Source organism: Pezoporus occidentalis, unplaced genomic scaffold (assembly GCF_034315485.1).
Source record: "Pezoporus occidentalis ecotype Australia unplaced genomic scaffold, CSIRO_AGI_Poc_V1 ctg1, whole genome shotgun sequence".
NCBI classification, from domain to species: Eukaryota; Metazoa; Chordata; class Aves; order Psittaciformes; family Psittacidae; genus Pezoporus; species Pezoporus occidentalis.
The window spans coordinates 16,258,790-16,402,968 of record NW_026912778.1 but is presented as its reverse complement, the minus strand read 5'-3'; the positions used below and the strand labels follow the sequence as shown (position 1 = coordinate 16,402,968).

Here is a 144,179-nt window from a genome sequence, read left to right as displayed (position 1 = left end):
AGGTATAAGTATATGCAGTTACAGGAAAATACAAAACTATGGAAACATGACTATGAAACATTTACAGTCTTGTATGAGCACTGGTACTTATTTTCTTTGACAGTGTAACTTAAAATGAGTAGGTCAGTGTGTTCCTAGGATGATATGATGCCTCATTTGCTCTCAAGAGAAGTTTTCAAAAGTCTTCAGACTTGTCACGGGGCTGTAGTAATTTGTCTCTTTAAAAGACCCTTCCCCTTGTCCTTTTATCAGTTGTGCTGAGCAGACTAAAGGTCGTAAATCACCCTGAAGGTTAAGTAACAGGGCTGAAAACAGCTGGGTGATGGGGATGGCTGAGCACTGCCACTGCCAAAGCAAATCAGCTTGGACTTGTGGTGAGGTTATCTGAAGTGCCCAGAAGCCTCAGAATCAGCATGAGTTCAGCCTCCCTCAGGGCTTCCTGAACTCCCTATCGGTCCATCAGGCAGCGCTGGTGGTTGTGCCATGGGTGCTAGGGCCTGTGGGGCACTGGGGGTGGCCGCAGGAGGAAGAGGAGGAAGTCAGGGGCCAAGCAAAACTTCAGAAATCTTCCTGTGGTTTCTAAGGCATTACTAAAATTTGACAGGCTTGTGCAGGAGTAACAGGAATAAATACCTTGGTGGCAATGAGAATGGGTGGTAATGATGAGTCCCAGTATTTGCAGATACTTATTCCAAAATTGCTTTGGAGGTGGAACCAGTCCCAAATATTTCTTTGATCTTTACCCAGAGGTACGTTTAACACACCATTTTGGAAGGGTAGTTAAGTGGATGAAAGATGCTATATCAGGGTCTTTATTAACAAAGCCGTGAAGTGAGGGATGAAAAGCAGGAGCACAGAGCCCTGAACTCTGCAGTGGGATGGGTGGTGCGGCTGGGGAGGAGCATGGGTGGTTGTGGTGGCCAGGAGGGAGATCAGCAGCATGCATCACTGTAGGAAGCAGAGAAAGCCTACTTGAGGAATGTGCTGGCAGAGGGAGAGATGGCACAGCACTCAGATATCTAGTCTGTCCTCCTGGCAAGTTGAAGCCCATTGGTAAAAGCTGCTACGGTTGTTATGCACTATAGCCTTGAGCCATCTATTGTCCCTCAGAAATTAAGTATGTGTTAATGATATTAGTAAATACTTTCTTTTATGTAAACCAGACTCTTTTTCTGCTTTCTCTGTCTCTGTTTCACAATCACTGAAAAAGGCAGGTCTGGATCTACTTATTTGCTTATCTGAACTGCTTTTGCTGCTTTTGCTACCACTGCTATAAATTTCCTAGGAAACCACCCTACAAAGCTTCGGTAGGAATTCAAACCCTTTTGTCTGATGGCACCATAAATAACAAATTTCTTCAAGGTCAGTCACATCAGAGGTGTTGTTCAAAGCTTTTAAAATAGCTAGCCTAGTGCTGAGTCAAACATATTTTTCTTGACTTGGTTTGTATTAAAGGTCTGAGCTACAAACCTTACTCAGGCAAAATTCCTGTTTATTTTAACCAGGCACTTGACTCCTGCTGTGTCCTGGTTTTTGCTTGCTTTGGTGGAAATCAGCTTGCATAATATCCTGACCTGCACATATAGTGTGACACTAACCTTCTTTAACCAAGTTATCCTCGCTCACCCAGTGCCGGAAGCCCCAACAAATAACACAACACATATGGAAATAGCAGTGAGGGAAGGCTCAGGAAAACCACTTGGCCACAGCCAGCTTCTGAACATTGGGCACAACTGGGTAAGGGCATTTTGAGGACCTGCCCATTCTCCTGGAACATCAGGATGGCTTTTAAGGGTACAGAGGTGGCCATAGTTTCATGTAGTGGTAAAGCTTTCCTCGGGAATATGTAAGATTGTCCCAACTGAAGACAGTGCTTTACCTATTCCTTATTATCCTGTTTGGTGCCACAGGGTTTCAGAACATAATTACTGGCGTATGGTACCACTGAATTTCCACAGGTAATTAGTTCCATGATCTCTGCTGCTTGTCAAGAGCAGTCAGATTTTTGCATCCCATTCTATTCCCCCAATGGAATTTGCAACTACAGTACCATTGCCCAGTTAATACATTTTCCAAGGCACCAAAATTTTCTCACTGGACCAGAAGTAGACTTATTAGCTTTAAATGTTATTTCAGAGAGCAGGACGGTGAAGTGAGGCAGCAGTAAGTGAGCAGAAAATGAAGGTGGCCCATTGGTGTAGCACAGATGATTCCAGAAGGTCCTGCAGCCATTGGAGCTACTCTGGGCATGGGGCTGGACTATGAGGCTGCGCTGAAAGAACGGAGGATCTGGCTTGACTCTCAGATTGGTGTTTACAGGGCAGGCAGAGGAAAAGTGGATGTTTTACTTGAAGTGTTATGGAAATCACTGAGAAATAATGCCTTTAGAAGGCAGTTCTCAGAGTCTATTTCTGTTCACGAGGGACAAAAAGGCACACAACAGAACCAAAATTTCTGCAAATCCATTTCCTTTTATTTTATCACTCAAAGGTTCACAAACTGAAAGAGAAGTTTGAGCAATTTAACTCGGTTTCCAAGTGGAATTACTAGGTTTAACTTTTCTTATGCTAAAACTTACTTTTCTTTTTTTAAGATAAGCTGGGATTTTTCTTTCTATACAACCATAGTTAAACCTGATACTCAATTGCTTGGCTGAAGGACTGATAGGATTAAAATCTAAAAATATAAAAGATAGAAACCAGATTGTGTTATCTAAAATATACATCCTCTCCTGTTGTGCTGGTAACTTTAGTTCACACAGTGTAAACAGAGAACTAACAAGCTCTGGTACTGTCATTTGGGCTAGGTTTTTTTTTTTCTAACATAAACTATCTCCAAGCAGCTCACAGAGCTCTCTTCGAGAGATTTCAACGTGTCTTCAGTCCATGAGTGTTTGATTGATATAGTACAGTACTCCTCTTCATATAAATATTTGAAGTTGGAAAAACCTTCTGGTTTTAATTTTGTTAAAAAAAAAGCCTGTTGAAGCTAACTTCCCATAGCAGAACAGTTCTTTCACACACACGGACATACCTGTGTACAACTCTCCTTCTTGAATGTAGACCCCGCCGTGAAAAATAGGTTTCGTGTAGCCAACTTCATCCTTCTTGTTTCTTACATACCAGTGGGAAGATAACAGGGACCTAATCCAAAGACAGCTGATTTTGCAGAGCCCCCACTGACTTTGGAGGACACTGGATAAACAGAGTTGTAAGACCACTCACTTTCTAGGTTTCATGTGGTTCTAGGGAATTCAGTCCTTCTCTTCACCCCTCCAACAATCTGCAGTTCCAACGCAGCAGTTACAGAGGTAACTGCCATCACACTAAAAGGATTGGAGACCTCGTGTGGTCTACCAGCCTGTATGTTCCATTCATGTGGAAGCTTTTTTACTGCATTTCCTGCTTTCTGAAAACATTCTGCTACATTTTTATCTTGTTCTTATGAGAAAAATGTTGTTTCTGATCCAAAAGTTCCCTCATAAATAAGTATCAGAGATAGGAAATAGGGACCCTGCAGATTCTTGTCATTCTGGGGCATGGTCAAAAACAGTGAGTAAGGAAACTGAGAACAGAATTGATAACAAAGTAAGAACTGCAACTGACAGTAAAAAAGATTTCCAAAATGCTTGGCTCAATGAATTCAGAACTGGAAACCATGTGTAAGAAGCTGCAAACAAAGAAAACAACATCTAAGTATTAGAAAAATCAAGAGGCTGATTTCATAATCAGCAAAGGCAGAAGATGCAGCGAAGTTGAAGGCATGAGGCAAAACCAGCCTCCTGTGTTCTAGGATATGTTGGTTCTCAGGGTTTTATTTTTTCTGTCAGCATTGTCCAGGTTCTCTAATAGGACTTAGAATTATAGAATCATAGAATCATAAGGGTTGGAAAGGACCTTAAGATCATATAGTTCCAACCCCACTGCCATGGGCAGGGACACCTTATGCTAAATCATATCACCCAAGGCCTCGTCCAACCTGGTCTTGAACACTGCCAGGGACGGAGCATTCACAACCTCCCTGGACAACCTATTCCAGTGCCTCACCACCCTAACAGGAAAGAATTTCCTCCTTATATCCAACCTAAACTTCCCCTGTTTACGTTTTAACCCATTACCCCTTGTCCTGTCACTACAGTCCCTAATGAAGAGTCCCTCTCCAGCATCCCTATAGGCCCCCTTCAGATACTGGAAGGCTGCTATGAGGTCTCCACGCAGCCTTCTCTTCTCCAGGCTGAACAGCCCCAACTTCCTCAGCCTGTCTTCACACGGGAGGTGCTCCAGTCCCCTGATCATCCTCGTGGCCCTCCTCTGGACTTGTTCCAACAGTTGCATGTCCTTCTTATGTTGAGGACACGAGAACTGCACACAATACTCCAGGTGAGGTCTCAAGAGCAGAGTAGAGGGGCAGGATCTGATCCTTCGACCTGCTGGTCACGCTGCTTTTGATGCAGCCCAGGATACAGTTGGCTTTCTGGGCTGCAAGCGCACACTGAAGCTGGCTCATGTTCATTTTCTCATCAACCAACACCCCCAAGTCCTTCTCCGCAGGGCTGCTCTGAATCTCTTCTCTGCCCAACCTGTAGCTGTGCCTGGGATTGCTCCAACCCAGATGTAGGACCTTGCACTTGGCGTGGTTAAACTTCATGAGGTTGGCATCAGCCCACCTCACCAGTGTGTCAAGGTCCCTCTGGATGGCATTCCTTCCCTCCAGCGTGTCAGCCGAACCACACAGCTTGGTGTCATTGGCAAACTTGCTGAGGGTGCACTCAATCCCACTGTCCATGTCACTGACAAAGATGTTGAACAAGAGCGGTCCCAACACCGATCCCTGAGGGACACCACTTGTTACTGGTTGCCAGATGGACATTGAGCCATTGACCACAACTCTTTGTGTGCGGCCATCCAGCCAGTTCTTTATCCACCGACTAGTCCACCTATCAAATTGATGTCTCTCCAATTTAGAGACAAGGATGTCGTGTGGGACAGTGTCGAATGCTTTGCTCAAGTCCAGGTAGACGACATCAGCTGCTCTACCCCGTCCATCAGTTCTGTAGCCCCATCACAGAAGGCCACCAAATTGGTCAGGCAGGATTTCCCCTTAGTGAAGCCATGCTGGCTGTCACCAAGCACCTTGTTGTTTTTCATGTGCCTTAGCATGCCATCCAGGAGAATCTGCTCCAGGATTTTGCCAGGCACAGAGGTGAGACTGACTGGTCTGTAATTCCCTGGGTCATCCATTTTCCCCTTCTTGAAAATGGGGGTTATATTTCCCTTTTTCCAGTCATCGGGAACTTCACCTGACTGCCATGATTTCTCAAATATGATGGGCAGCGGCTTCACAACTTCATTCACCAGCTCCTTCAGGACCTGCGGATGGATCTCATCAGGACGCACGGACTTGTGCACATTCAGACTTTTAAGATGGTCTTGAACCAGATTCTCTCCTACAGTGGGAGTAAGGTCTTCATTCTCACAGTCCCTGCATCTGCCTTCCAAGACTTGGGTGGCGTGGTCAGAGCTTTTGCCAGCGAAGACTGAGGCAAAGAAGTCATTCAGAACCTCAGCCTTCTCCAAATTCTGTGTAGCTAGTTCTCCTGAGAGCTTCTTGAGGGAGCCTACATTCTCCCTAGTCTGTTTTTATTTGCTGTGTACTTGTAGAATCCCTTCCTGTTATCTTTAATACCTCTAGCTAAATTTAATTCTAACTGGGCCTTAGCTTTCCTAACCTGGTCCCTAGCTTCTCAGACAACATCCCTGTACTCTTCCCATGCAACCTGTCCTTGCTTCCACTTATTATAAGCCTCTTTTTTCAATTGAATTTTCCTCAGCAGCTCCTTATCCATCCAAGGAGGTCTCCTGGCCCTCCTGCTGCACTTCCTTCTGGTTGGGAATATTCCTGAGCTTGCAGCATGATCCTTGAATATCAGAGCCTTGGGCCCCCCTGCCCTCTAGGGCTGTATCCCATGGAACCTTCCTAAGCAGGTTCCTGAAGAGGCCAAAGTCTGCTCTTTTGAAGTCCAGGGCAGTGAGCTTGCTGCACACTCTTCTCACTGTCCTGAGGATCTCAAATTTGACCATCTCGTGATCACTGCATCCAAGGCTGCCCTGGAGAGTCACATTTCCAACGAGCCCTTCCCTGTTGGTGAGCACGAGGTCAAGCATGGCGCCTCTCCTTGTCGGCTCCTCTATTACTTGCAGAAGGAAGTTGTCTTCCACACAATTGAGGAACCTCCTGGATTGCTTGTGCCAGGCCGTACCGTCCTTCCAACAGATGTCAGGGTCGTCGAAGTCACCCATGAGAACAAGGGCCTGTGAGCATGAGGCTTTTCCCATCTGTCTATGGAGTGCTTCATCCGCAGGTTCTCCTTGATCAGGCGGTCTGTAACAGATCCCCACTTCTCCTTGCCTACACTCCAGCATGAAAAATACCACCCTTCTAGTTACCAGCAGCACCTCTCACAGTGCTGATGACCTCAGTTATCACAGACAGGGAGATGTCTGAGGTAATCCAGTCTCAGCCTTTTAAGTACCTTCCGTTCAAGACTAACAAATCCCAGCACCAGCAGAAGTCAGAAGTGATTTTCCAGATGCAGTTCATGTGCCACCAGTAACTGGATGTCTGCTGGCGCTGGTGACAAGTGTGACTCACTGGCCGTGACACTGCCTCAGCATGGCAGGGAAAGGCTTGGAGGTGCCACCAAACACCTAAGGCACATCATCCGGCTTTCTGTTGAGTGTGTCAGGAGTCGCAGCCTGGCTCCCAGCAAGGAGTCAGCTTCCAGGGCCTTGCCACTTTACCAGCCTAGCTCTACCATGGGTTCATGGGTCTTTGTCCATAGCGTTTCCATGGAATTAGAGGTTGCCTTGCAGCGGCAGTATTTTCTTCAATTTTTGTTTCAGGCAGGATTGCTCACTTTTTTTTTTTTTTACTGAGTATCTACCCAGCTGAGAGACAGGAGCCTCCCAGCATAGCTAGAATGGTGAGAGCCGTCTCCACTGGTTTCACTGTCAGAGTGGCCTTTTGTCCTTCATCCCACATAGAAGCTTAGAAAATAGATGGATTGAGTTGGAAGGGATCTTCCAAGATCATCTAGTCTAACTGGAGACACCTTCCACTAGACCAGGTATCTCAAAGCCCCATCCAACCAGACCGTGAACACTTCCAATAATGGGGCATCCAGAGCCTCTCTGGGCAACCTGTTCCAGTGCCTCACCACCCTCATTGTAAAAATGTTCTTCCTTATGTCCAATCTAAAATCACCCTCTTTTAGTTTAAAACTGTTGCCCCCTTGTCCTGCCACTACAGACCCTGGTGAAAAGTCTTTGTCTTTCTCATCTGCCTGTGCTCACACTAAGCTGGTGATGCAGAGAGGGGGTAAAAAACATGTGGCAGCAGTGGAAGAGGCAAAGCCACCTCGCTGTGAAAGCTGAGGCAAATCGAGGGAACTAGTAGTATTTATTCAAAACTGGCGAGACCAGGTCAGTCCTATACCCTTGTGTGCTGCGTCCCTGGAGCAGCCGTTTGGTATCCTGAGGTTTATCGCTTCCCTTGACCTTATGCACTTGTGCCAGACACCATTTTTCCAGGAGAAATTTTTTCACAGCCGGGAAGCCTGTGCAAGGAATAAAAGGCTACTTCTAGAAAGGAGTGAGCACGAAAGCCTACACAGAGTATGATCGTGTGCTTTGGGACACTTGTGAGTATAATAAAGTTTAAGAAAGGAGCTGTCTTCTTTGACTTTACCTTTGCGAATGTTTATGTGTTTGCAGTTGTTGCTGTTTCTTTTTTTTTTTCAAGTTCTGGCTTATACAGGTGGAGCCAGTCTATGTATTAGCTTGTTCCTGTCTGACTGTGGCTTAGCTATATATTTTAAGATTGTTTTCCCTTACAGGAAACGGGAAGCTGGGGAATGCAAAGAATCATTTTAGTAAAAATAATACTGCCTAACAAACCCCAAATGATTTACTGCATGCAAAAAAGCAGAGACACCAGAGACACTCACTTGGAAAGAGTATTTGGTGAGTAAGTATTTTTTTTGTTCCACACTGCATCATTTAAAGTTAGGTGGATACATTCAGAGAGGCTGACTTGAGTAGGTGGTTTGTTACTCATCACTTATTTCTGATCCATTGCTCCAGGCACACACAAAATACAAACAAATTCATTATGCACCAGTGTCCCCAGTAACGCCCCTACCCCCAATGAATTCATTATCCTACAATGATACAGATTGCCTTGGACAACATGAAGCTCAAGGAAAGTAGGCAGCTACTTATACCCTGGGACAGGTTACAGGTGGTCAAAAAGCAAATCTGAATGTATTGGACGCTCCTTATTCATTGCTGAGAAATCTTTCTCCTTAAAATGGTAGGAAGCTACTTCTTTTAGTATTATATCAAGGACTGAGAACTTCACAGAGAAGGCCATACAGTGTTTCTAATTACCTGGAAGGCAGGGGTAAGCCTGCAGTATCTGACCATAGTTTACCCATGGCAGCGCAAAGCTTAGCAGGGACTAAACTGTTCTCATTAATTTCACCTCCCCAGTGATCTGCCTGCCGTCCTTTCCCTCCCTGCTTCCGCATGCAAGCATAAGAGGAGCAGCTCTTCAAATCTATCAATCTAATAAAATAGAAGATGAGCCAATTTGTGATTATTTTCCATGGACAGAGATGAAAACTGCTGCAGTACAAAGTACAGAGGGCAGTGCCTTCAGTTAGGGCTTGGTTATCACCCCTGAAAGCTTTGCATTTGCAAATGCTGCAGGTTCCTGATGATGAGAGTGGCTTGCTGACTGCAGGCCTGACTTTGACTTGCCTCCTCCATCCCAACAGACTCCGGAAGAAGCAGTGCTGGTGACTTGGCAGATCTGGTGGGTGGTGGAAGGGGTCTGTGGCTGAGTTGCCCTGCCAGCCCGGCAGCTGTGCAGGCAAATCCTCACATGCCAAGGTGTCTTCAGGAAAAGCAGGGAATCCTTTTGCAAGCTAGTCATTCATTTAAGATGGAATTAGTTGTTCACAGCAAAATTATTTGCACTGAATAGTTCCATCCTCACCAGTGAATGGCTAGTTTTGTTTGTGTAAGGACTGCAGGAAAGAACCAAGATTTTTCAGCATCTGTAACTGGATTTTGACCATGCAGAGTAATAAGAGAAAGTATATTAAATGAAGTATGCTTCAGCCTGCATGTTGCAGAGCCTTCCCTTGGCAAATACAATTACTTACAAATGCAGTGATAGGTTGACATTGTTCTGGCAGGATCTCTCCACAGTAATATTATCAGAATGACTTTAAGCAAGCGCATAGGAACAGGAAAGTCAGCCAGGTTCCACAGGACTGGGACCATCCCTAAGAACCCTAAGGCCCTTATTAGCTTGCCAGGGAGATGAGAGAGGATGTGTGTGGTGCTACAGCAGAAAAGGAATTAAAAAGAAGCTGTGAATCTATTGACAAGCAAGGTAACCTTACTGAGCATATCTCTGTGATGCACTTGCACTAATTTGGTTAAAATGTTTACATTCAAACCATGTCAAAAATATAAAGCACACTGCTTTTCTAAGAAAGACTGTGTCTTTCTTAGAAAAAGAAAATAATGTTAGCAGTGTAGGTAAGTAAACCCTTCTATTTTAATTCTTCTACGTGACTGCTTATAATAAAACATTGGTGGGACAAAACATAAGTCATTATTGTAGCAGATCACCCTTGGTGCTGACCACAGCATCAGACAAGTACGGCTTCCTGAGAGAGCATTTGGCATCATGATTTTGTTTCTCCTGAACATCAACTTTATGTTTTGAAAAAAGGGGAAAAAATACTGTCTCATGGATGCCTCATGCCTATTCATTTCATTTTGTTGTGTTTTGTATTCCAAAGTAAACACATTCTTCCTGGCAGTGCTTGGTTCTTGTAATGCACTGGGAAAAGATTACTGCTGGCTGGTACCTTCTTTTCTGTTGAAAAGGAGCCCAAGCCAGCAAAGCCTTGCACCTGCAAGTGATACTTACTCAAATAAATGGGACGCTGCACAGAAATGACTAATGATTAAAGACTGCAAAGCCGGTTTGCCCTTATGAAAACACTCCTGGGCCTGAACAGAAAAAGGCAAAAATGCAAGCTGAGTGGAGAGAAAACTAGGACAAAGCCCAAATGCCGGATGTTTAAGTCCCAAGACCCACATCCTGCACAGAATTTGCAGTTAAACAAATTGCAGGCATAAGTGTTATGCTCACAGTTAAGCATTGAAGAGTTAATTCCATTTAGCCTCTTGAGTGCTTGATATGTGGGTACCACCAAATGATTGATGGTTACCTTGTATCAATCACACGAGGTTATAACCACTGGCTGTGAAAATTACACCTCTTTGCTTAAAATGCCAAAAGCAAAACAGGGTGTCCCCAGTAGCATACTACAGCTCTTTCCAACAGTTACAAGTGAAAAACACCCCATCAGTGCCCTTTTCTTGCTCATAGTGGACTTGGGTCAAATCGTCACTAAGAAGAGGACACCGTAAATGCAAGCACCCAAATGTGAGATGGAGTTTTAAAGTGTTATCTAATGCCAAAAGCATCATGTAAAGCCTGCTGTTTCTACTGAGATACTCATACCAAGGTCACTAAAGGAAGGATGGGATACAAAAATCATGGCCAGTGATAAGGATAGAAATTTGAAGTTGTAAGAGTGAGCTCTTAAATCTAGGGATGATTTTCAGATCCCCAAAGTGCTCCTCATTCCCAGCCTGGTATGCTACCCTTGTTTGGACAGGGCTGGCTCTGATCTTACTCAATGATCATCAGGTAAGCTTCTGCTTATCTGCTGGACAGCCTTGGTGTCAGACTCGTAAAAGGCTTTTTGCTAAGTTGTCTTGGGTTCAGTATCGCAAACCCTGAATTAAGATATGCCTCTGAGTTGTGCTGCTGGGTCCAGGTGTCTCCAGAATGCAGAAAACTGAGAATGGTTTTTATTTAGCTATAAAAGGCCTTTAGTTAAAATGCTATTCAGTGCAAATCAGTCTTGCAGTTTTGACACAATAACTTCTAGTGACTTTTTTTCCAAGGAAAATATATTACTTTCATATGAATTTCAGACTTGCAATTGGTGTTTCTTATTCCTACTAGTAAAGGTACATATTTGTTGCTTTATTTCTGCAACTCAATTACAACAATTCAATACTAAGATTATAGTGCAAAGGAATTGGATTTTTCCTTCTCTGTGTTCAGTTTTGCTTCTTGACATGGAAGTATCTACACATAATACGTGTGTATGAAAAGCACTGCTATGGAAGAGTCAATTTGTGGAAAAGCATAGCCATTGATTTGTGACTTTTTTCTTCTGCCATAGTCTCACCCATTGTATTAATGCAAATCTCTTTCTTCGTGAAACAATAGCTTTTATACACATGTATGGCATTTTTATCACAGCTCCATTTCAGAAAAGGTATAGACTTACTTTAGAAATTCAGCTTTCACACTGTAGTATGGTTTGTTTTTTTTTTTTTTTTTTTTAGTAATGACGAGTTTAGCCCCAAACACATATTTTTTCATGTTAAGTGTTAGATAGTATGAAATATTTAGCTCATAGGAGCACTTTTACCAGTGCTGGCAGCATTTGGTCCAGGTCTCCATCACTGCAAAACTCTGAGGCAAGATGTCAGCATATGGGCTTGTGTATGTGCTGGGCATTGCTTAAAGGAGATGCATTTCTATAACTCCATGTAAGTCCCAAACTTCAGAACTTTTGTTTTCAGGAAATATCCTTTCCGTTGTTTAATGACTGCCATCCTCTGAATCACTTTTCTTTTGGCTGAATCCAAAGTTTCCATGACAGCGGATTACGGTACCATAAGAAGTATGCCTAACAGATTCAATTACAGCCCAAGACAAGAGAGGTGAATAAGACAGAAACTTGCAGCTGCAGCCATGGAGAGAAAAGCTTCTATGTTTAAAGAGAATCCAGAATATTATACTTAGGAAAGGAGGGCTTTACCTGAAATACTGTGAAAAAATGGAACAGCAGTTGCCTGAAAATAAAATGCTGCTGCTGTGTATTCTCTTGTGTGTGTCATTTTTGTGAAGTATATCTTTTTCAGAAACTGGTTAGAGCTGAGATGATAATTTGCATGTCAAGCAAACTGTCTTAATTTCCCTGTTCTTGCTTCCCTCCTAGGATGTCACCGCCTAGTATGTGTTCTAACAAACATGTTTATCAACAAAGAAATCACAGCAAATGCTCAAGTTAATGACAGTGTTAGCTGTTAGTTTGGCATCCTGCTCTTACTTCATTGGCAGATCTGTCTGTAATGATAGCCAACAACACACGTACTCAGAACACATAGACAGGCTCAGGGAATCCATGCGATGCGCCATAGTCCGATATTCCTCCTTACAGTCGAATTAACCGTGAATTTAAAGTGTTTTAATATTAGCAGTTCTGATGGGGTCTCTGGACCTAAATACACTCCTGGTTTGAAATGCATACAGAATCCAGTCATACAGCTCTAATTTAAGCTTTGTCCTTTGTAGCATTAGCTACAATTCTGTGAAACACTAAATGCATTGCAATTATAATAACTCCACTGGGTTTTCTAGCCCATTAAAAATACAAATGAGAAAAAAGAAGTTCCCCCCTTCTCTCCCTTCCCCAGAGGGCAAAGAGTTTTGGAACTGGGTGGCAAACAGATATTTCAGGAGCTCCAGGTGGTAAGGTTAATAATTTTATAGCTTCTATTCAAAAGCATCCTATCATAGCAAGTATAAAAATACGAATGCAGGCTGATTTACAGTCAGTAATACCACATCAATAAAGAAATACCTTTGTCAAGAACAGTTTTAATTACTGACACAATTTTAATTACTGGCAATTTAAACAGTGGAATTGTTTAAATGAGGAAAACCTGAAGGAGCAAAAAAAGGGAAAAAAGGAAGTTCAAAAGGAGAGGAAAGAGTTATAAGGGAAAGCCATGCTGTCATCTCAGAAACAGATTGTAAACCAGGTAATATCTTCTCATTTCAGGGTTCACTGGAGTTAATAATCTTGAATGTTCTACTCATTCCTGGATCTTCATGGTCAAATAGCATATATCTAACCAAGGCCCTTTGATGTGAAGCAAGATTAAAATGCATTATACGGCACCAATACTGAGCACATTATACTACCTCTCACTTATGGTTCCAAAGTCTCAGTTGTGTTTTCATGCTGGACAGTGCATAAGAGACTTTGTCCACCCTGGCTGAACCGCTATACTCTTTCAGCACAAAGCTTATAGCTGTATTGGAAGATCAGCTTTTGGTTTAATTAAAACAGATTAAGTATTTGTGAATTTTGAGTGTCTTTCCTGACAATGTCAGTCTTCTGGTTTGCCTTTGCATCCATATTGCTCGTATTTGAAAAAGTAGCAAGTGTGAGAATACACCCTTGAGTACATCTCCATCTCAGTGTGCTTCCAGACTTAAACTTTTCTGGGATCTGGAAACACGGTGTTTATGCAGCACAATCCTTGCATCAACAAGGGTATATTTTTCCAAATGATATTGAATTGAATTGTATAGCTTAGCCCTGTTCCCAATAAGACTGTTCACCAAACTGCACTAAAATAACCAAAGTCCATCTTGGCTACCTGCAGCTCAAATGAGAATATGGCTCTTTGTCTACAGACGAGTCTATCTTGGGCTTATGGAAGTATGAAAGTCTTGAAAAGCCTATCCAGAAATCTGCTTCATGTATGTAACTGTATTTTTTGCATGAAATTCAGATACTTCTTAAACCCCACCTGGAAGTACGCGTAACTCTCCTCAAAGAGCATATAATCTCAGACACCACCCTAACTTTGATCTTGAGCCCTGATCTTTGATCTGGATCCTTTTGGAGAGAGGCATTTTGCATTAATTTCCACTTGGCTCAGAAGATGGAAGTGCATTGCAACAGGCTTATTTCAGCCAAAAAGTTTTTGTTTGCTTGTTTGCTTCTCAGTTCCAGAAACCAGCCACATGATTTATGCAAATGCTCCTGCTTTTGGGTTGTCTGGGCTGCTTCTCTGCCTTTTGTCTGATTGTGTGCGCTCTCTGTTGAGAGGCCTGCTTAACTTGATGTAGGTAGCAGTGTGAGCAAAGGAGGGCTAGTGGTGCCCACAGCTCTGCAGCAGGGTGTCCCTCTGCTTGTTTGCAACCGCCATCCTGCATTCCTGGGTAGGAAAAACACTGTGCCCTTGCAGATCCAGACCCTGAAAAGAAGGGCAGTGAGGGTGGGAGTCCAGGGCTTTGCACTGGTTAGCAGGGCTGGGGAAGCACCATGAGAAATGATTCAGTAGCTGTGCATCACCTCCTTTCTGAGCTGCACCAGAAGGAACCTCTTTGCAGAAGTTCCTGTACTGTAGGGCAGCTTATACCATACAGCTGTTTACAGTAATAGACCTGATAATTCATGCAGAAACCCTCTCCTGCAAAGCTTTCCCTTTAGGAGCAGAAGCCTATAGATTTCAGATGTTGTGTCATGGCACAACATGGCAAAAAGGCTCAGTGTAACCACTCGCTCTGTCACACAAGATCTTAGGCTCAGTAGGCATCTACTAGAATACACAAAATATTCAATGAATAGTCAATAACATTGAAAAGATAGGTGTACCTCGAGTGGCTTTTGAGGTAGAGCTTGAAAAGACCAAACTTTTCTAGGACGTACAGAAAAGAAGCAAAAGGCTGGCTTTCAAATATAGACAGCCTACACGTGTAGTTTCAAATCATTCCGTACTGGTCAGTCTAATCCTTGCCTCCATGAAAATTCCCCAGCTGAACTGAACATCCAGTTTTTCCATGGGTGATAATGCTTCTCAAAACTGAAAGGCACTGGAGGGATTAATTATAGATGAAAAGAATATATCTTATCTATAAAAGTAAGTATTGGATGCTAAGCAAACAGACCATATTTCAATTTATTAAAAATAGCAAGATCCTACATTCCTGGGGGATAATAATAAATATTTTACCATACAGACTTTAGGTAAAATTGAAATGCTCTAATTGAAAGTCACTGAGGACATATTTATTGAAAATTCACCTTCCAAGGAAGTAACAGTGGCTTCTCATGGTGCCAAAACACAGTTCTGCAATTTTCTAATCCCAACTGATATCTACAAATAAAAACGTGTCCTACAGTTGGACACCACTCTTTCTTCAATCTTCCTTTCAAAACCTTCATTTTCTGTACTTTTGTGTTGGTGCAGAGATATCTTAGCGATTACAGTCACTTGCAGATGTGTGTTCTGTAGTGTGTTGTAAAGATTTTTTTCCTAAACATCCTTTTGCTTTGCAGCATGTGTCATCTGAACTGAATGAATTTCTCAGTCTTACTGGGCTCAGCCATTGAGAGTAAAGGCTCTTCCTCTGTCTTTGCTGATGCTTGTGCATTGAGCATTGCTGCTGCATTTCTGTCTTTCACAGATGGATTGCTAGGAAATGTGTGAAACTGCCTTGGGCACCAAGAAAGCAGGGGCATCAAGCCAGGATGTTAAAAGACTATTTCCAACAGCTGCAGCTGCAATGTATCTTGCTCCACACTGAGCTTCACTTTGCTACCATGTCTGGCTCAGTTCTCCTTTTATTTAAAAGAGAGGGAATGTTTCAAGCACAAGCAAGTTGAGGAATTACAGTAAAAATGCATAATGCAATCCCCTTTAAAGCATATGCAGATTCTTCTAGATTCTTCTCTCAGTGCTGAAAAATCTATGTATTCCCACAAGTGAGATGAGCCATGAAAGCGCTTAGACCTGAGCATCTTTCGTCAGATCCCTCGCTGTTCATGCAGAAGCGCAGAGAAGGCAGAGCAGTACATGAATACCAAAATTAAACAGTGACTGGACATCAAATTCTTTTTAAACCTTATCTTCACTTTTTATTTCTCATAATTTGAGTAGACTGACGATCCCCAAAACAATTTGAGAGGAGAAATTGGGAGCAGGAGAGCAGATGAGCCATCTCATCATCAAGCTGTAAGGAAAAGATAGGAATTACCATGCCATCTCAATGCCCAGCAGACCTGAGGCACCTCACCATCAGAAGAAAGCAGTTCAAATTTGACTGTAAATTAGAAGTGTGGGAGGCTGCAAAATCAGCTAGTAACAGGTTCTAAGAGGTGTACCTGTCCCTGGAGAAAAAGAGAATTGGGGGATAAAAGAAATCTTGCAAAATTGTAGCTAAATGACAAATCTGCAGATACTGCCTGGGCTTTTAAGGAATTCTTAGGAAAACAAAACAAAACAAAAAGGGATATATTTGATACCAATAGAAAGGACATAAACACAATCTGTATCAGTGTAAATTATAATGTATCAAGTCCAGGGTACCATTTGTCTATTTTACAATATCATTATCGCTGTATTCTCTGAATATTGCAATTCATGTCATCATTCTGCATCTGAAATACAAAAAAAGCCAACGATACCAAACTGGAAACAGATGGTATTCCCTCCACCTACATTAATATTTACATTTCTAGCCACTTAATCTCAAAGAAACATAGCAGAGTGACAAAAAATGAGGAGAGTACAGGGAAAACTGCCCTGGTAGGAAAGCTGGGTTGTAGAGCAACTAAAAAAATATGGAAAATAAACTGATAAATCCTGTTTCATATTACATAGACAAGAGACAGAGCCAATGGAGCTGAAAATCAGTAATCAGAAAACTAATTAAATCACCACAATTTGTCTTTGCACAATGCATAATTAATCTATGTCACAGATGTTCTAGAGTCAAGAGCGATTAGATGGTTGTATATATAATATGAACATCTGCAACCATGTGATATAGGATGGAAGCCCTCATGTTGTATGATATCACCCAGGTACTCACTGCTGGCATTTTGGATCAAACTTCTCTTTATAACTAACAGGTTATTTTCTATCTATCTCCTCTGCACTGAGTTAGTGGTATCTTTAAGGCAGCTGGCAGACAGCTGTCACACCAAGTTCCTGATAGTGGTAAGCTATTTGGACTTTCCTGACCTGTATCATTTATTCCACTTTAATTTAAAGAGAAATAAATATATATGTCTGTATCAACCTCATAAGAATCTCTCCTGAAAGAAAAATAAATATGACTTATTTCTTTGCATGGTTTAAAACAAAGATTGCATCTTAAAGACTTTGATTAAAAATATATATTAATTCTGCATATATTATACGGAATTAATCATACGGATGTAGATCTTTCCCTCAGAAGGCTGGCTGCCTCTAAGCAGCTTTTCCCTTTGAAAACCCTGAACTCTGGATGTGACAAAATCATTAGTTTGTATTTTAAAAGAATTACAATGAATGCTAAAGAGAAACTCCCACTTCCCACATGCAAACTTTCTAGCAATAAAGAGCCTTTTCAGACTGTATAATCCTATTTACTGTTCTTAATTGGAGAACTGTGTTTGTCAAAAAGTACAGAAGTCTTCAGTTGTTTGGAAGTGAGTCTGGCTCATCAGCTCCAAAGGGAAGAAAAGAACTATTTATTTTAACTGCTAAGCCTAAATGCAAACTGCATAATAAATCTGTCTATCCAAATACTGACCTATTTCATGTAATGTCAGGATGAGGCTAGCCTTGCTGTATAAGGCTATTGTTGCTAATAAAAAAAGCAAACCCTATTACGGAGCCCTGGAATCAGCTTCTAAGGAGGTGGCAGGGTGAATGACTGCCAACCCCGCTGCCTCCTTAAGCTCCTCCACGACCCACAGCCTACAACGAGGCTAGAAATGAGCCTCAATTACCCAGCTCCATCTAGTGTTCGGGAAACAAATCACTTCTCAAACCCCACCCTGCCTGTTAAACATCACCAGATTTCTCTTTTTACAAGGAGAAAGAGTTTTGAGGAGCGGGTGGCAAATGGTGGTGCTGGGATGGGCACAAATGCCCACATATGGATGAGCATGGCCAAAATCAGTCTGCCCAAACCAACTGTGTTTCTGTGCTGAGGAACTTACTCTGTGGCAGCGGGTTTTTGCTCTGGTCTGTGAACCCACAGATATTAATAAAAGATTTCCAAGGTGAGCAAAGCTAGATCATATGAGAAGGGTAATGGTCTGGGCATGCTCAGCTTGTTAAAAGATCTGCATTTCTAATGGGAAATTTACCAGGATCCACAACAGAAAACCACTGTTCCACATCCAAAGATGTGGTCAGGAGGAGATGGCTTGTCGGAAATGCTCTGAGGTGTGGTCTCGAAGAGGAAAATGTCTCTGGATTTCTAGACAAAAGACAATCCAGTCCTACGAATGCAGTCTTATCTCTCTTTAATTAATCAAACTAATCCCAGCCTGCAGAAAGCAGAACCCAAAGAAATCACAAGAGAAAAGGCTGTCTTTGGGCCCTCTGAAGCCCGAAGATCCCCCTTCTGAAATGGCTGGTAGCCCTCCTCTGCCTACTTTCTCTTGCTCGCAGGTGATTTCTCTTTGACAGCCACTAACAGAGCTCCCAGATAATGTGCAGCAGCTCAGCTGCCAGTCACATTTATCTCATTTGACATGTTTCAACTGTGTTTCTTTAAGAAGAGACAACTGAGGAAGAAGAAAACCATGGCGCATCCCTGTCAGCTCTCGAGTCTGAGCATTTCGAATAGTGCTGGGATAGACCAGTTTAGATAAACAACACAGCACTGTTTTCAAGAAAGAACAAACCTTATTGCAAAATCTCATGAAAATTCTCAGTTTAAAGCCAGCAAGCTTTCTTTCTGGTCAGCTCAGAAATAAAGTTTCTTGCTTTTTATCTCCTTAATAGTTTTATATCGTTTGATTGGCAATAAAAACTCCTGCCAAATTTCCTGGAAGACTTGCGGTTTGGCCAAGCAGAAGTGGGACTATCCCTGCTCTGGCTCTGCTGATCTCTAAGCATCAAGCTGCTGCTTCTGCATCAGCTGCGGATGCTTCCATCAAACCTTGCCTTCATACTGCAATAGGGTTACTTCATCAGATGGAGAGATGACTCCTTTCACGAGTCATAACAATAGTTGTAAATCCACAACAGCAGTTGTGTAGTCTTTGCTTCAGGACATCCGATTGGCATAATAAGTAGACACACAATTATTGGGGAAAAAAAATGGGCTTTATGCAAATCCCCATGCTGTGGGAAGCTGGCAGCCTTGGGAGCCAATTGGAAAGGAGAGATTTGAGTAACTGCTGCACATATATTTTTTAGGGGTATGCTGCCTGTGAGCTGTTTTAAGGTGGCACAGCTCAGACCACCAACTCTCCAGCTTTCTGCTGCATTCCCAGGCTCTTTTCCCCGCCCTAGCCCCCATGCTGTTCAGGAAATCCAAAGAAAGCACAGGTCACTCCCTACACACAACTAGCTCATACACTAGGTGAGCCTGGAGGTCTCCTTGCTGCATGGAGGAGCCTCTAAGCTCTGGTTCCCCAACCCCAAGAAGTGGCAAGTGCCTAAACCCCACCTCCAGGACTTCCATGCAGTATTGCAGGATTATTAATGCACAGGCCTTTTGCCACTGCAATGTGTTGCTCAGATCTCCTGCAGCACCTCCTCCTTTACTCCACACCATCCTCCATTGCCTCCTCTATAGCCTCCTTTAATCAGCACACAGTTAATCCCCTCCATGCCTAAATAAATGTAAGGTAGTATAAGCTGCTCAGGTTTACTTAATGACCCATACCTTCTCCTCCCAGCTCCCTTCAAACTCTCTCAGCTAAAAGATAATTCTTTTCACGGTAATCCATGAAACAAAGCACATGTGTAGCTCTTTAGCAGTCCAGTTTTGCAGATTGCCAGTGTTAACATTTTGCCTCTAAAAAGTGAAAATCTAAAGGGAACACACTTTAAAAACCTAATTTTGCACACCCCTGCTTCTCCCTAGGGTTAAGGTAGCAGACAATATTTAGTCTGCTGAAACAGTAGCATGGGACATTTCAGAAAGGATTTTTTTTGGTAGAGAATATGGAACGAATTGCAGATATTGGCAGTTAGACTTGCATTTAGCTTTGAACTGACCTGCCATGAGGTTAAGCAATGCACAACTGGGTAACAGTCAGCCTTACTAAGCTTTTCTAACTATTATATCTTTCTGCAGAGATAAGCATCAGTATACTGCTTTATCTAACAAGCTGCTGTAGGTATCATGAGACCTATTGACTCATGATCATTAGTAAAGTCACAAACTCACAGTCACATTTATCTACAGTAAAACATTTTGCCATCTGGGCTATCAAAATATAGCAGAAGTCAAAAGAAAAAATATAAATCTTTACCAGCATCTAAAATGTTTTGTAGTGATTACAGTTCAGTGAAAACCAGATTGGAAATAGCTAACACATCCTCAGGTTGCTGGAAGTTAACTTGCTTACATGGAAGATGTAAGGAAGTTAGTTCTAATATTCTAACATGGAATATCATTGTTCTTGAGGACAAGGTTTCTTGAGGATAAGTTTATGCAATTTTGCAAATGACAGTGAAAAAAAACCAAATGAAGGAATAAATCTGAACCTTTGATGAGAACATACCCAGGAGAATTTCACTGTCCCACACTGCAATTTTCTCATTTCTACACCTCCCGGTTTTGACTGGTGATGGCAAAGGCATACTGAGAGAAGTGGGTTTGCTGGTATTTTGTTCAGAACAGACCAGGAAGTATCAGAAATCTAGATAAGAAATAAAGTCTGAATGTAAGAGCTTTCCAGACAGATTTCTCAAGCTCGAAGTTTCAGATCAGTGTGGCTAACCTTAAGGTAAGTATTTCAGCTTGTCTTAAAAGATAAGGACTCTAACCTGTAGCATTAAAACTTAATGGAGTATTTTGGATTGGGCTCTAGATTGGAGAATGACCAGTGGAAAAAACCTCTGTTGTATTAACCAGCATGAAGGCTACATTTATTGCTATTTTAGTAACGTTCCCTAAGATCCCTGCTTTTGCATAACAGTTCTGAGGTTATGCATCAAATGAATTTCTTAAACAGAACATAATATTCTCCTGCTAATGACAAAAGTGAGATATTATGGTGTGTGCCAGCGTAATCACCCAGTCTGCCTGCTCCCAGTTCAGAGGCACAGCATCGCTGTGGCAGCAGGAGATACACCCCAACCCCAGGCCACCTATGTGCTCTGAGCACAGATCTCAAAGTACAGCTTCTTTTGCAACCTTTAAAAGAAAATCAAGGTTTTTCTAGACACCCTGAGGGGCCCAGTCACACTCTTAGGATCTTCAAGACAAATCCTTTAAATTCTGGCATATGGTACCATTTCCCAGGATGTTTCTTTAAGCAGAAAGGAGGAGAGTGTTCTGTTCTTCTTCTTTCCTTGGCAGGAAAGCTTGTAGAGTTGTGGAAAAGCATATCCGAGGTATGGGAAGTAGTATTCCCATAACATCTGGAGAGTACCTCCATAAAGCAAAGAGCAGTTAAATTCATGCAAGAAATAGGGGCATCCGTGGGATGTTCTTTTTATTCTGACAGCCAAAACCTCTGGCTGTAGGTCTAATGGCTGATTTCCCTGGGTGTGTACTGGAACCAGCTGATGGGGTGAAGTTTTCTGCCATGCCAGTGAGAAGGACCAGTGGCTGATGCCAGAATGCAGGAAGAGACTTTACTGGCTTTTCAGAGTTCTCAGTCCCTGACTTTGCAGCATTGTACCCTAATTCTCTCAGCCTGCTCTTCTCCCAGCTACTCCAGGAAATTATTGAAGCAGCATGTGGTTGGGAAGTCACTGGTGAGTGCTGTGCTGGCATCGTGCAGTAGCAAAAGCACTGGAGCTTCAGCTGCTGCCACTCAGAAGTGTGGTAATGAAATGACTGCAACTCTTTCAGTCTTCGGAGGTAGACTCCGAGTTTTCACATTGCCAGCCAGTCTAGGACTGTATGGGCAAGAAAGAGACACTACTTGATGCAGCCAGACTTTATAACACAAGGCTGAATTACATTAGAAAGGCTGAACTGCACAGGCCATGAAAGAATGTTTGTCTATTAACAATCATTCCAACCTTTGCTGCACTCCTGCAATTTCCCATCTAATGCAGATGGCAAAGGGTTAAAATAAACACTCATGGGCCTGAAGATCAGCAGAAATTGTCCGTTGTGGCACCACAGCATGTTCATTTTGTCCTAGTTCATTGTACCCACACAGAGATGCCGACTCCATGAAATACCTGAGCTTCAGAATGGCGGCAGCAGAATGTGACTTTGGAAGGCTACAAGGAAATTCAAGGTGTCTGCTCAGTGACTAATATGCTGATTATAATATCTGCCTGCTGAATTTTACATAATACATGGAAAAGAACTACAGAAAAGGAAGTCAAAAGACTTAGATCAATTTGTATGCAAACAGCTAGGTGGTCTGCTGCCGCTGAACTCACACAGATTTGGTCAAGACAAGGGCATTGTGGTACTAAGCTGGGCTTGTTCTCTACACGTATTTGCAGACCAATGCTACAAACCTGGAGATAAAAGAGTGAAATCAATGTTATGTTTGGTTTAAATGTGGAGGGGGAAAAAAATTGAGAGAGAGAAGAAGTAATTATATGTTGCTGGCTTGATCTCTGCTTTACAAATTTGCGTTTATGATTTTTTTCTCACGATTAGCAATTTCTATTTGAAATGGTGAGGAAGTGCTTGGAAGAGTGAATTACTGCTTACCACTGCTGCCAAGTCTCATGTTTTAATTTCAAGTCTCAGGATTTTTGATGCATTTCGTAAAACTTGCATTCTTGGAATAAAGACTCTGTAACATTTCCAGCTTTTCTAAAATGTAAAACATGAAGCAATTTCACCTAGAAGATCACATCAAATCTAAAACGCAAATATAAAGACTTCAAGATGTGTTATTTTAAGCATGCTTCATGTCTTTAGGTCAGTCTGATGGGATCTGGGAGGCCTGACTCCTGTGGCTTTAAGGAAATTCTAGGCTTCATTCATATGAAAAATAATGTCACTTATACAGGTACTTTTTCAAAAGCAGTTGTTATAGCCAAATGAAGAGAAATATTTGCAATGACAAATACAATGGAAATGTTGTTTGTTTTACATTTTCATACAGTCTATCTCAGTTGGCTCTCAATTTTCCTCCTATTTAGTATGGCAAACTATTGGAAGGAAGGGACCTGAGCTGGTCAGAGAGCAGTAGTTCAAGCAGCACAGTTCTATACTTGGGCAGGTGATGTAGGACCAGTTCAGCAGAGAATTTTTATTTTCCATTCAATAATGGAATTACGGAATAATGGGAATTATGGACTTTTTCATTCTGGAAGCATTTCTCAGCTGGTTCCCTCTTTGTTGTTTCAAGCTCTGTGCTCTTGCAAAAGTGGTTTATTCAGAGAAATGCTTTTGATCTGAGCTCAGTTTCATCCTGTCAATACATAGACAGGAATTAGGCTTTTATTTTCTTTGGATTTGAGATTTCTATTCTCCTTCTGCTACAGATCCAATTTGCCTACTCCAACCAAGTCTATTTGTTAGTGACTACTACAATGCATCAGCCATTACTGTGTAACTGAAGAAATTAATGCAGATTAAAGGCAACACTCCCATAGGAATATTCCATTCAGTCTTAGAACGACTAAATGAGTGCAAAGAAACAGCATCTTCAGGTCAGTCCCGGTTTCTTGCAGCTCCCTTTTCCTTTTCATTAAATTAGGAAGAGCATTTAGTGTGGAATATGCAAGAATACTAGAGACGTTTGCAAAAAATAAGATGAAAGGAATTAATTAAAGGGAAGAAATAGGGTGAGGGAGACTTGCCTCTTATCTGGGCTGGTTGTGTGAACACAGCATGGTGTGTTATAAGAGTCAAATGACTGTTAGTGTTGCAAATTTCTCCATGGCGTGTCAGACCGAGGTCAGATCTTGTTTTCTAACAGACCGTTTGCTCTACATCAGTGTTGATTCTTCATGCAAACAAGCTCAGACTTCTTATTTTCTTTCTTTTTATTCTTAAATGTCAAATATAGATACCATGAGCTTTGCTTCACGGCATCCTTCATATAAAAACAGGCTCTTCTGCTCTCCTCCCCTTCCATATCTGCTTCAGAAAGCTTTTCCCCTAAGTTCCTAACTCATTTTTTTTCTGCAGCAATAGTGCACTAGCCCTCAAGCTGGATGCAGCGTGAGCGTATGATCTAACGTGATCCTTGTTCCCAAGAGCTTACAGTGTAGGTAAAGCAGAATTATGATACAAGAAATGCTCTTGGAGAGCAGTTATGAAAAGCAAAATTCAAGCTCCCCTTCAGTGAGGGATGACTGAAGTAAGAAATGACAGAATATGGACAGATTTGGCCCCTGAAATATATCTGCCGCTTTTTGCTAGCTCTTCTCTGAAGGCCCAGACAAGAGGTCACTTACTGTTCACTGGGCTGTATTTTGCCACGTGGTGAGGCATGCCCTGGAGGATACAGGTTTCAAGCTTTTCTTATGAAAACATAACTGTGAAAATATGAGCCCTGAAAGAAAGAAGATATAGGTGCAATAAGAAAAAATATGGTGAAATACTCTAAATATTGAGGTTAGGGCACATAAGGTTAATGATCACAGAAGGAGAAAGGTGGTTCCATTCAAACTAGGTGCAATGGTTTCTGGCCTGTTTGCAGGAGTCACCAAATCCCGGCTGCTATCTTGGAACAAAAATGTCACTGAGCCTACAGTTATTTAAAGACCCATGTGATGAAAGCAGTAGGGAGATTAAAACAAACAGATTTTAAGCTTGTTGGCTTCTCACCTCCTTTGAAACCCTCTGTTAAATTAGGAGGCTCTGTATTTTCCTTTCTTTAAAGAAGTCTCTGTTCAGCTCCCTCTTTTGTTGTGTGAAAGACCTACAGAGAGCAGCAGGGGAAAACATGCCGGAAAACAGATATACAAATAACACTTTCTGATATACAGATATAAAAAACTATCTTTTATATCATTTCTCAGAATAACTTAAGCTTCATGAAGCAAAGCAAGGTTTCTTAGAAATCACAGGAGGTCCCGTGAGGGCAAGAGGAGCAGAGCTACTTCTGCCATCCTCTTGCCACCTGGAAGTAGGAACGAGGCTGATGAGGCTTCACAGTCCTTCCCCTAATAATGGCAGACAAAGGAAAGAGGCATAACATTGTTTGTTATTCTTCATGGATAGTGTATATAGCTAGCTTAAGAACATACCACAGAACAAAGGAATGAAAAGGAATCTTTGCACCCATCATTTTGGGCACCATATTGTGTGACCTTGGGATGCTGCTTTTTTCATTCACAGAATAACTTTTCAGACTATAACTTACCTTATTAATTGTATAATTACCACAGCAACCACAATAAAAATTCTTAATAGAACTAGTTTGGAACTGAGTGGGGTTTTTTTTCTTTTTCAGCTTTGGTGCCTACATGCACTGGGGTATGAGTTGTGCTTTTGAGACAGTGAAGGGAAGATCACAGCTCTTACACAGGATTGTCTGTCATGTTTACACAGACATTCTTGTCTGCAGTTTGCTTTACATTGGGGTGTAATAGCAACAGCTAAACTTAAAGGTCACTCTGCTCAAAGAAATACAACAAAGAATATCAACCCTACCGCAATAATCTCATGGCCTAAATGCACAAGCCAACCAGGACATGGAAGGAAGAAACATTGTCACTCAGAGCATATATGGGTATTTATAAAGAAAACTTTTTTAAAATCAGTGAAATGTCACTTCATGGTATTTCTTGCTCTAAGGTATATTTGACCCATATTTCACAAAGTGGTTGGACATGTGGGGTGTCTTTCCATTGGAGTATCCACACAGAGACACCTTAAGTAAAACTGATTTTCACAAGGTAGCAGTGGTCAGAGTAGCTTGAATATATCTCCAGGTAAGTACTTGGAACAGATGAGCCTGTCTCACTATCTTTCTGACGTCTACTATCAGTGAATATATTTCTCTCATGATTGTTGCTACTGATGGTATTAAGTAAACTGAGCAAAGTTAGCCTTATTTGGTCTAAGATGAACTTACAAGCTGTTGCCTGTGTGGATGTCAGCAATGTGAAAAAAAATCTTGCATCCTAAATTATGACCAGTGCTGAAAACCCCACTGTAGGTATTAACCCACATTAAAACAATCCTTTTGCTAGTACAGTTTATTCCGACTGGCAAAATAATACAACCTGGACTGACACAAAGCCTCTTTTCTGAACATAAGCTGACCCACAGCAAGGAAAGTGTACTGCTTTTATTAAACAATATTAAACGCTTTCTAATCTAAACAGAATTTGGAGGCCATATACAGAGATGACTGGTTATTTAAGCTGAAATTAGGTGGAAAAATTGTTTAGCATGGTTTCTATCTACAACAAAGCTAAAAAAGCCTTGCTAAAGGTTATTTCTCTAACCAGAAAATACTGTTAAAACAGAGTATGCAGAACACGTAAAACTTAATCAAATTCATTAGACCTTACATCTTCTGAAAACATACGTTTTTTTGAGTGTGCAATATTCTTGCAGTAGCCACCCAGGTTTCTTGCATCCTGTTAAAGACAGCATCACAGACTGGATTTGCTTGATGGGAACAATATCACGGGTACCAGTGTAAACCTCATCATAGTCGTGTCATCTCTTCTGCCTGTTCCCATTCCTGCCCTAAGACTGCAGAAGCATTTTTCCTTCTCTGTCACTGCAAGCCATGCCTCCTTTAGGAATGAGTTTCTGGCAGAACACAATTCCCAAACCAGCAAACAGGGTGAGAAAAGGCAGCACTTGCACGCTTTAACCCCAGCTACTTGAGGACTAGTGGGCTGAGTGGAAATGCCACATCTGCCAGTTTCTGAAGCAGACAAACATTTCCTTGGATTATACTCCTGCAGATGCTTCTGATCTGTCAGCCATTTCACCAAAATTGCCTGGAGAACCCAAAAGACAATAAGCTCAAAACTAAGAAGGAATGACTGAAACACAGAAATGAGAGTAACCGTACACTGTGGCTAGGAAATCCTGGCTGAAGTTATATCTGAGTTTATCTGATGACTCTCTGTTTTCAATGTTCAAATGTAACTTAAATGGGGAAATATAGGCACCTAAACATAATGCCTTTGGAGATGATGGCAGTTGCTGGAGTCATCTAAATGTGTTGGCAGCTTTGACACAGGATTTATGGCAGGATTTGTGCCCTGCTGGAGCAGCAGCTGCAAGCCAGACGGGCTTCTCAGAGCATCTAAAATGACATTAGACAGCTCTTCCTATATTTAGGCACCTGAATCTCTCTAAATGTTCCCTTATTGGAAATAAGTGTTTTAGAATCCATTCAATCCTACTCCTAAGTTACAGGAATGGTACGGTTGTGTGATCAAATACAGAACAGAAAATTACTGAAAGAAGGCACCTCAGGCAGTCTTAAACGTGTCTTCTTGCAAGTATGCTTATTGACACAGTCTTTACCTTCCTACAAAACCCACATCGCATTCAGTCTTAGAAAGGTAGGTACTTATGCAAACCTTTCCATCTTTCAATTATTGTGTACCTTTCAGACTGCACAGCAAATACGAAATTATTAATTTCCTCACGGAAAATTAGTAATGAATACTAATTAATACAAATTTACAGTGCCTCTCCCTAAAAAGATTACCTCCATTCACTGTGGTAGCTGTGATGTCAAAAGCTTTAAAGTGAAAGCAGGACAGATAATGCGGCTGAAATACCCCTATGCTACACCTGTGTTGTGTCCATATAGGTCTTGCTGAGAACATGCTGGAGTTCATAGACAAACAGAAGGCTTGTCCATTTAATATGCTTCGCAGTTGTATGCTATATGCTGTTGCAACTCAATAAAGGTTCCAAAAGGTGTGTTATGTCACCTTATCTTAGAGAGGGGTACTAATAAAAGGGGATGATAATGTTAAAGTCATTAAGTTTACATTTGCACTGTAAGCAAATTAGGAGCTGGAAGACAAAATTGTGCAATATAAGAGCTAGGATGGAGATAAATGATTCAGGCGAGAGGAGGTGGGCAGGGAGAGGGAAGGACAGGAGATGGATGGCTATGGGAAGACCCATTTCCCATCTCTGCAGCCTGGACACGTTGGAGGACTTTGTGGTGACACTCACTGAAATGGTACAGAGAATGTTTTTAAGTGCAGAACAGTACTGTGATTTAGCTCTGATTTGATACTGGAGTCTCTCTTTCTAATATTAAAATGATTAGTCCTAAAAGCCTAGCCTTAGGTTCAAAGTGTATCTTAAAAGGCTGGGTGAGCCTCAGGGAAACTGGAGATGGTGGGGTGCAGTGTCTCAGCAGCAGCAATGAATCAGTAGAGAAGAGGTAGATGAAGTGCCTGCTCCTGGCAAACAGGAGATTCTGCCTGGGATGGATGCCTCTGTGTTGCCCCAATGCCCTGGCATGGGGCACTGAGATGTTCTGCAAGGCCCTGGGTGAACCCCAAGATGCCAGAAACCTCAGGTTCAGGAGGGATGTGGAGGGAAAAACAAGGCTTTAATCTTCCGTGGACTCAGCCCCCAGTCCTCTAGGGCAGCATTCAACTGCCTCAACTGTAAATGTGTCCTTTTTGTCTGTAAGCCACTGTGTCCTTCACAATATGTCTTTCCAGTACCTTCAATGAATTAAGCTGGTCCTGTGGGGTGAGAAGGAAGTGTTGTAGGGACCAAGGAAGAAAGTATGTGTGTTAAGGGAGTCAAATTAAGGCTGTACAGGAACTCTTAATTTTCCTATTTCCTAATTTCTTCACTGAAGTATTTTGTAATGTGGTATTTGAAAGAAAAAAGGCCATTTCCTGTTTTTGCTCAAAAATGTCCAGGCAAACCACAGGGAAAAAAAAAAATTAATTCCATGATGTGACTCAGTCTTGACTCGTACCAGTGAGGTTGGGACCTTTTTATATCCATAGCAAATCCTCTATCCATTTTTTGTTTTTACACGAAGGTGAAGGATCTGTCATCTGCACGCCTCTGAGGCTGGAAAGATTCAATTCCATGTCCAGGCAATATGATCCTTGTATCTTTCCCTATTCGCCATCTCCCCTACCATTCCTGCGCATGCACTAAAGGTAAACCAAAAGCATGAGAAGGTAATGATGCATGAGGGTGAACTTAATGTATTCTAAGACTTATGCATCATTGGTCCAAGGTACATGTATGAACTACAGCAGAATGAGTTCCTCTAGGAGGTGAATCCTTGACAGTTCCTGTGACAGCTGATAGCATGTGCTACAGCACAAAGACCAAAAGCCACACACATTTTACTTGCTGCTGACTGCCAGACACCAACTCTTTATTGCAATAGGGCTCTCTCTATCACATTTGCCAGCTAGACATTGCACCTAAGAGAATACTTAGTCTGCAACATTCCATATTACTATGTGGGGTAAAATGGCACATAGGCACATTTTAAATGAACAAATTCCTGTTGGCTGTCCAGTAATGGGATGTGCCGGAGAGGCAGCCTGTTGTGTACAGTGAGGTGTTTGTGTATTATAATTCCCAGCCTTCAGGCTAGATGGACTCAACATATATATGAGATGCACAGCAAACACTAGTAAGATGCCCTGCTGTGCTCAGAGGCTCCATCTACCACCTTGCAGCACTGGAAACAAGTTTTGATTTCTTCATCAGTGCAAACTCCAAAAGAAAAGGATTAGTGTTGCCATGGAGGCATCTTTCTGGCCTCCCTGTGTAGATCCAGACCTCAACTTCCTCTCCTTTCCTGGACAACTCTGAACAACCCTTCTCTCCACATCCCACTCTTCCCTGCCATGCAGAAGAGGTAGCAGAAGACAGTTTTGTCACCCATGGCATAGCAGGAACATAACAGCAACCCTTTTCACAGTTGGGCTTTCCTCCACTCCCTATAAGAAATGGGTTTATCCCAGTAATCCCACAGAAAACTCTGTCCTTGACCACCTGGGGCTGCACTGGGGGCAGCTGCTGCCAAGGGCTGCTTGCAGGACTGATGGGTTTGTGTCTCTATCCTCTACGATGAAGAGGAGGCTGCAAAAACCCTTCTACCCTTCTGTGTCCAGTACCCATACTGGAGCAGCCATGAGGCAGGTATGAGTAAATGCTGGAGGGAGCACTGCTGGAGTGGGAGGGGTTTCAGAGGAAGAGACAGGGAGGAGAGAAGCTGCAGAAACTCAGGTAGAAGCTTGTTCTGCAGAGCTGGCAGCAGCTCCTGCCTGCTTGGTGACAGACCAGCAAAAGCTTGGAAAGGAGGTGCAAGGGGAAGCTCTTCTCCTGTTTTTCAGTTTATAGCCTACGTTGCCCTTCCAAATCCCTTCAGTGCCTTTAGGAGCTACGGATTACAGTAGTGCCCAGAAAATGGAGTTTTTCTGCCTGAGCATTTATATTTGTCTGTAGAAGTTCCCTAATTCAGATTTTCAGCCTTTGCTTAAAACTATGTGCCCTCCTTGCTTGTGTGTCATGGCCGGGGGCTGGCTAGTAGCCTTGGCAGCTGAAGGGGCCCATAGGCTGGAGCCATCACGAGATGGGAAAGCCACTCTCACTCCCTGACCATCTTCTGTCTTCATGTGGGATGGGCATGCAGGGTATGATCCACACAATTTTGGGAAGTTAGTTCTTGATCCTTGCTTTACTGGTTTTTTCCTTACCTGTTCCACTTCATCTCCTGCAGCTGGAGAACCTCTTGCTGTGCCTTTCAATACCCTTTGCGGGTCTGACTCAGCTTGACTTTTGGCAATAATCCTTTTATTGAACAGAGATTTCTTTGCTGATCAAACGCTTTTGCAATTCTTCTGAGCTCTCTGCTACTGTTAATGTGACTTCTGAGATGCTGACTCAGTTTGCTTATTCTGGAGCCCTTCTTGAAAGATTTCCTTTTACTTGTGATAAAAGTTGAAGATACTGTGTCGCTTTTGGCTTTAATGCATTTCTTTCTATTCATATCTTCTGTTTCTTCAGCTGTTAGAATTAATTTCATTACACAAAAGTACCCTTTAGAAATTGAAAAACTTTCAGGTCTTTCACTGAATTTAAGCTGAATCAAGTTGTAATCACAAACCATTTTGTAACCAGAGAATATAGAGGATACTCCACATTTGCTGTTACCTCTATTATCTATGCATGTTTCATGAGCAAAACATGAGGATCTCCTTGGAGCCTTCCCTCCTTTCCTTGCCCCGCTGTGAGTGGTCCAGGCTTCCCCATGTTTCAGGGATGTCCTGTGATTCCTCTATGCTTTTCCCAGAAAATCCTGCAAACACACCTAACCATGAAACCTGCTGAAAAACCTGCTGTTCCTCCCTCTGGCTGGGAGCACGTCTTCTCTCATCTGTACATAGGTGATCATGTCTCTCTGTAACATATTTCCCACTTGCACAGGTCAGCTGCAACCCATACTTGCACGCTGACCTGAGTCCACTGGTCTTGGAGCACTGTGCTACAGGCACCACCCTGCTGCTCCCCACAGGTCTCTGACCCAAACATACCCTTATCCAGGATTTTCCTGCTTATTTCCTGCAGTCCAGTATGGCAAGGCATGGACCTTCCCACCTGAGGTATGGCTGAAGCACCAGGATGAGCACTCCAGCTGTAAGACAATGCTGATGGGGGCAGAACATTTTTATCTTATTTCCTGATGCATCTACTAAGTCCCAAAGATTGTGATTCTGAGGATGATGTCTCATCATTAGCAAATTAGCTGCTGTAATCTGCTTCTAAATGAATCTTCTTAGGGGGCATTACTCAGGGTCAGATTAAAATTAGGTGAGGGAAAGGCTGATTAACATGTAAGGTTAGCTTCCGTTCTCTGCTTCTGGCGGGTGCAACACAAAACCCTGGAAAGGGCAGAGGTATTTTTAAACCACTTTTTTTGTGACCTGCACTCGAAGATCTCACCGTGATGTGCATCTCCTCCTTTCCTTTGGGTGCCAGTCCCCAGGTCTGTAGGAGACCATGCCTAGAGAGGCAGACACCTTTACTGTTGAAAGGAGACTTTAATGGCTGTTGTAGATATGTCCTGGGGCTGCAATCAGCAAAGTCCTTCCCATACCTTTCTAGCCACCCCAGCATTATTATGCAGGATCTTGGGAACTTGGGCTAACAAAGGGTTTCAGTTACACTAGTGGTGTTTTCTTTAAAATGTAGGATCCCAAGTTAGATGATGCATTGCAGAGGGAGAAAAGCAAAAGCTAATTGAAGTTCTTCTTGCCCGTGTTTATTTGTTTGGTTTTGCTCTGATTTGAGAGGGAAATAACCAAACCCATCAACCGGGAGGCTGTGAGAGGCCAGCTGCACTTTACCAGGGACCTAGCTTATTGGGGATGTCTCATTGCCGCTTTTGTGCTCCCTGACCTTGATCAACCTTTATTTACCTTTTGTAATCTCAGATTAATTTTGACTGCATTCAAATGACTTGGGTGCCTTGCTGATGTCATTAGGGTAATAAGGAGCTCTGCAATTGGGCCAATAAAAAAATACTTGCTTTTATTTTTGCCTGAAATAAATGACTTAGTGAGCCACTGTATTTCAAAGCTTTGCTACAGCAGATCAAAACTGTCCTGTTAATTAACTGCCATGTTAATGAATTAGATGTGTGCGAGCTGATGTTTAGTTGCAGTCAAATAGCAGTGTATTTGGTTTTTTTATGCTTTACAAATGGCATTAGCATTTCTAGTTCCTTGTCTCATATCTGTTGCCTCATTTAATGACTGAATATGAAGGGTGTTTATGACAAATAGTGCTTTAAACGATTCTGACATGCTCTCCTCTCTTCTTCCTCCCTGTCCAGTGGCACCACTGTTACAGGCTGCTTCTGCTCCATGCCCACCATCTGTCCCATATATCCCCAGTGCCACCAGGATAGCCTCACTGTGGGTACAGAAGGAGAACATCCCCAAATGCAGGAACACAGACTTCTTGACCCAAGTTGATTACTTCAAGGCACCAACTCCCACCTTGGTATTAATCTCTTCACTTTGTTTTTCGCTGCTTCTGTTCCAGCCATTCCAGCTAAAGCTTTTTGTAGTCTTGGTAACTGTAAGGGATGTTGCCTTTCCTCCTCACCACCCAGTCTGCACGGGGCTCTGCCCAACGATTACCACTGCCTTATTTAAAGCCCTCCTAATCTAATTAGTTGCCTCTCATGAACATACTAACAGCAAAGGCCACACATCCAGATTATTATTTGATTCACAGAACAAAGCCTGTTTGCAGGTTTTTCCATTCAGGGCTTGTAATAGCCGAGCTCCACATTTGCTGGGTAATACGTTAGGTTTTCATGCCAGTAAGGCCTGATCCAGTTCTTACTGGAGTCCATAAAAAGGCCCCTGCTGACATTTGGCTGGGCCTCAAGACCCACATATTTATCAGAAATCTTTGTTGCCTGACAGCTTTTTGAGCCTAATGCACAGATTCAGGCAAATCCAGGGGCAACCATGAGAAGCATGTTAATGAAACCAGGGAGGTATATCCATAATCCATCTTTTTACCTGAATATTTAACACAACAGATTTTAACCTTTTCTGTGAAATCTCTGAAAACCAGGTTAATTTTCTAGACATTATGATAGTGTTACTATTTATTTCCGAGCTATGGGATAATGTTGCTGCATTTAAGAAAAGGCAAATACTTGAAAAATTTCTGTGTTGCCACTTGGTCTGAAATGAGGTGCTAGAAAACAAAAGCAAGAATCTTACCAAGAAATGGTGATAGTTATTCAAGATGCAGCGTTTTCTTCTCAGTCTGTTGGAAGTATTCATCTCCATTGGGAATTGCCCAACAGCTTCTGACATTTCTGGTTTGTTTTTTTTTTAGTATGGTTTTGAATTCTAAGTTCACTGTATCATGATCATGTACGTAAAATACATGTAAGATGGGATTAAATATATAACTAGTAGATATACATGTGTGTGTTTGTCGTAAGCCTCTCTACAGTTCAATTTGAAGTGTGAAAAAAAAACCAGGAAAGTCAGCTGTCAGATAGGACGGGGACAGGTTCAGATAAACCTGGGCTCATGCAAGTGGTGAATAAGTGGAGAGGGTCAAAACAGGATGAACCCAAAGAGCAGAAAAATAGTTCTCATTAATGATTATAAACACACAAAGACCACTAAAAGCCTATCCACCAGAGGTGAGATTATATGGGTCCCAGCTATTGTTAAAGCATAAATAAAGAGAAAAACTACTTTATAGGAATGCACATATAGGCAGACATATTCAAAATCTTAAGAGATAGTAGGAAAGATAGACTGTTGAAGGACTCATTTTAGGAGGGCTGCAAGCGATGTCCAGGATGGGCAGTTATGTCCTGCCAGCTCTAGGAAAAATGGCCATGATTTTGAAAAAAGCCCATTTTGGACACTTTTTGTAAATATATGGAAGAAGACAACTGGAGAAAACATGCAAAAGCTTTCATGATCAGGTAATAATTGGTCCAAGATGAATTAATTAATTCTGGTAAATGACTGGAAAAAGTTAAAGGTTGGTTTGCCTCTAATTTTGATGAGTATGAAGTAGGAAGGAATAACAGCACAAATGTCAGTGGCCTAAATTAGTGAGAAATGGAGAAGAATTAATGCCTCAAGAATGCTTTTCAGTTTCAACATCCTACTATATTTCAGCAGTGCTTTGGGATCCAGTGAGATAAAATGTGCTGTGCAAATGTAAATGTGTCTTATTATTAAGTGTTTGCTAATTTTATTCAGGGAAATAACTCTTGCTTCTTTGAGTTCAGCAGTGATTTGCATAATCTCAGGTAAGTGAATCAGAAATGTCTTTGAAGAAGGAGGCTAAACACTGAAGAATTTAAAACTAGAAGGGACACTAAACTGTTCAAACTCATCTGAACTGCCAGGTGCTTTTCTTTATATTTCATGTGTCCAGGGGCATCTTTTTGATGAGGGGAGGAAGGTAAAAAATAGACATAAATAAAACACAAGCAGAATATTTGGCATAAATGAAGATTGAAGAACTACAAAGTGAAAAATATCACATCTGAGAACAAGAATTGCTCACTGAACATTTTAGTATGCCACACAGAAATTGCATTTAGTGTCATGGATAGATAGACAATAGTTTTTAAGGCAAAAAAATAATCCTTGAGGTCCATTCTAATGTTATCATTTTTGTTCTGGCATATTTTCTGGTTCATAGGGCATAAATATCCCTCAACCATCCTACCAGGTTCTCCTTTCTCTGAGACATGGTGACTAGCAGCAAGCATGAATGCTTGAGTGTCAGAACACTATAAGAAAAAAGCCTGAAATCAAGGACAGTACTCACCTCGACTTTACTGAAGCCAGGATTTTATCCAGACAGCAAGATTACTGAACACAGCACAACCCTTCATACACCCTGGGTGTTCCTGCCCTCAACTCAATGCTTTAGATTGTCTCCTGCAAATTTTAGAAATGGCAAAGAGGATTTATGAGAAGCTAGAAAGGAGCTGTTTGGCTTCAAACTGCTCTTCAGTGGTCTTTGAGACAAATGAATAAAGTGTTTGGGGTCTACACGAAGAAGGGTGTCCCTGTCTTGAGGTCCTAAATATATCTGGCTGTTCTTTTGGATTAGTTTTTCCATCACTGACAAAGGCCTTCTTGTTTGCAAAATGATGAGCTTTCCTTTTTGCCTGTATTCTTTTAAAAGGCAAATGAAGGATACATGGGGAAGCTGTCTATTGTCAGTCACAACACGCCCCTCTTAAAAACCTTACACATCCTGCTTCCTTACTGCAAATGGAAGTTTGTTCTAGGGCATTTGAGGATGAGAACTTGATTTTTAATTCCCATTTCAAATTATTTATTGCCACTTTCCTCTCACTTATGCCTGTGCCAGTGTCGCCATCTTGCTTAAATAATTCTTTAATGACTACCTGGTGATTAGCCATTCAACAGATATATACAGAGCAATCATAACTCCATATTATAATCTAAGCCACCCACACTTTTTTATTGTATTCTTGTGGAACGAGTGCTCCACCTCTCTCTTCCTTTTAATGACCCTTCTTTGCCCTTCTCCTCCCTGGAATTTACATTTTTCAATATAGGCTTGTACAGAGTGGTGTAGATCAGATCCTAACAGTGATTTGTACAACAGCATAAGCACCAACTACAAGAAATACTGGCTGCATCACACCTATTGATCTCCTAAATATCCAGGACTTTAATTTCCTTGGCCTCTTTACCCTGAAAGTTTTGTTTTTCTGTGCCCAGCCATTTCATCAGGGATGACATGAGGTGTAAGCATACAGCATGCAATGTCTGAGTTAGCTTCTTTCATACATGTCACCTGTCAGTAACCTGAGTCTTTAGAGGTGAATCCAGCCTAAGAAGATCACCATGGAATATGGCATTTCCTTGTTGTGGCTGTACCTCTCATGAAGATCACACACAGTTCCCATTTCCCGAAGCTGTATATTGAAGAACCACACACCAGAAGAAAGTTTCTGTGCTGACTGCTACAATCCTCCTTACAGCCAGTGCAGAGGTCTCTCCCTATTCTTCTCCTGGAGTTGCACAGCAGGTGCTATCCATGGGGCTTCCTTGCAAGTCTTCCTTGATTATTTTTGCTCCTGATATGCTAGACATGTAGCTCCACCAGAATAACATACACTTCCTGCATTTGCATGAATTCTCCCCCAGTTAAAACCTCCTGCCCATCTACCTCTGAGTAGTCTTGTCCTGTGTTTGTGGATTTGAGTCTTAATGAAACTTAAAGAGGAGATTTGTTATTAAGACTGAAAAAGTTCTGTTATGGGAAACCATAAACGTCAGCCAGGCATCACTTAACTCTGACAAGAGCAGAACTGCAAACATGGAGAAAGAGCCACAGTCCCTTTACTCAAAATGCTACTACCAAGCCACGTGTACCTGAAACAGGAATCTATGTAAAACCATGAAGAACATAACACATTGTGTTAGCAGGATCTACTGGTCATTTTAGAAGTTGTGCTGGCACTTCATCTGCCATTGTGGAAGTCTGGGACTTCAGGGCTGAAAGTTGCCCCTAAACTCAGAAATAGGAAGAGGTTCTTGACTGTAAGACACTAGCAACAAGGAGGTTGCTTGTACAGCTATCTCTAAATCCTGCTGCCTGATATTATGCTCACAAACATTGGCCTCATTTGCTTTGACAGTGTTCACATTGTTTAAAAACCCTGTGCATGCAGAGGCTGCTATCTCTGTTAAAATCCCAAGGCAGTTTCCCTGGAACTGCAAGTGATAGATACTTGGGAGCGCAAATATGTTTGAGAAGATTTTCTGTTATCATCCTTCTTTGCTCCTGCTGTTTTGCTACCATGTTCTTAAAACACCAGAGGTTTGGGATCTTAAAAAATAAGGAAACCGTTACTACCCTTTGGACAATGTCCATCAATGCTTCTAGGAATGCTATTTAGAGTGAGCTTCAGGAGTCTAGTCCAATCCTAGTGAAAGTCAAGGGGAAGTCAGATCTAGCTGACTGCACCACTTGGTAACTTGTTAACAGCAAACCTGGTGAAGGTTGCAAAATATCGATGAAGAAGATAAGCTTCAGTTTCTTCATCATAAATCACAGAAAATGATAACCTATGCAGGCCATGGCTGCAGCCAAAAGTGCAAATCTCAAAGGAATAGCTGCTTTCTGTTTTTTATAATATCTTATTTGCCAACCATTATAAAGACAGTAATTATAAAATGGAAATGATAATGCCTTCCACTGAAGCAGCATCAAGCATGAGTTATAGGGAAGACAGTGAGTTTAATAGAATATCTATTTTGAAAGGAGCTTATGGGTGGAAAGACCTATCTGTAGGGACTAGAGATCTGATCTTCCAGATCAGAAATGAGTCCACTGGTGTGAAATTTGTGTAATCAATTGTAGATGGCTACAGTGAAGACATCTGCATCTGAGCTGGTTGTTAAGCATATTCATTGGAAGCAAAGAAGCACATGGGGCTTTTTAATATGATTCGTTTAATGGTCAAGCAGATGTATACAATTCTCATTAGCTATACCCTAAAAATGCCTGGTTTTCCCCACTGACTCTTAGGGATTTCTAAAGTAGTAGCCAGGAGGAACACATCTGTATTGTTGCTATAAAGATACATGAGATGAGCTTACCCTGGTGCCTGCAGCTCGTTGACAGTTCAGGAAACCTAGAGGAGTTACTGCTGTACAACAGATTATATCCTGCACTGTCTACCTTATGAACAATAAGACTGTAGGACTTTTGTGGGATTTTTTCATTGTTTCTGCTGCTGTTGCAAAGGGATGGATGTGCTTCGAGTCATTAGGTATCATGGCCTAATTTATTAGTACATTATACCCAACAAATTTTCCTACCCTTCATCCAGGTAGTAATGTAAATTTACATTGGAGCAAAGAAACAGACAACACGGGAAAAGCAAAAAGGTGTTTATGCTGAGAATAAAACCACACCAACAGATTTTGCTTTTAAGACGGCATGTGCATTCTTTCAAAGGATCTGATGCTTTTTTAAACCAGCAAATTAAGTGTAATTCCAGATAGGGAAATGGAATTGCTTTCTGTAGTATGTCAGATTGAGTACTGTGTGGAGAAGTATTGCACTGCAGTCACAGAAGTATATCCCTCAGTTGTGGAGGCAGTGCAAATACACCAGAACACTTGCAGCAAAAGACCAAATTACTTTTCTGCAGCAGAAATCACAGAAATAGTGATGCTCTTCAGCAGACCTGAACAGTCTAACAGTCAACTGTTTTACTACAGTCCAAAAATGCAGGTATCACAGGTATTGCAACTGCTTGGGATTTGCAGTGCCCTTCAGTACAGAATGTAGCAAAGGGAAAAAAATACACACCTTGTGTCAAAAAACCAACATCACTGAGGCATAATGGGAAAGGTAGTTCATCACAAGGGAATTCCATACTGAAAAATATATCTGTAGCTGAATAAGGGTCCAAATGCTACATACACATATATGCCTTTGTCACAGGGAAAGGAAGGCTACTAGTGTGAATAAAGCAAAGCTTAAGAGAAAACTAAATGGCATTTTTTCCTCTCTTTCATTTCTTACAGATGCCGCAGGTAATGAAAAATATTTGTCTTTGAGCAAGAATGTTGTTTCCTTTCCTTCCTCCCTTGTTTCTCTTTCCCCCTGGATTTCCACCACATTTCAGGGTATTTTTCTTCAAAACACAGTGCTACTGGAGAATTGTCTCTTGAATCTCAGAGTGTAGAAAGGGAAGTGTTTGTGTTTTTTTTTTTTTTCTAGGATGGCACTACCTGAAAGCAAAGTCACCTTAGTGCAGAGATGCTGGACAAGAGCAAAACTGGGAGTCTTGACATAACAGCTTTGCTTCAGAGGAGAAGTGGTGAGCAAACAGCTCTCCTATCAGCTGAACACAACTTAGTTGTCAGGGCTGCACCAGCAGCAGAAGTGCGTGCTTGCAGACTGTATGGTGCCAAATCTTACCACAAAACCAGTGTCCACACAAAGAGAGAAAAATAATTACTAAAAGGATAAAAAAGAGGTGTTGAGAGGATGTTATCTCTGAGTTCCCTGCACCAGCAAAGCGGTGACATATGTTTTTTACTAACGGTGCTCTAGGTTACACAGGACAAACGCTGCCTTTTCACAAGTGCTGTGGAGACATGAGGAACCAAACTGACTCCAGCAGCCTAAGCCCCCATACTCGCATGTCCAAAGGCAGGGTTGAAGTCTCACCATGCGGTTTTCTCCATCTGCTCCATCAGCCCCAGAAGGTGAGAATGGTCTTGTTTTCTGTGATATAGGTACTGAGAAAGCAACCCCAAAACTGAGGGTTCACAAATCAGCTAAAAAAGGACAAACAAACACAGTTCTACCCATAGCTGTAAAATCACAGTGTTCCTGTTATTTGTTATCCTCTTTTTTTTCTGCTCTTTGAGGCTCACAGTATATGCATGGCTCATATCTGAGCTTTTATCTGCAGCTATTAGGACTGGAACTTTTTTTTTTAAATGAATGCTGAGATTCTCACATAATGACAAGAGCTGGGGAAAACATGAAATATCATGAGACGTGAAAACATCTTACGCTGGCAGTACTGCACATAAAAAGAGACAGCTCTTGCCTTGAAGAGCTACAGTCCAAACATGAGACAGTTTTACAGATACAGCAAGATTAAGGAAAAACTTGTCAAAGGTGAAACAGCACAAATCTGCTGTGGCTGTTTAGAGCCCTAGTTATAGGGATACATTTCTTCTTCATTATACAGCCTTAATGTCATAGTGGAAATAAAATATTTTGCATGTTGCCAGAGGATTATATTTTCCTTCCTAAACCAGGCAAATTAGGCTATTGTTGTGACAAATCATGCTAACATAGTGCTTCAGCAGGCCATAAGCTGCACAAATAGAATTTGTTGTCTTATGACATATTTGTATTTTTCAGTGAAACCAATGAAAACAATATTATAGCACCCAGTAAAAGTAATTTTAAAATAGATTATTTCAAACTTATTTGTGTGAGTGTGTGTACGTGTGCAAAAGCAAACAAAACCACATGCCCTGCAACTCCTTAAAGCATCAGGGAGGTGACAGACTGTGACCCTTCCTTGTCCTTTCATTGTTCTGCAGAATATTAACTAAGCACTGGCCAGAGAATTAGACATAATAAGCCACTTTTACCCATGGAAATGACTGCATCATTTTCACTATGGAGTTAATTAGCTTCAGTTTCTCAGATTATTTTTATAAGAAACCTAGCCAGTTGTCAGCTGTAGCTTATTTTGACAGTCAATGACAACACAATGTTCCTTCAAGTTGTTGGAACATTGATTATGATGGTTATAGAGATGAGATAAAGCTATATGTACTTGTTCTCTATTATTTAATGAGTCATTGAAATTAATAACTGTCGTGTTCTTATCTTGCATTACAGCTGAGAAATACACTGGTTGTAGCCAACAGTAAGTTGAAAAGCTGGTTGTTTTGATAATGGATCTGTTGCACTTGTGAGCTTGTACAGTTGTCACCTAGTCCCCAGAATTTTACTGTCTTTGTGTTCCTTAAAAATCTCCCAATATCCAGAGGCTGCTTTTATTTACTTGATTATACCCTGTTTCAAGTTAATGGAAGTGCATGTATCTGTGTTAGTATTAACATAATTCAATCATATTTATTTTTTTGCTGGTAATTGCATGGAATAATAAATTGATTAACATGGCAGCATATGCTATTTTATTCATGGTTGACTTAAAAAATAAAACCAGTACTGAAGAGAGACTTTGAAGCTTTAATTAATCTAAAATGTCTGAACATTTTATTGATCAATGATCTTACAATAAAACTATAGAATCAAGTACAACCTACCACTAATTTTACTGTAGCCCTTCACGGCACTTATCACTCCGGCTTTTGATTCAGTCTGACCCTCTTCCATTTAAGCTTTTATTTTTGTCGTCGTTTAAACCCAGTCAGGTAACTCGTTCGCTCACTTCCCCCCCTTTCTTGCCCTCCCCCTGCTCTCGGAGGGACGGAGAGGAGAATCAAAAAGAATGCAACTCCCACAGGTTGAGATAAGAACAGTTTAGTAACTAAGGTATAACACAAATCACTACTGCTACCACCAATGATAATAATGATAAAGGAAATAACAAGGGAAGAGAATACATCATCTCACCACCAGCCGACCGATAACTAGCCCCCCAAGCCCGACCAAGCTCCGACCGATACCTCCTCCAACCCTGCAGACTCCCAGCCCTTCCGGCTCACCCCAGTTACATCCTGGGCATGACGTGCTGTGGTTGGGAATACCTCTTTGGTCAGTTTGGGTCAGGTGTCCTGTCTCTGCTTCCTCCTGGCTTCCCCTCCTCCCTGGCAGAGCATGAGGCTCACAAAGTCCTTGGCCAAACCAAAACATCACCTATCAGCTCTGTTCCCAAGCTGAAAGTCAAAACACTGCACTGCACCAGCTACCAAGAAGGGGAAAAATGACTGCTACTGCTGAACCCAGGACATTATCCACCCCTTATTCCATACCATTCACGTCATGCTCAGATCCCCCATTTTCAATATACCATCACTCTTGGTGCACTCTTAACTTAGTGCATGGACCAGTCCCTATAAAGCTGCTGAGTCCATCTGGTCCATGACGTCAGGCTCCATCTCTTGTAACAGTCTTCCAGAGCAGGAGAGACTGTGTGCAGTGTTCACACTCGTGAATAACCTGGGCAATAGCATCCATTGCTAAGTCCACCCCTCCATCATGAGTCCATCTCTATGTTGCATCTCTGCCCTGATGGCCTGAAGTGCCATGGGCCCACCAGGCTCAAAATAATTCACTGTCCCCTTCAGCAGTTTCTGCAGCTTGTTGCTGGGGACTCCATACAGCTGCCTTCCATCTCCGATGCTTCCAAAGCACTGGAGGGGCCCAGTGGACTAGATACTTGCCCATACTGTCCCACACCCCCTGCCACTCATCACTGTCCAGCCTTGGGGAAAATCTCTTGGTCCCCCTGCATTGTCGTCTAACCCCAGACAAGACCCAAACCTGACTCTGCTTAACTTTTGAGATCAGACAAAATGGTTGTGGGTAGAACACAGTCTGTGTGTGTGCCAACATGCTGATCCCCATCACAATCAGCAGGCAGGTCCCAAGGATACCCAAAGGCCATTCAAAACCTTCATAACTCTCAGTTGATGCTGCTGTACTTGTCACTGGGGCTGGTGTAGCTGCTGTACTTGTCACTGGGGCTGGTGCAGCTGCTGTACTTGTCACTGGGGCTGGTGTAGCTGCTGTACTTGTCACTGGGGCTGGTGTAGCTGCTGTACTTGTCACTGGGGCTGGTGTAGCTGCTGTACTTGTCACTGGGGCTGGTGTATCTGCTGTACTTGTCACTGGGGCTGGTGTAGCTGCTGTGCTTGCCGGCTCTCCCACCGCCAGCTTCTCTTTTCCTCCTCTTCCTCCTCTGCCTTGCTGGGAAATGCTGCGGGGTCTCCTGCATCCTCCTGGGGCTCGGCGGGCGGCTTCCGGGAAACGCTCTCGGCCGTCGCGGGGCTGGGCTCGGCCGCGGGGCTCGGCTCCTCCGCGGGGCTCGGCTCTTCCGCGGGGCTCGGCTCCTCCGCCGCCTTCTCCCGCTGCTCGGCAGCCGCTTCCTTCTGCTCCTCGACCGCCCCGACCTCCTCCACCCGCAGCCGTCCCCTCGCGGCCTCCGGCCCCGCTCCCGCCGCCGCTTGGTGCCCGGGGCCGCTCTTCCGGGCCGCTTCAGCAGCCGCCGGCTCCCGGGGCCGCTCCCCCTCGGCTCCCCACAGCCTCACGAAGATGGAGAGTAGGGCGAGGGCCAGGACGGTGAAGAGCAGCCGGACGGCCACGTACAAGTCCACGGCCACGTCCGTCCCGCCCTGCTGCTGGAGCCCGCCCGTATTACAAGCCATTGCCATAAAGCACAGTGAGACAAGAACCTTAGCCCAGGCCCCATACTTGATAAACACTAACACAGCAAATACCGGCTCTACGTAACTTACAACATTCTGAAGCTGTGAGATCAAGCAAAACAACTCTGAGACCCAATAAATCAGCATTGTGACAAGTGACTATTAATCCGGTCAGATCTGTCGTTATCTCAACCCTTCGTGCCCCACGTTGGGCGCCAAAAAGAACTGTCGTCGTTTAAACCCAGTCAGGTAACTCGTTCGCTCACTTCCCCCCCTTTCTTGCCCTCCCCCTGCTCTCGGAGGGACGGAGAGGAGAATCAAAAAGAATGCAACTCCCACAGGTTGAGATAAGAACAGTTTAGTAACTAAGGTATAACACAAATCACTACTGCTACCACCAATGATAATAATGATAAAGGAAATAACAAGGGAAGAGAATACATCATCTCACCACCAGCCGACCGATAACTAGCCCCCCAAGCCCGACCAAGCTCCGACCGATACCTCCTCCAACCCTGCAGACTCCCAGCCCTTCCGGCTCACCCCAGTTACATCCTGGGCATGACGTGCTGTGGTATGGAATACCTCTTTGGTCAGTTTGGGTCAGGTGTCCTGTCTCTGCTTCCTCCTGGCTTCCCCTCCTCCCTGGCAGAGCATGAGGCTCACAAAGTCCTTGGCCAAACCAAAACATCACCTATCAGCTCTGTTCCCAAGCTGAAAGTCAAAACACTGCACTGCACCAGCTACCAAGAAGGGGAAAAATGACTGCTACTGCTGAACCCAGGACAATTTTAAGAATCAGATGATGAATGTGAACTAAAACTACATAATATTTGCTTCATGGTTGTTTTCTTTGGTCATGTTGAAAAATTGCCTCTGAGAGTCTCTGTATCAGAGCCTGTGCTGGCAGGATGCATTGTATGAAATGCAGAGGTCCTCCACTCTACCAGCAACCTGGCCTGGGTGACACTGAGTCTGCTTTGCTGGCTTCATTCAGGGGAATTTGATATTTCAAAACAAGCCATTGCCGTATCTTTGCTTCACACATTGTCCTACATGAGAAGGACCCCTGGCTCCAGGCTAGAGTCCCTGATAAAAGCATGTGGGGAGAGACTTTTGAACATTGTGGAGCACTTTTAAGTCCTTTCTGAGGTTGGGTTTGTCTTTCTTTTTAGACTTTATGGCTAAGGATCTCTGAAAGTTGTTTCTTCAGTTGCCATAGAAAAGTACCATAAAAAAATCTTTTCCAAGTAAATAGATATTTTCACACCAGTGTTCACTTGCCCTCCCAATCTGCACAGCCCAGAGCCATTCCCACTTCCCTGTTCCGTGCACACAGAGCAATACTCTGGCCAGTCAGGAAATCTCATTGCTACAAAGTAGGCCAAAGAATTTGCTTCCCTCAAGAAGTCAATCTGATTGATTTTTCTTTCTGTGTCTATTGATTGCAAACCTTAAAGAACATTGCTATTGTCATGGTTGCCTCAATAAGGGAAGATGGAAAGGAGACATAATAACAGTCTTCAGATATGCAAGAAGTAGCTGGAAGAAGGACAGAGAAAACTCTTCCTCTCATCCTCGGTGGACAGGTCAAGAAGTTTAGGGGCTTAAACAGCAGCAAGAGTGATTTACATTAGGCAATAGCAAAGTGTTCTCAGTGACAAAATGTTGGAAGACATTGCTAAAGGACACAAGGGATCCCTAGAAATGTGCCTGCATAAACTTCTCTGACAAATTGTTTAGAGAAAGCTAAAAGTGACGTAGGACAATGGGGTGGTGTAAATGACCTCTCAGGTGTTTTTCCACAGCTGGGGAGACCTCAGCTCCTACATGTTTGATGGCATCAGTCCAGCTTTGTGGACAACATCAGCCAGTAGCCAGGTGCCTGCTCCTCTCCTGACCGAGTGCAGTGCTTTCCCACACTTGCAGCATCTGCACTAATATTTTTCTGTGTTAAACCATGGTTTGGATGTTTCCATATTCAAGGTGTCCAGGTTCTGGCACTGAAAGTAGCTCAGGCTGGGATGGTGTAGTGGCTGTTGTCAGACGTCTCAACACTGTGTGCTGAAATGACATCTCGTCATCACATGTAGACAGGAAGCAGCAAGAAGGCGAGACAGAAAATATAACAAAAAGGATTTCTCTGTCTGCCAAGGGAACAGTCCATGTGCAAAATCCTGGCTGCTAAAAAGGTAGACAGCAGTGTCAGAAATGACAGCTGTGGATTTTTATTGCTGTCTTCTTATCTGAATTTTCATTACTTATCTATTAACTAATAACATGTAGGTGAATGCAAACATCACTTGGTTATCTTCATAGATTTCTACTCATTAGTTTTTTCTAAATCATATGGTATTTCTACATCTGCTTCTGCCTTTATGCATCTAGGTTTTAGTTACCTATGTCACACTGGAAGCACATAATATTCTGTCTCACATTTTCAATGTTTATGTTTTTTAAAAGCTAGGTGTGTTAAAAATGTGAATTAAAAATCACCCCTTTTATACTTTACCAAGAGGAATAAAAATTGCCAGCATCCTCCTCCATTTCTGTTTCACCTCTGGATCTAAATTCACACATTTCTCTTTTGCTCTTGAAAAATCTCCATAAATTTACTTTGTGGCAGTTGCAGTAAACTGTAGCACTTTAGAGTAGACCTTCTGTGTTTTCTTTTAACATGGATCCTGTTCCCAGAAAGTTTCATGCATAAGCAAAAATGAAAATCACGCTAGGTTTTTTCGTTAAAATTTCACCTAGATTTTAAGCACTAAACTGCTCATAGCCTGAAAACTTTTGAAAAATGAAAATCTCATGAGTTTTATCCAATTTACAGCATTCCAAAAATGTTGGAAGCCAGCCACTTTTGTAAAAAATTTCCATGCAAAATGCCGTTTTCCTGATGGAGAAGATTTAGACGTTATGCTTGTCACCTGCTTACCCATTTCCTCAGGCACATTAGAAAATTATTGTCTTTAATCAGAGATACTGAGGGGTTTGGAGAAGAATAAGCAAGCACATTGCAGAAAATGCTCCATGGGCTGGGACTCAAGACTTCTCTCTGAGAAATGCTTTGCGGTGTACTGTTGCTTTCTTCTGTACCTCTAGATCACCCTCATTTTATAACAAGATTTATTTGAAGGGGTTTTGTGTTTTTTTTCCCCAACAGAAGAATAGTTCGTGTGTGTATGCAGCTCTTTCAGTTACAGCTAGAAGACAGAGAATGCCATTTTGTTTTACAGAGAGACATTTAGACACGATGAGCACACCAGGCTGGTGTGGGGCCCTGGACAATATCTTCAGCAGCCGTACAGCATAGTAACAGCGAACTGCAAAGCAAACAAATTCCGGTGCAGAGGATCTGATGCTCCCGATATACAAGTTTATGCGGGTTTTACTTCAGACTACCTCTAGTCTGGTCCATTCCCCTTTTTGTGGGTGGAACCCCTGGATGGACTCCTGGTCCACACCGATCTGATTTAGCTTGATCCCAGAAGAACCCAGCTTGTGCTTTCCAATGCTGCTTCCCAAAGCATGCTAAACTGGGACCTACAATTCAATAGCACTCTCCTGATTTGCATGGGAACACAAGCACAGCTACACCCTGAGCTTTCTTGGGGTACTCCTTAACACAGGAGTAATGGAACCACCAGTAGAATCTGGTGGCAAATATAGGCCATTTTATTAATTTAAGCTATTGTGGCAAAAGTTCTCTTTCTTCCAAAATAAGCTGTGACTTCCTTATTGACCTGGTTGTATAGCTACGTTAGTGACCCCTTTCTTATGCAGGGAAGGAGCATTCCTCAGTGAACAATGCTTGGCTACATCTCCAGCAACACCCATTGGAAGCTGATATCAGCTGAGTGCCCAAGTACCTTTGCAGATCTCAGACATGCACCCTATGGCTGGTGTTAGGTGGTGGCATACAGTGGATAGACAACTGGAGATGTGACAACTGTAAATCTGGGCTTTCCAGAACTGTGAAAAGCAAAATAAACTCCACATCTTCCCACCTTCATGGTGGCAACTCTCAACCAAGGAGCAGCAACATTTTATATTGTGATTACTTGATCCTTTGTGTTCATTGGACTTTGACTGTATTTCATGGGATCATCCACAAAGGGAAACACAGGTATCAGCTACTGAAAGCTCTCAGCTGAGACTGAAGGGCGATTGTTTCACCCACCAGTGAATAATGCAATAAGACAAATTTCATTCCACATGGCAATGTCTGCATAGGATTTTAGCAAGGATACATTCACTTTTCCCAGTTTACAGGTCTGGTGAGTTCAGATCAATGTAAACCAAACATGTCTACAAATGTATGCACACAGGCTTGTTCCCATCCTCTTCAGTAAGAATGTGACCATACTAACTTCCTTCATTTACTCTGGCAGTGGGGAAAGGCAGCCATTCTGCCACAGATTAAATGAATCCTTCATAGATAAGACAGTCATTGCAGCTTCCTGCATGGAGCTCCAAATTTTGGTCCTATTTAATAATGAGACACTGGAAAATGGCATTTTAAATGTATTCACATCTTTGAAACATCTGGTGCACACTGCTGATGTGCAGCAGATGACTAACGTGTATTTATTTTAGAGCATAATGCCACAGCGCTCACTATTTAGGAGATAATATATGTGAAAGAACATCCCAAACAAAGGCTTATCAGTGAACTTGCCTGCCACTGCCCTTAACTCATTTGTTGAAACAGTATTTGTATATTTGCATAACTAAGCTGCTCAGCAGCAATCAAAGCTATCCTGCTATCATTAGTTTTTGCCCCATTTATGCAAAAAACATTTACATGGGTGAGCAATATGGGTCTTGCCTTTTCCTGTGTTTCAAAATTGATAGCAATGGAGAGAAGCTTTTGTCAGAAGCATTTAGTTGCTTTGGAACCCAAGGGTTATTTCTATAACTTTTGGCTAAGCAACTTAAATATTTCTCTATCTTTCTCTGTCACAGTCTTAACATGAATTTTCTGATGCTTAAGAGTTTCTGCAAAAGTAGTAGTACCACATCTTCTCCCTTTACTTTAATATCTTCTCCCTTTAATAATTTGTCTCCAGCAACAGTTAGTCTCGTTACAAAATCATACTATTTTAGTATTTTAGATTTGTTTTCCACAAACCAATTTTGATTTGAAACATTTTTGTTTCTATCCTTAAAATCAAGTCCCACACTCACAATTCAACATTTTGTTTTGCTTCCAAATAGTTCTGATATGCTTGTAATATCCAAGCTTCCTGCCACAGGTTTTTAAAACACTGACATGCCATTGACTTCCTTCCAGTCTTCTGGGATCTGCTAGAAGTTTTTCAGTATGCTGAATATCACCATTTCTTCTCCTCAGTTCACTTCACTTAGCTGCCTTAAAAATCACAGGTGCAGGTTATCTAGACCTGTTGATTTTAAATGCTTAATCTTTGTAGCTGCTGTTTAATACCTTCTAGCTCCATGCTTGGAATGACAGTCCACAGAGGGAGCTGTGATATCATCAGATTTAAAGTAGCACAAATTGCACACACACTGGACCAAAAGGTTTTATTCAGAGGTAGCCTGGTTTAGACATAAAAAGCTTAGCACTATTTTTGAGAGCTTAGACTGGGCTGGTACGCTGATCTACAGCATATACGTACACATCTGAAAATCTAGCTTGTTTTTCACTTTTGTAAAGAAATAATCCTTTTTCTGTGAGACCTGAAAGAAAATCCTGTGAACACGAAATAGATGTGTGCCTGAAGCTGAAGGGAGCTTTGGACAACTGCTTGGATATGCCAGAGGTAGCTTGGTCCGTCTCAGTAAGATGTGAACTGTGATGTAACTGTGAGTAAGATGGTGAGGTACACTAATTCTTATCTCAGCATGGATAATAAACTTGCCCTTGAATTAAAGAGTCCACTTGACTTCTGTTAGAGTGTTAATATAACTATTCTGGTAGTACTTTCCATGAGGATGAGCCATTAAGAGCTATGTCCCCAGTGCACCCAACACAAAGGTCTGTCTCCCCTGTCACAGTCTCCAGCCACTTACCAGCAAAACTGTGACTCTGAGCAGACATAGCTGAACAATTTCAAATGTCTTGATATGGAGGGGGTACCTCACTGTCATATGCCCTTTTTGACGGTGGTGTGCTTCCACTTGCCTAGGCAGGTGTATTTTCCTCCAAGACATGGTAAGGACATGAATAACCTGGCACATAGCTGTCTTTGCCTCTCCAGTCAGAGTGGCCAGGTCCCTGTCCCACATGGTGTGGGAGTCAGCATGTGTCCAGAATGATAGCCATATCCAGATTTCTAGACAGAGCCAAACATGTTTTGTACTGTCCCTCCTCAGACAAACACACAGAAAGCCTAGCATGGCAACAGCTAACACCCCCCTATTCCCAACACATGCAGTTTTATTTGCAAGCAAGTAAGGGGAGTTTAGCAAGTATACAGGTTTAAGCCATATACTCTAAACATTCAACACTGGTGACACAATAGTTTATGATGAGAAAAAGAAAGACAGTTCTGGGTCACAGTTCAGGCAGCTCTAAATGTTACATACCATTGATGCTGTTTTGGTTTAATGTGGTTTACCTCAAATACTTATTGCTGGGCATTATGTGTTATGTACAAAACCAGCCAGAATGGCTCCTTTTTAACATCTGAGGCAAGACATGTGACTTAAAAATTTCCCATCATGCAGGTCTTGCCAGAGCTTTTGTCTTTGATGTGAAATCAAACTGCAGCTGATAGGGAATGTTTTGATGAAACGGTTTCTCATGAGAAATGTGGATTCATAAACATGGAAAATTTTCATGGAAACATGTGGGGCAAGAAGATTGTTCAGGAACAGGGTAGAAATTCTGGGTTAGAGGTAGACTGCCACAACAGTTGTAGTGTTGGCTGGGATAGGAGGGGTGAATGTCTTTCAGGTAGTTTCCTCATCATATCTTAGGTAGTGAGATACACTCAGGCAGAGCCAGCACAGTCAAGTGCTCATTCAGTGTTTGAAAGTGGCAGTTAAAGTGTTGGATGGAAAGTTTTTCAGCGCAGAACTGGCTTTAGGTGTTGCTGATCAGCAGTGTGTAAATCTGTGGACCAGAGAACTGAACCTTGGTGAGAATGACTATTATTGAGCATTTCCTGCGAATAAGTTGTTTGCCCTATGCTGGCTATGGAAACTTCCCACATCAAGTAAGATTTGCCACCTGCAACAAAGCAGCAATGCATTCCTTGTCCACTTTTGCAAGTCATTCAACTACACATTGTATCAAAGAAGCTGTATATTATGGAACTGAAAACTTTCAGCTGGAATCAGTGGAGGGTGACTGAAAGCATTTACAGAGAGACCTAAAAATGAGCACCACCAAAGATGATGTGGGAAGAAGCATCTTATAATTTTGCCTTGCCATGTCCCATTGAAGCAAGCTTCTCTAGCAAGGCTTCTGTCACTCATGCAGCCCATGAGCTGCTCACCTGTAGCCACAGAGGTGAGCCCCGGAGGCATAGGCAGGACTGCACCAGAGAAATTAGCCCATTTGAGAGTCTAGCAGATGGCTGAATGACCTCTATAGCTCAGCTTGGTTCTGTCCTGACAGCTCTGGGTGCAGACACAGCTAATGCACTACTGCTCTCACCAAGCTGGCAAGCCCACAGATTTTCATCAAAGGGCATCTGTGTAATCAGTACATTCTGATAAATTCTAGAGCCATGGAAAAATCCATATTTAGAGCTTTCCTCCAAGCCTTGTATCTAAGGTAATTGGAATAGGAGGCACCAAAGGCTGCACGTTTATGGGATCTTGATTTGAACAAGTCTCAGACTCCATGAAAATGGGATAAAAAAGTATTGGCAATTTTCCTCACTGTTGGCTCTTTTCCACATGGGATCTCATTAATGAACAAACTTCAAATAGGGGTTCTAATAAAATGTCTGCCCACATTCAACAATCCCTTAGTCACAGCAAACTCCTGTTTTCCAAGACTTCTCTAATCTCTGAGACGTTCCTTCGCATCATCCCTAAACTGAGCAATCTGAGCTGGATCATAGCAAGGTCTCCAGGTGGGAAGAGGAGCAGATGCAGCTCCATGTCCAGCCTCACCAAACTTGTCCTGTATCTGAATGATGGGCCCTCAGATGAGCTTAAAACACTGAACTGCTTCTGGAGGTCAAAAAGTCAGTCCCCAGTTTCAGGAAGAATTCACCCCTTTGGTCACTGGGCCTTACAATCAAATGGCAAAACTATTGTTCTCTTGACAGTTACCCTTCCTCTCTATTTTCTGGAAGGATACTTGTTTAGGAATACAATGTTTGTTTTCTCATCCCTGCAGACAAAGCAGTTAGTTAGCCTTTTCCTCTAGGTAAAGACTCTTTAATTGGAAGCAGTTAACATCAATCATTGAACTCTGATAAAAGAAACCTGCTCTTTAGCACTGGGAAGATCTGTCCTGTTGTGCTCTGTACCAGGTTGGAGTGTTGACTATCCATACAGCCTCCTGCCTTGTTTACATTACAGAAGGGAGTATTATTGCAAACATTTCAAAGGTGAGTAGTATATCTTTTATTTGCTTACATCATTATTACTGCGCTGCAATGCATCACTGCTCAAAACAACTACACCTGAAAATCCATATCCAATTTTATAGATCTTCATAATAAAGTGTATTTAAATGGAAAGATATATATGTCTTAAGGTATACTTCCTTCTGGAAGAACACATGAGTGTTATTGCCACAGGCTCTGGAGATGCAGAAAAATCTCAGCAGTTCAGTGACAAAATAGTGATTAATAATGCCTGCATTTCTGAAGTATCTTTACATACTTCAAAGGGGGTTGCTGCAAAGGCTCTTCCTTTGAAAATTAGGGGGTCTCCTCAGGCATGCAGACAAGAAAAGAGAAGAACATGTCCAAAGACTTGGCACTCTGTGCATAAAACATATTTATTTATTTATGCTAATTATAAATTATATCAACAATAATTCAATTAAATTCACACAGGATCAAGTAGAGGAATCTGATGTAGAGGATTTTAAAACAGCAAGGAAAATGAGAAAAAGTTGTGTATCTGTCAGACACCTGAAGGCGTTGCAAAAAACAGAATCCTGGCAAATCTAGAACTCCTTACAGGGTCGGGCAATATTGATTTAGCTGAATTCACCAGTATAGGAAACCATACTGTGACTGTGGGTCTGGAATAGTCACAGAGTCTATAAACTTTTCTAAAGAGTCTTGAGTTCTCATGTCCAGACCACAGCACTACAAAGAATTACTGTGTTTTGGAAAGTTTTCCCATGGAGAAGAAAAGGCTTTTTGGTTGTGAAAGCATTATACATGTCCAGTTTGGTTATGCTTAAGCCTTGCAGTTTTCAATTTGCATAGCAATTTTTATGCCCAAGCTATTATGAATTAATTTTTAGAGTAAGACTTTGTAAGGCACAGTATCAAACACTGCTGCTGTTTTTAATTCAAATTATCTCTACTGTGTTTTCTTCAGTTGCTAATTTACCGAAAGAATCAAAAGCCGGTTAAGAAAACTACCAAGTTTCCCTAGCAAGATTTGATCTTTATGAGAAAATGCATGAATAACTTTCATTCTTATTAAAAGCTGCTGAGCATCCAAAGATAATGAAAATTAGGCTATGTCTTCCTGATATCAAATGTGTAACTCCGAGGCGAAGGGTGCTTTGAGGACGTATCACACAGACACTGGATCTGTGAGCTTGACATTAATCGTATTTTTTATGCCATGCTTCATGCTTGCCGTATTGCTACATTATTTGCATTGTGCAGTAAGCCTCAGTCATAAACAAATATATCTGAAAATCTGTATTGTGAAAGCTCAAGAACTGCTTGAAGACGTAATTTATACTGCAACACTTAGATACACTGGAAAACTGTGAGTAATTGCTGGAAACATTTTGAACTTTGCAGCAATTTCACTCTTCCTCCACTTTTTCCTTTGTTATCACTTCTCTTTGACTGAAACTCTTATTATTTTAGAGATGCCTGCAAAAAGCATTCTGCAAACTCATAAAGTTTTCCTCCCAAACTAGGTCTGCTAGACACACACAACATGCGCAGAAGGAAAGTTAATATATTCCAGTGTATCTGAATCCGAATATGACAGACAGTGCCTGAAGAAGCTGTGAATGCCCAGAGTATCTTTCCCAGCATGTTATGATGCTGGACATGTTTGAATCAGAAGTTCAGTGCCTGAGAAAGGTAACTTCAAGTTTCTTTACAAGAATTTCTGCAGGAAATAGATGTTGCAGAATCAAGCTCCTCCAGGTGTATGACAGCTTCATAGGAAGGAAAATGTAGGAATTTGGAAGCTAACAAAGGTTTTCTCAGATCCTGCGTTGGAACAAATGCTGGACTTGTGGCTTGCTGCCTTCTTGTCAAGACTCAGAGGGCCAGAGTCTGCCCTTGTGTAGCATCACATAGGATGGATCTACCTGTGCTAAACATTTGAGAAGGGCTTTTGGAAAGAGTGTCTCCTCACTAGTTTCTATCTAGGAATTAGAAAAGTCTTTCAAAACATGGCCTTTCTGGTGCAGGAGTTGAGAAAAAAATGAAGAAAGACCCTGTGTGGTTCACGCATGAAAACTAATTACTGCCACCACAATGCATCTATGTTTCTGGCAGCAGCCAACCAGTCCTACTACCCCATAAAATTCAAATCAATTTGAGCAAACAAGATTCGAGCAATACACCTGCTCACAGGCTCTACCACCACATCTGGAGGAAAAGATGTAATTGTTAGCTTCCTTTATTCCAGCCTTGCACCAGGGGTACAAAAAGCCAGGACAAATTATCAGCAAGTCATTTACAGGACAGCACTGCTTTCCAAGCTTGAGTGAGCTTGCAGCAGCTCTTTGCAGGTCACCAAACCTGGCAGTAACTCAGCTGTTTATGCTAATAATTGAGGTTGCAGTGGAATTCCCATGGGGAAGCTACCACAACTCTATCCGATGATATTAACAATGAAACAATGCTGCCAAAGTGCATCAGCAAGAAGAATAGCTGCTAGAATAGTTATTTCTGTAATCTGACATCAGTTTTAGTAAACTTTGTCTGTCTAATGTGCCCAGTGGGATTTTGCAGAGGTTAAATCCTTCTCACACACAACTGCGGCCTTGGGTTTTATTTGCAATTTGAAGAATTGGACTAATGTCATCGTTTCTTAATCAACAGCCTCCTAAAAATGTAAGCAGGAATTGCAGCAGATACAGATCCACATTAATATGATCATAATTTATATTATGGTACTAAATTGTTTTCTGTTCTTTTCACCTGATTTGTGTGTTGTGACTTTAAAATGTGTGCTGTGTGTTATTAGTTTCTTTTCACCTGATTTGTGTGTTGTGACTTTAAAATGTGTGCTGTGTGTTATTAGTATGCAACTTAATGTTTAGCACATTATCCATAAGATTTAAACACAATTCATGCTCACTTAATTTTGGTTATAGCTTCTGTGACATTTATACTTACTTTCCCTTTTTGCTATGCTGATGAGTTAAAAACGCCCCCAAGCATTTTCCAGTTTATGTCTGTGTGTTTGTTTCCATGGAATTACACATCTCATGTTGCAAGAAAATATATTTATCTGGAGACTTAATCGCTGTTCGGTTGGGGTTTTTTTATCCTGCAGATATCAATAAACCCAAACCTCTCTGTTTCCCTTTCACGTTAAAAAAAAACCAAAACCCAAAAGCAATTCTCTTGCTGTTAATGAACATTATTAGTGGTGTTTTCAGACCCTCAATTTAATAGTCACCTCCTGTGTTTACAACTCTCTTCAGAGAACAAGAGCACAAAGCATCTCATATAGAGAGAGCCTATGACAGATTGCCCCTTCACTAATGGGGCTCCAGATACATGACTGAAACATTAACATCAGAAATTGATTGCCTAGACCTAAATTTTTCCCACTTCAAAGCCTGAGGGTGACCAGATCAATTCACAAATACATCTTCCTTCTTTAATTTCCTTACTGTGTCACCATCATGTGAAACTTTTAAAGGGTTAGATCAGAAATAATTAGGAAACTCTTATAAATCTTATTTATAATGGAGCATAGAAGCCAAAAAAAAGTAGAAGATGAAAAAAACAAAAAAGAAACAGCGGAAGTCCCCTCTGCTTAATAGATACGAAACAGACCAAACAAAGAAGGCAATTCATGTGTTTCTGGGAGAGATTTCCTAGGGTTAGCAGAGATGGGAATATAGGGATTTACTTTCTCCTACTTGGATGTAAACTCCAAGTCAGGATGGGGAGCAGTCTCTCACATTCAGCTCACAGCAGCATCCCACCCTGAATGCCAGCAGAGTTGCTCAAATTGGGTGGCATGGTCTAGTGTGAGGTGTCTCTGCCCATTGAAACTAGATGACCTTAAGGTCCTTTCCAACCTGAACCATTCTATGATTTTATGATTTATTAGGAGTTGAAATACCCTGGGAAAAGTCCTCACCAGTTTTAGCTTTTTAAAGTTATTGTCAGTGAGGCAGTGTGACTGAAGAAGGGACTGGAGAGGTGGATGGGAAGCTGGGAATGAGAAAGGAGAGGTTTGAAATGGGAAAAATGTCAGTAAAGTGAGGCAGCAGGTGGAGAAGAGGAACAGGTAGGTCCTAGCCATCGGCAATGCACAAGACTGAGCTCAGGTCTTGCCCCACCACAGAGGATAGCTCTCCAAGACAGACACGGAAAGGGACATCTTCCTGCAGCAGGAGCTACAGAGACTCTGAGTAACACAAGAGATTGTTGAGTGACCTTCTGAGCCACCCTGTGAGTCATGGGTAGTATTAAAGGTAGAGATCTAAGACTGTAACTTTAGGCTTTGAATATTTGCCTTTTTCTACAGCTAGGGAAGCACAGTCATGTGCCTTCTCAACTAGCTCATATCCAGTCTTTAATCAACACTGACTAGTGCCAGAGACATCAAAGTCCCAGATACTAGAGCCATCCTGTATCACAGGCAACGCTCAAGTTCTTTAATACCATCTGGGGGATGAATTCAGCACTTACTTAACTTTTTTTGGGAGGTCCTGAGGACTAAGCATCATGCTGAAGACAGTACTTCCACAGGGGCTGAGTTTTTGATCTGGATTATCAATGGCTGAGAAATTCACACAATACTGGGAGGATTTTAGCTAAATGTAGTTTCACCTCTCTGCGCTAGCTGAGTGTGGAAACTGCAGCACTGGTTACAGCAAGAGATCCTAGTCATACTCTGTTTTTTTTGTCCAGCAAACTCAAAAGGCAAGTTTTTTTTCCAAACTTCACATTTTGCCATTGGCTTCATTCTCAGAGAATGATTATCTTTGAAAGCACAGCAAAGTTGTACATAACGTACACATCTATATGCAATGTGTGGCCCTTTAAAGGCATACTGTGAAGGAATTTAGGCCCAGCATGTAGTCTGGTAAAAATAACTGACGCACTAGTGTACCAACAAACTGAGTATTTTACAAGGAAAAAATGTATGTTGCATATTTTCTGGATACTACTTCCATGTGGAAAAGTGACTATCGCTACTGCATTAATTGTGTTGGTTTAAGCTCCTACTCACATCATTAGCTGGGTCCAAAAGTTTTGCTGGAGTAATGATGTCAAGGAGGAGTCAGTAATACCCAGATCTCAGCAACACAGTCATACTTGCAGATGCTGCTGGGCTGGCAAAATTCTTCTTGGTATTTCAGCTTCTGTGCAGAAAACTGGAACAAGCTCTAGTCGGAAACCACTTTTCTTTTGGTGCAAGCAGTGGTTCTCCATGAGAGTTTAGTGGCATCTCTCTACCAAAAAAATCCCACTTCTACCATAGACAAAGACCTTGTAGTCAATTCATTAATTTTTTTTTAAAGATGTCTTACAATTCGGCATTGTACTTGCATCTCTTGACTCTAATGACATTCCAGTTAAAAGTAAAAACATTCCCTGCTGCCTGGTTTGATTTAGTACAGAAATTAGATACAGTTTGTTTAAAAAGGAACTTCTAATTGTAACTCAAAATAGAGTGAAATGGCATAAAAACTGATGTCACGGTCCAAAAATATGATTCTATTTTGAACATCTAAACGATGTCTTACAAATGTTCAGATTATCATAAAAGTAAAAGAGAACCAGAAGAACAGTGAAATTGCTCTTTTAGAGATTGGGCAATATCTATAATCATTTGCCTAACAAAAAGATGTCCTCTAAAGATATGCTTGCTGTTAAAACTGAGATACTGTTGCACACTTGGCTAAAAAGGAGTTAGCAAACATTTTCCTTTTTATACAGCTGATAAAATCAATCAAATAATGAAAGAAGGCTGTGAATGAATATGAGTTACAGTTGTCTATGAAAAACATAACAAGTGGGGCCTTTTCCGAAACATCATACCTGAGAATGTATTAAAGTCTACTAGCGATTTGTACATAAATGGTTCTTTTCCTTCCAGGACAGGTTTACTTCTGATGATGCTATTTAATGTGGTAACATCAGCATAAGCAGGTCATAAACCCAGGGTACCAGCTTTCTGGAAATGCTCCCTGCAAAGGGGATGATGAGGACAAGGAATAATCAGCACCAAGGCTCTGCTCCCAGCCTGCCAGTGAGCTGATAGAGATGCAACAGCTTTGGGCATACACTGGAGCACACGCAAGAGATAGTGCCAGGAGGAAATCCCTTTCTGAAACACGTAAGGGTGCCTCTGTGCTATGTGGAGCTTCCTGAGCCCAGACCCTTACTGCAGCTGTAGGAAAGGTAATCCTGTAGTATTTTTACTGCTTAAGGAGCCATCTCCACCTCCTGCCCCAGAGTCCATCCTGCTTGGGGATGCTCTGCATCTGCTGACAAAAGATTCAGTACAGGTGAACTGAGAAGAGAATTTCCTGAATCCCCTTTAGTACATCTGTGAAAAGGAGCTGCAATTTATCTCAAACATCTTTGGCAGAGGGAAATTAAAAAATCTATGTGGAACCACAGTCTAGCTGAAGGAATGGAAAACTTCATAAGAGGGAGCGAACAGAAGTTGTCAGCTCTAGGAGACAACAAAGACCTAGAAAATAACTGCATGGGCTGCAGGACACAATGCACTTTGTGGACAGTGGTGTTAATTTAAGCAACCCTGTTTTCCACTTCCCTGTTTGTACTATATCAGTGTTTCAGTTAGGCAAGTTCCCTGCCTGGATCCACAGCTTGGCCACACACACCTTTGCCTAGCACAACAGAGAGAGCCAAGCATGAGTAAATCACAGACAAGGCAGCGCAACCACTTTGAGAATATGAGGTGCTGGGGCATCACAGTAATGCAGGGATACAGAAAGCTCTGGTACCTACTGCTGCTGCTAGTCCAGCTTACCCATACTCAGCTACACCTTGTCTCACTGGGTTACAATTACTCCTGGGGAAATAAGCACGACAGTTTGCACCAGTAGAGGAATTCACCCACAAACACACTTGCTGGGTTTGCAGCTTCCATCAGGAAATACTCTTCACTCCACATCACTGTTAATGGAAGGGTGACCATTCAGGCAAGGTATTAGTGGGAAACTGAGTGAGAGGGCAACTGAAACCTACAGCCTTTGTGCTAAGTTGGTTTTGATGCAAAGAAAGGAGATCTGCATGAAGTCGTATGTACCAGCCAGCTAACCAGGCCCACAGGCATACTGGAAATGAATGTCACACACACTTGAGACACTCAGTAATTGCTTTGGGATGCTAATACCTAGCTCCTACCTTGCCCTTATTAGTCACAGAACACAATGCATTACGCAGAGGAAGCCAGTGCACTTTGTAGCTGGAGAAACTGTAGCACAGAGAAACTTCACTGAAGTTCTCCAGTGGGGCAGTGCAAGGGGGCTTCCAAATCCCAGTGCCATATGGCAGCTGCAGGGTGCTTTTCTCTTCCCAGTGAGCAAGACCTGCAGACCTATTGAGAGCAGTGCAATCTCCATCACTGGAAACAGTGAAGTGATATAAAATGTAGCTGGTAGTGATGCAAGATCTGGACACATCTGTGCCTGTGACAGTCTCCTTGTCTATAAATTTTGTTAGCTCTGCTTTTGGATTTCTTATTTATAGAGGAAACTTATTGACTGTATTTGTCCATCTTACTCATTTTTAGGCACCTAAAGGAAATGCCTGTTAAACTTTGAGACTAAAGAGCATATGCTGAACCCAGGACACCTATGCAACATATGCAAATATCAGCCACATAAAAGTGAGATATCTGTGAGATATCTGTCTAAACCAGTTGTCTAGAATCCCTCTGAGGAGGAGAAACACATCTCCGGAAGATAATTCATCCCACCTGCATCAGACTGTGTGACACCAGAGGTGCCTGCATTTCTGCACTGGATATAGACAGCACCTAGACATCTAGCTTAGAACCAGGTGAATCTTAGCGTCAGCTAGCTCATTTCCATAGGGATCCTGTCTTCATTAAAGAGCTGTGAAAAGCAAACCTCAATGAGTTGTCAATCAATAACATTTTATCCAATGTAGCTGACCACACAGCAATATGACATGAATACAAAATGAGTGGACATTTGATCCAGGACCCTATTATTGCACTGAACATAGGTTGCAGTTCTCTACTTTACCAGCGGCTAATAATATCAGACAAATTGTGATGTGTTGCTGCTTCTGGATATCTCCAGTGTTTGTTTGCAGAAGGATTTCTGAAATGCTTGGAAAGGAACTTGAGATGCTAATGTTCTTCCAGGCTTTCAAGGGTCAAAATGACACATGCTTCATCATATGATTGTGCTAGAGAAACTGAGAAATCATCTGTGAAAGAAGATGAAAGAAGAATTCTAAATATTATTTACAACATTTTCTGCATATTTCTGCTTATCAGCTGCACAGTGCTTGTGCAGTGAGAATTATTAACATGGCATCGGGGTTCTACAGATAATAATACCCCAAGATTTAACCCCAGGTTAAGACTCTGACTCAGATTTAGCAAACAGCACCTGTTAAATTTTCCTTTGAAAGGAGCTACCCTACCGTGTTATTTTGACTTCTTGTCACTGCCATAAATCCAATGCACATTGACATAGACTAATGAGTGGACATTGCCACAGCCACATCCTAATTGCTATACTAATTTCATCCCAAAAGCCCCAAACAAATGATCTGCTATGGACACATGAACTCGAGCAAAAGCTGGGGGGGAAGCTGCCCACTCTCTGAGGTGCAGCAAGATAAGCAAGCTGTTTCTGGGCTGACATTGTGTTAACAATGGGCCATATGTGGGCTCTACAGAGAGGGCTGGTAACACATCTGAGATCATGCATTTAACAGATTGTACCTATAACCAGCATCTTGTATAACATTTAATATAAGGATAAATAAAGGCGGTGGCAGCAGCAGCCTGGACTGGGCACAGAACAATTGGCCAGCTGACTGTGAGGCAGGGGAAATAGCTCCAAGATAACCAAGATATCCACTCCTAGGAGGAGTCAGATGCTGCCTTGCATTGTTTAAACTGCCCTGGCTATTTAGGTGTCCGTTTACAATGGGGAAATCACCTGTAAGTACCTTCAAACCTGGCTTCAGATAGAAGCATCATGGCATTTACTTTGGCTTTTAAAGGCTAGGTCCTGTAGAATGCAAGGGTTCGCTTTTGCGAGGTGCTGGCTTTGGCAGCAAGCCAGCCTAAGTTCCTTCTCACTGCTCATTCTCATTGCTTTTCCTCCCTCAGTTTGGCAGTAGACCCGTTTGCAAAGCCACACAGTAAACCAGATCGCAGACTAGATTAGGGATGAAAAATAACCTTTTCTGTGGTTCCTCAAAATAGCTGTGACAACAAAACAAAGAGCTACCAAGTTAAAGTGCCACAGCAGGGGACAGAAATAGGGAAAGAAGGGTCAGGACTTTTCTAAGCCTATTTCATGGCCAGTGTCTTGCAAACCAATGTGACAAACACACAGAAGTAGTTCAGGATGGGAGGCAGACACAGAAACCACACTATCAGCTGTGAAAGCCGAGTCCCAGTGGAGGCACATCCCCTCGGCAGGAAAGGCCGTATGCCTAGAGGGGTAACAGCTCGTAAGCTGACATTTACATTTGCATTATTTCCAACGAGGAGCAGATGGCAAAGGGATGCTCCATAATTTCTTATGTGAACCCCAAAGAATCCCAAATCTCAGTTTTAGTTAGACACTTTCCAGTTCCAAACTGGTCCTGTGTGTTGCCAGGTGATACGCGACTCCACAGGCAGTTAATTAAGGGACCCGGGGCAGAGAAGAGATACTGTGAGATATAAACGTCTGTAAGATTTAAAATAGGCAGAAGTGAAGGCAGGTCTTCTCCACTGAAGTTGCAAAGAGATGGTGAGCTCTGAGAGCACACATTGGCTCAACAGCAGAGTCCTCTGAGCATGAGAACCTGTACGCAAGTTGGAGATGGGCTTTGTGCATGGTTGGCAACTGGGATTAGGGGTTTGCCAGCAATGCTCTTGAATTTGGAAGCAGAAACAACACACAAGAGGGAATCAGCTGAACACATCAGGACAAAACCAGATATGGTATTTAAAATACATATTTTTTACACTAATGCAGTTATGTTGCATAGCAGACAGATACATAGAGAAAAGTGTGCAGAAACATCTAGATAAACATTGCACACCTGAGTAATGCATCATTTCAATATCAACTCCATAAAAGAACCTAGATAAAATAGGAAAAGGGTCCCAGAAACCATATTCTGAAGGTGGTTGAAAGTGTCTTCAAAAGCTCATTTACACTACGTAACAGGCTACATACAGAAATTCCCAAAGGTGACTGCATCATCCCAGTTTAAAAACTCTTATCAAAAAGACTGGAAAAACTTCTACAGGTGAAAAAAATAGAGGATTGGATGACAAATGTGATGGCCATGACCTTCCTAATGGGGAGACATCTTTGGCTACCTTTCACTCTCCCGATGGTGTTTATGTTTTCCTAGCTGTCTATCAGCACTGTGGGCTTGGGGATTATAATATACACTGCGTTTGCAAATACAAACAGCTGAAAAAAAAAAGCCCCAAAGGCCTCTGGCACTACAAGATAGCCGTATGAAATTGGAATAGGACTGATAGGGAAATAATCTCTTAGAGACTTTTGGTTAGCAAGAACTGTGAAGATAGACTGCAATGAAAACGTAAATATGCATATACCTGCTGTATGGTCCCCTAAGACACTGCAGCATTGCTTGGTAAGGGTTACCTACCCTATAGAGAAGGGCGACATCATCTACAGCATTTTAGTTTAGTACGGGCTACTCAAAAAGTTGCAGAGACAGAAGTGAGAGGCAATGGAGAATCTGTTAGCTCTCTGGATACTTCACCCACCTGCAGCAAACTGCAGGTCTTGCTTTACCAAAGCTGGGAGTTACCCACTGAAAGACATAGATGCCAGTTAAAAAGTGCCTTGCTCTCTGAGAAGTTCAATTGCTTATGGCCATTCTGGGAATTGAGCAAAACTGAGCAGAAACTGAGACAAGCTTTGCAGAGAAGCAGCTAGGGAGACCAGGCTTCTTGGTCTTTCTATGAAAAATAGTAAATGGGTCACATGCTCAGCCCATTTACTATTTTAAGAACCATCTTCTCCGACATGCTCTGATAAATAACAGTCACTTTTAAGGCCAGACACTGATATCCTTGTTCCAGACAAGGTGGCAGGGTTGTGACAAATCCGCCTGGCTCTGTACAAGGAGATGGGCAAAAGCAGGCACTGAGGATGGAATCAGGAGGGAGCAGCAGGCTCATATGATGCTCCCCTGACAAAGGCTGAGTGCTCCAGGCCAGACATGTGAGAGAAGCACTGGTAGGCAGAGTCACGAGAGGCTACTCACCCACAAAGTACAACCCAGGTTAGTAACAAGTTTTAAAGCTGAATAAAGGGGAACCGACACATTTTTGCGAACTACACAAAGATAATAACAAAATGGGACCTGAAGAGCTTTGAATATGTATTGCAAAGGTAAAAAGGATCCAAGCAGTTTTTGACACACCTAAGTGGTGATAAATTAAAATAGGTTAAAGAAAGATAATTTGAGAGATGATGAGACAAAGAAGACATGATAAAACAAACAAGCTTTTCAGTTTATCTACTCAGGCAACACAGGCAAGATAAGCACCCTGTTCTCCACATCACACTTTTGATATATATACAATCTCAACCAAGGGGATTCTTTTGCTTTTGGTTCAGTTTTCTTCTTATTTGCTCCCCAAATTAATACACAACTTAGTGGAGTTTAACAATAATGCCAACAGAGTCAAGTGGATCTCATGTGGCATTCATCACCTCAGAAAAATGCCTGACAAAACCTCTCTCTAGCCATTTATTTAGATTTCAGATATGGAAAAGCACTGTGAGAAAACATAGAAAGACTCTTTATGAACTGCAAAGCAAAGTTAGTTCTTGTCACGAGATGCAGAGCCTGGATATGTTTTCAGCAACCAAGGCACTAATATCCTGTTGGGAGCAGGAAGAGAGAGCAAGGACAACGCTCTTCAGCTCTGCAGCCCAAAGCTGCCATGTGTGGGAAGACCAGGGAAGGATGGGAAGGCCAGCAAGCTGGGAAAGGAGAACGTTTTGGAGGAAGCCACATCAGTTGTTTCTTCACAATTACTTTGATATTAAAACATTTTTTTTTTAAAAGGCAGCAAAATGAAGTAAGACAAACCAAGACTTGAAAAGACCTGAGTTGATGCGTGGAGTCAGCTCTCAACAGTGGCCTGTGCAAATAAAGCAGCAAGCGATAAAAGGCAAGAATCATACTTGGCAGTTCATAGACAAATCTCTTTTCTTAGTAAGATTGCAGGCTATAACCTAACAAAAAATGCTATCAAGAAGATTAGAGCCTTTGTTTTCCACTTAAGCTTATACTGATAAAGCAGTTTTTACAATAGTGTGCTATGCATGTGATAATACAAGATGTCTTTAAAAGCAGCACACATTTCAAGCTTCAGTGATGATTATATCTAGGCTCTTGACATTTGATGCTGGAAAAATCTTTAATTAACTAGGACAGGATGCTGATTTATGATCATGGGCACAATGGGATTTGAGTGTTTTACAAAACTGGATTAAAAGGGAATAAGCGATACCTCCCACTTTAGTAAGATTGAATGGATTCAGTTTGAAGTCTCATTCCAGAGGGAATGAGATAAAGGTGTCCATTTTATCTGCATTTGTTTTAGTGTCATTCCTGCTAAAAACAGCAGAAGTTTCTTCAGTTAAACTGCATGGAAGACATTATAATCCTACCATCTACAGATGGTAGTCTTAAAGACATATGCCTATCAAATACTACCAGTTCTCTTCACTTACCCACCCTCATGGGCGGATAATCACAAGTGGTTATGGGTGTGACCTTATACCCCACCTTATAGGTGTGACCTTATACCCCACCTTATAGGTGTGACCTCATGCATGTCAATGTGAGGATGTAGAAGACTGGAAATGAATAAGAGTAAATGCAATGGGATGTCCCAAATTCTCAAGGCTTCTAGAAAACAGGTCCAGCTGGGTTATACCTTCCTGTACCAACAATTTAGATCAGCAGATTTCACACTTTTTTTTTTGTTAATAAACAAAAGGCTCAGAAAATTCACAGCCATGGTTTTGTCGATTAAAATTAAGATACAGCAGAGTGCTGAGTATATATTTTTCATGGTGGTCATATGACATGACTGACAGCCACTCTTCAGAAATGCTGGTTTAGATGAACGCACAAGGCAGAAATTTAACTGGTTTTCACTTTTAAAAGGCTTAACAAACTTTTTTGCCAATGATTAGAAAGTTATTTCAACAACACTGGTAGATCAATACACATTTCAAACTCTCATAATTTCTCAAAGCCTTCAGGAATCACAGAGGAATTAATTCTGGAGCTGTCTGGCTTGCTGGGGCTGCCAGTTTATATAGAACAGCAGTGCCCCAGACTAAGATCTATCAATCTGCAATTTAGAAAAAGGAAAGTGTAACCTTATAGAGGAAGTTGTTATCATAGGGCTATCAGGAAGAATTCCAGCTGGCATCGATTGGCTGTATCAGAAGGGGTATTTTCCTTTCTTCTCATTAGACATGCCATGCCACAGATAACAGTTTCCACAGATTATTTATGCCATAAAGATTTAGAATAAAAAGTTTTTCATAGCCCTGACAAATAAACTGTTTGAAACCATCAAACTGGCTAACTTCAAAATGCATTTTCATTCAGATACAGAAATAACGTAAGCTCTTCATTAGGGCACCAGTTATTCAATGACAACAGCTTACTCTCACCAATATTATTGATCTGTTCATGTTTACTCCAGTAAGCAGTCCTATGGATGTGTAACAGCAATCTTTTGAACTGACTATTTAAAGGAGCTGGTCCATAAATGTTAAATCACTTCAAGGATTTCAAGCTGAACTGAACTTTCCAAATACAGGGTTTCATATAATTCTTCAAACTTATCATTCTTATCTCCAAATCTGCATCCATTGTCTCCAAAGTCTGTAGATCTCCCTCTTTTTTTTTTGTTTCCCCCACAGAATGTCATCCTACTGCAAGTTAGTTCCACCAGATGATGAGGAGAGATGGCATTCCCTGTCCTAACATACTGCCATAGTACCAGAGTGACAACTAAAGAGAGGAGCATGAAAGACTGGCTGCAAAGATAAAGACAACCCTTTCTGGCTTAAGCTCACATATTTTGAACAAAGATAGAAAAAAGACCTAAGAGAATCCTCCACTGCTTAAGAAACTTTCTTCTTCTTCCATAACGCAAGCAGATTATGGATGAGAGAACTTACAGCATTCAGTGCAATGCATTGGACAGAGGTGGAAAGAGCAAACGTTTTTATCATTGTGATTATTAAAAGTAAATGAAGTGGCAAGGTTAAAACCAATTCACCTTTGTTTCCCACTTACTGTAGCTATTTATAACCAGGCAAAGTACATGGAGAATATTGTTGCCACTCCGATTTTGAGATGTCTAACATTCAGTTAATGCTCGTGAAAATAAGGCACATGATGCAAGGCCATGCAGACTTTGGCTTCATGTGATCAGGGATGTGCAGGACATAAAGGCAGGTCGCTAACTGAAAGAGTGCTAATCAAGAACAACAGGGAGAAGAAACCTGTCACAATAACAACATCACATGTTCCTTGATAATGTTTCAATGGAAACCTCTCATATGCTTACTGTGGGCTGCCTTCGCATCTTTAAGGAATTAAACAGTAAATGTTCCATGTATTTATAGAAAAAAATTCCAACTCCTTTTTTTTTTCTCCTACAAAAACAAAACCCAAAGATATGTGGAAAATCTGGAGTACACTAAAAATTTAGGTATTTCAGCTGTTTTTTTTTTCTACCTAGAATTAATTTGATGGGGCTAGCACCTACTGAGAAATATGACTTTAAAACGATGTTTGATTTTGAAATTGTTGGTATGCTAACAAGAACATACTCCGTTTTGCAGCAGAGGAAGGATTCACCCATCAAAAGAGACTAGCTGTCAGAGATGAAAGAGAGTAAAGAAATGGAGAGAGAGACATTTTAAACATATAAGACAAGACTTTCATCTCATGCTGGACCATACGGGACAGTGTTATTAACCTTGGAAAAAATCTGACAGGAGTGTAATAGAAAAGAAGATGAAGAAAGTATATATATAAAAAAGGAATAATTTGCCTTCAATAACTTTTCTGATCTGTACTGACACGTTTCAAGAAGTCTACATTTATGCTTTTCCACGGGTGAAGGTTTTGCCATGTGTCCCTTACTTCTTTCTGTACATGCAGAAGTGTTGGTATGGGTTTTCTGGCAGCCAGTGTGTCCTTGCTGCATCTGCCTGCTGCCTGTGGATACCTGGGCAGAGGGCAGCTGGTGCATGCATGGATGACCCGTTTGCCTGGGTCACCCATACACCTTTCCTGCACCTCTGCAGTATGTGACACTGACTGACAAAGCAGTGTTTAAGGCACTTCTGTAGTTTGGATTATTTCTGCCTGAAGAGCAGCTCTGCAGCTACAGAAGCAAGTGCTCCCAGATTCTCCTTGTCAGTCGTCTCATCGGTGCTTAAAAAACTCCCTCTGTGGGTTTCCACAACCTCGTCTTCACAATGCATTTGTAGACTAAATTCTTCTTACTCTTTGCAAGTGCTTTCTAAAATTTAAGCTATTTTTTTTTCCTGAGAACTAAATGGATTACTTTTCATCTTGCCCTTGAGGGACATGAGAAACAATTGCTCACAATCCTCTTTGCAAGAACCTTTTCCGTGTTCAATCTCCCTGCCAGCTTTCTCTTTTCCATACCAAACCAGTCAGTTCTTTCAATCCTTCCTTTTGTGTCACAGCACTAAGTCTTACTTCTGATGCTCTGACTGACCCTTAATACATGGGATCCCAGCGCAGACACAGTTTGAGATCCCAGCGCTGGGAGCCAGGGCATAAACGTTACCTTTGGTGCACACAGAATCTGCTGTGACACCTCAAAGAGCTATTAGAGAGGATTCTGCCCCCCACACACCCAGGCTTCCCCACCCCTACAGCCCCGACCCCTCCTCGCAGCACTTGCTGGCGCCCAGCACGGCAGAAGCGCTGCTCCGAGAGGAGGGCGATCTCTCCCCCACTACGGCACTGTGTGCATATTCAGCCACTGGGGTTTTTATTTGTTAGACCGTTTTATTTTAGGGGGGTGGTGTTTGAGGTCTGCATGGTAAGCACTACGGAGGCAAACCAGGATCTCCCCGGGGGGCGGGGATGGCGGTGGGGTTAGCTTCTCACCTGCGCCCATCCCCTGGTGGCGGGGCGGGGGCGCGGAGGGGGCCGCGGGGGGCCGCGCAGCACGGCGCGGGGCGGGCGGCGGAGGCGGAGCCGGCTGTACTCCGCAGCCCGCCCGCGGGGGCTCGGGCATCTCTGCGCGCCGGGCGGTGCGAGCGGCAGCCGCGCCGCGCCGGGCTCAGGGGGTGGCGGCGGCGGGATGGAGGGCGCGTACCTCGCCTGGGAGCTGGCGCACGCCGTGCTACTGCTGCTGAGCCTCTTCCCCGCAGGTGGGAACCGCGGGCGCGGGAGGGCGCGGAGCTCCGCGGGGCCGGGGCAGGCGCGGGCTGCTGCGGGGAAAACTTCAGGGGCAGCGCCGTGCCAGGGGTCGCGGCGGCAGCTCCGCGCAGTGCCCTGGCATCGCCCTGCGCTGCCTTCGCGGGACGCCCCGCCGGGGTGGTGGTGGGCAGTAAGTCCTTTGTTTGCAGTGCGCGGTTATCCGGGGCTGGGAGAGGGGCCGGCAGGGAGCCCCCACCACACCTCCCCGGGCCGGGCTGTTTTGACAATAAAGTATCTGGTGATCAGTACAAAATGTCCCCGCGGTTAAGTGCTCCTTGAACAATAGGCAGGGAAGGAGCCGCTGCCGTCAGGTGTCCGGCGCTCCCCAGCAGCCGTGAAGCCTCCCCGGGGAGGGGCCGGGGTGTCGGGGCCTGGGGTTCGGTTCGGCGACCCTGTGCGCCCCCGCTGTGGGTCGGTGCCTCGGCGCGCCCGGGAGTGGGTCGGTGCCCAGCGGTCTGGAGGGGCTGAGCAGACGGCTCACCGCGGGACTAGGCACCAGAGCCGTTGTGCTCCGGCACTGCCGGTGTTCTGCGTTGAGTAGGAGGGCGAGCGGTGTCTCTCTGGCCTTAGGAAGGTCTGTCAGTGCTGAAACTTTAGTGTGTCGGGCGTAAATTCAAAGGTTCCGTTCCACATCCTTGACAAAAGGGGCTTTCCTTGCCCAACCTTGCAGCACTAGCGCACAGGGATGGTGATTTTAAACACAGCATCTGCCTGCAGGGCTGGGCAACTTTGCACATGGCTTTCGCAGTCGCCGTGCAGCTCGTAGGCTTATAGGCATTTTGGAGGTCTACAGAGGAAGGTGCTGTAAGGAGGTCGCACCTAGTGTTCGAGGAGCTGCACCCGGTGAGGAATCTGGGCCTGGGCACCGAAGTCTGAAAGTGCGTAACACGAAAGGTTATTTTGCTACTTAACTGAGCACGCTGAGGATCCCAGGAAGCAATGCACAGTGCGAGGTGTTTAACGCCCGCTGCCGCCAGCGCAGGGAGCATCCAGGGACGGCTCCGTAAGCTCCTGCCCATGCTGCTGGGAGCCAAGAAAACTAACGTACCAGGAACTAACAGTAGTGGCAATTCATGCTTCTTTGTAAGCATTTTACTCTGGGAGGTGAGAGGGGGCAGTAGCTGATTTATAAGTATTTTTGTTAATGGTTTTGTTTGGGTAACTTTCTGGGTTTGCTCCCTTTGTTTATTGATAATCTGAATTTAAGTGTGACGTCTGCCAATTTGGGCACTTTCCTATTTAGAAATACCCACAAAATGCTAGTGCAGTGGCCACAGGGGTGGGAAAGTCTTCTACCAACAGGTTATTCCTCAAAATATGTAACTCCCCCGCCCCATATTGAAATTATCAATACCCACCAACTTTCTTTAGTTTACGTGTTTCTTACCTGAACTTGAAAGTTATCCTTCATCATATGATTAGAATGTCCTTAAGGGAAGACTGAGAAACAGGTCAGACTGTCCTGGAAAACATGAGATGCAGGCTCCAGAGTACTGGAGAGGCAAGGAGAGAACCTTCCTCTGGTTCTTGGTTCAGACACCTGTGGGAGACTTCAGCTCAGGGGCACATCAAACAAATGTGTAGACAAAAATACACTGTGTAGTAGGCAAAAATGACTTGCTGTTCAAAAGACAACTGTCTTTGGGTAGTGTGCGCATCATCTGTGCATCACACAGATGGAGGAATATTCCGATATGGTTTTGTGTTGGAGGAGGTATCAGAGTGATGGTTCATGTCCTGGCAGCGACACAGGGGACATCAGAAGTGACAGGCAGGACAGAGCTGATCTGCTGTGGTGGATTGCTCTGGAGCTAATGTGACCCCACGGTACTTTTGGGTTTGCCTCAGTGCAGCCACTTGGACTGGATGATCTCCCACAGTCCCTATTGAGACCAGTCCTGTTGTCTGTCATTATACAAATTTATATCAAGTGTCCTTCTTTGGCCTTTCGTCAAGAGCTTCTTCCTTTGTTTGCAAACAGGGAAGGAAGATGTGGACAAAAGAGCTTAATGTAGTTTCTTGGAGGGTAAACCATGCATCTCTTCTGTCCGCAGCACCTTCTTGCTTTTTGTTTTTCTTGCATCCTAACATACACTTCCACCTTTCCTTCCATTTGGATATTGCCTTAGTCCTCATTTAATGTGATATTCTGGAACAATCTTTACTCTGTACCTCTGCTGTCCTCCCCAAAGGCTTGCCCTGCCTCTCACCCCCAGTACTCTGCCAGGGTGTCTGTGGCCTTTCCATCCCATGGTCATGGAAGGCTGGACATGATTCCTTTCAGCATCCATCAGTACAGCCTTTTTTTTTTTTTTTTTCCCAGTCAGCTGCAGAGTAATAGGAGACTCTCCCTGTGCCCAGAGGGAAAAATGTCTGTTTTTATGATGCTTCCTTCTACCTGTCAGCCACAAGGGAGGAGCTTGAAGGAGGAAGATTGAATGATAAGGATTCTGATTGCTGTCACTCGGTTGATGTCTTGACCCTCTCAAACCATCTGAGTATCATGCCTTCCCTACTCCCCTGTTTCCATCTCTGCTCTCTCCTCCTTTTCTCTCTCCCTCACGTTAGGGCAGATTCTCCTGTGCAGAAACATGGCCCAAGGCCACTGCCAGAGGCAGAATGGAAGTGTCAAAGATTGCTCAATGCTTGACTCTTTTTCCTTCCTTTACAACTGGGAACCCTCTCCCAGCAAGTGCGTGTTTTTTTCTTCAGGCTTTATAATAAGGAATGTGATACATTTGGCAAGAAGTGAGACTCCCATTTGCATCCTGTGTAAGTACCATTCACAGAGACTGGAGGCATTTCCATGTGCTCATTTTGCAAGAGAGAGCCTCTCGTCAACAGATGACTGCAGCTGTAGTATTGTTTGGTTATACTGGCTCCCTGTGGGCTTTCCACCTCGCTTCAGCCCTCCCTGAAACCTATCGCTGATTGTCCAAACAGTAATGGTTCTTTACAACTGCCTGGATTCATCAAAGGATCCTGAGTCACCTCCAGAAGGGACATGTTGCACCAGGACACAGGTGGAATCAGAAGGGATATGTCTTTAGCATATGTAAGTATGAACTAGGACAGGTCTTAGGAGGAACTTCTGAGTCATGTTCCAGTTGGTAGGAGTTCCTTGTGAAACTTGTTCTTCTTTCTCTCTGGTCTGTTGTGCGAGACTCTAGTGATACCTCTATATTCTTTGGATAGATTTTTAAGGCATACATTGATCAGTCAAATTAAATACCAAGTACTTCGCATTTGTAGTTTGAAGGAAAGCTGCTTTCTAGCCTGAACTTCCAGTAAACACTGGTGTAATCTGAAGGTAAGGAGTAGCAAACTCTGTATGAAGTAAGAACCACACAGCATCAGAGTTTCAACAACATAAACATTTATCTACAATACATGACAACCAATCTAATCTCATATCAATCTTGTGGAAGAGAGGCAGTAATTGCTCAAGGTTAAGCCACTTTTCAGCTTTTTCTCTCTTCCCCGTGAAGGTGGACGTCATTGCAGAGATCAAGCTTTGCACATTGTCTTGCTCTATGCATGTGACACATGATTTTACAGATGTTGTTTTCTTTTTCATCTAGTACAAACATCTTCCAGGATTTTGACTCATTTCCTTAAGTCTCTTTCAGCTGTTCAGAGAATGGCTAGAGGAAATGAGGTCTAATATCCTAATGCATTGCATTTACTGTAAGTACCCTCTCAGTTTAAGTGTAAAACTTTGTCTTTTTTAAATTTCTGAATGTCTTCTGAATATTCTCCTGCACAAGAAAGAGTCTGCAGTTGTTTCTGTCCTTTGGAAACTCATCGGCCGTGGTTGAGGCTCTTAAGCCTTAACAGAGCTTAAGGTGTTCATTGTAACCTTAGGCGAAAGATGAATGCTGATGCTAAAGTCATCTAATGAAAGTGGTGATCCAGAATTCAGTGTGCTACATAGTTTTCTACATTTATTAAAAAACCCCCCTGAAGACAATGCATATACAGATTGCTAGGACTTGGCATAAAAGGAATTTTAAAATCATTATTCCTCTTTTGTATTGTTTTACTGCAGAAGTACTGTGCATGGCTTTTCCAGTGACTTTTAGGAAACTAAAAGGCTTTTTTTTCCGAAATTGTCTTTAACAATTAACCCTGCAAACAGTCATAAATGAACATAGTTTTAGGCATGTGAACAGCCTCCTTGGCTGGTTGCCAAACCTAATGACAACCGAAGAGTATTGTTTGTCCACTGGCCAAGATTGCTGCCGTTAGTGATAAAAGCGTAACGGGAGTGTAAACATCTGTGTTTGAAGGGAGAATGTGACTCCTGTTTTCTAGGGTATACCAATTAGAAAGCACAGTAAATGTTAATCTCTCAATGGATTTACTCTTGGGGATTATACTGACTTATTCTGAAAACATAGGTTTTCAGATGTATCTTTAAATGGATTTTTAATGATCTTTTTCATATGGCAACAGATTTTTTTTTGCACAGCACATAGGGCTCTTTATTATCTATAACAGTAATCAGGCGTTTAAATAACAGAAAAGTTTCTAATGTTGCTAGTGTGCTATGCAACTCCCGAGCTGTTCCATATGGATCCTTCCTGGAAATTGTACTAAAATGAAGCATCATTTAGTAACATTATCAGCTACAGGGGGGTTTGTTACTGGAGGGCTGACAGCATTAAATGTCTATGATTTTAAATGTCATCTTGACAGCTGAGTCCATAATCATGTGACATAATCATTAAATACCTGATATGGAGAAGAATTCTCTGGTCAACTAGGCACTGATGGTTGTAAATCTAAGTGATAAAGAGGATGCATGGGCTGATTTAAGTTGAGAAGAGACGAAAACTGTGGCAGGGAAATTTGGAAATCGGAGAGATGTATCTCTTACAGGTTCTTTGGAAACGGGGCAAATGCTAGGTTAGTCCTGCATCTCCTTTCTTTTCCCCTCAGGAATTGTCCTTTAAGCTGAGTAGTGCTCCTCTGCTCATTCTGGGTGAACATGCTCCTCATAACATGGAGTGGATGTCTTTTAAAGAAAGGCTTTGTACAAAAGCCACACAGGAAAAAGAAATCAAACTTGCTGGTTATAACATGTCATTCAGAGCCTGCATTTTTCAGGGGGGAGGAAAGTCCCAGTGAGGTGTTTAATAGAAGTATTTTGGGTATGCACATACCTAGGCTGTTCAGAAGTAACTAGGTTCTTGCTGGATGGTATCAGGAGATTAAAAACTTGCGCTTGGCTCTCTTAACCTGTTTTTTGTTCAGGAGTTAATGGCTACACTGACATCACATGTTGAAGGTTTTGTCCGCAGCTCTCAGGACTGGAAACTTCATTCTTTGTTGAATGAAATCTGACTTTCTCACACATTCAGCTGCCTTCCGCAGCTGGGTTTCTGAGGGACACATCAAGTCTTGGGAAGACCCCACAGAATTGGAAAAGTAAGGCTGGAGTGGACTTGCAGAGCTCATCTATTCTGTCCCTTCCAAACCCCCTGGGTCAGACTAACTGCTCGAATCTGCTCTAAGGCAGACTTGTGGTGCAGAGTCTACCACCCATTTTTTAAGGACAAAACTAGTTGTTAAAGGTCAAAAGCTCCTGATACTTACCTTAATATCCTTTGCTGGTTGCTTAATTCAGTCCTTTTTTTTCCCTGCTCTGGTGTATATAGTGAACTGCTGATTATCATCTTCTTTATAACGCCATTTTACACATTCACAATTAATATACCATCTTTGAATTTTCTGTGATTAACCTTTTTCAGCCTTTTCTTTGGTGTATCTTTTGTAACTCCTCCTCCTCTTTTCTTCTCAGTCCTCTCCAACTCATTTATATTTCTTCCAGATAAAAGGTGTAAAATTGATGACTGAATCCAGATAAGAAATGTCTTCCAGGTTTAACAAAATAGTTACCTCCCCATGTACTATGTTCTTCAATTTGATTCAAGGCATTGTAAATCTGATTTTAATCATGATTTAAATCAGCCAACAGTAAGCCTCATTCTAACTGTTTTGCATTTGTACTTAATCATTTTGTAAAGAAAGGTTTAACCTCCTTTATTACCATTGAGATAGAGTTTTAATTAAATATAGCCTTTGCATTTAGTGTTACACTCACTAATGTGTAACGCTATTTGATTAATCACTGTGCCTGTATTTAAGCAGTTATATAGGTTGTTAGATATACACTTATTCTGATTCTTCACGTTTATGTTTAGTATGAAAATAGAAAGTGTTGACATTTCTTGTATTAGATAATTGATTTTTTTACTGATGATTTGCATTGATTACAATGAAGGAAATGAGAATTCTGAAATGTTCTTCCATTAAATAAATAGCACCACATAGAAGCCAGCCAATTCAGAAGAAAAAACTCATTGAGAAATGTTTTGAAATAAAGAATTAATGACTGAAAGGCCTATCTGTAGTCAAAACTGGTGGTTTCTAATCACTGTGCTCTGAAAATTTTAGAACTAGTTCATCTTATCCTCTTTTTATTCTTAGAATGGCAACGGAAAGAAAACATTCATTTTTTTTTTCAACTCATGATCAGTAGCTCCTCTTTGAATGGACTGGTTGCTTAATTGAGTTGTATTGAATGAACTGAAATAAAGAAATAGCTTTCTCTGCACCTGCTAGGAAATGCCAGATACCAAAGGCTGGTTTATTGCTGCAGCACAACCTGCCTAGACGTGCTCAGTGACTGACTTCCATGAATTGATTAGTTTGATTATCTTTAAAATGTTGGCAGCAAATGTATGGCTTGAATAACTTTTTTTGCTTTTAATTTTTTTTAATGATTAGTGGAGTTGTAAGTTTAAATGTACATAATTATATTTTCACAATCACTGTTGAATATTTTTACTTTTTAAAAATAAAATGTGCATTATAAAAATGCTACATTAGTACTTTTAATGTAATATTAAATATGCAGTTTAATAGGGTATTTTTACCTGAATTGGTTCTGTTCATATGCTTTAGATGCTCTTCTGCACTAAGACCTGGTACTGAGGCATTCATTTTCTGCGGCTCAGTGACTGCCTGATTCTTTACTTTTACTGCTGCTTTGTTTGCTGTTTTATGTCATAGAAGTGCTTTCTATGAGTGAATGAGCATAACTTTTTTAACTTTGAAAAGAAGTTATGTGATCTTCAACGAAATAAAAGCTTCCTCCCAGTAGTGTTCATTGTAACACAAGCTGTTGAAGTTTCCTATTTCATAGCATGTCTGACTTCCAGGTATTATACATAAAATTGCTGACTCTGCAGTAATGCTAATTATCATCATACCTAGGATTTGAGGTATGCAGCACAATAAAAGGGGTCAAATAAAACGAGCAGAAGAGAGCCCTCTATGTCTGATCTCCATACGTAAACTAGATACTATCAGAAGGGATGCTGAAATGGCATTCATTCACTGCTTAGGCAGGTATGCAAGCTGTGCTCACAGCACCATGCCCTCTTGTGTATCTCTTCAGTGGTAGGAACAAGGACCACTTTTTCAATAAGCAGCTACCTATATATATGCCATGTATATGCAATTTGTGACAGGGTTTATTAATAAAAAATGAAGTACAATTTTCAAGCAAAATACACAAGTGTGACTTCTGCTAATGCTGGAGATTAAGTACAATGGCTGAATTATGTATCTCCTTGCGAGAAGACTGAGGAAATGAAACTGCATTCTTAAAAATAGATCAAAATCTCTGTATTTAAGGCACTTACAAGACAACACCAGTGACAGATCTTGCTAGGTGTTAGTGTGATTACCTAAGGTGAGATTTGTTCACCCAAGGAGGTTCTGAAGAACATGCTGGTGAATTCTCCAGAAGTTGTCCTAGTCACAGTTTCAGAGGGCATGTGCAAATATAAGTATATACTGCCTCCCACCCCCATTAAAAATGTGTTTATTAGATTTGGTATTGTCTGTAAAGCCAGGCCTTTACAACAATTTTTTACCAACATCTTTTTAGCAAAGTTTGTGAGCTAGTTGGACAAGGGAATTCTGACTTACTATAGGTTTGTTGAAAATCGCCGAATAGATGGGTTAATTATATGGACAAATATGGAAATACTCCCAAAGCTGCTTCTTAAATGGATCCGTGTGCCATGTGGATGCATGACGTGATGCAGTGAGTTGTATTTCAGTAACAGAGCTATAGAAATGCTTTAGCTATCTTTTTACTAAACCCAGCGTTTTTCTCAAGAATCTGTCAGTTCTTCCAGTGGAGGAAAAGAGAATACAAAGTGATACGGACATAAAAGATAGCTGTGCCTTTCCTGCAAAATTTGGTGAACGTATTTATTAATCTGAAAATCTTGTTTATTGCTGTAATCTTCTAGGAAAAATATACTGAACTAAATATCTGGAGAAAGTGGAAAACAGTGCTTCTTTTGTGGTATTTAATGTGGTCCATCATAAGAGCAGTGATAACATAATTATGCAATTATCAGTATATTTTCCCCTCTGGAGACCTTATGTAGATGATTACCAGTGCACCTTTTAATGAAATTGCTACTATTTGATAAAATTACTGCCAAGACTTGAAATAATTAGAATTTGCATTGCCAAAAGTCTTACATCTCCTTTCTCAGTTGAGCCTTTTCCAAACAGGCATTAATTGAGATTGCAAAACGATTCACTGTTCTCCAGTTTTCTCATTTCTCTTCATTAAAACTACCTTTTCACTGCATTTCAGGAAACACACTTTCAAGCCCATGTTGCTCATCACAAGGAAAATTCGTTCAAAATGGAAGTTGAAAGATACTGCACCTTTAATGTAAATGTCAGCAGAGAGAAGTGAGAAGAAAAAGCCATTAAAGTAATAGACTGGATGCATGACAGCTGAATTTGAATACACTATGCATTAATGTGCTTTTTCATTCCTGCTAATCATTCTCTATACTTACTTTATAATTTGTTTATTTATGTGTCTAAGAGCTGATAAAACTAACTGTGGGAACAGCTGGTTAATAAGTAATTTCAGAAATTAGAGGGAAGAAGGCAATAATTCAGTAGGAGTAAGGATCAGTGTAAGTGTATAAATCTCAGTGCTGACAAGTGTTGTGGCAAACCATTTCAATCTTTATGCAAATCCTATTTGTGTGTGTACGTACATATGTATTTATCTGTCCTTTGTATTTTCTTCTTTTTAATAAGAGTTAGCAGGTAGTTGTTTTAAGCTTAGGCCATTCTAAGTTTAAAAAAAACCTGATAGGTCTGTCATGCTTTGGGTTTGGTTTTGTTCATTAGCACATTGCTTGTAGATTCCTTCTTTGGTGGGAAGTTTGGGTGTAAGAGACCATACTGTGCCAACATGCTGTAATAAAATGAATTAATCACCTAGAACAGGTTGTATCTCATGCTGTTTCAAGGTAAGTGACTTGAAGGTCCACAGAATGCTCCTTCAAAAAAGAAATTCCAGAGCAAGAGAAAAAGCACCAAAGCTGGGATTTCCCAGAAAAAGAGGACTCAAAAAGGTACCGTACCCAGCCATGGAAAGAAGCATGATGTTTGATCGTGCTGTGGCCATTTGGTATGTGTGCTAAACTTGAATTATACTGTTACATGTCAGCCTTTGACAAATGCCTCTATTAGCTGCAGAGCGAGGCATGCCAGTCAGAAAGGGCAAGCTGCTTGGCTTTGCATGTCTGGAGTTTCCTTGCCCCAGCAAGGGAAAACAGAGTGTCTGGGGGAAGAGGGAGAGTCTCTGTCTCTGGAAGGTGCAGTTACTTCCCCTAGCCCCCTGCCTTGAGGGAGGGTTGCACTGGCATGTGTAGGGCAGCTCTCACATGTTTGCTTTGGAAGTCAGGAGCAGAACCTGCTCTGCTAAGCCTGTTTCCGAAATAAGGAAGTATGATGATCTACATTGCTAATTGCTGTGATCAGACCCTCTGCAGGAGGATCTGCTGGCTTCCACCCACAGGCAGGGGATCAGCCCAGGTCCTCATGCTTGTCCTGCCTGAAGATCCTGTGAATGTCTCTCTTGAAGAGTGGGATGTGTGGGGGCTGGAAGCTGGCTGGATTTGTCTTCTTACCACCTGCCTCTGATGCTGGCTGTTTCTGATTAACCACATCTTGTTCAGAGGGGTGCATAACCATTCTTTAGGTGTAGTTGGCTGTCTCCTCAGACACCTGATCTGTTTTCCCTGCAAGGGGTAAGCAAGAAGTGCCTTTTACTTGTCCTCTGGAGTGCCCTTGCAGGGCATGAGTGTTCAGTGATACAGGTCCACATGGAGCAATCTCAAACCATGGGGCTGAAAGCTTCACAAGGGGTGTCACTGCAAAGGGGGGTGTCTCAGCCACAGCCCAGCTGCCTCTGTGGTTCCCCATACTCGTGCCTCCACAGATGATAAAGACAACCTTTGTTTCAGCCTCCTTCCACTTCCTCTCTTGTGTTAGCCATGGATGGGAATTGACTGGCTGACTCCACACTTGCTCTTTGTGCTGTGAGATGCTGGTTTCTCCTTCACGCTGCCTGCAGATGGGGTAGGCTTTGCTGTTCCTTTGAATGCTGGGCTGGTGTGCTCCTGCCTCTTGCCCTTCACAGTGCCCTTCCTCTGCCCCCTTCCCATTCAGGATGAAGGGTCTACTTAAGTTGGGGGAAGGCTGGGTGAGAAGACAGTGGTTGCCCTCATGCAGCTGGGTAAATGTCAAAGTCCTCATGAATCCTCCTCCCTCTTAGTAACATACAGCCTCTGAGGATCCAAAACGTCCGATCAAGCACAAGCACAGGAGCTCTGCATTTCTGCTTGGGAAACACAAGACGTGCAAAGAGTTTGTTGGTCAGCAGATAGCACTGACTCTGTTAGATGGATTAGAAACAAACCACTTAGTTCTGCAGGGAAGCCTAATCAGTCTGGACCCTGTAATCCATGCCCAATGACAGTTAAGTTACTTTTCAGTCTCCAATATGAAGTTAGGGCAAAGGAGCTCTCTCAGCAAGGATTTGTGGCATTTATGTATGACAAAATTCCATGGTGCTGCACGGACAATCACGTCTTTGGTCTTTTTTGGTCTGTTTCCTTGAGGAAGACACTAGCATGGGTGTTGGAATGGATAGTTTCTTTTGTGAAGGAAGAGTCTATACTGCAAGCATTCTTATCCCCTGCAGCCTAGCTGAAATGGGATCTGATGTAGCTTTCGCATCAAATCATTTAAAATTGACATTTGCTATTGCAAAACTTTTCATCTAGTGTAAGGGAGAGTGTCTGTTCAGTGAAGTGGAACAAAACAAGTAAGCATGTGATAGCATCTTTCCTGTGAAAAATCTGGGAGATTTTATCCATGAGAGTAAATGAAAGTAATTTCAGTGTGATTAACATGAAAGTTTGACACTTTATATGTTTCCTTGGGGCATGAAATGTCAGGACAGAGAAACTATAATTGAAAAGGTCTTAAATGTGTCTCCATCGTAGCGTATGTCAAGTGTCATAGTGCATTTAACAAGTAAGTGACAGAGTTGGAAGGGCAATGCCCTTCAATTAGGCCAGCTAATACTGCAAAGAAGACCTGGCAGGCTTCTGGCTAGGACTTCAGCACTTGTGTAAAAGAGACGGTTTTGCTTCTGCTTTTCTTTCAGACCTGCGGGAGATTTGTGTGTCTGAAAACACGTTCATTTTTCCAGCAGCACTGGGTATGCTGAAAGAGGATATTACCTCCCTGCAAGCAATGTCTTGCTGATATCCCCAGACCATTGCATCTGCAGCAGTGCCACTACTTTAACTGATAAAGCATATCTCCTGTTTATGCTCTCTCATGTTGTTGTAGATGAGAAACTGAAAAATGCGGTGAGTGAGGTTTGCGTGATAGCCCTTGAAATGATCCCAGTGCCCAGAATGAATAGGCTCTGAAAGGAAAGCAGTCTAATTGTATCTAGTCACCACAATCATATATGAAAGTCATGGGCATTTTGTCCGTTGTAGTTTAGCTTCTTAATGCATTTGTCACAGAAAAGCGTTAACTGGTTTAGAAATAATGGTCAGGATCAGGTCACAGTCAGGTCGCTGTTTTCATTGTGCAGTTTGTACAGCTTACACAGGGACTGCTGATGACTATGAAGGTTATGGACAACCACAGTGGGATGAGGCAGAAGATGAGAAGAGCCTGTCATGCCCTTACAGTGTGTTCCAGCCCTGGGAGAGCCAGGGAGAGTTATTGCTCTTGCTGGGTAGCGATGAACCTGCTGTTAGGCGGCTGACAGTCCCTTGGGCTTGGCAGAAAGGCTGGTGCTGGATGTGAGCAGGTTGTGGCTGTACTGTGAAGCTGTGCTGTCCCTCTGTCCTGGGCCATGTTTGAGATAAGTTTAACGTAGAAGAGTGTGGGATAAGGCACATGGGTTTTGCGTTTTGTTTTGTTTTTTTTTTCTCTGAAAGCAATCTGTTGTGTTTCAGAGCTGCCACAAACTTCTTGTTCCTTTTAATGTTTAGATAAGAGTTGAAAGAGGAAGAGACCACAGAGGGACTAACCTGTTGGCCTAAGGTTGTGCAGGAAGTCTGTGGCAGGCTTGGGAATTATATCCACAGAGCTTGACTCTTCATCTTATTCCATTTTTCCTTTGTTTGCTTGGCAGCTGGAGATGGTTTCCAGTTGCTTGTGAGCATGATGTGGACTTGCACCTGATGTGCTTTTCCGTGCTACAGCAGTGTTGTGGCTGAGGCTGAAAAGGTCCAGCATAAACTGTATTTTTTCCCAGGACAGTGTACTCCTTAGCCAAAGCTTTTTTTGTTTGCACATCCCTTAATTGTTACAGGAACATTCTGCTGTCCTTAATCATATCCCTGCATTTCCTATCGGTATTATCTAGAGCTATTTCATTTTCTAATTCCTCCAGCCTGGTTTTCCAGATGTTCCTGCTGCATGCAGAAGTCACAACTGCTGTACTCCCCCTCTTTCCTCCATCTCCCTTCATTTTTAGGGCTTAGGAAGCTGCTTGTAATATAGTCATACACTCTGCTGCTGCTTTTTTTTTTCAGTTACCCAGCCTTGTTCACAAGTGATCCCAGCATTGTAGTTTTTAACTCAGATTTGTTATCTTACAGGGGGAAGCTAGGGCAGTGGAAGTGACTCTTTTCAGCTGTGGACACAAATTTTGAACATCCAAAATGCATCTTGGGCTGTCCAACTCTGAATGTTTTTTTTTGTTGTTGTTAATTTGCTTGTTGGAGGGTTTTTTAAAATATTTTTAATTATAAAATATTTGGCATTATCCACATACTTTGTTAGCATATAACTACCTGCTAGTTGCCCTAGAGGTCAACTCGAGAGGGTCATCAGAATCCCAGTGTGGTACTCTGGCTATGCAGTGTATGGGGAGTGTTGACTGTTTGGCAGGGGGATCCACAGCATGTGACCAACAGTGGGATCATCTGCCCCCACTAGCCTGCAGGAGCCACAGTGGCAGAGGATTGTTTTCCTCTCTTCCCCTTTTCTTGTGTGGTACCTGTAGTGGGGTGGCCTTCACTGAGGTCCACCTCCTTTTCCAAGGTATAAAGAGAGGGTGGGTGCATGCCTAGGTATGGGTCAGATAACAGAGTAAGGATCCATACCCACACCTGGAAACCTTCAGTGGAGGTGTAATGATGGGGTCCTCCATCCTGCAGCTCAAAGAGTTCGCAATCCCACTCGTGATTGGTAAAGTTGTGGTCCTGCCTGGGGTGAACATGGAGGCCTGGGAGGAGACAGCAGATGTTATATGCTGTGGGGCTTGGCACTTGAGGGTCTCTTATGATCCCTGGCATATACCCTGCCAACACAACTCATTCCACATTATTAGTGTTAGTGTCATGGTCATGGTTTTGTGCTGATGATTGATGTTCCTGGAGTGCGCAGGAGCAACAGTGGGCCTGGGAGAGCCCCGTCATGCCTTAGGCTTGAAGCAGCCTCGGATGCGAGGCATTAGCTGTCTGGGGAAAGATCAAGAGATAGCAGATAGACATCTGCTTTGGGGATTAGTGCACTGGATTACAAGTTGCTGGTTAAACTCTCAGATTTCTGTTACTTGATTGTTCCTTCAAAAGCGAAATACAAAGTCATTCCCATCTTTCTAGGCACCATTTTAATTGCTCTTTTTAAAAGGCAGGTGATATTCAGGTGCACAATACCAAGCACATCTGATAGACTTTGCTTTTACAACCTGTTGTCCTTACACTGCCGTACTTTCTTGAAGGTACATTATTTTTCAGAGGGCAATAAAAAAACCCCAACCAACCAACCCTTTTACACGGTGGAACACTTTGCACAAGGCATCAGTTCAGTTTGTAAATTGTTTTGCTAAGAATATGTAGGCTGCATAAAAGGAACCATAGCAAGATTGTCTTGGAATCTGAGTATGGCTTCAACCGGAGTATTGTGACTCCTGTTGTGGAGTGCCAGGGTGCTTCCCTTTGCCTTTCTTTTCCTCAGTACATAATGTGTTCTGTGTGCCTCTGGATGGAGTTATGGTCTGCTGTGTTGTTTACCACCTTTAAAGGCTTTCTAACAACTAGATAGTGTGGATAGTAAGTGGTGCGAAATTTTGTACTCCTAACCCTAACCCTAATGCACAGGATGAGGGCTAGCGGAAAGAGTAGGTGAAAGTCACAGACATTGCAAAAATGTTAAATCATGTTTTTCTTAATCTCTCCAGCCATTATTACTTCAGGGATGCTTGTTTATATGTTCAGTCACATGAGTTTGTGTAGAGGATTAGTGGACCTTGTGTGGAAAATATCCAATGACACTGGAAGAAACAGGTGCTGGTGGACTGCCTGTTTGGTTTAGCACTGATAAATAAATCTTCTTCCCAGGGACATGGGGAGAAAACAAGGGTTCCCTCCAAAACCCAGAACACAAACCAAGTAATGGGACTCTGCAGGTGGTCTGGCTGTCCATTGCTTCCTGCTGTGTGGTGGATTTGTCAGGAAGAGGAGCAGTTACCTGACCTGGTCTTAATCCAGTATATGTCTTAAGAACAACTAAAGCTGTGAGATGAATGAATTAAGTCTGGAGTACATAACCTCATCCCAACTAATTATCCGATTGTTTTGCTTGAACGTCTGTTGTTATCTGCGTGGGTAGGGAAATTCAGCCTCTGGATGGAGACACGGTATGTTTTTGAGCACAAGTGGTACTGGCTTTTGAGAAATATCCTCTTCCCTAGCTCAGGTGTCGCTGTTGTACATCCAGTCCAACTGTGCAATACTATGCTCTGAATAAGAGGGGAACGGGTGATGGTTATTTGTAGGACTAAAGAGACAGCCTTCAGAAGGGGAAGGGTTTGTTGCTGCAGCACCTGTCAGCATATGCACAAGTGATGTGCAAAGTGCACAGCACATCATTGAAGTGCTGTGGGTGGTTTGATAGATCCACACTCATTTCGTGGGTCAGGCATGACCTTAATCTACCCTCTGCACCTCTAATGTGCCCATTTCCTCTGCAAACCTGTTGCTGATGCCCTGCCTCTGACCTTCACACACCCTTGTGCCCTAGGGTTGGCTGGTTGAGTGTGTTGGGAGGTAGAAGCCCAGCGCCCAGCTGTGTAGGGCATTGCAGGCTGGTTTTGTCTGGGCAGTTTGGAGCCTGCGGTTACCCTGAGTGTCATAAATCCACTGTATAAATACCCAGGAGAGAAGTGGAGGGAGTGGTTCATCAAGCCGGGCTGGCTCGGCATTTCCTCAGAGGCAAGTAAATGAGGTTGTCTTCACGTAGCTCTGGGGCTTTTGTAACCCCTGGGTGCAGCTGAGAGCGTGTCCCCGCTAAGGCGTGTGCATGAGACAAAGGCTGCAGTGAGGTCTGGGGAGGGAGCATTCCCTGTCCGTGCACACGCATAGGTTGTGCACCGGGAGTTTCTGTTGGCTGCAAGGGCACTTGTGTTCATGCAGCAGAGGTGTCCCATTGGGTTTCTGTTGCTGAAAGCAGAGGGGCAGGGGCAGGGGCTGTGTTGGTGGCTTTGTGCTTCCAGAGGCATCCAGGCATCAGTGATGGTGACACAGTGGTGCTTCTGGGGCTGCTGGGGCTGGTGTGCTTCCCCCACTGCCTTCTCTGTGCTGAGGCCAGGCCACCATCAGCATCACCCCTCATGCTGGTGAAGGAGGAGATGCCCTGTGTGTGATGAAACACTCATTGGTGTTTGCTCCGTGGTGGGGGCTTTGTGACCTACCCGGTGCCATGCTCCTTGGTGGTGGCACAAAGTGGGCTTCATGGTCCTTCCCAGCCTGGCTTCACATGCACCCCCTGGCAGGGCACAGGCTGATACCTTTCTGCCAGAGAAGGATGTCCTTACCTTCTCGTTTTGCAGCCTTCCCTGACTCATCTGAGGACTGAGTGCCAGGGTGGGTATATCACATTGCACTCTTGCTGTATTATGCCACTCATGTAATGTGTCACTGAAGTACCCTATGGTCTGTGGGAGCAGCAGAGAAGTCTGCCAAAAACATTCCCAAGAGACCACCTCAGACATCTTTCTCTTCTCATGTGCCAAAAGTGGCTGGCTCTGATCAGAGGGGTTTGCAAATCAGAGGTCTCCTTCCCTCTAACCTGGCATCAGGCACTTCTGTGTCCAGGGCAAAGGGTTTTTCCAGCTCTTCTGTCTGCTGAGCCACTGCTGGCTGGGACCTGTGCTCCTGAGACCTAGGAATTTAATTTTCCTTGTTTGAGCTGCTGTGTCACAGCTCAGGTTCACACTTGCACTTTGAGATAACAGATTTGAAATTAAAAGTGGGGATTTTCTGGCCCTTTTCTGGCAATTACTATTTCTAGGGTGGTTGTTTAGGCGTTCAGTAACGGAAGCGTATATGCAGGGTTAGTGGATCTCATGTGAAAAATTTCTGGTAGTGCTAGAAAAATGATTGCCTGCGTGGTTTAGCACTGATAAATAAATCTTCTTCCCAGGGACATGGTGAGAGAGCAAGGGTTCCCTCCAAAACCCAGAACACAAGCCAAGTAATGGGACTCTGCAGGTGGTCTGGCTGTCCATTGCTTCCTGCTGTGTGGTGGATTTGTCAGGAAGAGGAGCAGTTACCTGACCTGGTCTTAATCCAGTATATGTCTTAAGAACAACTAAAGCTGTGAGATGAATGAATTAAGTCTGGAGTACATAACCTCATCCCAACTAATTATCCGATTGTTTTGCTTGAACGTCTGTTGTTATCTGCGTGGGTAGAGAAACTCAGTCTCTGCACGGAGACACAGTGTAGTTTTGAATGCAAGTAGTATTTTCAGTGGCATGACTCTACTACTGCATATGGCTGTTGTACAGTCTTGTACAACTATGCTTCACATGAGAGGCACGGTAGCTTACAGCACTGTTATTGTAAGCTAAGGATTACTAAAGCTAAGGACTAAAGAGCTACTCTGAAAAGCAAAGGGTTTGTTCCTGCTAGACAACCTCAGGGTTTGTGTATGTTCTTCTGGTGTTCAAGTAGTTCCGTAGTAGTAAGAATTTAATCTGCATTTTCAGCTATGAGCTCCATTTTGTAGGTTCACTAAGAATGCTAACTCAGCAACCCCCCGTTTGAGTTACCTTAACTGTCGAGCCAGAGAAGTCTGAACGTGCTTTTTTCTCCAAGTATGGACTATAAATTGGGAATTGTGACTTGAAGCTGCTAATTTTATATAGCTTTATTCTCTGAGAATTTTTTAGAAGTTGTGTTGTGGTGTGTTCAGTGAAAATGAAGCTAAGAGGTCATTTAGAGAAGCATTGGTGACTGGGAGATTGGTGAGTTGGTAAAACTAATTTGGTAGAGTTGGATGGAAGCTTGAAGAATATTTTGCATGAAATGTTTGGGAGGTAAGAAATGATGAACTAGCACTTCAACTAAAAAACTAAGGAAGCATGGAAAGAATGTACAAATGTCTTCATTAAACTGGACACTTCTAATCTAAGAGTCTGAGTGAAGTTTCTGAATACATGAGAGAGCAGTTAAAAAAGGTAACTGTTAAGTAAAAAAACTTTAGTTCTTGGCAACATATTGAGCAAATGACAAAGAATGATTAAAAGTGCTGCCATGTAGAATCAGGCTCATATGTTCTTGAATTTAATTTTTAAATAGCTTGGGTCTGTTCCCATTCAAAAGCCAAACCATTGCAGAAACGGGTGCATCTGAAACGAGTTTCAAATGGGTTTTTAAAGGCCAGTTTCTATCTGCAGTGGTTACTTGCTCTGTGTACCGAAAGTCTTAAAAGCCAAAAGGTGTCAGTAGAATTTCACAGTGCCACTGCAGCTTAGTATTTTAAAGAAATAACTCCCAAAATGTTAACTGCACATATACAACTATAAATAACAGGTTGCTGCAGAAAAAAAGGGAGTGTTGTATTGACAGGCATTGTATTTTGTGCTTTTTTTTTTTCCACCAGGTGGTTCACTGCCCCATGAAGAAGCTTCATTGGTTGTTAATAAAGGGGAGGAATTAAGGTTGAGGTGCAACGAGAATGGACCTGTGACTTGGAATTTCCAGAACTCGGACCCATCTGCAAAAGCAAGGAGTTCCAATGAGAAAGAGTGGTACACCAAAAATGCAACAGTCAGAGACACGGGGAGATACACATGCAAAAGCAAAGGGAGTATCGTCAACTCCTTTTATGTTTTTGTTAAAGGTAAATATCAATTAAGGCATTATTTTTGCTTTCCCTCTCTTTCCCACTCTCAATATAATAGGACAGTAAATGCTGGAGGAGGGAATGTATTTGATGAACAAAGGGAGAACAGAGTCTGATACAAGAAATCATCTTCCCTGTCAGTAGAAAGAAAACTCACTCCCAGCTTTGCTTGTAATGGCTTTGTCATGAGAGCAATGTTCTGGATGAGTTTCTCTTTACATCCCTGTTGCTTGTGGTGAAATATACCTGAGCTGTCTTTCTAGAAGCTAGCCAAGTGACCTGAATCAGTTGTATGAGTCAATTGTACTGTGAGGAAGTAAGCAGTAAGTCATGTAAGGTTTGGCCCCAAGCACTTGATTTATTGAGACATGTAGCTAAAGTATTTGGCTTTTTGAGGCTGCATTTTCAGGGCTTAAGCCAGCAATGATTCCTCCACCTCCAGCTTCTGATCTACCTTGTGACTGATCAGAAGTGTCCAACTTGGGAAGAGCACCCCTGCTCTGACACATTTTTGCAATCCTTTATTACCCTGTTTTTTCTTCTCATCTTTTGTTGGCTCCTGATACGTGGCTTCATCAGCTGCCCTCAAGCTGACAGTGTACCAATCCTGGCATTCTCTTTTCCTTTCCAAGGAAGACAGTTATTTTCCTGCTTCTTCACATAGCTCTGGTGATCTTTCTTCCCTATTGATGGAAAAAAGTCCTACAACATCCACCTTTTTTGCAGAAATCATTCCTTGTCCAACAGGGGTTGTCTCAAAGAGCCTCCTCCTCTGAGCCCTGCCAATCCTTTGAGACTTAACTGCAAGATTGTTCTCCAAGACAGGGAAATACCAGCACAGCAAAGTGAAAAGTATTTTCCCAAGGGAAGATATCTGAGTTAGTAACCACACAGTTTAAAGAATGCTCCTTTAACTGCTCCTGAGTTGTCTTAATAGCCAGACGGCTACTATGCATGAGTTTTCTTGACCTTCTGTGTTTCCCTGAGACTATGGCTAAAGAAAATCTGGCATGTGTTTTACCTACGTGTGACAAACATTGTTGACTTTATCTACTATGACTGTTTTCCTGAAGGTCATGGTAATTATCCCAGGCAGCTGTGATCATAGATTTGTTAGTGCCTTCCACCACATGACTCCTTCACCTCAGGATACAGGCAACCCTCCCACTGAGCATGATTACCAAACTATCAGAGAAGTTGTGTGGCCCTCATGCAACATGTTGTTAATTTTTTGTCTTAATTGTGTGAAAAAATGTGCAACCTTCACTTTGCCAAGTTCCTGAAAGTCAATGAAGTATGTTTGTGAGGTTGGCCATTATTCCGCAATTGGCTTTGTCTTAGTGATGCCTTACATCTTCTTGAAGATGCTACCATGAGCTCAGTTGCTTGTGATGTTGCCACAAGTACCCCATATGCTTTCTGCTTGTAAAGCTGGGCATGGAGAACAGGACCAAGAACCTTGATCCTGCTAGTCCCAAGTGGCACATAAAATGGTGCCAGCTGTTCATCTTTTACATCCATATGAATCTACTAAGAACATATTTTCCATGCTTCTGTGACCAAGGATGACACAGTATAGACAGACTATAGGTATATTCCTCTTTGGCACAAAGTGTTGGTGTTGTATCTATGGAAGCAGTTTGTGTCCCTATCTGAGCAAGTTTAGCGAAGATCAAGCTAGTTCAAACATCTAAATATACAAGAAAGATCTCTTTATTTTGATCTTGATCTCTGGTCTTTTTTTCCCTTGGGGAGCCATACTTTCTTCATAGTGAAGATATCTTGTCTCTGTCCATACTGGAGAAAAAGTGGACTGAGAGGAAACCAATTAGCTTAGTCTCTATCAGCAGGGATAGAGATTTAGGAATTTCTCTAGTCCATTCTCTCTCTACCCAAGAGTGACAGCTATTCATGGTATTTCTCTAAGTATCTCTGTGTGCATAATGTCACACTTTGGTTCTGTTCAAACACGCTTTACTTTTTCACTTATTATTTCTATATTTTTACTATTTCATTTATTTCATCTACTTACTTCATTTATTAGTAGTCTCCATCCTCTAGTTCTAGACTGTTGCTTTAAAGCTTTCCGTTCGTGGGGGTATCTTGGGTGCCAGTATCAAGTGAAGTTAAAACTACACCCTCACTCTAAGCTAGAAACTAGCCAATAACTTCCCTGTTTAGCGATGAGCACCCTTTAAGTTAGTATTTCCTAATTACTTGTGCAAATGTCCCGTGCTTTATTTTCAGACCAGTACTTGCCTTAAACCAAATGAGTGTTGTCCATCTTCTTTACCAGATTCTCTCAGTCTTTCTTGTTAAGTCATGGTTTGTTGACCTCTAATCATTCAAGCTGCATTAAGCAAGTTCGCAAAAAAGAAACAAAACTTCTCCTCGTTTCTACATTTCTAATTCATGCTACTCCATAGGGAGGGCAGATGGGAGCTGAAATAAGCTTTTACAGAGTGTTTGTCGCCACACCATCCTTTATTTTTGGCCAGGTTCTTAGCATTTCAAGGTCATCACCTATATTGGGCTTTAACTTTAGTTGTGAAAGTATTTAAAGCACTGTATATTTGTGTGCTGGGGTTGGCTGACATGAAGTGCTTTAGGAAAGTTACCCTGTGAAGATTACGTGATGATTTTTCAATCAGATATGCTGTTTGTATGCCTTTTTTAATATATTGTTATTAAGGAGGCTAAAAATAACCCCTGCTTTCAGGGAGGGGAGAAAGAGAGAGAAGTTCTTTGGTGCTTCCTCTGGTAGCAATGTGTGTTCATTTAGATTGTGTATTTTACAGAAGTGAAAACCATAATTTAGGTGCTTTTCAACTTCCATTTGCTCGTAAATTTCTTCAAGATCCTCCTGTGGGCATGAAACCTTACAGCCCGGCTGCTAGCTAAAAGCAAATTACTTTTAATGGTCTGTGAAAATCTGTTTACTGTTATTGGAGGTGGAGGGTGGAGGTTTTGGAGCTAAACAAGGCAAAAAAAGATATCTCCCATCTCCGAATAAAAAAGCAGTAAGATTATTTTTAGTGAACATGAGTCCTTCGTGTGTCTGGTATTGAATGCTACTGCACATTTCCTGTTGTGCTGCTCTCCTAGGACAAAATTTAATGTCTCTTGGTAAACATGAATTGGGTAATAGTTGTTTTTACTGGCTGAACATAAAACTTTCTTTGATGTAGGTGCCCGACTGCAGAGTTAGGGTCATCAGAAGTTCCCTATGCAATGTCAGCTGCTCTGACAGGTTTTGTGTTTGTTCACAGATCCAAATGTGCTCTTCCTTGTTGATTCTCTCATCTATGGGAAAGAAGACAGTGACATCCTGCTAGTGTGCCCACTAACAGATCCAGATGTTTCAAATTTCACGCTGAGAAAATGCGATGGCAGACGTCTCCCCAAAAATATGACGTTCATTCCCAATCCCCAGGAAGGCATCATTATAAAGAATGTGCAGAGGTCGTTTAAGGGCTGCTACCAGTGCTTGGCTAAGCACAACGGAGTTGAGAAAATATCCGAGCACATTTTTCTGAACGTGAGGCCAGGTAACACCAAAATGTTGCCTTCTTGTAGAGCACCTGATTTTACCCTTCACTTTCCAGGAGCTGATGGGAAGTGCTGTGAAACCTCACCTTTGTCCTAACCTTTTCATGGGGAGGATGGAGGTGGTGGTCTCCTCTGGGGGCTTTTGGAGTCTTCTCCTACTCGAAACCAGAGATGCTTGCGCACCAGGGGATTACTCTCGCACCTGTGGCTGCTACAGGCTGTCCAAAGGAAGATGGGGTCTTAGAAAGCTTGTTCTGGGCAGTTGTGTTGGTGTACAGATTGGTTGTAGGACACTCGACTTGTAGCTGTGCTAAGCAGCTCTGGCCATGATCATGTTTATTTTCTGTTCCTAGTGATTTCCAGGTGTTTTTTTTCACCATTCTAAGTAATTTGGATTATGCTGTTGTTTTGAGCACAAACCCTCAGGTTTGGACAGGTTTCTGCATGCAAAGTGGAGATTTGGGTCTGAATCACAGGCCTGACTCTCATGTCTGTTGCCCACAAGTGACAGCAAAAGGAACTGATGGCACTGAAGAGGAAGGATTCAGTGAAGAGGCAGAGCTTGGGGGAGCAGAGGGCCCTTGTTTGTCTCCATCTTTGTGAGGATGGTCACAACAGCAACCACGTGTCCAGATCATGATGAGGAGTGAGTTCTGGCTGAGCTGTGATACACAACACTTGCAATATGCTCTGCAAACCTGTTGCTGATGCCTGCCTCTGACCTTCACACACCCTTGTGCCCTAGGGTTGGCTGGTTGAGTGTGTTGGGAGGTAGAAGCCCAGCGCCCAGCTGTGTAGGGCGTTGCAGGCTGGTTTTGTCTGGGCAGTTTGGAGCCTGGGGTTACCCCGAGCGTCATAAATCCACTGTATAAATACCCAGGAGAGAAGTGGAGGGAGTGGTTCATCAAGCCGGGCTGGCTCGGCATTTCCTCAGAGGCAAGTAAATGAGGTTGTCTTCACGTAGCTCTGGGGCTTTTGTAACCCCTGGGTGCAGCTGAGAGCGTGTCCCCGCTAAGGCGTGTGCATGAGACAAAGGCTGCAGTGAGGTCTGGGGAGGGAGCATTCCCTGTCCGTGCACACGCATAGGTTGTGCACCGGGAGTTTCTGTTGGCTGCAAGGGCACTTGTGTTCATGCAGCAGAGGTGTCCCATTGGGTTTCTGTTGCTGAAAGCAGAGGGGCAGGGGCAGGGGCTGTGTTGGTGGCTTTGTGCTTCCAGAGGCATCCAGGCATCAGTGATGGTGACACAGCGGTGCTTCTGGGGCTGCTGGGGCTGGTGTGCTTCCCCCACTGCCTTCTCTGTGCTGAGGCCAGGCCACCATCAGCATCACCCCTCATGTTGGTGAAGGAGGGGATGCCCTGTTTTGTGATGAAACACTCATTGATGTTTGCTCCGTGGTGGGGGCTGTGTGACCGGCTTAGGTCTATGCGGCCAGCTTGATGCTCTGCTCTTCAGTAGTGGGGCAGGGGATGGGCAGTGGGGTTCATCTCAAGTGTGGAGTTTGCTGTGGCAAATTGAAGACTTGTTCCTGGTGATTTGGGAACTGTGATGCAGTGAATTCTAATGAATACTAAATTTCAATTAATGAGAAAAGAGCAAAAGTTGGATGATCAGTACAGCCATCTCAGCCATTCTCCTTTGACGACAGAAATCAAGTCTGTTCTTGCTGTCTCTCTTGTTTGTTCTGTAACAAGGTTTTCTTTCAGCTGTTTGGTTTTCTTTTTCCCAGTGATGGCCAAAGAAAGAAATTTGTTGATGTTTCTCTGAAATAGGAAAGTGCAAGTTTTACTATTGGAATATTTCACTTTTTAGTGGGATAAAATCTGTACCTGCTCAATACATCAGTGTCTTCAGATGGGAAGTGCTGACCTAGCATCCATTGCCATCCAGCCACTGGTGGTGGGTTGTTGGTGGCTAGCAGAACCTGGGCAATATGCCTGTGTTCTCTGTTTGGGGGGAAGCATGAAGTAAGTGGAAGCATCTGCTGAAGGCCATCAAAAGCAGAACAACATTATCATCCTCAGTGTCATAATTACTGTGCTGCAGCGTTCAGTCCTCATTGAGTTCACCAGGTAAAACTCCCACTTTCTCCTTGGGTGAGGATCTAAATGCATTGGAGACCCTTTGGTGGGCGATGTTTTTGTAATCATAACTGGCACTCAGACCTCCAGGCTTCTGGCACAGAAGGACAGAAGAAGCATCCATGAAACAGAGAGCTGTGCACGCGTACTGACATACACCAGCCCTGCTACAGTAGCACGGGGAGCGTTTATGTCCAGCCTTTCTCAAAACAATGAGGGGCTTTATGGACTTAATGACTTTTTTGTTGTTGTTCATAGATGTTTCTGGTGGGAGAGAACACAGCACGCCTTCTGCACCGGCTTCCTCCTGTCTCTTGGGTACTGCTGAATGCCGGGGAGATTTTCATGTCAGCCTTTATATCTGAGGAGAGCAAACATGTTTCTTTGTTCTCTTCTGTAGCTGCTTACAGCAGCATGAGGAAAACATTATTGTTAAAGTATGAATGGCTGAAAAGTGTGGCATTTTCCTAAGTTTTGTGTCATTTACCTCAGACAACTACAAAGCTTGTGTCAGAGGCAGGAAAGAGTCTGGAAGACCTTATCTGATATAAGTTCCATTCACAGTTTGAGAGTAAGTCTTCCTGCATAAAAGCCCTAGTGGGAAGTTCACTGGAGTCTCATAAAACTCATAAATGAGAAGAAGTTGAAGAAAAGGTTGAAGGAAACAGAAAAAACAAATTGCAGAGGGAACAGAAGAAAAGCCAAAGAGCTTTGTGGAGACAGGAGATACATAGTCCTCAGATATACTTAGCTGTTGACAAAAGACACCCTGTAGCAGAACAGGGGTACAGCTAGCCCATGTCACCTACTGTTGGGTGACAAACTTGTCCACAGTCTTGGCTCCAGCCACCTTGAACCATCACCATGAGCAGAGGGTTGTGGTGCTTTCAGAGGTGGGTGTGCTGTAGTCTTTGAGTTGTACTGTCGGCTGTCCATCAGGGGCTTTCAGTGACCGGTCAGACAGTACTTTGTGTCAGTGGTATTTTCTAATTCAAAGTTGCAGTTCATGCTAGCCTGTGGTTCTTCAGTGGCTAATCCTCACCATGTTTTCAGTTCTAGAGTGCAGTGTTTTAATCACTGTCATGGAATGGATCATCTTATTGATGGTTCAACATCATTTGAGTTTCTTCCTATGCTCTTGCATGTTATCTAACTTTAAATGTAATTTTAAGGGGGCTGAAGCAGAAATGTGCTTGTTGTAAGGGAACAACTGTGTAATATGTTAGATAAATTTGGATGCTTCTTGAAGGCCTGAAATTTTATTGAAAAGTTAATGACTGTTTTTTCTTGTCCCCCCCTTGGAAGCTCTGAAGCTAATGAAAAGTACACTTCTAAATTGTTTTCCAGTTCACAAAACTCTTCCTGTCATTGCCTTATCCAAAAGCCATGAGCTTCTCAAAGAAGGAGAAGAATTTGAAGTTACATGCATAATCACGGACGTGGACAGCAGTGTACAAGCTAGCTGGATTTCTCACAGAAGCGCGGTGAGTTCCTTTAATTGTATCCTATATGCCTCAGCACAGCACGCAAACTCTCTGTAGATATTCACATACTTGGATACCTGATGCTGTATCAGTTTGGATTTGTTGCATTTCTAATGGTTGCAATCCCACAGACTGATGAAGGGCCAACAACAACTGTCCTATGCCCGTCCAGATGGCTGGGAGGAAAAGCATCTGCATGGGCTTTTCCCCCCCAGCAGAAATTGAAGTTAGGCTCTTCAGTGTAAAGTTTAGGTGACCTCTATTGGGCTGCCTAAATACAGAAGCATGGTGTGCCTACACATACATTGCAATCAATGGGAGCTGCAAATATCAACACATGGACTACAAATTACATATTCTAGTCGTTATCATTAAGAGTAAAATACCTGCTAATTAGCATGGGACTGTGTGTGACAGGAATAGTAGTAAGCATTTGCAGGAATGATTAATTCATTTAAATTACATGGTGTGCCTCACTAGCTGGGGAAGTTCTGAAAAATGAACCAGTGAACTCGCTTCTGTCTGTAGTGACAGATGAAGTTACTGCTTGGCATCACCAATTGAATTATTGGCAGGCTAAGTGTTCCAGTAGAGTTGATTACTGGCAACATAGCTATTCTGTAGGCAAGGGACAGAGAGATCCCCTGCTCTGGTCAGCCAGCATGCTGCCAGCTCTGCCTTTGAAGTGAGCAGCAGGCACTGGGTTGTTTCTAAGGACGCTTCTTGGTCTTCTGGGTATACCCTGAAATTTCTATTAATTAAAAGCCCTTGTGAAGACCTGTTAGTAACTTCTGCCATATATGATCCCATGCTAACTGGCTGGTCTTTTACTGCTGATGGTGGTGACCAGAATGTGTAATTCACAGTCCACATGTCTGTGTGTGTATGGAAGAAAAGACTTGGGTGATGCTGTGATGTTTGGATAAATCACATTTCCTCAGGCAGATAGCGAACAGGAGGCCTGTTCGCTGGGGCTGGGTATGCCATGTTAGCTAATCCACTGCCTCTGGCAGAGCTGCTGTCACTAAGTGCTCACTGGTCCAGAAATCCCACCTCTCAGCTCCGAAGGTTGGGGAGGTCTAAATGATGGTGGCATGGGACATGCAGATGGGGCTTTTGGTTCTTTGCCAAGGTCAACTGCAAGTCCTTCATCTGAGAACTTAATTTGTTCCCTTACTTCCCTCCCCTTTCTTTGTTACGGTATGAGGAAACTGTGGCCTTCCCTTAAGTTTTTATGCTTTCTCACTTTTCACTTTTTAAGATCCATGAGAAAAATATTTTTGCCCAAATAAATTTGACCTTTGTGTCCTTTCTGGTAAATAGTAGGTGATGCTATCTTTTAAATACTGACTTTCAAATTAAATTTTGTACTAAACCAGAAAACATTAAATTCATGTTTAAATAGATGCAGAACTACATTTTCTCCTGAATAGGTGGGTGGAAAACATACAAACCACTTCTTCCTCATATGACTGAAGTTATCACCACTTCTCAAAATCAGGAGACTTGTTATAAGCAAACACATCCATACAAAACAAACTTCATTTGTGATTATTATAGCTCAGCAGGAATCAGAATTGTGTTGAAAGATTAAATTTATCTAGAAGTCTTGGAACCTCAAGAACTGAGATAATCTCATTAGAAAATCGTAACAAGTCCAAGTCTGCATTTGGGTTAATCAATGTAAATGTATCGGTCTTTCCAACCGCACTAAGCATTCTCACAAAAACTAAAGTCAAGACATCAAGGCATTTATTTATTTCTATGCATACGTAGGCATAGAGTCAATACACTTAATGCTTTGAAAAGAGAATGAAGTTTCTGCTTGCCTTTAAGGTTAAGAAATCTAGACTGCTATGGACCAAGAGTCAGAGCGATACAAGAGGAAAACCTGCTGCTGGCAGGTCTTTGCAGTATGTCTGTGATCAGGAGATGCTTGGCCTCATGCCATAGAGCAACACTGTTTATAATGAAGCTCTAGCACCTTAAGTTCTCTCTTGTCATTCGCTGGGAAGCAACCACTGGAGACTTCAGTGATTTTTAGTCACAACTTGAATGGTGAACCTCACTGCAGAGTTGAAATGACTTTTTACAATAGCTGCAGCTTTTGAGCATTAAGAAAGTGAAGAGCCAGTGGCCATTTTGCATGAAGCCCCACAGCTAGAGTCATTGTTAGTACAAATAGAACGTGCCAGTTCCTCACCATCATCAGCATTAGAAATGTAGACAGAGTGAGCTGGGTCTGACTTTGGGCACAACACCCTTTTCTACACACACACACATGCACACATGCATACACATTCTTGCTTTACACTGGAGCTTGAGGAGGAAAAAGATAAAGAATAAGGGGAAGGAATAGGACTTAGGAGAGGACATTATCTCCCAAAGACAGCTGATCACACACTTGTTTTGCATGGAGAGATTCTAGTGACAGGTTTGCCGTGCTGGCTTATTATTCTGGTTTAAAGTTATGAATATTAATATAGCAAAGTTATAATTACTTCTATTTTTAATTTATCTGGGAAAGATGCTGCATACACAGTGTTTTAGATGTTAATTGTTTTTTACCGACAGATTGTTACAAGCAAAAGCAGAAATTTGGGTGATTATGGATACGAAAGGAAATTAACATTGAACATCCGTTCAGTGGGAGTTAATGATTCTGGAGAATTCACATGCCAAGCAGAAAACCCGTTCGGAAAAACCAATGCCACAGTAACCTTGAAAGCACTAGGTAAATAGTTCTTGTGGAAATCTTAACATTTCTAAGAGCAGGAGGTGGAAAGTGAGAACACTAGGGAGCCATCCCTTCCATCTCTCTCCTTTCCCCCAAATCGCAACGAGTAAAGTTGCTTTATTGAAACGTTATTGCCAACTGGTACCATATGGGATGGCTTAGGAATGGTTGTGGTGTGGCTGACTGCTTTAATTTCCATAACCCTTTGTATGTTATTAGAATGTGATATTAGAAAAATCACTCAGCAGTGTTTCCATCGCTGGCTTGTCTCATCCTTCCTGGTTTAATTTTAAATCGAATCCAGTCCTAACGAAGCAAGTCATTTACCTTTGTCTGGTGCTATCCCTACACTTAAGTAATTTGGCAGCACAAGCACGAAGTGTATCTTTAATACCTACCCTCCAAGCACAGGAAATTTCACTGACATCAGCATGTCACTGTTGTTTATGTAGAAGCTTTATATACACTTCTATTTAAAATAATGCTGTGAGGAACATTGTAGTGTGCATAGACAGTATGAAATTGTTCCCATGCTCACCCCTGTTGTATACCCACTATCCATCATTTCCACAGGTTTTGGATCGTGTCCCTTAACACTGAGCAAACTCCCTCTCTCCTCTTGTTTAGTAACAGGCTCTGTTAAGAGTCTGCTATATATTAACTTGGGTGACACACAGTGCCTTTTGGATTTTAAAGCTGCTAAAACGTGCTGGTTTGATAAATTAAGGACAATTAAGAACATGTTAATAAGATCGTTCTGAAGAAATCTGCATAGTTGGCTACAGCTGTTTCAGTTCCTTACCATTCAAGGGGGTAGTGACTGAGGGAAGTCTTGGATCCTTTTTCCTTTTCAAATCTGTTTTTTGGTCACACAGATACTCATTGCTTGGTTTGCTTTCTCTGTTAAATTAAAGAAAACAGAAGTGTCTGACCTGTGCGTGTCAGAGCAGCAGTGGTTTGAGTGTCCTTAACCTTGATCTGACATTCAGGGGGGTAGGGCTCAATGTTGAAGATGTTTCCTCACTTTTTCACAGGAGAGACAAAATTCATATGTAACAGGAAAACATCATGAAGTATGAAACAAAATCTTTTCCCCAAAGGGAACAATATGAAAGCTTTTATTATAAGAGGAGGGAAGTTTTTAACTGCAGAAATTGTTAGGACTATGACTGCATGTGCAAATGTGTCTTTAAAAAGGGTTGACTTAAGGTCTGGGAACTTAAATAAAGCACAGCCTTATAAAAAGTAGAAAATAAAGTAACAAGCTTGTGCTTAGTAAAATGCAAAGTTTGTATTTAATAAAAAATGCCAGAGAAAAGCTGGAATCTTTCCTCTTCGAGGTACTTTTCTTTCCCACCCTTTCAAATTTGACTTAAAAAAACATAAACTCTACCTTCTGGATGCTTTTCACCATTCATTGTCAAACTGACTCTATTTATCTGAACTGTGCCAGTGCTCAGGGTGCTGGGAAGTGTATGGCATGTACTGGAGAGATCCTGGGATTGTATCAGATCCTGAATCACTGTGGCTTTAACATTTGCCAAAAGGTTTACAGGAAATAATGGGTATTTTTGGTAAATTTCCTAATTACTTTTTTTAGTAGCTAATTTAACTGTAAAGAGTTTTCAGAACCTTGTTTCGGGGTCTGATAGCACAATCATAAAACTTTATTAGCAGACTGTTGGGTCCAATTTATAATCTAGGTTTATACAGAAAATAGAAGAAAAATGAATTAACTAAAAAACTTCAGTTTCCAGATACAAATCTTTTCCCTAATGATGGGGAGCATTTTAGAGCATACCTGCCTGCTGTGAGTTTACTTCATCCTTTCTTCTTCAAAGCATCTGTCAAGTGCTCTGGCAGCTCCATATGCTTTCACCAAGCCCCACTGGCTCTGGTTTTCCTGAGCTCAAGTGCCCAGCTGGCCACAGCAGTTTGATTACTAGAAAGTGGGAAGAAGCAGCGATCCGAGATTGACTTTTGATCTAAATTCAAGCTCTCTCAGTAAATGTGTTTTTTTTGTAATTGCAATCTGGCTGTCAAACTGATAATTCCTGTATGAATTTGTGTAATGGGACTGAAAAATGTGTCTTTTCAAAGTGAATAATCCTGAAGCTGATGAGTTTATTAATGAAATTAAAAACACTGCAGTAAGGATGCTGCTCCACATGATATTATGGAACAGAACTGCATAATGATAAATGGTATTTGCCAAATAAAAGACTTGAACTAAGACCCAGCAGTAGATGGAACAGAAATGCTTTAGTTTAAGACAATTCATATCCAGGCCTGTGGACTTAGCACATTTGTGTCTAATTACAGTTTTTAATAGATCCATTCGTGATGTCGTTCTTAATTACAATTGACAAAGAAACCTCAAATGCTCTACTATATTGTCATAAATGATCAATTCACCTTGTTTTCTTAGTGTTTCTTTCATATCAGAGTTAGCAACTCTGAGTTTTTGAAAAATATAAATACTTGAGTAGTCAAACACGTGCTTGCCTTTTTCCAAAAGCAAAAAGAGGGTATTTGTCACCATAAGATGGAATTATTTCTGTTAAGGAACTCAAGACTGCTTTAAGTCCTGTGTCTCATTGCTATATAAAGCTGGTGGCCTTGGTTTTGACAGGTGAGGGTTCAAGTTCTGCTTTGTAGATAAGGTTTCCTCTTTCACAGTTATCTGGATGCTTGATCTCTGATCTTGAAGTAGTCTATGTGTGGTTAGTGTACTGACAATCCTCTACATGGCCCTAAAAATGTTTTTCTTCTCTTCTTATGGCTGTCAGTTAAAGGATTTGTCCGTTTGTTTGCAACAATGAATACCACAATAGATATAAATGCAGGACAAAATGGAAATTTAACAGTAGAATACGAGGCATATCCAAAACCGAAGGAAGAACTCTGGATGTACATGAATGAAACATTACAGAATTCATCGGACCATTATGTCAAGTTCAAGACTGTGAGCAGTAACAGGTAATATGAGTGACTAAGTGCTATAGATTTCACTTTGGAATAGCAACATAAGAGTCTGCTCTGGAAAGAAGAAAGTGGAGATGGTGAGAAAACTGTGATTATACAAGATGTTGTAGTATGCATGGCTTACCACAGTAACTGGTGCAAAGTCTGCTAACCTAGACTTGGAATAGCATTGAGCTAACCACACCATCTGTGGGCTGGTGTGCCCATGAGATGCCATCCTGCCCAGTAAGAAAAAAACAAGAATTTAAAGTTTGCCCACTACCACAGCAGAACCCAGTGCTCTAGACAAAAGCTTATGCTTTTAATTCTGCTGGGCACTATAGTCTTCTGAGCCATGGTCCTCCAAAAATCCAGTGAAACACCTAGCACCTATGGCCTGGGTTGTGTACCTGGGTTCCCCCCTCAGCAAGAAAAGGAGGCCGTGGTGGGTGCATGAGGTCTGAGCCTGATGCTGAGCTGTCACCGGGTACAAATCTGGGTGTTAGAAGTGGCAGAACTTCTGGACACTGTAGCACAAGAGCCGTTGTAATGCAAGGTAAGAGTGTCTGCATGGAAAGTGTCTGCAGAAGACAGTGTGCTAGTGATTCACTTCTCAGCTTCCGTGTAGCAATTGCCTGTTCACTGCAAGTTGTGAGCATCAGTAATGCTTAGTTTTTTTCTTTACAGTTATACAAGTGAACTTCACCTTACCCGATTAAAAGGAACAGAAGGAGGCATTTACACATTTTTTGTGTCCAATTCTGATGCCAGCTCCTCTGTAACATTTAATGTCTATGTAAAAAGTAAGTAAAATGAACAGTCTGAAATATTTCATTATCATAGTCATTGTATTTTACACAACATAATGTATGCACAAGATGTCACAGTGTGGTTCAGCATATGAAAGGCTTTCTGAAATAAAGCACATGCTGGAAAACTATTTAAATGTCAAGATATAAAAGTGCAGAGTGCTTACACAAATCCACCTACTATACAGCATGACCTTACATTCTAGCAAACATATTCCAGAGGTTACCAGAGGGCAGCTAGATACAGGAAAAAAACTTCAGCACCTGAAAACAAGATCTCAAATATAAGCATGTATCATAAACCTTTGATAATTTAAGGTGGAGCAAGATATACAGGGATTATAATTTGCATTTTTGGCAGCACAGTTAAGCTATTATTCATCTTTAATTTGCTTGAGTTGGATGCAGAGTTTGAATGCTTGTCAAGAGAATTATTCGCTTGTGCCTTTTGGCACCTAAATAGTTTTGTATAATAATATAGATCACCATTGTTTTAGAAAAATCCGCATAGCTTTACAAATGCGTGTGCTGTCATCTTTGGGACATGGTTGTTAAAAAAGAGCATCAGTCGCAGTTCCAAACAGTGTTCTTCAAGACAGAAGCTAAACGTCAAAATTAATTCAATCAAACCTTCAGGAAGTCCTGTCCTTCTTACCAGAGCCATCCTGTTAAGAGTGTTTCATGCTCTCAGCAGACAAATATTGGCAGCTGCTAAAGGCCAGGCTTAAGGAAAATTAAACTAGGAGGGGACTGCATGCAAACTGGAGAAACTAGGGTGAGGTAGGCAATGATGCCTTCAAGCCCAGCAGGAGGAACTGTGTAGAAAGTGAGTGAATGTGCTGCAAATAGAGTTCTGTGTTGCTGCTATGCTTTAGCAGCCACGTGTCCTGCAGGCATAGGTTTATGCAGAGGACTGTTGAGGCTTCCACAGACACACAAAATCCTCGATACTATTTTCTGAATTCTTCTCATTTATCACTGAAGGTCATCACTTGTAGCTTCACCGTTAGCAATGCCATAGTTTGGGTATAGAAATGTCAACTGGGCTTCTTTCAGAACATGGCATTTCTTACTTCATCTGTGAATGTTGTCATTTGTATCCTTGTGCCTTTTCTATTTCCCAGCTGTGATTTTTGAGGTGAGGGCTCTGATGACTTCAGATATCCTTTGTCTCAATGGATGAGTGTGGGTTATAGTCACAAGGGATAATTTTACTATTTTACAGATTAGTGGAGCAAATTGTTGAGCCAGAATTTAATTTCTGGGAAGGAATGTGAGAAATTGCAGGTTGCCTGTGGAACTGCTGATTCACATGAGGCTGGATGGTGTTTTTTGACTTGCAGCATCATGCGAGTGCTTGGAGTGAGGGGCTGTTTATGGTCCTTCCAGCTGTCCCAGGCTCTGCAGGCTGCTTGGGAGCAATCTGGTCACAAGAACTGAAAAAACCCAACCCACAGTTTTGTCATCATCAGGTGTCAGTTCCTGGTGCAGTGCTCCATGTTGCCACTTTTCAGGAATGTGCTACTGAATGAAAGCTGAAAACCCCTATAGATGTTGTTTAATAAACCGGACTAGGAAGAGCATGGTGAAGCTCGAGGATGCTCAAGGCAAGGGGGACGGTAGACAGTTTGTTTCTTCTGATTGGCTTGTCCATACAAACATCAGTATTCAAGACTTCTTCCCTCTTGCTTCAGCTGCTGGCCTTGTAAGTAGTGAGTTCAATCTCGGGAACCAGTGAGCACATTTAAGCAGTCTCACAGAGTTCTCATCACCATGCACTGTGGCTTTGGGTGGACTACAGCCATTGCTGAAGCAGGTGGATTTGACACACTTGACTCAAAAAGAGGGATTTTTTTGGTGTTTTGACTAAGCTCCTGCAAATATTTTTTCATTTTGAAAGGAAGAAATAAAATAGATTGATCCTTTTAGGGGGCTGTTTTTAAGAAAAATAACCTGGGTTTAGTGGTTTATAAAATGTTCATCATTTAGGTTTGAAATAAAAGCTGCATGACAGCATGCCATATTATCTGACATAACAGAGTAACTGCCAAAGGTCAGCCATGTGTGGTGGGTCAGATCCTGATCTAATGGTTCATCCTGACCTGGCAGTGTTGTCAGTGGGGATTTCGCATAAATTGCTGGGATATAGCTTGTGATGTTTACATGTCTTGGGCAAGTAATCAGCAGAAAGTAATCAAACAGGTAAAACAGGATTCGTAATCAGGAGAGTGTCTTCACATAAACAAAAAGCAATGCTGAGGCATTTGCTGAAAGAACCCAGTGCAGAAATTCTTGCCTTGGATTTAAACACATTTAGCAATTGCATATGCTAATCTGAAACAATACAAAATTGCTTTAAAAAAAGTAGTAATTTATAGTAAATGTTAAATAAAGTAAGGAAGAAAGGAGCTCTGAAATTATGAGCCAATGGAAAATTACAGCTTGACAAGTAGCATGCTGAATGGAGTTACAATTAAGAATTTGTAGAAATCTCCAGAGTGGCAAAATACAGTGCATCTACCAACTGGAAGAAGAATCTTCCAACTAATATCTGAGTTTAATGCAAGATAATATCTGAGCTTAATTATAGTCAGCAAAATATTATCTATGCAGTTGCTCATGCTGCAAAGAGAAAACTGATATTACAGATCACGTGAAACCAAGCTCAGTGGTTTTTCCTGTCACTAGACTATGCAGTGAACAAATCAGGAGTCACCATGATACTACAGAAAGATTTGTTCCCATCTAGAAAATGTAGCTGCAGGAGGAAAGCCCTGTCTCTTTGTCTGTGATGACAATGCTTATTCAGTGTTACTTCTTAGCCATTCACTTTGTTAACAATGAAGAAAAGGAAATTGGTAATAGAAAGCAATTAAATGCACAACGTTGTCATACAGAGCCCTGAATTAAAGTAGGAGTGGCTTTTGATACATTCAGAATCATTAATAAAAGCTGAAAAGCAGTTAATAAACTTCATAAAATTAGAAGTTTTAAGACGCCTAATGGCTGACTATGGATGGCAGTATGCATATATACTGAGCAATGTAATGAAACATTAAATATTTAAAGGGTTAAAGCCAAAACAGTAAGCAAAGTCTAGTCATTAACAGCCTGCTGATATCAGGGTTAACGAGGCAGTGAAAGTCATAAAATCTAGAACAGTAAAATCTCTTTTAAAAAGAAGATGCTTGGTGACAGCTTGGCATCTGTTTGCAAAAGCCAGTCCACCTTTGCTCCAGCACCCTTGGAGCATCTATGCTGGTGGGTGAGTAAGATGCTCTAGCTGCCAGGAAGGGGTGCAGGTGCTGTGACATGTGTGTGGCCTGAGGTGGCAAATGGCACAGCCCGGGGGGATGGCAGTAGCCGCTGCCTCAGTCCCTGTGGGTACTGGCTGCAGGAGCTCTTTGCTGCCAAGAGTGCAATGCATCCCTTAATTTCTCTGTGCCAGGGAAGCTTGGGAACCCTCCATGCTGGTAGGGAGAGACTGGTCATGCTAATCACCACATCACAGCGTTTCACCAGGCACATCACATGTAGTGGTGTTCTCGGGTCCATTGTTCTCACCAGCCTGCTGTAGCTCAGCTTCCCATGGCACCAGGGCTGGACCACTCTGCCTGGGCTGCCAGAGGCATTATCCCTGCATGGCCTCACATCCACCTCTGCTGCTTCAGGATAAGTCCACATGGACTTATGGTCATATAGACCAGCTTTTATTGCACTAGGTTTTTGCACCAGAAGAAGCCTGACTAATGTGGGCGTTTTTGTTTCACTCAAAGTCAGAAGATGGTAGATCTCTGGTAGAAGATGGGAGCCCAACTCTAGCATGATATTTTTTTTTTGTGGCTTAACGTTCTTATTCCTCTTATATTTGACTTTTAATTTCTCTCGTTTCTTGAGTTACATTGTGTTACAGCATTGCCTAAAATGTAGCATATACCTAAACAAATTGAATGTGGGCAGTGATGATCTAATTACAATTTTGCAATCCAGCCAGTTTCAGAAATGTGAATTATGTGTATTCCAAGAGCACTGAGACTGGGTGAAATGCTGTGTGCTCTCGGAAAGTTCCTCACCAAATGGGTAATGCTGAAAATCCGTCTCAACATTTTGCAACAATGTTTGGCTCTTGGTAGTTTGCATAAAACACAACATGCAGATTTAGAAATGAAAGAACATTTCGTTCCTGTAACATGAGTCATGAGGATATGCTATGTGATTGAGAATATATGTGTGCTTTATTACCTCTAATTTAATCAGCAAGTAGAATACTCATTAAAAACTAACGCTGTGCAGTCTTTGTACGTGGATTTTATCAGAAATAAACTCATGTTTTCCTACTGTGTTCTGTGCAGCTTTACTATTTTCTAGAATGTTAGAAGTTCATCTTACATTCCTGTAAAGTTGTGTTAACTGATAATAGACTTGCAATCTTGTACCTGTCAACTGAACAGTGTCATTGCAATATAGTCTGGTTTCTCCATTAACTTCTTTTTGGGTGATTTTGCAAGGAAGCTAAGGTAATATTGCGGAAAATAAGGCCTTTGATTCAAGTTTCGCTGAGAAAAACAGCTTGTTGTGTTGGCAATGCCCTTTGCTGAAGGCTATGACAATGGACTCTGAAGTCCATTTGATCATTCTAATTTCCTGCTGTACTTGAAACAGCAGCTCCTGACCCAAGTGCAGGACTAGCTCTGGTGCAGGATGTAGCAGGAAACATTGGCTGGCTGGATTGCTTTCTAAACTACCAAAGTAATCATGAATTATCATTTGTAAAGCTAATATGTTCAGCTAAATACTAGCTTCCTCTCTGTGCAGTGTGTGGGAGAGTCAGGCAGTTGGGCACTTTGGTAGCGGTATCTTAGAGGGACGTATGTCCTCTGTGGGGACTGGGAGGTCTACGCTGGTTGCACTGTAGTTCCTTTTCTGTTTGTGGTGTAGTATTTAATACACAGGGCAGATGTAAGAGAGATGTGGTTTGACAGATTTAGTATGCTTGTAACTGTGAAGAAACTGTCCTTTTTACAGGCAGGTAAAGTCATACTGTGCAGGAACGGGAACTGCACTGTTGTTCTTTGGTTGTTTAAGCTCTGGGCTTTGCTGGTTTAGGATCTTTCATCAAACCAAACACTCAGTGGAGTTAGGTATTCTTCCAAAATCCAACCCAAGCGTTCAGTGTAAGATCTGATATTTTCACAGATGGTCAGTGCTTGCAGGACACCGATTCAGACCTGGACACGCTTGAGCATGCGAAGCTCTGTTCACCTAAGTAATTCCACAGATAATGATGCACCCAAGTTGCTGGGGTGAAATGTAAATGTCAGTGCAGATTCTGTGTACGCCTAATGTGTGACCTCCATTTTTGTTTATTGCAGCAAAACCTGAGATTCTCACTTTGGATATGCTTAGCAATGGTATTCTCCAGTGCATAGCAGCTGGATTCCCAGCCCCAACCATATACTGGTATTTTTGCCCAGGAACTGAGCAGAGGTGAGTTAAGTAAACCAGGTTGTTCTCCAAAGGTTATTCTAGATGCAACACACCCATTTATAATTAAAAATTAAGAACATAAAATGACTTGATAACACATTCAAATGTTACATCACTTTTTTCATCATTTTGGCATTGCATTATTTGCAGTGGTTTGAGAGAAGGCAGGGATACGTTTCATTATTCTCCTTTGCTTGCCGTCCTTTAAAGGGGAATAATCAGTGCTTTCTACCACAGACAAGTAAAAGCCAAACTCTCTCTCTGCTGCAAGCTAGCTAAGATTTGCATCAGTTTGGCCCAGATGACACATTCTGTATGCAGTTTCACAGGATGACAGTCACAGAATCACTTGCAAATATGGCTGTTATCTTCTATTTATTGTGCAATGATATAATTTTTCAAGACATAAAGTAATTAGATTTCTATTCACACGAAGTATATGACAAGTAAACAAGAGTGAAGTTATTATGAATATAACCTGATGTGTAGATACCAGACTTCTAAAAAGACTGTAGAGTTTCATTGTGAAGTGAGCATTTCTGAAGCACATTTTAAGGTTTTGGTTGAATTCCACTGTGGATATTGTACTAGCAAGTCAAGTACGCAGTCTCACCTGTGTAATTAGATTTGTGCCTAAAATAATTGTTATTTTGTTGATTTTTTTTTTTTAAATAGTACTTTTTTCTCTTGTTGTCTTAACCGTGTCCTCATGTAGTATGTAACATATGAAAGAGAGGCAGAATCTTGAGAGAGCAGTACTGGTTATTTTCTGGCTGCATATAAGCCTGATGGTACTGTGTGTACATTATGGAATATTTTTTTGTGTGCTGTAATAAAATTATGTTTGGGGAAAGTTTTCAAGAGTAGATAATAGAGCACAACTGCTTGGAGGTGAAGTTGGAGATACAGTTTGAATGGTACATAACCCTTAGTGGACTTACAGACCTGTAGGTATCTAGCCAAAAGCAAACGCAAAGACCTCATGGTGTCCAGTTCGGTCAGGCTTGATGTACATATCCATTTCACCCACTATATAGAAGACAGTGAGACATCATGAGAAGGCTAAGTTTCGAAGATAAGATGGTCAGCTGAACCCCTGTGTAGAGCAGTGTTGTTCAGTTACCTGATGCTCTGGCAGTGACTATCTGCCTCAACAGCAGGATCTGTCATCCATTGCGTGACAGGTAACTGTCAGTATTGTTTCTCTTAGGTGTTTTGATTCACCAGCAATATCCCCCATGAACGTCAGTTACACAAATTCGTCAGTGCCATCGTTTGAACGAATCCTGGTTGAAAGCACCATTAACGCCAGCATGTTCAGGAGCACTGGCACTGTGTGCTGTGAGGCCTCTAGCAATGGGGACAAGAGCTCTGCTTTTTTCAACTTTGCTATTAAAGGTAACGGCTGGAACGAATGAGACCATAAAACATGGGTGCCATTCAGCTCTTTCTGTAAGAGGATTTTAAGTTCTTTACCTTTGCCATAAAGAAGTTTGCAGTACTGTGGCTGATCATATGATGACGTATTACACTGCATGCACTGCCTGTCAAAATGTTTCTTTTTTCAGTCTAAGTTTTTCAATTAATATTATGGTATCATCTTTTTATGGCTCCAGATAAGCAGCACGGTAGGTAGCTGGTTTCTTCTGTCTGTGCAGCACAGGGGCAAACCACCTACAGCATTAAACTGTCTTTCCCTCTCTCCCTCCCTCTTCCTGTTGTCTGTTTTGACTGTTTAGTCCATCACTTCTTTTCCAAGGGTTCTAAATTTTTTTACAATGTCTCAGGATTTCTAAGTGTTTTTACAATGTCTCAAGAAAAATGCAGTCCGGAACTTCCCTGGAGACTAAGGGCCCTGCTGCTGTAGAAGAAGTAACAACATCCTGCAAAAGGACTTACGAGTTTTGTAGAAGCATTTGTGGGGGGAAAAAAAGTACTAGAACATAGATGACTTGAAATGTGCTTGTAAATCTGTGCCCTTTGCAGGATCAAATGTTCTTCTGCTTCTTTTTTCTCTGTTACACGCAGATATAACAATAAACAAATAAACCAGATTTGGGGCAGGTTGATTTTACTGGAATGGTAGTCCTTCACTACTTGTCACAACCTCTATGCGTAAAGACTGTGCTGTAGAGATCATACCTGGGAGAAAAAAAAAAGAGAAGAAATTAGGACTTCAAAAAAAAGCTTTCTTTAACCTAACTTGACTGAGATCACGCAAGTCTGTTGCATTAATCAGTCGTGCCTCCTGATTGTTGAAGCTGAGACTCCTTATGCAACTAACTGGATAGTTTCTGTGCCATCTCTGTCCCCCACAGCTCATTCAGGAAAGCTATTCTGGTGTATCTGGAGCACATCCAGGAAAGTCAAAAACCCAAATCATGTTTCACAAGGAAGAACCAAGGAAAGGTTTTCACCTGCATCTTTTTAATACAGTTTTTTAGTACTGAAGCAGAATTTTCTGTTTCTTTCCAGAACAAATCCGTACCCATACCCTTTTCACCCCTTTACTAATTGCATTTGGAGTTGCTGCAGGACTGATGTGCATCATAGTCGTGATTCTGGTGTACATATATTTGCAGGTAAGACTAGAAGCCCCTCTGCCTGAGTTAGGAAAGTGTGTGAGCTGCCTGTGGAGGCTTCAGGAGTGACAGCTATTCTCCTTCTTTTCCAGAAACCCAAATATGAAGTTCAGTGGAAAGTTGTTGAAGAAATAAATGGAAACAACTATGTTTACATAGACCCAACGCAACTTCCTTATGATCACAAATGGGAATTTCCTAGAAACCGATTGAGTTTTGGTTAGTTTAGATTTATTTAACTTCATCTGCAAGGTGAAAACTTCATGCCTCATATGAGACTTTGGTCAAACACAGGAGGGTTGTGTCAAAAAGACCTGCAATAGCGCAGATAGTGATAATTGCTCATACTTACCTTGGGACAAAAAGCAAGCATGCATATCTACAATAGCTTCCTTGATATCAAGATGAAATATTGAACCCTTCAAGAAGAAGTGCTCCAAGTTGTTACAGAGGTTTGTTTGTTTTTTTTTTTTTCTTTATTAGGTAAAACCCTTGGTGCTGGAGCTTTTGGAAAAGTTGTTGAAGCCACTGCTTATGGTCTGTTTAAATCTGATGCTGCTATGACAGTAGCAGTAAAGATGTTGAAAAGTAAGTTGCTTTAATATACTGTACAATTTTTCTCACTTCGTTGTGGTCAGTGTGTTACATACTGAATGTTGTGCTTTGTCTTGCAGCAAGTGCCCATTTAACAGAAAGAGAGGCTTTGATGTCAGAGCTTAAAGTGCTGAGTTACCTTGGAAACCACATTAATATTGTGAATCTACTTGGAGCTTGCACTATTGGAGGTGGGATTATCAGCAGATTATTGATTATTTCTGTTCCTTCTTTTACTGCCAGAAGGAGGAACCCTGTGAAGAAGAATCCAGTGCTGCCAAGTCTAGGAATCTTAAATACATTTCTTGTTTAGGCAGATCGCAGGTCATCATGACTATCACCTGTGAATTACTGAACCTACATTTTAGGCTCATCCTGAAACCAGTAACGAGACCACTGTAGCTCAGCTAAACGGGAAGGTTGCTGTTACTGTCTTTCGTGTGAGCCACTCTGTGCTTTCTTCTTGAAAGAAGAAGATGCAAAAATGCATGGCATAAGTTTCTTCCTTAAGCACACTGTTTCTCACAAATGAGAAGAGATACGTGAGCTGGTTCCTTGTTGGTATCCAAGGTGAAGTCAACAGGCCTGTCTTGTATAGTCTTCTAGCCTTCTGTTAGAGCTGTAAATGTGTCTATTAAGGCACCACTGAAATTACAAATTCTAAGCAGCAGAAAGTTGAGAAAAAGACTCTTCTAAATAAACTATTGCACAACACAAAGGTGTCACATTTCATGTTAACTTTAAAAGTTTGTTTTCATACATAGTAAAAGCTACAAAACAGCTGAAATGTCAATACAGAGTGATACAGTCCTGTATTTTTAATTTATGTGCATTTTAATGTGAAAGATGGTGTTGCTTCTTACACAAATATTTGCTTTTTAAGTTTTTGCTTCATTTTTCAAAGAAGAGGAGCTTCTAAAAATTCACAGATTTAGACAGAAGCAAAACATTTCTCACTTTCACATTTAATGATTTAAAAGTAGGATGAAACAATTTTGTTTAAGCAGATGACAAAGTAGACTCACTGGCCTGAGTGTGTGTCTGTCTTAGATGAAAATACACATCATCTGTAAGAAAATCACACCACAAACACTGCATTTGCTACTATGAAAGCTGTAATTTTTAACTGCAGAAAAATGGAAATAAACTAGTGAGGTTAGGAAACGGTGGTGGAGAATAACCTTACAGATGAAATAACACGCAGTGCAATTACGCATTCAAGGGCTATAGCTGGAGTCATTCACTCAGAAAACATATATTTGATCTATAAACATCCGTGCTGGAGATGACTTGATTCTCCTTTCTGATTTCATTTTAATATTCTAAGACCTTGTGCAATGTAGCTTTCTGTCACAGCAGGCTGTTCTGTTTGAATGATTTTTTCCTATTATACTGCAGAATATAACACCCTACATCATTTCCAAAACATTACTGAAGGAGTGTGAAGCTCTACTGTAAACAGAAGTGAATCAAAAGGATTAATGTATGAAGCTTGAATTACTCTAACGTTTGGAACAAATAACTTCCGTCAGGAAGTGAGCAAAATCAGACAGATGTGTCTGGCCAGAAACATTATCACATGAAGAAAGAGAAAAAGACCTTATTTGTTTAATCTTTGTACAATGCAATGCTATTGAAGGGGGGTGGAGGCAAATTAATTGGGAGCAACGCAGCTTTAGCTGGACCATAGTTGCTGATCGGTGAAAGAAGAAGATGCTGTGTTACTTTTCTGTAACTTCTCAAGTCTAGACAGTGCTAGGCAGTGTGATTTTTAATAACCCAGCTTGTGCACTTGGCTGAATGATATCTTTATGTAAGGCTTTCTGCTTTAGAAACAATACTCACCTACTTTCTAAACCTCATGTGCATCTGCAGGTCCCACTCTAGTCATCACAGAATATTGCTGCTATGGTGATCTTTTAAATTTTCTGAGACGGAAACGAGATTCATTTATTTGTCCAAAACATGAAGAACACACAGAAACAGCAGTTTACGAGAACCTTTTGCATCAGGCAGAGCCTGCAGCGTAAGTATGATCTGCTGAAATGTCCTTGTGTTTTTAGAAGATTGAGAAGGAGGAGATGATAACAAAGTTTATTAGGGGTAAGAGATGTGGAGAAACCTTCCATGCAGCTGGCTTTGAAGAATCTTTGCTGGGCAAGGAAACAATTTAATTAAAGAGACGATTTGTACAGTGGGTGGTTTATTCTAACAGAGCACGATTGATTGTACACACTCTCTGTTTTACTTTATCACATTTCCTGTAGTTATTTCATGCAACTCCTTGGCTCCAGTCTTTGTAAGTATTTGTGTTTATCGTTCCTGTTAAACATTGGCAGTGCTCATTTAGCAGCTTGAATGACAATTCCCCCAGTGTTGGGGTGTTAATACTCTGAGTTCTCCTAAGTCCCTGCCTTCAGAAATGACTTCTTACAAAATCAGCCCATTACAGTATTAGAGGCAAGCTGCCACCAATACAGCTCACTAGATTTTGCGTTGACACGGTCTGTGTCACGATTCTGAGATTGCTCTTGTACTTTGTTTTTTTTTCCATTTACTTCATCTGTGTATTTTTAACACTCAGTTTTAGATACCAGCCCAGAGCTCTTTCCAAGTACGTTTCCAAGCAGATTTCCTGCTCACTCCTTCCCTTTGCAAAGTGAGGGGAGATATAATTTGCCAAAACTGAGGGGCTGTTGCAATACCTGCCCATTTTTATTTTTAGCCTGTTTATTACCCCAGTGGGACCATTGCTTTGTTTTGGCAGACACAAAAGAACTAGGCAGACCCTTAAGAGGTGGTAAAGTCCTTTGTCCCATTAAGCTGTAGTACTGATGAAGCTGTTTGTGCCATGGATGGCTGGTAATGACCCAGAGAGGTTGGGACTATTGAGGTGATGAATATAAAGCTGTGAGTTGCCATTGGAGGTGTGTCCTCTTTTCAGTGAAAGAACCTCACTGAGCCAATTTGCAAGTTGAGGTATAAACAGCAGAGTATTTACCAAATTCTCATATTAGTATTTACTGTAAAGTTGCAGCTGCTAAATGGATCAGATGTGTTTCTGGTGGTGACTGAAACTATTGGTAATCTCATTACTCCTTTCCATGTTAGCTCTGTGGCTGCATTTATTGTTCATAAACTAAACAGATATTTCAGGCTAAGGAAGGGCTATGTGTATGAGTTCTAATGGCAATGAAGTGAAAAATTCCAAAGTACATCCATAATTTCTAAAGGTGCCCAACTGTGTATTTATAAACCATATAGGATGAAAATCTGTACATTTGAATTATATATAGAAGTAAGAAAACTTAAAAAAATGTAGCAGATGGCTGTCCCAAGCCTCGACTTCTTCAAAATATATGTGGATCCTCTATGGTACTTGAGGATCTCTGAATTTAACATTTTTTACCATTTGTCTTCTGCATTTCAATTGCCACTTGAGTTGCTGAAATATTCTGGTAGAAATTGGCCTAAGCAGAAGAAGGAAGCACTAGCAAATCCTGTGAAACATCTGGATGTTAATTTATAGAGAGTGAAGTCTGTATAAACAGTGTATGTACGAAAGGTTTTGTTTGCTCACCTGAGCCAAACTCCAAACTTTGAGATGTATCATTAGCTATACTGAGAAACTGTACAGGCCTTTCCGCATCTTTTTTACACACCCACGAGTTTCCAATCTACCGATTGTTTGTAAAGCATTATATTCAGAAGGTTGGAGTAACCTTGGCTTTTTGTTTGAATGCCTTTTGGGACCTTTTTCACTAAACTATGTTTCATTTCATCTCCTGCCTCTACAGTGATGTTGCCAATGAGTACATGGACATGAAACCAGGAGTGTCATACGCAGTCCCACCAAAACCTGATAAAAAAAGACCAGCGAAGTCTGGTAAGTACACTGATAAGGAATTCTCTTTTTGCCTGTGGGCATGCCGAGAGAGGGGCTTCATGGATTTTTTCAGTTTTATCAGACTTTTCTCTCACAGACAAGGACAATTAAAACTCATTAATTGATATGAGAAGGCTTGAGAAAGAACAGTGTGCTGAATTACAGTGTCTTGTGTTTCTCCACATTTAAATGGAGTATCAGAATTATTTTCTGCTTTTTGATGATAGGCTATTTATGTGACTCTAGTCTGGTACTTATTTAGATCACTGTTTTATTTAACATTAAGACAACTCTGTTTCTAAATCATTACACTTGCTCCACTCAAAAGCTGTTGTTTATATTGTCTAGGATCCTACACTGATAAGGATGTTACTCTTTCTGTGTCAGAAGATGATGAACTTGCTCTAGATGTTGAAGATTTGCTAAGCTTTTCTTACCAGGTGGCAAAGGGCATGAGCTTCCTTGCCTCCAAAAATGTAAGTTAAGAATTTTTCAGAGCTGGACTGAACCAGTAGATTTCTGATGTCCTCTAGCATCACTTTCAGTGTTTTAATGTGATCCGTGTGTTTAAATGCTCAATATTTCTGTGTTCTTTTCAACAAGCACTGCAAACTGACATGCTCTTTCATGTACCTACGGCTTTGGCTAGTGTTGGAGTTCTGTACTGTGCTCATTGGCTGAAAGTGGAGGTTTATATCCCATAAAACAGAATACAGGGTGCACAGTAGTCAATGTCAAGCAATGCTATTGGACATCCACGGTTCAGGCTAGTACAATCGGTGGCCTTGCTCATGAACAGAAACTAGTCACAGAAATGTCAAGAGAAGAGACAGAAGGTAGGAATTGTAGTGTAGTATGTTTGCTGCACCCCAAGACTCCACTGATTAATCATGTCACGTGCTGGGAGATGGCAGGTACAGCTGAACCCTGCTGAACTGGGTTGGTGCCTTTTACGAGTTTCATCTCCAGCCCTTCCTTCTTTCCTGGAGCACGCAAAACTCCTGATGACTTTGGAGGCAGTGAATGGAAACCTTAAGGAGTTATTTCTTCAGTCTTCTTTGGTGTATGGGAATTAAAGGGAATTCAGGAAAAAAATGGAAACCCAACGTGTGGACTCCTTCAGAAGAGCAATTAAATCTTGAGAGTTTAAGATTCATTCTCTGCTGGAGAATTTACACAATAAACAACTCTATGGAGACAGTTTTGCAACTGTCTGCATTAGTTCTAAACAGCACTGCACTTGCTACTCCTCTCATGCAGAATACTTCCTTAAACAGGAGAGGTATCACACTGTGTGCTTTTTGGTTTTTTTTTAGCAGTATGGTGAAATGTACAGGATATATCTTGGTTTTTAATTTCTGGAAAGATAAAACCAGCCTAGAGACCCACAAAGAATCTTCACAGGCTACACTGAACATAATAGGCATTTCTTTGGGTTTCATAGGGGAGGTATTGCAGAACAGAAAGGGATTTAAGCACAGCATAGTTGTTTTGTTCTAGTGGTTGTTCTTACATTATATTGGAAAAATGCCATTCAACGTATAAACACTGTAACTAATGGAGACACAGGGTAATACAGTTGCACCTAGGATAAAGAGCAAAACCAAACATGCAGTTTGACAAAAATAATATAATTCTAGGATCCTGTGTTAACAGTGGAAAATGTGGGTCTAATTCTGCTCCAGAGGAAGTCCCCATTAAAACTTGCTTTTGGACTTGTTTTTCCCCCTACTGTTCCTCCTTCCAAACCCTTTGGTTTAATTTTCACCTATTAACAGCTTCAAAACAGGCCTACAGGCAAACTCATATTACAGATTTTAATGGTTTTCGTCAGGCTCCTCTGTCCTTCAGTATGCAGGACATCCACTGCTTAGCACACATATTCTTTATTTGTTCTTATCTTAGAATCATAGAATCATAGAATCGTTAGGGTTGGAAAGGAACTTTAGATCATCTAGTTCCAACCCCCCTGCCATGGGCAGGGACACCTCACGCTAAATCATATCACCCAAGGCCTCGTCCAACCTGGTCTTGAACAGTGGCAGGGATGGAGCATTCACAACCTCCCTGGGCAACCCATTCCAGTGCCTCACCACCCTAACAGGAAAGAATTTCCTCCTTATATCCAACCTAAACTTCCCCTGTTTAAGTTTTAACCCGTTACCCCTCGTCCTGTCACTACAGTCTCTAATGAAGAGTCCCTCTCCAGCATCCCTATAGGCCCCCTTCAGATACTGGAAGGCTGCTATGAGGTCTCCACGCAGCCTTCTCTTCTCCAGGCTTAACAGCCCCAACTTTCTCAGCCTATCATCTTCATACGGGAGGTGCTCCAGCCCCCGATCATTCTTGTGGCCCTTCTCTGGACTTGTTCCAACAGTTCCGTGTCCTTTTGATGTTGAGGACACCAGAACTGCACACAATACTCCAGCTGAGGTCTCATGAGAGCAGAGTAGAGGGGCAGGATCACCTCCTTCGACCTGCTGGTCACGCTGCTTTTGATGCAGCCCAGGATACGGTTGGCTTTCTGGGCTGCATGCGCACACTGAAGCTGGCTCATGTTCATTTTCTCATCACCAACACCCCCAAGTCCTTCTCTTTAGGGCTGCTCTGAATCTCTTCCCTGCCCAACCTGTAGCTGTGCCTGGGATTGCTCCGACCCAGGTGTAGGACCTTGCACTTGGCATGGTTAAACTTCATGAGGTTGGCATCAGCCCACCTCACAAGCGTGTCGAGGTCCCTCTGGATGGCATTCCTTCCCTGCAGCGTATCAACCGAACCACACAGCTTGGTGTCATTGGCAAACTTGCTGAGGGCGCACTCAATCCCACTGTCCATGTCAGTGACGAAGATGTTGAACAAGAGCGGTACCAACACCGATCCCTGAGGGACACCACTCGTTACTGGTCTCCAGCCGGACATTGAGCCATTGATCACAACTCTTTGTGTGCGGCCATCCAGCCAGTTCTTTATCCACCGAGTGGTCCATCCATCAAATTGATGTCTCTCCAATTTAGAGACAAGGATGTCATGTGGGACAGTGTTGAATGCTTTACACAAGTCCAGGTAGACGACATCAGCTGCTCTACCCCTGTCCATCAGTTCTGTAGCCCCATCACAGAAGGCCACCAAATTGGTCAGGCAGGATTTCCCCTTAGTGAAGCCATGCTGGCTGTCACCAAGCACCTTGTTGATTTTCATGTACCTTAGCATGCCATCCAGGAGAATCTGCTCCAAGATTTTGCCAGGCACAGAGGTGAGACTGACTGGTCTGTAATTCCCTGGGTCATCCATTTTTCCCCTTCTTGAAAATGGGGGTTATATTTCCCTTTTTCCAGTCATCGGGAACTTCACCTGACTGCCATGATTTCTCAAATATGATGGACAGTGGCTTACAACTTCATTTGCACTCAGCTCCTCTTCAGGACCTGCCGATGGATCTCATCAGGACCCACGGACTTGTGCATGTTCAGATTTTTAAGATGGTCTCAAACCAGTTCCTCTCCTACAGTGGGCGCAAGGTCTTCATTCTCACAGTCCCTGCATCTGCCTTCCAAGACTTGGGTGGTGTGGTCAGAGCCTTTGCCAGTGAAGAACGAGGCAAAGAAGTCATTCAGAACCTCAGCCTTCTCCAAATCCTGTGTAGCCAGTTCTCCCAAGAGCTTCCTGAGGGAGCCTACATTCTCCCTAGTCTGTTTTTTATTTGCTATGTACCTGTAGAATCCCTTCCTGTTATCCTTAATACCTCTAGCCAAGTTTAATTCTAACTGGGCCTTAGCTTTCCTAACCTGGTCCCTAGCTTCCCGGGCAACATCCCTGTACTCTTCCCAGGCCACCTGTCCTTGCTTCCACTTATTATAAGCCTCTTTTTTCATTTGAATTTTCCTCAGGAGCTCCTTATCCATCCAAGGAAGTCTCCTGGCCCTCCTGCTGCACTTCCTTCTTCCTATAGAATAGCCCCAGAATTCGGTATGCATCATTCCTGGGGACTCTTTTCTCTATAGCTTTTCCATTGATACAAACAGACAGTGTGGCATTGAGTAGCAAAGGCAATAATGAACGTAACACCACCTGAACTTGAGGTTGGGAAATAATGAGCAATATTGCTTTGGCAGTGCAGAATAAACAGCTTTATCACAGAATTAAGTTCCACTGTGCTAACACGTTGTTGTGCTTGGACCTCTTCAGTCATAGCGTACATATACACTCCTAGCTCCAGCTAGTAAATGCAGAGTAGTGTGGGCTGATGGATAAGATGCCTCAGATTGCCTCACACCCTCAGGGAGGGAGGGTCCATGCAGATCAGCAGCGCAGAGTACCCAGCTGCTCTTTTGCAACTTGCTTGTGTATCAAGGCTCTGACGCATAAAAGTGCCTCTGTGCAGGAGCTGGGATGAGAGTCTGTCATGGGGAAATAATTCCCTTATTAAGCATGTGGTGACTTAATCACAAGACAGGGCTTCCTCCAACAGACAGAGTCTTTATTCAGGGCAAACTGAACAAGGCAGAGACATGCTGGATGCTTGACCATTCCTTCACTTTACTGCTACAGTGCAGTTATGCTCTCACCTTTACATATACAAAGTGCAGAATATGTTGGACTGGGAGGTGAATGAGAGTCCCCTGAGACAATAACTGTCATAAAAAATAGTTCCTCGTGTAAGCCTGCAGAAGGGGCAGAGATTAAGGGGTTTATGCAACCTGCAGTTATTTTCTGAGTTCGATTTGCATAACTCTTGATATTTTAAGTAATTTTTTGTAGGGAATTCCTGAAGTTTCATATTTCAAGGAAAAAAGAAAAATTGAACCATCTTCAGGTATTCTCTAGGCAGCTTTTGCCTGCATGCTATATACCATCAGGAGCTTAACACTCGCCTTTCCAGATGGAAAAAGAGATAATTTTGTTAGGGACCTGCCTCCGTTCTCTTAACAAATGCACATGGCTTCCACAGCTGCATACAAAGGAACACAACTCATGGAAAACTCAAGCACCCATCTGGAGCTTGGGAAATGTATTCCAGAAAATGGAAATATAAGTTAGCAAGGTCACTGAACACATGACTATACACTGAAAGATACTGGCATGTGAAAATTTACGGTATTTTCAAATGCTTAGGTCTGCTTATAAAGATCTCATAGGTACTTAATAATTCAGATCTTCCAGAGGAGTATTTCTGAAATGGGATTCAGTTTCCAAGCTGTTGGCTTTGAGTTACTACCATAATTTTCCCTATTTTCATCTTTTTAGCACTTTTCCCTCAACCACAATAGTTATTAATGGAAGACTGGAATTATTTTAGAAAAAAAAAACACATTTTCCCCTTATTTGTCCAGTGTTAGGAAACAAGGCAGTGATTATTCTTGATAAAATGTCAAAGAAGAAGTATATGAAACTTGAGCTGCAAATGTGAAACAGTAGAAAACTGAAAGTGACTGCAAATGCTCTTTTCTAAAATAAATGCATGGACAACCTTAGCTATGTGGATCAATGTCATGATAGTAAAGATACTTACTACACCAGAATGTTTAATCATCTGAGTAAGCTTATTGTCACATGGCTTCGTTATGACTTTCAGCTTACCATAAAATGTATAATGCAGTAAGTCGAATAGATGAGTGTACATATAACCCAAGCAACAGCCTGTTGAGATGTTATAAAATAGCTTTGTTTGTTTGTTATTTAGTGCATTCACAGGGATTTGGCTGCAAGAAATATTCTTCTAACTCATGGTCGAATAACAAAAATCTGTGACTTTGGCCTGGCAAGAGACATAAGGAATGACTCCAATTATGTGGTCAAGGGAAATGTAAGTATATATGATACTTAAGCCACCTGTTTTAAGTTTGGGGAGTTCTTGTTGTCTTGACATGCAAATAAAAGTCTTTCTTACATGGAAATCTAGATTTCCGAATTCTGGTATATATCCATGCTGGTCAGAAATGTTAGCAGGGGCAATTCCTGATGTAGATGTGTGTGCTGACAAAACCCTTGGTATGTGTGTGTTGTTATACTGGAAAAAAACATGCTGGTGTCTAAATGCTTGTTGTAGTGGAGGAGAGGATTTGTTGCACCAATATAACGCCAAGTCTTTCTGGTACATCTGAATGTACTGAAAGTTATAGCTGTGTGAATAATTCTAAGTTTTGCCATTAGAATATGCTGGTAGCCCAATCTTCAATATAATTATTTTGAAACTTGTTTTCTCTTGGCATTACTACGTTTGTGCATTACTGAAATGGTTCATTTTTAAAATACCTATATATCTGGGGCTTGCATCCTCTTCTGTGCTGTAACACATCACTCAGACAATGGAAACTGGATTCTGAAGTGTGAATTTATTGATTAGGGCATAGTGGGAGGCAAAAAGCCATGGTTTTCTTTGATTCCATAGCCTGAAAGGGTCAGAGGAGGATAGGCTGCAGCTGCCTGGGGAGGGAGAGAGGAAGCAGTGGCTGCAGGAGGCATCCAGTTGCATCTGGCCTGATCTTAAAGCAGATGAGGAGTGCTGGGGCATTGCCGGTTGTCGATACTGCTGGGAGGCAATGCTGATGACAGCAGCTGGGGGCTTGCCCAGGAAGAGTGTTTGCTGTCTGTGTTGTTCAGGAAATAAACAACTCTGGTTGACTGTCTGGTGAGGCAGCCCATGGCAAATTCATCTCAATAGTATGGCTGAAATGTAACTTTTGACGTATCGTTGCAAGACCACTTAACAGGTTTCTCCCACAGTAGGACAAATGCTTAGGATAGAAGCCTGACCGGTTCCTACAGAAAGGGCTTTCTGCGCCCTTTCCTCTGCTTCAGTTGGCATTCCCAAGGGATGTCTGTCCCCACACAAATTTATGAAAAATCATAGAATCATAGAATTTTTTAGGTTAGAAAAGATCTTTAAGATCACTGAGTCAAATCATAAACCCAGCACTGTCAGGGTCACAAGTAAACCATGTCTCTAAGTGTCACATCTGAACATGTTTTAAACACCTCCAGGGATGGTGACTCCATCGCTTCCCAGGGCAGCCTGTTCCAGTGCTTGTCAACCCTTTCATCAATGAAGAAAGTTTTCCTAATACCCAGTCCAAGCCTCTCCTGTCACAACTTGGGCCCATTTCCTCCTGTCGTGTTGCTTGTTAACTTGGGAGGAGAGACTGACCCCCACCTGATTACAACCTCTTTCAGGTGGTTGCAGAGATTGATAAGGTCCCCCCAGAGCTTCCTTTTCTCCAGACTAAACAACCTCTGTTTCCTCAGCTGTTCCTTATCGGGCTTGTGCTCCAGACCCTTCATCAGCTTTGTTGCCCTTCTCTGGACCCGCTCTAGCCCCTCAATGTCTCTCTTGTAGTGAGCGGCCCAGAGCTGACCACAGGATTCAAGGTGCAACCTCACTGGTGCCCAGTACAGGGGGATAATCACTGCCCTGGCCCTGCTGGCTACACTATTGCTGATACAGGCCAGGATGCTGCTGGCCTTCTTGGCTGCCTGGGCACAAGCTGGATCATGTTCAGCAGCCGTCAGTCAGCACCCCCAGGTCCTTTACTGCTGAGCAGCTTTCCAGCCACTTTTCCCCAGGCCTGTAGTGTTGTGTGGGGTTGTCGTGGCCCCAGTGCAGGACCCTGCACTTTGCCTGGTTGAACCTCACACAGTTGGCGTCAGTCCATCAATGTAGCCTCTCCAGATCCCTCTGCAGAGCCTTCCTATCCTTCAGCAGATCAACACTCCCACCCAAAATATGTGTCAATATATATTCATTTAGTGATTTTCTGATACACTGAGGATCTAAAGCAGGTGTCTTAACTGTTTATTAAAGCCTGAAGCATCTTGACTAGGTTAATCTTACCTGTGTGCCTATGGTAACCAGTCTATGGAAGTGGACTTCCATGTTTGCATAAGGAACCATGCTATGGTCATATATATTATTTTGCTCTGGCTTCCTGCCATCTTTTGCATACAAGACAGGAGGAATCATGCAGTATACAGAAAATGAGAGCGCAAGGAGCTGGAGGAGTTTGGTAGATTAGCAGAAAGATGGATCAATAACCATGCAGCGCTTGGAGACTCTAAACTGCTGAGATTTCAGTTTTTGGTTGGATACTTGAGATTGGTTGGATTTCTTGATTTAATGAGCATTTAAAGCATGTAAGAGGTAGAAAAGCTTAATTTTGTATTGTAAATTTTGTATTCCTTATGCCTATTGTCTTAATTTATTCCCTTTTCCCTGGAAAGGCCCGTCTTCCTGTGAAGTGGATGGCACCTGAAAGTATTTTCAATTGTGTCTACACCTTTGAGAGTGATGTCTGGTCTTATGGGATATTGCTTTGGGAGCTCTTTTCTTTAGGTAAGCTCCTTCAAGATCTGTACTTCAGGGGTTTTCTATTTCATCTTTGTTTATTGCAGATGCAGAAATCATGTTGCTCATGTGCTCTCTCAACAGGAAGCAGCCCTTATCCAGGGATGCCTGTGGACTCCAAGTTCTATAAAATGATCAAGGAGGGATACAGAATGTTCAGCCCTGAGTGTGCACCACCAGAAATGTAAGTGGGAAACCAGCACCTCTGATCACCAAACATAAGCAGTGGCACAAAGGAAGGGATGCTTCCATTCTTGCCTTAAGGCTTATTGCACTGCCTCATTGTCTTTTTTTGTTTAAGTTCTTTTCATGTTTTAAATAATTCATGTACTCTAAGTAGCAGAATACATGCATGTGTTGTTACAAGCAATGAAATACACTCGTGTTGTGTCATCTGATCACTTTGTCATGGCATCTGCTCCATGTTGATGAATTATTGACAGATCACATAATTAAACATTTTTAGTTCAGATAAAGTAGACATAGAGATGTACTACCAGACTGTACAGCATCTGTATTTGCACTGTACTTCCTGACAGTGAGAGGACTGACTACTGATCTTCTATATGAGCCATCCCTAATCCTCTGTTTTGTAAATGGTTGGCACTTAGCAAGCTGTCAAAGAAAGTTCTGTCCAGAGGCTCTGATGAGTATTGAGTCCTTTGTTGTCACAAGCTCAGGTGTTATCAGCACTATTTCTATTCTTAAATGTCATTTAAAGAAGGTGGGACCGGGTCACACTTTTCTTTGAAATAATGATGGAAATGAGATAGGTGCTTTAAGGACTTCCTCATGAGAGGTACTTAATTCCATTATCTTTGCAGGTATGACATAATGAAGAGTTGCTGGGATGCTGATCCTTTACAGAGACCCACATTCAAACAAATCGTGCAGCTGATAGAGCAGCAGCTTTCAGATAATGCCCCCCGGGTGAGTTATGGATCATCAGATTTCAGAAGTCAAAGCAGTTTCAAGCAAGACTTTACACTAGAGCAAAAAAACTGGGTGCTTCATTAATTCTCCAGCATTACTTAAATAGCTTTACACTGTTAGTTTGGGTGGTAGGAATGATATCTGGGCTACTCACTGCTGTTTAATTGTGCCACTAGACAGTAGCTGTCAGCCCATGCCTAAAACGTACCAGCTGGTGTAGACTGTTAGTATGGTTGATCTTTCTCACTCAAAATAGACCTGGCACAACAATTTTGATTTACTTTGTAAATTCGTTTTAAACTATGAAAAATGTTATTGGTCTGGGAAACATCTCAGATGTAAAGTATACTCACATTTGTTTGTATTAGACATCTTTGTGGACTAAGGGGTTGAGCTTTCCATGCTCTTCTGCCTCTTCTCTCTTGCTTCCCCTAGCTCTGTTTTTATAACCTTGGAGGTATGTCATGTCAAACCATACTTGCTGCTGCTTCAATCATTCTCTAATAAAACCTTTTTGTGGGAGTGTAACTGGACAAAACAGTCCGAAGAAAAATTAGAGGCACATGAGAAACTTGGATTTTTTCTCACAATAACATTGTGTGCTACTGGGGTTTAAAGAAGTAGGTTTAAATCCTGGTTTAAAAATAAAGCTCCTTTTTACCTTCTGGATGCCTTGTTTGGACACAGAATACATGGCTTCCTGACAATTTGAGAAAAGAGGAAACTGAAAGCTGCTGGTGTTCGATTGCATCCTGTAGCATATTTTTGGCAGGTGCAGGCATTACTAAAACAAAAACAAGAATATGAAGGAAGTGTTAGTGAGGTTTCTGAGGGAGTTTAGTAACAGCCTGAGCTGCGTTTCTTGACCTCAGTTGAAATTTGACATGCAGTTAGAAGCTGTGGTGTTGTTAATAACTGAGACTGAGGTTCTTGATTCTCTAAAAGAGCAGTTAAGCCCAAGACCTTTTGAAAATCTCTTTAGATTTACAAAGAAACACCTGAGCTGGAACCTTTCCACAGCGGTGTGTAGTACACAGCGAGAAAAGGCTAGCAAAGGAATGCTCTCCAGGTATGCATGAGGAGTACTGACACTGGTCTTTGGTGTCTGCAGGTTTACGCGAACTTCTCAACTCCACCTTCCAGTCAAGAAAACGCTCCAGATCACTCAGTGAGGATTAACTCGGTGGGTAGTAGTGCTTCATCTACTCAGCCTCTCCTGGTACGCGAAGATGTTTGAGTGGCATCTGGAAGAAGAGGAGCCCAGATGTATTAGCTGTATTGTGCAGGGGGTGAGAGATGAACAACTTCAATAATTTCTCTTACTTTTACTCACTACTATCACTGTGTAGCTGAAACGTTGTTGTAATACTGTCCTTTACCACACACTGTTACACATAAAATCAATCTTCTGAGCACGGTTACACGCATCATTGCAATGTTAACTGAAGCTGTATATATTTTGCTATATTGTGTGTATTTGCAGTAGAGAGCCAGATCTGAAGAAGAAAAAAAAAAACAACAACAAAAGAAATCCTGAGCCAGGGTGTGGAATAAGATGATGGCATATCAAACCAAATCTGCCGTGATCCTTCTCTGGATCCACGCCTGGAAGGCCTACAGTAATTTTCTAGTTAATCTTGTTTTGCAAATGTAAGAAATAAACGAATATTAAGCTGATGGCTTTGCAAACCCCTTTCCACATCCAGCCATGCCTGAGAAGCTTTCCCAGGCAAGTATCATAGAGGCCAGCAAGGGTGCTGTATGTATCTGGGCAAGAGAGGAGAAGGGACCGCGACCCTTCCAAAGTTAGTCTGCACAGTAGCAAACCCTCCTGGGAGCTCTAGGGTTTGAACCAGAGGAGGGGAGAAGAACATGGATCTTCACCTTCATTTCCCACCCACACTGTCAGCCTTGCAGACCAGTCACAAGGTTTCTGTAAATATAGGCGCTACTTTCCACTGGCCCATTCCCCACCAGCGGCAGATGGAGCTGCCCATCACAGGGTGTCACTGCACCACAGAGCCTGAACCACTCCCACACCTCCTTGCTTTCAGAGCCCGAGGGTTTGGATGCTTGTTTTGCTTATATCCAAAAGTGTTCACCAGAGATAGGTGGGCCCTGCCATGTTGGTCAAAATAGAGGAGGAGGGCTGCTCTCAGTAAACGGTGTGTCTGGAGGAGAGGCCGTTTAATGAGTCATCTTATCTAAGCAAGAGCAGAGGCAAAAATGTCTCTCCTAGGGGCCCTTTATCTTGTCCTACCCAGGTGAATCTTTCACACAGGCGGGCTTGGATAGTGATAACTGGAAAGGGCTATTTCCCCACTCTCCGAGTTGTTTCATCTTTCTGTTGTAGTCCAGAGATCATAAAAAAGAGCCTAGCTGTGAAGGGATAAAAGAACGTATCCCTTCATTCTTGTTTGAGACGTGAGGCTTTGGATCTGTACCTGTTCAGCCTAGGATTGGGCTAGTTATTTTCTTCTTTTGTTTCTGTCCCCTAGAAATTAGTAAAGGCATTGAAAGAAGCATTTGTCAGAGGCAGAGTCCTAGCAGAGTACCTATTTATTTACAATGCACTTAAGCACTCTGTAACTTATACTTTGCCAGGATTTTGATTGAGTTTACATGCAATTTAAATCTGTACTAACTGCCCAAATGCAAGGTAATTATAAATACACACACTGGTAGTATATTTTGGGTTATGTTGAATACCGCCCTGCTTCAATGACTGTGCATTTGGTTTATTGTTACAGGAAGCTGTCTTTCAGAGTTAAGTCAAAAATTAGCCATTTGCACTGAACATACTTAGGCTGTTGCACCTTTCCAAAGTTAGCCAGTTGTTTGGAGGCACTCTTATGCATACTTGTTGTTGAGCATTTTCAGTTTAATGCTATAAAAGCTCTTTTGTAACGTGTTGGCTTTGAGAGCTACTGTAGACAAGCTAGTTGTTATAATTATAGATGTCTCGGTACTATACAGACACTTAGCTGAAAGAGGTTTGGGTTTTTCGTTCTTGAAATGTATATTTTTATAATTTGGGGATTTTTGAATCTTATTTTGCAATGGCTTGGTGTTTTGAATGGGTTTATGCATTGTTTTTGTAAATATGGAAATGTAGCAATAATGTCCTTTTGACTATTCTCAGTCCTTGAGTCTCAAAAATATTTTTTTATATATATATATGCAAAAACTATATGTATAAATATGTAAGTGTTTGAAAGTTTATGAAACACTTATGGATATGTTGCTCGGTTGTAGAATTGCAGTTCAGAAAAGTTCAAATAAATCTGTAAATATGTATTCAAATGCTACCAATGTGTACTATGTTAAGATGGAATATTTTCATGTAAGTCAATAAATTTTTGGGTCGAAGCAAAATCTTAGTGTCTGGCCACACATAGGTCAAATTTGGCATTCTGAGACATTTTTCCAACTGTGTGACACTAAAACTTAATGTTTAATTATAATAAAAGTTCTTTACCTGTGAATACATGGGACAAATACTTGCAAACATGGATGCAGGTTTATTCTGGAAAAATTTCAACGAAAGATTGATCCTGTAGACTGGTAATGGAGTCTATCTGTCAGGAAGAAGGGAGGCAGGATGAGCTACTTCATGCTGCTTTGGCTGGGGGCATCAGAAAGAGAAAATGTAATGCTTCCCTTGCTGAGCAGGTATCCTGCATCTCACTGGGAGACTGTGTTTTAATTATTCCAGATTTGAATTCTGTGACTTACCTGCTCATACTTACTCCTCTGCTGTATAAGGGTTAGCATCAGCATAGTTGGTATGTGGTTAATAGTAGGTACAGAGCATATCAGCAAAAGTTTCTAGAACTATACTATCAAAACCCCCTACTAACTCATATGAGAGACAGACCTCAACTGTTTTGGTCCTTAAACATTTCTGTTCTGTCAGAAAAGCTCTTTGAAGAGCTCCCCTTCTTCAGAGTTTTCTTTTTAAAATGGCTTCATGGGCTTTTTCTCTTCCACTCAGGTCTTGGCTCTGTTTGGTAAGTCTGATTAAGAAAATTAAAAACTAATGTTTTGGGGGAGCCAGGAGATGCCAGCTTTGTGACAATTAGCATTGTCAGTGTTTTCTAGTAAGGCTTCAGAAGATACCGAGACTGTGGCTGATTCTCAACCATTTTTTCTCCTGTCTCATCCACCCCCCGTGTCAAGCAAAGTAGACTTTATACTGACATATCCCAGTAGCTGAGGTGGTACAAATAATTAGTGAATTCTTACTTAGCATAGCCAAAGGAGTTATTCTATGCATTTATTCAGTTATCATGTCATTAATTTTATTTTCCTGAAATGTTTCCCCTTCTGAAGCAACCTAGAATACGACATCTCTGCTTTCTGAAAAAATCTTACTGCTATTTTCTTGCTTCAAGGCTCACAGTGATTACTGCCTCCATCCCTGCTCATGTTTACACAGACCATTTCCCCCTGAATTATTTTTTTGAGCCACTTCTAAGCAACAGCTTATGTGGAAAAGCACATTAGGAAAGCATTTAGTACGTATTTTATCTGCCTTTCAAAGCATTATTGTACCCAGATATAAAGAGAAACCAGAAATCGTGCTACCGGCATGGACCATCAGGACCGCAGACCATCATGGACCGAATATCTGAAGGGAGGTTGCAAACAAGACTGATCCAGAGTGCTCTTTCCAGCAGTGGCCAGTGACAGGACCAGAGATAGCGAGCACAAACAGAAACATGGGATGTTCCCTCTGAACATCAGGAAACACTATTTTTTTCCTGTGAGGGTGACTGAACACTGTCAAAGGTTGTCCAGAGAGGTTGCGGAGTCTCCATCCTTGGGAGATACTCAAAGGCCATCTGGATATTGCTCTGCACAATTGGCTCTAGGTGCCCTGCTTGAGCAGGTGCAGTGAACCAGATGACCTCCAGGGGTGCTTGCCACTCAACTCTTCTATAATTCTGCCATCAGCAAGGGCACTTCAGAGAACCTCAGCTGTAACATTCATTTAGCAAGAAGCAGAAAAGGAAATCCCACCTGTATACTGAATGCTAGGAAGTGATTCTTCCTCCATTCTCTTTACTAGCTAGAGAAGAAAATACTTGTAAGCTCTATAGGAAAGAAGAAGAAAGACTGTTGAAACACTACAGGATACATGGAGGTAGTGACCAGCATCATATACATCACCACCAGCAGAATGTTTTGTTTCTGGTTCTCGTTGTATGCCATAAAGATGCAATGGAGACATGATGCTGCTGGCCAAGTCACCAGGGAATGACCAGTCACACCCTAGACCAAAATGTTCACAGTGATCACTGGAGAGGTTGGATAACAGCATCCCTATTTCTACTGCGCTGTAGGCGGAAACCAAGAGAGTGAAACGTTTCCCCCTTCCCGTATGTGGATTAGGAAACTTCCTGCTCATCCTGTGGGGAGCTCTGAGTCTCAAAAGAGGACAAGGAGCACTTGCATAGACTTTTTAGCCCCTAGTTTTGAACTGAAGTTGTAACAAAAATATGCAAACCTACTCTACAGTTCTGTTGTGGTTTCCAGAAACTTTTGTAACTCTCAATAATGGTTACAGATAACCTTAAATTGCCATGATTCCTGAGCACTAATTTCTTAAAAGATTCTGCTGTAACTAGTAAGTTTATGTCCAAAAACTGCGCTGAGGCTATGTTTCATGAAAGATTGTCTGTATTTCATACATTGATTATCAGTCACTCTTTTTCATGAGAACTGTTATCTCTCAGCTGCCAGCCAGGTAGCAGAGATTATTTACCAGCAGTGATAGCTCCAGTGACTTGATTTTTCTGCCCATGTCCTGGAAATCATTTTAGCTAGGTTGTGACAGGAAGTAGAAAAACAGCTGACCCCAAAGGGCCCATTGGGCTTTAAGCATGTGCTCCTCACTAAGCAATATGAGAAGCATCAGGTAAGGGGTTTGTGTGTCAGGTTTAACGCCACCCACCCATCAGGTCACCATGTAGGAAGGCACAGTCTATAGCTTGCCTATAGATCAGTACAGATCAATGTGTAGTACAAGTCCTTTCTCTAGCTGCAGAAAGTGCAAAATCAGCTTTGGCTTCCCCCAGACATGTACATTTTTGGGAAGTACTAGCACCAGTGGCTCATTGCACTTCCACAAATTCTACTGCACTTGCTTTTCACTTGGTCCAAGTACCGTTACTGGGCAGGGGTCTTCCTCTTAATATACGTTTGTGGGAGAGGTTGGTGTGGTCATCAAAAAGAAGTTGGGTTAGTGGTACAGCTGAGCACTCACTTTTGGAAACTGAAATGAATGTGACATTTGACTTGCCAGCTCGGGGTGGGGGGACGGCTGCTGAGCAGGACAGCTGCCTGGTGGGTTGGGGATGAAAGGAGTGAAAGACATTCCTCAGGGCTCTGGTCCATTCAGTGCATTAAAATAAAGTTTTAAAAGGGCAACAGCAACCTCCCTTATGCTGTTTGTGGCATTTCCTCTTTTGAGTTAAAATGGCAAAACAATTCAAACTCATTTATGAAATGAAAACATTTTTGTATGTTCCCCTTCAGTCATTTTTCATTCAAAATCTATTTGAGTTTTTATTCTTTTGCTGGGACCAAACATTAGCTAGTTAATGTTGTTCTAGAAATTAGTGTTATTTGGAAATTTCCAGAGTTCTTGTGCAACATGTTTTGGGTTTCAACTCACCCTGGTAGACAGAATGTCTCTGAACTAAAGCACCAAAGGGAAGACTTCTCCTTGGACTAGAAACAATGGATCAAAATGGCAATTGCTCTACCAAGAGCAGCCGCTGGTCAACCTGAGGATAGCCTTGAGTTCTGGCATTGCGAAGAGCAGCAGAAGCTCAATGAGCCTCTCAGGCTGAGTACCAGCATGTGGTCAAGCCCAGCAGCAGCAAAGGAAGAGACATTGGCTTCATCCCTTTATAACTCAGGCCTGCAGAGGTGTCCTCACTGATCACAGTATTTGCAAGTGGCTTTGTTTTGAGGGAAGGGAGGGAAATTTCTGATGTAATACATTTTAGCTATTCATTCTGAGAGAACTAAAACACTAAAAAGAGGGGGGGAGATTATGTTTTAGAATGCCTTCTCTTTTCATAATGAAAATGAATGGTTGAAGAGAATGCTTGTCAGCATCCTATGAACTATCTTGGTGAAATGAAGTAAGTAGTATAAAGTCAAATTGCTTCACTACAATTAGTTATCTAATTTTGAAAGTTTGATTATTTTCTTTTAGAACTTCTGGCATTTTGGGGCATTTAGAAAATATAAAAATACAAGGAGTACTGGTACCTTCGCATTCCCTCCCCCCTCCAAGGAAATTAATAGAATCCCAGAATTATAATTACTTTGCGAAAGCTCATAGTCAAGCCCCTGGAGATTTGGGAGGCCTGGAGCATTACCAGGGTGTGCCTTAGCCTGGCAATTGGGAGCTGCAGTGCTAAAGTAGAGCCCTGGGTTACAGGGAGATAGCTCCAGCAGCAGCCCAGAAGGCACGGCTGACTGGCTGTTTTCTGCATGTCCTCTGGCCACCAACTGTCAGCTCATTAGAGACTTCCTAGAATTTCTCAGGCTCCTTTGAATGGCATCGGTTGTTTGGGTTTCACTTGTGAAGCAAAAAGAGACACGCTGACTTTGGCCACTGAAGTGGAAAACCAAAACAAAATTATTTATCATAAAAACATTATTGCAAGATCCCTCCAGCGACTGCATGCTGTGCTGCACTGCCTGCGCCCTGCTGCCCAGCCCCTGCAGGGATGTATAGGAGGACCCAGGGCAGCAGGGGTAATGGGATTTCAGCATGGAGAGGAGCATCCCCAGCAATGCCAGCCCTGTTCTCACCAGCCAACTTTTCTTTGGGGCCACAGACAGCGCTTCAAGGGTCAAGGAGAACATCCGCACTATATCTCACTGATCCGCAGAGAAGCCACCAGCGCTTGACATGGGACAGGAATTTCTCTAGAAGTGGTAGGGGATGACCCAGAGGATTTGCCTCCCAAGTGACCTCTGTTACTCTGCCAGTTAATCCCAGCAGGAACCATATTACCTGCTTCCTTACATCCTCTGTCCCAAAGACCTGGGAATAAAATAAATAGTCTATGATCCTCAACGTTTCTTTGGTTTTTACTTTTTTTATATTGCTACTTACTAAAGTCGCCTCACCAGCCTTGGCCCTTGCAGTGTTTAATACTTCCTATTTTTCTATGAAGGGTTAGCAGTACAACACTGGGGAAGATCCTGGTTTTAGGCAAACTGCTCAAGGTGTCTTTCCAATAACAGGGAGGCTCTGGCTCCCTTCCTTGGGTTGTATATGTGTGTGTGTTAGTGTTGGGTAGCTGCAGAAAGCACTGTCCCGCAGGCAAAAGCACTGCTGCATCAATCATCAGCACAGTTTGACACAAGCCCCTCTGGACTCCTCTTTAAATGGCTTTAGGAACAAATATCCTTTTAAGATTCTTCCTTAGCTGTTGTTGCAATTACACAGGACCCCCAGGCCATGTGATGGTCATGTGTGCCGATCACCACCCCAGCACCTTCCTAATCACATGTAAAAGATGGATCTACCTCCTTGGGAGGCTGGTGCTATCAGCTGTGCAAATGACCATGCAGCTGTGTTTTGGACCTGCTCTTGTCATCCATTCAAAGCAAAGAACATTTAAAACATCAGTTCCTGAAGGGAAGGAGAGGGGAGGGAGGGGGAAAGCTGAAAAAGAACCATGTTTTATCATGTTTTTCATGGCAGAAAATTATTTAGGACTAAATCCATTACATTTGCTTTCTCACATTTTACCCTTAGTTCAGAGTTTCAGAGAGAAATATGAGGGTCCTGATAGAAGGTCAGTGTTTTGCATTGTACAGTGCAGTTAGTAATTTAATTACAAATTATGAAGAAAATACTTTTTAACCAGTTGGAAAGTAAGAATTTCAGCCCATTAATTTACCACCTAGTATCTGGACAGTCCAAGGAGCCACTTACATTACATGCAAAATATCTTAAGCTGCTTATATTACAAGAGAAATACCTTCAGAAATAACATCACAGTATCATGAAGGACATTTTCTGGCCTGACGCCTACAAGACCTGTAGAGCAATGCATGGCTGGTATCACCAGCCCAGAGAATGCGTGCAGATTCATCATCCTTTCAGGATTTCTTCTTCTGATGCTGAAAGCCTCTCCAGAGCAGAACCAAGTTTTCACCCAAGTCCACAGATATGCACAGTTGAGGACTGTGGATGAGTATCAGTGAACCTTGCTTGCCCCCCCAAGCCTTCTCCTTTCAAAGGAAGAGCAGAGAGGAGAAAGTTGCAGTTTTATACTTGTGTGTGGCCAGTGCAAAAGTAAAGAAGATGGTACAGAAAACCATGGACCCCACTTGTGCTGTGCAGTGAGATCATTACGGTCCTATGACAAGCTGTCTAGATCATTTGGCACCCAAATTGTAATCTGTGGTTACAAACAAGCCTAACCACAGCAATACCTGCAAATATGGTTAAAGCTGATCTACAACATAACTTCTGGAGAAGGAGATGTCTCTGCTCCTTTACATAAGGAACTTGAGCAAAAACTATTTCTCCTCTATGGCATAAAACCAGCCTCTGGGTCTCAGTGGAAGTCTTAGGAAACAGGCTGAAAAGAGCTTTCCTACAGTGAAGTGTTATTATTCTCTGGAATGGCTCTTTCTCCAGTTAGAACTACTAAAAAGCTTTACCATCAGATAGATGGTTAAAGTGAAAAGAGCAATTTTTCTGGTGGCACATTAAACTCAAATTACACATTGGCACACATTTGTCTAGGCTCAAATTAGTATCAAGATGCGAAATCATGCAACACATCAAGAAGTGGGAAGAAGAGGAGGGAGGAAAGCCAAACTTGGCAACACTAGGGCCAACTGGGTGGGCTGGGCTGAGATGCAGATGCCTGGCCAGCCAGACAAGCAGACAGCATTGGGGTGGTTGTGCCTCCTGTGAAATCCAGTGTAGCTGAGTCATTCCCATCTAGTTCAGGAGGCAGGGGCAGACTTCTTGTAACCTCACATGGAATCAAACACAGCAGTGGTTTGCAGGAGTGAAGGAACTCTGTAATAAGGCTGAGTTGTAAGAGCCATTCAAAGAGCACAGTCTGTGGTGTCAGATACCCAATAAAGACCCAAAACACAGGGAGATTCAGCCTCAAATCTTATCTGTGTGGACAGATTACAGCTATCATGGGAGGAAGAGCAAACTTGTAGGGAAGGGAAAAGGTTTTCCCAGCATCTGGGAGAAAGTCAGAACTCCTGTGCCCTGGGTGCTGCTGGCTTAGCCCCTACCAACCGCAGCTGTTTCACAGCAGTCACCATGAAGAGTCAAACAACAAGAGCAAATGAAGCAATATCAGGCAAGAATGTGATCCACATTTGTATGGGCAAACACAGCTGCAGATGGTTACTAGGAGCTTCAGATTTGAAAGCTACTGAAAGGGCTCACGTTCCTTCCTTGGCTGCATCCTACTGCTCTTATCACTGGGCTTGGCACCACACCAGTCCTGTGCTTCATGCTCGTCTTTGTCCTCTGTAACTCATGACAGTGGCAGAAACTAATGCAAATGGAGATTGCACATTTGGCTGCTAACTCCAGCAATCTACCAAAAATAGGAAAGCGTTAGAGATGGGCACCCTCTTGAGTGTTAGATCTTTGGATAATTACCCCTATCTGCATCCCTTAAGAGCCCTCGAGGCTGGAAAGGAGGGGTGGTCACATCATATGACACCAGGATGCTTTTCTGGCGACATCTGAGACTCCAGAGGGTTCCCAGGAAAATGAATGCTGGCATTTAGTGTTGCAGTTCTGGACAACAGCCCCATCAGCTGCTTCGGGGGAGGCTGGAAACAAGTTACCCGTCACACGCACCTTGGGAATAGCTGCCTTGTGGCAGGGATGTGTCTTCTTAACTCAAGGCAGTGACTGACGGTTGGTATCCTGCAGCATGAGGATGGATATTCCTCCTAACTTTTCCATCCTGACCAGTGTCACAGTGGGTATTTGTGATGAATATCTTCTGTGAAACTTCATTTCTAAGAGTCTGAAGGTGGGCAAAGCCTTCTTCACATGAAAATGAGTCAAATATTTTCCTACTTCCCTGAGCAGTTTTGTGCAGACTTGATGCAGTTGGTAATGAGGTTCCAGGTCATTTCTTATTTTGTATACCATCTGCTGCAGTGGGAAATAACAGCTAAATGTATTTTATAAACACCATATGAATGTGGTTCATTTTGTCTAATAATGCCCAAGTCCTCTTTCCCAGCTAAGTATATACCAAACTTGAAAAGACCATTCCTGAACATCAGTACGGCTTCAGAAAGTCTATCACTTCCAAGCAGACACACTCAATATAATTCATTTGCAATGGATTTTAGCTTTTTACCCCAAGTGTAGAAGCTGGGCTGTACAGGGCTGCTATGACAGCCAGCTCTAAGTTTATGCATCATGACTTATGCATATGACATGACTATGCATGACAGACTTACTGTGGAGACTTTGCAAGAAGAAAAAATACTTCAGAATTCACATTAATCTTCCATGAAGCCTTTGTGCATTATTTTACATCCTGCTGCCCAGAGGTCTTTTGTCATGAAAAAAATATGTGATTATTTTTGAGAAGTCCACCAAGAGAATTGTTTTACCAACTGCTTGCAGATGCAACTTGCTACACTAACTGGTTACCTCTGAGGATGTTCACTGTTAGGATAGCTCCTGCCAAAGCATCTTTTCCATTACACTCCCACCAGTGCTTTCCAGCACACACCTGTACCCCTTGCGTATCTGCTCCCCTTCTCCCGCATGCCCGCCCCAGAAGTATGTGGGAAGAAGTATATATAGGAAGGATAAAAGTAGGTAAGTTACATGTGCTGAGGGCTCAGAAGGCATAGATTCTGTACTTATTTTGTCTGCACAAAATGAACAAGCAAGCTGGAAGAACAGTCACACAGCTCCTGGCACAGGCATCACCATCAGACATACAACCCCCTTGGGATGCACACTGCAGGGTCAGTGGCACCCAGATCCATCACCTGAAGGAGTTGCTCTGGGAATAAGGAGACAGAGAAATCTGAGGTAATTGCACTGGTAATTTTGGCTGGGAGGAAAAAAGTCTTCCTGGAGAAGGAAGAGTTGACTTTAACTACTGGCAGCAGCAGCATAGTAATGTACCGTACAGTTTTGTTTTTTCTGCAACTGTAATTAATTGACTACTTCGTAAAATTCTAAATCATGAATAATGAATATATTAAACAGGCCTAATACTGATGCCTGCACAGTTCCATTAAGGGCCTTATTGAAACAGAGGTAGTTCCCATTACATTTCGTTTAAAGTTTTCAATTCCTGCTTAGGCACAACACAAACTAGCATCTGGTCCTTTAGCAGGTAGGATTTTGTGTCGTGTGGTATGAAGAACCATCTGAAATCAAGAAGTAGCTCTTGGCTCCCACTTTGTATCCTAACCTACAATTTGCTTGTTGTTCAGCAACCTGTAGCTGTGAGTGGATCATTTGAGGAATTTTTTAAACCGTATTTCATTATATTCTAAAATTTTAAATCAGGTAGATGATGACTGCAAAGATCACTTCTGTCAGGTGGTTAATAACTGCACAGATTGACTCTATTTCTGATTTTTTATTTTTAAGCTTGTCTCCCAGGATTTAGCATTTTGATTGAAATCTTTTCCATGGTCTCAGGGGACCTGGCAGAGGCAGCACAAGGAGGAGGCAGCACAGTGTAGCCAGGCTGGGATAGATGCCCATAGGAACCAGGGCACTGTCATTGCCTCCCACCCAAGTATGGGGTCATTTCTGAGCACCAGCCTCTTCCACCTGCTGCACACAGATTCTCTTTTTGACACTCTTATCTTTCGTCTGCACACCATGACCAACCATACCTTTTAGGTTGTTTCCTTCTCCTTTTCTACCCCAAGTTCCTGTTTAGAAACAGATTCTATGTAGCCTCTCACTAATGAGATTGGCCACTTCTTTCTTGCATTTTCCTCTCCAGTGCAACATTACCTTGATTTCCTTTCAATATTTTATTTACAAAAAAAAAAATCCTAGAACAAGGTCACTCTCCCTCTTTTAGTCTCAGACATTACTTCATCTAATTGCAACACCCTGATTGAGGATCTCATAAATGGAGTTGTGTAGAAGGGAGACCATTTACACTTGCAGCTACATCTGGTCACAACTCTCTTCCCAAGCCCTGAATTGCCTCAGACCATGGTGACAATACACTTGAATGGGAGAGAAGACAACTAGAAAATAATGTACTCCTATCCATGCAAGAAATAAAGCACTTTGACCTGTTGTTAAAAAAACAAAAACCAAAACCTAGCTGGCAAAACCAAGCAGAATTTGATAAAAAATCAACACTGCATGGTGCAGTTTTATTTCCAAACAGCCTCCTCCCTGGGGCAGCAATACCCATAGCAGGAAGCTCAGCTTCGCCAGGTGACATACTGGTTGTGCCAGCTCTTGGCTTGAGGATGGATGTTCTCTTCAGGTGGACTTTGCCCACCAGCACTGTGGTCTCCACGGTGTTCTTGCTGCACGACATCAAACCAGGGGTGGGAAAGCCTCTGCTGCAGAGAGATTTGCCCCTGAATTTGAGCAGTGAAAACACACCTATGTATTTAAGCTGGTCTGGGCAAGGTTGTAAACTGGGACTTTCACCAAGCTGTGGTCATGTTGGTACCGAAGTAGGTGGAAATAGTAATTTATTTACTTACATTTATAACTTGTATTTATTTACTTATATTAATTTACTTATCTTTATTTATTCTTTTATTTATTTACTTGTATTTTTTTAGTGAAATAGGCATGTACTTAAAAAACTTAATGTAATATACTGTCATGCCAAGGCAAAGAAGCAGAATCAACATTTAAAAACTAGATGTGAAAGACAGCACATGTTTCTGTGCATGTGTGTGTGAGAATGTGTATTCTCTGGGTGCGTAACTTGTCCATTTTGGCAGGGTGTGGTGCTAATTGCAGTGTGCTGAGTTTTCTGAGCATGGACTTTGTGTGTGGATTTTCCCCTCTTAAGACTGTTCAGGCTGCATGTATTTTTAAAAGAAAATTAGATGCCTGTGGAATGTTTACAGTAATTCACTTTCAATTTAGAGCTGTTTTTTTGAACCAGAACAAATAGATGAGCATCTGTTGCCCTGAAAATGATACAAAATGTAGTCACCAGGCAAAAATGAAACATCTCTGAAAATGATTATTTTGGCTACATAATCAAGCAAGCAATTATTGCATTATCCACAAGTATGATCATACATTATTAATACATTTTCAGAGAAAAAGGTTTTAGTAAATGCAGTTTTTCTGGCTTTTACGATACTTGAGACCCAAATGTAATTCTAACTGATCGAAAATACTTTGTAGCTTGTCATTTCCCAGTTTGAGATGCAGTTTGCTTGAGCATGAGAGACAGTAAAGAGGGAGCAGGAAGAACAGAAGGATATGGACATTTGTGTAAGTGATTACAGACATCCTTCCTATGTGTCATGCATATCTCAAGACAGAGAGCCAATTTTCCAGTGGAAAAGGATTTAACGAATGCAAACAGTATAGTACACTGTGCTGTATACAGGACCTTGTACTCACAAGTTCAGATATACAACAGGGCAAGGCTTTTTCACTGAGCGCCAGAGTTTCATGTGATGTAGAGAGAACATTTCAGAACTGGGAAAAGAGCCCAAGTAAGGTGCTCACTGGCCTTCGATGTTCTGGGCTGCAGTGACTTCACAAACTAATTCCCATCTTCAATGTATCTTGGATTAATTTAGGTTAATTCTGGCTGTCTGAAAGCCAAGCATCCTGGGCAGGCTCCCTCCCAGTTTATTTTTGCAGGCAACAGAGGGACTGCTTCACCTATCTTGGATGCTTATCCCGGGATGGGATGAATCACTCAAGCCTATAAAGCTGGCATTTATAGTGCTGAAGCTATGGGAGGTAAACCCTTCAATCATTAACAGTTTCAGTTTTCAATCGTTAACAGTTTCATTTGTAAATTACTTCCGGAAATGGAAACTAGGTTTCCAATTAATTTTGGGAAGCGTTACCTCAGCCCTGACGTGACTGAGCTTTATAGTCATCTTGTTGAGCTGCATGCCGTAATCTAATGCCACCAGCTGGAAGAAAGGTTCACAGTCTGGTTTCGGGGCAGGATCTCTCTGGGTCCTACTCCGCTTTCTTACCTCAAAAGTGGTTGAAAATGTACCTGAAAATGTCAGCAGGAAATACTTGTGTGTTATGGACAAGTAGCCCCAGCTGCTTGAGGACTCATTAGTCAAGAATGCTTTAAAGACAAAACATGAAGAAGACCTATCTGGGTAAAGTCTGCTCAAAACTTCTGCTAGTGCCAGAAAGTCTGCTAGGAAGAAGTTAATGTAGAGTATGTGTATATGTGTGTGTGTGAAAACACTGGCAGGCAGGTCTCACAATAATTATACAAATTAGCACTAATGGGTGGCAGTACCAAACACCATGGGATAAATTCATCCTTGGCATGAAGAAGGGTGATTAATCCTAAATGAACCCTTGTAGTATAGGTAAGTATTATTACCCCAGTTTGACAGACAAAAAGAGGTGGTGTACTGCCCTTGGCAATTGAGCTTTCCAGACTTAGATAATTTATGGTGGAGGATTACGCTATGCTCTTTAGATGATATTTCCTGCAACATCCCAATGTTATTTCATAAAGAGATGCATGGGGTAGTTAGAGATTTTGGAAAGCTGATCCCCAGCTAGAAAATTCAGCAAGCAGGTTCATGTTGGGGGGATTAGAAAAACTTTGTACGTGTTGGTGCATATGCCTTGGTAAGGAAAATCTGTTCTTCTGCAACAGAAATTTTCTGTGTCCTTTTTTCCATTGAAAAATCACACTTTTGGTATGTAAACACCAGCTCTGCTCAGCTTTTGAAGTTTTCTGTGAAACAGTCCCTGCTGGGGCTTCAGGGCTTTCACTGCAGCACATAAACCATGATAATGCAGGGCTTGAGCCTGTCACCCCTTAAAGTTCGTTTGTTGGTAAAGGCTCAGTGGCCATCAGCTCAATGTGCCCAAGGAAAGAATGCTGCTGCATGTTGGTAGGTCTCCCAGGCAAAGGAACATTTTAAAGTTATGCTTTCAAAGTTGTGCTGTCCATAGCATGAGGAGTCTTAAACCATATGCCATTTGTTTAGTATATAAAGGCTTCAACACATAGCAAGCTACAGCTGGACAGACAGATTGTATGTTGAAGGAATTTCCTCCGTAGTGATCTGTAAAGAGCACAAGCTATCTGTGTTTCCTATATGTTTTCATTCAGTGTAAATAATTCTAGGTTAAATACTAATAATAATAATCTCCTGAAACATAGAAACCTAATTCTTGGCTAAGAATGAAGCTTTGGAATAAACAAGATAAAAAATCTAAAGTGGCTAGAATTTAAGCAATACTTTTGGTATATGTGTCTGATGCTAGGATGTTGTCGGAATAAATAGCACCTTATTACAAGACAAAACCACAAACAGCCTGAATTATGGCTGTACGATCTTTACTCAATTACACAGTGGGCAAGGGAGAATTAAAATACTCCCAAACTTTTCTACACACAGTTCAGCTTTTAACAGATCTGAGTAAACAAGTTTATCCCTTAAATTTTGAACTTCCTTAAATTTTAAAATCACTTAAACTGTTAAAAATAGAAACTGATGATTTCCCTTCTCTAAGAACTGTTGCTTGGGACCATTCTGAAGCCCTCAGAGACAAACAGTCTTTGAATGCTTTCTTCATTTTGAAGCTCCAGTTCAGGATAGTAATTTTTTGAATTTATGTGCATTATTAGAAAGGGTCGTACCAAAAATTACTGAAGAGACACACCAAGAGACAGCTTATCATGACATCCTTGTGAGTTTGTTCTCTTTTGCGCAACAGTATGATGGTCTTCATGTACAGTGCAAGAAAAGTTTTAAACTAGTCTTCAGGTAAATTTTAGGAGCTGGAAGCATTTAGGTATGTAGTAAAATACATTAAAATAAAATGCCTTTTTATATCCTAATATATATGCATCCTAATAAACTAAACCCTGGCATTATACACTTGGACAAATGCCCATGCCTAAAAGCAACCATGTGTATACTAGGATCATCTCTCTCCCCAGGGAGGGAGCCGCAGAAATAGGGTCTGAGAGCCACAGATTCAGTGTAGGGCTGATTCTCATGACGAGCGAGTACCAAGGGCTATTGGAGATGCCGCCTTCCAGCAAGTTTCCTGTGAAACACCTGGCTCCCAGCATGTGTGCCTAGGCTGGCCATGGTGTCCTATGAGGAAAGAGGCAGGCACTGGTGCTCAGGGACCACATTACTTAAGGCTTGACAGATAAAACCCATCCTTCGAATTTCTCCTTAAATAAGCTGATAACCAGGCTTTACATACCAGAAGAGAGCACCTGACAGAAAGCAGTAAGGCTTTCCCCATCTCTAGCTGGCGTACCGCTGCCAGTTGCTGCCCAAGACAAGGTGAAAGACCCTTCTGGTTGAGAGCCTAAGCAGCAAAAGGCAGCCCAGCCTCAGCTTCTGTGACCCCCTCTCTGAGCTCCCTCAAATCACAAGGAATGGAGCTGCTCAAGTGCCATTTCTGTCCCTTTGTGAGCCCCAGAGGGCATGCAGGGGACAATTTGCAGTCTGCACTATCAGAGACTCTAAAAGTGTTGGCTTTTCATCCATATTTGGAGAAAGCTGGGATACAAACCACTCAAACCTCCCGTATGATGACAGGCTGAGAAAGTTGGGGCTGCTCAGCCTGGAGAAGAGAAGGCTGCGTGGAGACCTCATAGCAGCCTTCCAGTATCTGAAGGGGGCCTATAGGGATGCTGGAGAGGGAGTCTTCATTAGGGACTGTAGTGATAGGACAAGGGGGAATGGGTTCAAACTTAAATGGGGGATTTAGGTTAAATATAAGGAAGAAATTCTTTCCTGTCAGGAACATGCTGCCCCAGGAAGTTGTGAAAGCTCCATCCCTGTCAGCGTTCAAGGTCAGGTTGGATGGGGCTTTGAGCAACCTGTGGAAAGTGTCCCTGCCCATGGCAGGGGGATGTAACTAGATGATCTTAAGGTCCTTTCCAAGTCAAACCATTCTATGATCCTATGCTTTTATGAAATGTCTTCAGAAAACACTGGGAGCAAAATAATTCAGCCATTGCTTCTCTTATGGAGACAGTTGTTGCTTCTAACGCTCAAGCTGCATTGTACACAGAGGAAAGAATAAATGTCTAAATGGTCCTGTAAAGAAACTGCAAAAAATTTCAAACTATGTGAAAAATAACATAGTAACTGGACCATCTCTTCTCACCATTATATACAGCCACTGAGAAAAGCACCACCACTACCGTGCACTCTTTAGACTGGATATGTGCGCCTACATGTGTGTGTATGTGAGGAGAGAGGGAGAAGAGAAACCCTTGACCCAGGCGGTTTCAGTTTAGCCCTGTTGCATAATGTAAGTGGTTTATGATATTTTGGTCTCAGCATAAAGGAAGCAAAAGGCCTTTACAGGGCAAGCTGAGAGGCCTGCCCGTCCTGTGAGCTGCAGATGCTCAGGAAGCCAAGGCGCTGGTGTGGCTTGTGCATAGGAAACACTGCCCTCCCCTTGTCCCCCCTCGCCCAGACCCCCTGCTCCTGCTGCCCTGTCAACCCCTGCCACTTATCTAAGGTATGGCCAGCTTCCTCGTCGTCTGCATGGTGTGTGGCAACCTGCTGCTGTTTCATTGCATAACGAAGCGGTTGCACAAGAGGATCTTAAGAAAGGATCAAATAATTAACAGCAAATAACTGCCACTGCATGTTTTTACAATCTGAACCTGGACAATAGTTATGGGGGAAGTAAAACAACATGAGAGAATCTGTTTTCTGAAAAAGTGCACTGCTGATTTAAATCCCATGTCACTTTTCCCAGAAAAAGACTTGGCCATAGTTAGTCCAGACCAAAACAGCTGGGGCTTAATCATTTGACTATTTAAGGACTCACTTTCTAGTCTTTGGAGATGGGCTTTTATCTAATGGTGGGTTATCTTTCACGAGCCGAGGGAAAAACATGGCTCCTTGCTGTTGCAACCTCTTGCACATCTGGGTTGTAGCTCAGCACAGCCTGATGTGGCCTTGTGCCATCCCTCACCACAGGACTAAAGTGATGCTTGGCTGGTCCACTGTGAATAAATTGCACTAAGACTAAGAGGACCCAAGCATGACTTTGTCATGTACAACTAGCTACCAAGAAAGAGGCATGGAAACTTACTCAGAGACAGAATAAATGGCAGAAGGCGTCAGGAGAGTCTTCTCCCTCTGAAGCACTTGTAGATGTGAGTTGCCCATGTAGCAGCTGAGGGCACATATGAGCACAGGGGATGTGTTGCAGCAAAGCTGACTTTGTAGTTAAAGCACCATGTTGGGGTGAGGAAGCAAAGATTCCTTTTGCTGTCCCCACCCAGGTGACAGGACCGGGGATGAATTTCTTAAGTGCTTTGTATCTCCATTTCCTAAACTTCGAAATCTCCTAAAATCTCCTATAAGAAAGAATAATGTCCCCAGACTCTGTGAAATTAGGCAGGTGCGTTTGCAGTTAGAAACCCTGAAACAGAAGGTATGTTGGAAATTAGAAGATCCCTCATACATAGGCATTCATAAAGACTTGTCCACTACCACACAGCGACTTCCATTTGCAAAGCAAAAAAGTATTTCTCATTGCAGAAAGCAGTCTAGCTCCTCGAACAAAAAGCTTTAGTTTACAGTTATTGGTAATCACTGTCAACTTACAGCAAAGAAATGATTTTTTCTACTAATGAAGTCCAAGTCTTTGGGTGGGATGGTCAATGGTGTCCAATGGTAGGAATCTGGAAAGGCTCTACCTGGGAACCCAAAACCACTTATCAGTCAAGAGCCTTCTGACATTGCAGTCACATCACCCATTAACATTTGTCACCTGGTGCTCTGGCAGAGGATCAGTGTAGATTTGGGAGCCTTCTTCAGCCTTTTGGGAAGAGTAGGGAGAACTCCATAGAAAACTAACACAGGATACTGCCCTTGCCTCAGAGCGAGGTGGCAGCCATGTGCCAAGATCTGCCCAAGGGTGCTGGGCAGGATGAGTGCTCTTTCCTGGGTATCCTAAGGTAGCACTCAGGCACATAAAGAAAATGTTCTGCTATTATTCATCATCCATAATAAAATGGCATTAAGTCAGAACCTGCTATTAACTCTTTGGTGGCTGGACCCAAATTCTTCCAGCATGAGTTACACTCTAATGCAAAATGCATTATGCTTTTATGGAAAAAATCTCACTGACTGCACCAAGAGGTTAATTAAACTGGAGAGAAGAAAATAAAGAGGCTTTTAGAATGAATTATTCAGGAGATCATTAAGAATCAAGCACACATGAGAAGCATGATATTTAGAAATCCTAAATGTAAACACACATTTTTAGCTTAGTGTAAGATTAAGAAGATAAATAGAAGTTATCTATGCATTGCTACTATCTATTGTTAAACAGCAGAGGTAGCCTGCATGCCTTTAAGAACCGCTTTTAATTGTGAACAGCATTTTTGGTACAGAAGACTAAGGTGGGTGAGATGATTGTTCTAAAGGGAGCAGTATCAGACCCGAGAAAGCTCCTTCACTCTGTGCTGACTGCATGGGTCTCCCTTGCTCATGGAGCTCCTCCTCCCCACCCCAGGTTATGCCGGTCTGGGTACAGCAAATGCAAACAGATCGTAGCTCTACTGACACCAAATGACCAAGTGCCATGATCCCTAAGGCATTGCCTGGCACAGCAGTTGTGGGCTGTGAGCAGCCACCACCTGCCTTTGCCCAGCACTGATCCCTCCTTGGTAGTGTGGACTCAGAGGTTTGTGCAGCCCAAAGGCACTGCCTGCTCCACAGTCAGGAAAGTCAAAACACCTCAAAGCCAAGGTTGTCTGGGGGGAGGCAAAAAAAGCGGCATGACCGTGTCACACGGCGTGGCTGCAACAATGGGGACATTTCTTTTTCTTCTCACTTGTCTCTCTGCTCTTTTTGAGCTGGTATTGACCAAAGTTAGCCAGCTTGACTACAAGAGCCCCCTTCCCCAGCGTGAGTCACCTCCTGAGCTGTCAGATGTATGAGAACTCTCAAACAGATGCTTTTTCTCTGAGACGGCTTTGCTTGACGGATGTAGGGGAGATCAGCAGATTCATCGAGACTGGCTCTTGTGGTAATTTCTGAACACTGAGAGCTTTGTTTATTCCCCCTTGTGAAGCTTTGGTGCTGCCACTGGGATCTTCAGCTGTACAACTGCCATTTTACACTCTGAGGAAACAACAAATGCCTGAATTAATGTGAACTTTCTGGGCCTGAGTCTCACAGTTAGCAAGTTTCCACTGGGGCAATAAAAAGTGAGGTTATAGCGTGTATAAATTACACTTATGCTCCATTTGCAGTCTCTTTACACAGTCAGAAAGGCATCAAAAGCTACATGAACATTAGGCCTCCAGTCTAGATTGCATCTATTTGAGTCAGGCAGGAGACAGAACAAATTTGCAGTGATAAAACACGGTGCTTATGTCCAGCTCCGTGAGACCCTTTGTCTTGAGCTGCCTTGAGGTGCAGGCCGCAGATTATTTTTAAAGCTGTAGCAGAGGGGTGCAAGGATAATGCTGTATCATCGTCCCAACATGGAGCCATGCTACACAACCTTTCTCACTTAACATCCAATAGACCTAACAACACAAACTCCAGCATGGTTAAAATCCTTTTCATTATTAACCTGCTGAAAACAATTATTTGTTTTCCTTAAAAGTAATTCCCTTCTATTTCCACTGAGAAATTACTACTGGGGAGCTCGAT

The 144,179-nt window shown here is 42.2% G+C and overlaps 1 protein-coding gene across 2 annotated transcripts; it reads left to right on the top strand.

Annotated features, from left to right (window-relative positions):
- The first annotated feature begins 68,061 nt into the window (after window positions 1-68,061).
- On the top strand, window positions 68,062-125,600 carry KIT (KIT proto-oncogene, receptor tyrosine kinase). 2 transcript variants are annotated; one of them, XM_062604228.1, is made up of 22 exons: window positions 68,062-68,247; window positions 86,618-86,857; window positions 90,130-90,408; window positions 93,837-93,973; window positions 96,548-96,707; window positions 99,500-99,689; window positions 100,362-100,477; window positions 105,856-105,970; window positions 107,181-107,368; window positions 108,446-108,552; window positions 108,645-108,771; window positions 109,036-109,140; window positions 109,227-109,337; window positions 111,022-111,172; window positions 112,944-113,032; window positions 113,381-113,508; window positions 118,713-118,835; window positions 121,247-121,358; window positions 121,455-121,554; window positions 122,195-122,300; window positions 123,415-123,522; window positions 123,787-125,600. In XM_062604228.1, the coding sequence occupies exons 1-22, from the start codon at window positions 68,178-68,180 to the stop codon at window positions 123,787-123,789; spliced, it is 2,865 nt and encodes a 954-aa protein (XP_062460212.1). In that variant the 5' UTR covers window positions 68,062-68,177; the 3' UTR covers window positions 123,790-125,600. The 2 variants fall into 2 exon arrangements, with proteins under 2 accessions (XP_062460212.1, XP_062460134.1); XM_062604150.1 differs by having other exon boundaries at window positions 68,067-68,247; window positions 123,415-125,600.
- Window positions 125,601-144,179: the final 18,579 nt, after the last annotated feature.

Coding starts and splice junctions, on each gene's coding strand:
- KIT (XM_062604150.1), top strand. CDS start 68,178: ATGGAGGGCGCGTACCTCGCCTGGGAGCTGGCGCACGCCGTGCTACTG. Junction 90,409..93,836: donor TTTTCTGAACGTGAGGCCAG/GTAACACCAAAA, acceptor ATTGTTTTCCAG/TTCACAAAACTCTTCCTGTC. Junction 121,555..122,194: donor GAGTGTGCACCACCAGAAAT/GTAAGTGGGAAA, acceptor TTATCTTTGCAG/GTATGACATAATGAAGAGTT.